We start from the raw sequence: 144,179 nt of genomic DNA on the forward strand, positions 1-144,179 counted from the left end.
AAAACAAAAAACAAGACAGAGGTCATTATGGACTGTCCCTAGTCTCTCACCTGAATCTGTCTTTTTTCTTTTAAAGAACTGTCGTATGTCCACTGCTCACTGGCAGGCCACACACACACACAGAGAGAGAGAGAGAGAGAGAGAGTAATGCTAGGAGTTCAGGAGTTAAGCCTGGTTCAGGTTAAATCCTCTGTGTGTGAGGAATGAATAAATACAGCAAAAGAAAAACATTAAACTTTCTTTTATTGTCTAGTTTGATAGTCAGCCACAACTGAAAAATAACAGATATAAATCTAGGAATGAATAACAATTCATTTAAAAAGCCACAGTAAGTGTTTTCACACATACTGGTGGTATACAGTGATATGTTTGTTTTACTCTGGTCCAAACGCCACGGCTTCATGTTTCCATGACGACTGACCAGAAAAGACGCACGTGATGTCATGTTTACATGACTACCGATTGTTAAAATGAGTATCAAATTAACGATAAACTTTACCAACAGAGACACACGTATGCACTACACAGGTACGCAGTTTATTTGTCGCGCTGCTGTTTTTGTTTCACGCTCTAGCAGTTAATAAACAGAACTGCACGCGTCTTGCGGAAGAACATTGTAACCGGCGCTACTTCTCTCAGTTTATGACTATGGACGAGTCACCCAGGTCCTGTGCTACTCCACAGCGGCGGCGACCCGCTGGACTAAAATAGTCCGAAAATAAACACTTATAGGTGTACCATGGTGATTCAGGATACTGACTCCAGTACTCACCGATATGGTTTCGGAATCAGAACAACTAGGTAAAAGGAAAGAAGTGTGAGACACAGCTTTGGAGCAATTTAGTTGATTCACAACACTACATAACGGGTTCTCCCTCTGCGTGTGTTTCGCGCTGGATGACGGTCGTGCTGAGCGGTGCAGGTACAGAGGAAAAGTAGAAGAAGAGAAGAGGATGATACCATTTGCTAAGCGGGGGTGTTTTCATTTTCATCCTTAACACATACATTTTAAACCACAAACTACGGAGTATGTTTTGGACATTATTTAACCTTGTCAAAGACGAACAAAATTTTAGAATAACAACATTTCTTACTCCAAGTTTTAGGGGTGCCGAGCTCCTTCTTAGGGGTGCTGAAGCACCCCTAAAAAGGGGCTAGACTCGCCCTTGTATCACTCTATCCTTGTGCTTGTTGGATAATCAGTCTAACAAATCATTTTTTTATTACTCTGCAGAATGCGTTATTATTTTACATCATTATTCGTGCCTCTCTGAATAAGATATTTGGATTTGGCCACATCGCTATACTGAAGCAATACTAAGCTGGATATTGATCCCATCTGACTGAAATAATAATAATAATAAAAGAGAGATATGGTACTGGCAATTTAGATTCTGGGTAATCAAGGTGCAGATGATTAGTAAACCTAAGAAAGTGATCAAGAACGTGCCATTTAAAAACAACTTCGTTCTGAGATCCGATTTATTTTGCTCAATGGCCACATTACAGGAACAAAATAAGTTTAGCACATGACTCACTGTGCTTTATGAATGTTGTTAATCAGACAAAGTAAAAACACACAATAAGCTTTTATGTTAATGTTTTATTGTATTTTATTCAGTATTGTATTTCACCATATTTTCAAATACATTTGTTGAAGACTTACAATGTGTCATATTTACACATCAAAAATACCTTCAGCTTTTCAAATATTCTTGAGAGAGAGAACAATAGCAATAGCAGTTTGAAAATGTGAATTTGGTCACTAATCACATATTTAGACAAATTGTATTAATAGGTCTCAAACTCAATCGTTTACAATATATTATTCTTCACACACACACACACACTAAGGCAAGGTGATGTCATTGTCATTGCTAGCAGTGTCAGGCGGGTTTGTATCCATCAAGTATTTTCCGGCGAGTGTGTGTTTAGCGGCTGCGGTTGGTTTATTGAGTTTCATGGATATGTAGGTGTTTGAAGCACAGTGTTCACTTAGATATTCTCCTCCCTTCTCCTCGTAGTCCTGACGGCTGATCCAGCCTTGAGCTCCAGCAGGGGTCCTGAGAGCCCATTCATGAGCCCCAAACCATGCATCCAGTGTTGGACGACTCGCTAGAGACACCTGTAAGAGCGGAAACACAATGTTATGTATTCTCAGCATACTTCTGGTAGCGTAAAAACTAGGCATTCCAGATGAAGTTGGTGCCAGAGCTGAAGATTCCCACTTCCAACCGCAATGCATTCCAGTGAATCTTAATGCCCCAATATACTTCATACAAAATCGAAGAATGAATGGGTGTGATGGCATTTAGAACAAAATCTGGCCAAAAAGGTGTTTTAGAGTTAGTTTCAGATATACCACATACCTCAATTCAGTGGACATGTAAAGGGAACTGTGAAGTTTGACGGAAATTTACAAAAGGAAATTCGGCTGGTTGTGACCTTTTATGCTTTAATGACTGCCAATTGTGAGTAAAAGGTGTTAAGTCTTCAAGCTTGCTGTGTTTTCAAAATACAGGGAAAGGCAAATAACTGAAAGTTTGGCTTATTGTAGGCTACAGCAATCAATATTACTGTACAGACAAACAAGCTAAAATAAACACTGTGAATGTAATTTTTTTTTATCCAAACAGTGGTGATATTTAATTAAATAACACTTTATTTTTACTTGCTATTTTTGACAGACATTAACCCTCTGGGGTCGACGGACGCGCTGGTGCATCCTGCTGGATTTTTCCGTCATTACAGCGGAAACAACTTAAAATACTCCGTCATTTTGGGCATACAGATAAGTGTAAGACATTATTAGAGACTATAAAGGGTTTACTTTTATTTGTGTACACTCACAATAACAACAAAACATTGTGCTTTTGTAAAATAAAGAAAATAAAAAGGTTGAGCTTTCAGCAGTCTCAGTGTTTGAGCATATTTCTGAAACACGTCACAAAAATGAACTGAAACTCTGCGAATACTTATCACACAAACATGAAACATATGTCTAAAGAAAGCTTAAGATTTCTACTTTTAAATAAAACAATTCAAATTTAAAACAAATATTCTCCTGCAATGTAATCGGAATGAAACAGCGATGTAAAATTCTCCTGGCTCAGCTAATTATCCCTAATGTGATCACACCCACCAGCAGAGCGCACCATTCATAGGGTAATGTGCTGAGACGATCAATGCAAATGGTAAACGCCCCCAACTGTGCCTTAAAAACAGTTCATTCACTTTTCTGCACATTTGGAAGACTGCACGATACACAGGCAATGAAACTCCTGGACAGTGACGAAGAGTTACAATTTTCCTCAGAAGAAGAGCAGGACTCCAATGAATGTTTGTATTTTGAAGGGAGACTTGATCCAGCTGAGGATACAATTTTGGACAAGTCAGTCATTTAGTTTTCTTTAGTTGACATGCTATTTTATAAAAACATGTACATATTTTACTAGTGGGACTGTTTCAAGACTTGCCAGCCAGGATTCAGAGTATTGAAATTTGAAATATATCCTAATAAACAAGTTTTAGTTATATTTAAATGCTGTTTCGGCTAAAGCAGGTATTTAAATTGTATGTTGTATGATATAAATATGTTATGTAATATGATATAAAAATAATATGAATGTTTAGATTATATTTTAACTAGCATTTATGCTGCCTCATTATCATCAACAAAGCTTGTGCTTGCAAATATGTGTTCAGGTTAAATGAGTAAAATGCACTTTAAATATGCCCATATTAGAAAATCACCATCTTATAATGATTTCTGAAGGATCATGTGACACTGAAGACTGCAGTAATGATGCTGAAAATTCAGCTTTGATCACAAATTGCATTTTACAATATATTCAAATAGAAAACTGTCCTTTTAAATTGTAAAAAATAGTTCAGAATATCAATGTTGTTTCTGTATTTTGGATCAAATAAATGCAGTCTTGTTGAGCAGAAGAGACTTCTTTTAACGGTAGTGTAGGTCTAAAATTAAGTAAAGTCTTTATGTACAGTCAGATTACTTTTAACTTAAAACTTGATTTGGATCATTAAGTCTCCTCACATTCATTCTCTCTCTGTCATATTCCTCATTGCTAGGCCCAGGGGAGGGGTCTTTGTCTCCTCAGGTGTGAATTACAATCAATATTCATGATAGTTCACGCCTCCTCGCATATGACATTTCTAACACTAAAATTGTCTTACAAAAGTTAAAGTACTATATTGTTTTGTATGAATGAGTGATCAGGATGGTTTTCACATCATTTTGTAGCAAAAACTCTAGGCTACAAGATCCAGTTCTCAAAAGTCTTGTGGACAAATGTTTAGTATGTGATATATGGCCTTATTTCAATGACTTAAAATATTTGTTTTTTCAAAAACCACACATAAACATTATTTTTTCAAAAACAGAAACCTGTACATACATGTTGCTCACATATTATTGTAGCCCAGTTTGTGCTGAATACAGTGTTAACAGACTTTAACATGTTTTTAAGCAACTGAAAAAAGCACAAATGTCAAGGCATGTCAAAACTTCTCCATGGCCCAAAACACCATCAGACCCCAGAGGGTTAAGGAGATTACTTACCATGGCAACAAATGGCCATAACACGGAAGGAATTGTCAGACACTATACATCCAAAATGGTATACAATCGGAAACGCCTGTGAAATTTGAGACTCAGAGCCAGTAGATTTCTGAATATTGTCTGAAATTCAGCGGTTTATACAGGAGTCTACTGGTTCGGATACAGCTCTTTTCATGCAGTGACCATCTAACTGCCATTGTTCAACGAGTGGTTAAAAAAAACTTATTTTACTGACCTAATGTGAAATCTACTTTCACATTAGGTCAGAATTATAGATTTCAGAATTATAGACTTATGTCATATTAGTTAAGGTTTTACACATAGTAAGTCCTCATATTTAAATGTACTTCTAAATGCCTCCCAAAGCGGTATGGCGGTTGTCTGAATGTTCGCAAACAGTAAACGTTGCTCAGCTGTTTAAAGTTAAAAAAATTTCTTTACTCCAACAATGTCAAGACCATTCAGTTTGTTGCAGTAATGCAGGGGTCAGGAAACTTTTTTCACTAAGGAGCCAACTTTTTGTTTGGTTGATGCATTTTTTTTTTAAAGAGCCAAAGCACAAACAAATAATTTGCTATTTCCAAAAATATTTTTCAATAAAATAAAACATTTATATTGTCCATAGACTACTCAAACACAAAAAAAATATATGCAAAATGAATAGGTAACATGTTGCAATATGGAATAGAATACATAAGTGAGTGGTGGTGGCGTAGTGGCTAAAGCACAGGGCTGTTAATCAGAAGTTCACAAGTTCTAACCCCACGGCCACCACCATTGTGTCCTTGAGCAAGGCCCTTAACTCTTAATTTCACCTACTGTTGCACTTGTGTACATGGTAGTGTGACAATAAAGTGATTTGATTTGATTAACTCCAGATTGCTCCGGGGATTTGTCCCTGTAATAAGGGCTCTGTAAGTCGCTTTGGATAAAAGCGTCTGCCAAATGCATAAATGTAAATAAGTTTGTGCGGGTCTCCATAAAATTACTTTACATTTACTTTATATTTGTTCATGAAAAATTTTACTTCCCTTTTGTGCTGGGCGATAAGAATAAAATATTTTAAAGATAATTGCCTAAAAATATTGCAATAACGATTATATGGTCAACCCCCCTGCCAAGGGTCGGTGAATATTTTTGCTTTATTGATTCTGCTCAAAAATGTCATTAATTTATTGAAACAAATTGCACTAAACGAAATAAGCAAATATTCAAAAAAATCGTATATATTACCACCTCCCCAAATCCAAAAATGTACCATCTCCAGGCCCCATTTGCTATCATGCAAGCTTCAGTCAATGACACCGGATGTAAAATTACTAATAGCCTACAAATGAAGAACTAAAGACAATTATAAATGTAAAGATAACTACAATAACCATCATAAAAAATAAGCCTAATAACTTTCCTTGTGTTCCCAAATGTGTTCTTAACTAAATTTTAGGTTGAAGGTGAACGTGTCTTTTATTACTTTATGATTTAATCACTTTCGTGTTTGTTTCCTAAATATAAAGATACCTGTATATATTACTTGACCTGCAGAGTTGCGTTCACAATGCGTAAGCGCGAACTGCTCCATGGAAATAAAGCAAACTAAACTCACAGCACCTCACGAGATGATAGGAGATTATTTGCAGCATTCTCATAGACAACATTATTCTTGCAAGCGGTTCGGTCGAACAAAATCTTTACAAGCACTTGTTCAACGAGACCTGTTGCAAGACTCTGAACAAACAGCAAATAAGATAGGAGCATTGACGGCTTTTCTTTTCTGTTCTTAAAAACATAATAAAATGTGTTTCTTCAACGCGCATGTCTTTTTGACTAACAGCATTTCTTGTCATGTGTCACTCCGAGACATCTTACAGGTCACCCACCTGTTGTGGGTAGATGAGCAAAATTACTTGCGTATGAAATACCTGCATTTGGAGCTTGTGATCTGGATTCAACCTTGTCACATTTGGAGTGTGGCGGGTACCATTTCACACCCTGGGCGCACATAAAAAAATAACAAATGTTAATAAAATCGCTCATAGAAAATGCTCTTAACAGCGAAGATCAGTAGTTATTGGTAAACGAGGCCACGAATTCTATGCATGTGTGTGTCTAGAAGCGCTTTCATCGCACTCGTGAATAGCAGAGCTCACTGCGCACAAATATCAAATCAGTCGTGCACCGGCGGCTTTTCTTTCGTCTGTTCTTGAAAATATAATCACGTTTTGTCAAACGCGTGACTTTGTGTCTAGTTTCTTGTCATTTATCACTCCGAGAAGTCTTACAGGTCACCTTCCACAGTGGCTGGTACATCAACAAAATGCTCTGCATGAAAAATCTGCATTTGGCAGGTGTTAATTTCAAACCTTGTTCACCAAGAGTAGGCTGTATGACAATTTCTGGAGAAAGGAAATCAAAACAGTGTCATTGACGTTTTAAACGAACATGTGTTGGTGGATAGTGTGACACCTGGCGAGCCACTTGATTTAAAAAAAGAGCCACTTAGGTTCCCAACCCCTGCAGTAAAGCTTGTTAAGCTTGTTTTGCCAACTGCCATAAAATAGAGGAAACAGAAGAAACAAACAAATGCAAGTTCACCATGACAAAATGAATTTACTGGCAGGACGCTGCAATTGAGATACATGATAAAGACTTTCCTGCAGCATTCAGCTTTCACGAGGACGCAGACACATCGAAGGCTTATTTGTTTGCATTTTATTAATTCACATCTCATTAAAATAGAATTATCAGTTGTATTGGTATTTTTAAACATGTATAAATATGTTATGAGCAAGCTTCATTAGGCAGAATATTCAAACAATTGTAGCTTACAAAAACTGTCAAGACTCTAAACATGTGCTTTCTATTAATGTGCCGATAGACTAGCCCATATTTTCCATTTTTAAACAGCATTCTAAAATGCGAATTAATTAATTTATATGTGAATCATTGTATCATTATATTCTCCTGGCAATAAAAACAAAAGTGAACAGAATTATACTGCATGGAAGCATCAAATGAAAGATTGTAAAATATTTTAATAAGAATCGCAATTTACAATTATATGAATTAGGCTGGAAGCATTGTGATCACAAAATATGATATATAATATTTGTCTAGTGGTTTGTTATCTGTCTAGTATTTAATTAGAAATTAAAATCTACTATTAACCGATGTTGCCCCAAAGCTCGATAACATTGATAATTTTTCAGTGTGACTATTTGCCCCTGCCTATTTGCAGGTGCCATTTACACCTAAATTGCACCTCCCCCAATTTTTGCCTTGCTTGCTGTTTTATGAGGGAGCGCCATGATGTGACAAGACAAAATTAGATATCATGCGGGAATTTTAAAGTTGTGCTTAATCCCCACAATCCAGTGCTAACATTAGTTATTGTGATTTTAATACAATTGTCTTTAACTTGCCTGTTAAAAATTTCCACTTTTTGTGAAAATTATATTGATGTTAATATATTAACAAAGTTTAATTTTGTGGTTACAATTAAATTATTACAAAATACCATGGTGATTCTATGGTTACTGTATCTGAAGTGTAGGGTTGCCGCGGTGTACGGTATTATCGGTTTTACTCTGTACAAAGAACAACAACGGTGTGAAATTTTATACTGGGTAAAAGGGGAAACATTATGAATGGAACTTCAAACATTAATACAATAGCCTTAATGAATAGAATAGAGACAAGACAGATTTATTTGATCAAATTTATATGATGCTGTGTAACTGAAGCCGATTCTCTCTTAATTTAACTGATATTTACAATGGAAACTTTCATTGCTCTACTTGGTTTTTGAAGAAGAAAAAATCTAATAATATCGTGAATGCAAAAAAATGCTATACAGTAAAAAAGGACTTGACAAAACATAGTTCAGTGCTATGCTTGTTAGTCACTGCCATCTTGTAAATAATGTCAAATAACGCTTCTCATTAAGGTCGGGGTTGATAGATCTGAAACGCATCATAAGAGAGCATGTTTTGTTTCCTTTGTGTTTGTGTGAGCTGAGAAAACAAATATTTCAAAATAAGAGACCCCGATGAATTTCAGTCTTGTCAATAGTTAAAAGTCCCGCAATATGCACCAAAATGTATTATTGGTTGCATTTTATGCTTATTATTGGGATTTTGGTTGCACAATAAACGGGATCAGGGATTATATTCATTTTAGACTCTTGTTTTGTCTATGTTTGTGCCCACAGTAAGGAATGACTATGACATTTCTTTACATCCAATGAAATTATTTAAAAAAATATTGGATGATTAATCTGTTATCTGCCTTTTCCACCAGCAAGATCCAATATTGGTCGACCTCTAATAAAAACAAGTGAATTTGAAAAAAAAAATACAAATAACCCTGACCCTAACACTGATAGTACACGTTAATAACCCAGATGTCTATTTGATGTGTGCATTTACACCTGGAAGACATATTTTTTTAGGTTGTTTGCCATCTGTAATATTTCTATTGCAGACACATGCCAATAACTAGGTCTCAGATGTCAAGACATTCAGCAGATGTCTTTGAGACATTTATAATTTAGAATGTTTGTAAATCCTATCTCTTTAAATGTTTAGCAGATGCTAATTAGATTGTGATGCTTTCCAGATGAAAATATCTAAAACGGGGCTTCCGGGAGTGCGCAAACACTGATGGCTGCGTGAGAAAACTGCTCATCTGACAAAAACTTCCTAAAAGCCCCAAATTGTTCAAATACTCACAAAATCTGGACACAGAACATTGTTAATTTTAGCCAGATGTTGGGAGATCCTATAACACCACAAGGTGTTACTATACGCTGTTATGTCAGTGAGGGCCCTCACTCCAAGCTACAGGGTTGAGGATTTTCCCATCCAGGCTTGAATAAGATCCAGACATACATTTTGTGTTTTGCAAAGTTTGCCGCTTCAGTATTTGTAGATTATTTTTTCACATTTCTATGGTATATTGGAAAACAATTATACGCGTTTCATAAGTTTTAAAGGCTTTTATTGGAAAAACACAATTTATGCAAAGAATAAATATTTACATTGTTGACCATCACTCTGGCATGCTGGATATCAGCTTCTGGGTAAAATTCCGATTGATAGCGATCCATTCTTGACTTAATAGATTTGATCACAATTTGTGGGCTTCTGTTTTTCCGCTCTCTTTAAGTTCGTGTTTTTTTTATTGTCGTTCAAACATATACAGTTAGTACAGTACACAGCGAAATGAGACAACGTTCCTCCAGGACCATGGTGCTACATAAAACAACATAGGACAAACACAGAACCACATGAGACTACACAGACTAAATAACATGTCTACATAAAGTGCACGGCAAACGTGTGCAAAAGGTATGGGACAGTACAATAAATTACTAAAAGGAACTGGACAATAGGCACAGTGAGAGACAATGCAGTGCCGACCAGTACACATTTGTAACTGAATAGTGCAAAAAGATGACACACTATAAAATGCTAAATGTAAACATAACATACTATATATGGTGTTCTATGGACATACAGTTATTGAGGTAGCAGCCAGGTATAAAGTGACAATGAATTAAAGTGCAAATCTGGACATGTGCAAAAGTAGGATGGTGTACAGGTGTGTGTGTGTGTGTGTGTGTGTGTGTGTCTCAGTCAGTCAGTCCCAGAGTATTGAGGAGTCTGATGGCTTGGGGGAAGAAGCTGTTACACAGTCTGACCGTGAGGGCCCAAAAGCTTCAGTACCTCTTGCCAGATGGCAGGAGGATGAAGAGTTTGTGTGAGGGGTGTGTGGGGTCGTCCACAATGCTGGTTGCTTTGAGGATGCAGCATTTTATGTAAATGTCTTTGATGGAGGGAAGAGAGACCCCGATGATCTTCTCAGCTGTCCTCATTATACTCTGCAGGGCTTTGCGGTCTGAAACGGTGCAAGTCCCAAACCAGGCAGTGATGCAGCTGCTCAGGATGCTCTCAATAGTCCCTCTATTGAATGTAGTGAGGATGGGGGGTGGGAGATGTGCTTTTCTCAGCCTTCGAAGAAAGTAGAAACGCTGCTGGGTTTTTTTGGTAATAGAGCTGGTGTTGAGGGACCAGGTGAACACCAAGGAATTTGAGCTCTTGACGATCTCCAGAGGAGCCGTCGATGTTCAGCGGAGAGTGTTCACTATGTGCTCTCCTGAAGTCAACAACCATCTCTTTTGTTTTGTCCACATTCAGAGACAGGTTGTTGGCTCTACACCTCCTCTCTGTATGCCGACTCGTCATTCTTGCTGATGAGACCCACCACGGTTGTGTCATCGGCGGACTTGACGATGTAGTTCGAGCTGTGCATTGTTACACAGTTGTGAGTCAGCAGAGTGAACAGAAGTGGACTGCGCACACCCTGGGGGGCCCCAGTGCTCAGTGTGGTGGTGGTGGAGATGCAGTTAACGATCCGGACTGACTGAGGTCTGCAAATCAGGAAGTCTAGGATCCAGTTGCAGAGGGAGGTGTCCAGGCCCAGCAGGTTCATCTTTCCAATCAGGTGCTGAGGAATGATTGGGTTGAATGCTGAGCTGAAGTCAAGTCAATTTTATTTGTATTGCGCCTTTCACAACACACATCGTTTCAAAGCAGTTTTAGAGAAGATCAGGCATTAACAGATGATAAAACTGTAATGTCTATAATGTCGATGAATCATCGTGTAATTAGCTAAAATACGATTGTTAATAGTGTTTAAAAATAAGTAATTAAATAATAATTGTATTAATAACCCCAGGGAGCAAGCTGAAGGCGACTGTGTCAAGGAACACTCCATAAGATGTTGATTAATTAATGTCTTGGAAGTCCAGCCTGGATTAACAGCAGATGTTCACATAGATGCAATTGTTCTTGTAAAATGGCTGATGAAGGCTTTAAGCCAATAGCTGAAGTCTATAAACAGCATTCGAACGTATGAGTCCTTTTTATCTAGGTGGGTGAGGGCCAGATGGAGGGTGGTGGCGATGGTGTCGTCTGTAGAACGGTTATGACGATACGCAAACTGCAGTGGGTCTAGTGAGGGGGGCAGCTGGGCCTTAATGTGCCTCATGACGAGCCTCTCGAAGCACTTCATGATGATGGGTGTGACAGGAGGGTAGTCATTGAGGCATGACACTGAAGACTTCTTTGGCATGGGCTCTGCTCAGAGAGATGTTGAAGATGTCGGTAAGAACATCTGCCAGCTAGTCTGCACATCCTCTGAGCACCCTACCAGGAATGTTGTCTGGTCCAGCAGCCTTCAGTGGGTTGACTCTGCATAGAGTTTTTCTCACATCGGCCATGGTAAGACAGAGCACCTGGTCGTTGGGACTCCTCCCAACGGTGGTCTTCCTCACCACCACGTTGTTCTGCGCCTCAAACAGAGTGTAGAAGTCATTCAGCGCATCTGGAAGGTAGGCATCTTTGTCACAGGCAACTGATGTTGTCCTGTAGTTGGTGATGGCCTGGATGCCCTGCCACATGCGCCGTGTGTGTCCTGGACGTGACTATGGATTTTCTGTGCGTGTGCGCACTTTGCCTCCCTGATGGCCCTGGACAGTTTGGCACTGTCTTGAGATTTGCATGGTTGAAATCTCTGGCGACAATAAACAGTCCATCAGGGTGAGCATTCCGCAGTTCACTAATAGCCCCATACAGTTCACAGAGCACTTCCTTAACAATAGCACTGGGGGGGGGGATATCAACTCCGGTTATTATGACTGTGGTGAATTCCCGTGGTAAATAAAAAGGTCTGCATCTAACAGTCACAAGCTCCAACAGTGATTAACAGTAGCTAGAGACTAGCAGAGTCCTTGCACCATTCAGTGTTGATGTAAACACACAAGCCACCACCGCAAATCTTACCGCACAGAGCTGCATTTCTGTTAGCACGAAACGAGGCTAGCCCGTCTAGCTGAATGGCGGCGTCCGGAACTTTGTCGCTGAGCCACGTCTCCGTGAAAACAAAGACGTATCAGTCTCTAAACTCACGCTGCATAGTCTATTGGAGTCGGAAGTAGTCCAGTTTAGCAGGATAGACGGGAGAACCGGCCGGCTAGGGTTTGTTTTTAGCCTAGCATGGACCCCCGCCCTCTTGCCACGCTTCCGCTTCCTCGCACACCGCTTACGACATCAGATGACGCAGAGGACTGGAGGCCTGGTCTCTGCAGCAAACCGAGGTTGCGTAGCTTCTCCTGCAGATCATCATGCAGCTTGGTTGTTGCATGAATCTTATATTTTAGTAGTGTCTGGCGATAGTAAACACGAACACCAGTTGCTCCAATGTCCATGTGCCGTAAAAGTCGGGCTAACTATCAAAAATTTAACCATTTTGTATCCGGAGCAGCCGCTGCGTGCTACCGCGTCTCCATCTTGGATCATCCAAGTTTTGCATATCCCAACAAAGCTGGGGTCAGAGCGCAGGGTCAGCCATGGTAGGGCGCCCCTGGAGCAGATGGGGTAAAGGGCCTTGCTCAAGGGCCCAACAGTGGCATCATGGCAGTGTTGGGGCTTGAACCCACAGCCTTGACCACCAAGCCACCACTGCCCCTTACAACTTTGAGGATTGACCATAGGTTCTCTATGGGATTATGATCCAGGGAGTTGTCTGGCCACGGATCCAAAATTTCTATGTAATGATCTCCAAGCCACTTCATTATCACTCTTGTCTTGTGACTTGGTGCTCCATCATGCCGGAAAATGCACGAATCATCACCATATTGCTCCTGAATCATTGGGAGAAGTTGCTCTTGCAGGATGTTTTGATAACATTCTTTATTCATGGCAGTGCTTTTGGGCAGAATTGTGAGAGAGCCCACTTCCTTGTATGAAAAGCAACCCCACACATGGATGGTCTCTGGATTATTCTCTGTTGGCACGACACAGGACTCATGGTACCGTTCACCTTTTCTTCTCCGGACTATTGATTTTCCAGATGTCCCAAACAGTAGGAAGGGGCCTTCATCAGAGAAAATATCTTTGCACCAGTCTTCTGCTGTCCAATCCTTGTATTTCCTGCAGAATTTCAGTCTGTCCTTGATGTTTTTTCTGGGAGAGAAGTGACTTCTTTGCTGCCCTTCTTGACACCAGGCCATTGCCCAAAATTCTTCGCCTCACTGTGCGAGCAGATGCACTCACACCAACCTGCTGCCAATATTGAGCAAACTTTGCACCGGTGGTGACACTATTCCATAGCGGACTCCTCTGGAGGAGACGATCCTGGTGTTTGCTGGACATCTGGGATGTCCTGAAGCCTTCTTCACTGCACTTTAAACTCTCTTCTTGAAGTTCTTGATGATCCGGTAAATGGTTCTTTCAGGTGCAATATTCTTTGCAGCAATTTCCTTGCATGTGAGTCCATTTTGATGCAAAGCGATGATGGCTGTACGTCTTTCTTTAGAGGTAACCATTGCTAACAAGAACACAATGATTGGAAGCAAACAGTCTGCTCTTATTATCCAATCAGATTGATAGAGTGATTTCACCTGATTAGTACTCGTTCACACTTTCCCAGGTGCTGCTGATATGATTAGTGAAATTATGTTGGCTGGTCATTTTGTGCCAGGACCAAAAAAGAGTGAAATTTAGGTTTTTGTGATAAAGTTCATTTTTTTGGCCAATGGAGCTTTTTGTAATTCTTTAAAATGCATCTGATCACTCTGCACAATAATCTAGAAACAATGTGAATGAACACCACAACAACTGAAGCAGATATATTTGCAAAACACAACATTTGTGTAACTGCCAATACTTTTGGCCATGGCTGTAGATCAGGGATCTCATCTGTGGAAGGCATTTTCTGTGATTAAAAATTTTATTCTTGTTAATTTTGCTGTTCAATTTCCTTTTATATTGTTCAATGTACTGTTGTTATATAATAATACAGGGAAAATGCAAGTACAGTTTTGATAATGTATACGTAAGTGTTAAAATGTATTGCACAGTACATGGTAGGCAAAGAGTACATGTTTAAATCAGTCACATTTAACAAATGGAATCCACAATTGTCAAAATAAAAAAATAAAAAAAAGATAAGGTTCAGGTAGCGTTTCTACAGGAGACCAATCTAGATCAAACAGAACACTCTAAATTGGCCTGAAAAATAAATGGATTAATATGTATCTATTATCATCACATGTTTCCGGTAGGAGAAGGGGAGTGGCTATTTGAATATCAAATAAACGTAGGTATGACCACCAGACTGAAATTAAAGATAAAGAAGGGCATTACATTTTAATCAAAAAGGACAAATTTAAGGGGCTCCAGTTACATTTCTCAATGTATACCTACCACCTAAGATTTATCTGTCAAGGCAAAAAACCCAGAGTTCGGTATAGAATACTTCAGATACCCAAAGAAAAGGGGGGTTTGGCCCTCCCATCTCTTTAAGATTATTATATAGCTGCCCAATTAAGACCCATAGTTTGCGGTATAATCCAGGGTATAAAGCTAGATGGAAACAGATTGAATGTTCGTTTTTTTCTTAAGAACAGACTCAAGCAGTAATTGCAGATTAAAATTTATTAAGAATTTATGCAAGTAAAGGATATCCATGGATTTCTACTACTTCAGAAACATGGGCAACAGTAATTAAAATGTATAAATTAAAAGATGTTCTAAAAATATTGAGTTGGTGTGCATATGATACCGATTTTACTTCAAATACGTTGGACGAAGCCTTTAAGAATTGGATTAAGAAAGGAGTTACATCATATTATTCTATTACGAACAATAATATTCGCTTACCTTTCCAGGAATTTAAGAAATAATTTGGGTTGGGTAATCATGATTTGTTCAGATATTTTCAAATAAGACATCCATTTAACTCAACTGTAAATAAAAAGGGGAATCGGGCACAAAATGATCTAGATCAAGATATTTTTTTCTGCTTATAAGGCTTCTACAATTACTAAAGTCATTTCTAAATGTTATCATTGTCTTCAAAATAATAGATCAGAATCTACCTACTATGTCAAAATGGGAGAAGGAAGGAAATATAATTATAACAGAAGAGGTTTGGTTAAATATGTGTAAACTTCAATGGGAAACCACAGGCTCAATAAAAAAAACAAAACAACAACAATAAAACACCAGATTATTTGCCTGTAATAACGTAATAAAATTTTTTGTTACTCCAGTGCAACAGAGTTACAGTGAAAGAGGATCTCAGAGTTGGAAACAATGTAACTCCGAAGTAGAAAATCATCATCATATGTTCTGGGCATGTCCAGTTATTCAACTATTTTGGAAAGACATCCATAGGACAATAGAGGCTATATTAAAGATTAACATTCCATTCCAATTTGATGTGTTATATTTTTGAAACTTGGATTTCCACGAGACTATTTCTACATACCTATGGAAAATACTCCTAGTAGCAGCCAAAAAGGCTATTACATGTAACCTAATTCATCCACTATAGATGACTGGAAGGCAATTGTAACAGATATATAGGATGGAACTCCTTACCTTTTCTTTAAAAGTAAAAGTTTTTATTTTTTTGTGGAGAAGATGGAGGGAATTTGTGGACCCAGAGAATATGTTTTTATATAATAGACGTCATCATAAATTGTTGTTGTTAAGTAAATATTGTAACTGTGCTATTACACTGTACTGTACACTGTTGTACATTTTTCTTTGGTTCAATAGGCATTACACAGTTTTTGTGAAATGTATAGGATGTCACCTTGACTTGAATGTATGCAAATTTTGAACTGCATTTTTGACTCCTAAATAGAAAAAAGAAAAAGAAAACATCTAAAACAGACATCTCAAGATATGTATGAGTGCCATCTGGGATATGTTAGAGTTAGCAATGTTTTGGAACTTCCCCAGCATACTTATCAAGCCATAGGCCTGTATTTCCTTCTAAGGACTTCCTTGTAATTAGGTTTTTATGGAATGTATTGTTTCATGAAGATTTTTATTTCCCTAAGTCTTAGAAATAAGACTTATTTCCCAACAGAGTCAGCAGAATATGTGCATTCTATTGGAGTTTATCAATATTTGTGTCTGTGGGAGTGGGTGTTACAGACTGTTGTCAGTGGTGGTGACAGTGTTAATCAGACCTGAAAGTTAGACTGAAAAGGTCTGATGGCGAGCAGATCTCTCTCAACTCTCTCTCGGAGCCCACAGTACTGCAGGTTTCCTCCAGTCAGAAACACGTTCTTCACCAGCGCCTCCTGCTGCTCAGGAGAATACCTACAAACAAACACACTTGTTTTCTGTCATTGTGGAGACTTTCTATTGTGGTCATACTGAGCTGAATGTTCTTTCCCCTACCCCTTAACCCAACTCAAACCTTTCTGTATTATTAGATTTTAAATAACACATTATTTACTATGTTTATTAAGCCTTTTCCTTATAGGTCCATTAGCTGAGCCCAATAATGTAGCTGATTTCAAAACCTGACAAACACACATACACACACTTTATTATTTGTGGTTTACGAGGACTCTCCATAGCCTGTATTTTATACAATACAAAGTGTAGATTCTATACCCAAACCCTGACCCTCAAAGAAAACTTTCAGCATTTTAACATTTTCAAAAACACATTTAGTATGTTTAAGCCTTTTGGTTTATGAGAACATTTGAGGTGTCCTCATAAACCACATTTATAGCTTAATTACATACAGTATCTCAAAAAAGTGAGTACACCCCTCACATTTTTGTAAATATTTGATTATATCTTTTCACGTGACAACACTGAACAAATTACACTTTCCTACAATGTAAAGTAGTGAGTGTACAGCTTGTATAACAGTGTCAATTTGCTGTTCCCTCAAAATAACTCAACACACAGCCATTAATGTCTAAACCGCTGGCAACAAAAGTGAGTACACCCCTAAGTGAAAATGTCCAAATTGGGCCCAATTAGCCATTTTCCCTCCCCGGTGTCATGTGACTCGTTAGTGTTACAAGGTCTCTGGTGTGAATGGGGAGCAGGTATGTTAAATTTGGTGTCATCGCTCTCACACTCCCTCAAACTGGTCACTGGAACTTCAACGTGGAACCTCATGGCAAAGAACTCTGAGGATCTGAAAAAAAAAAAAGAATTGTTGCTATACATAAAGATAGCTAAGCTATAAGAAGATTGCCAAGACCCTGACACTGAGCTGCAGGACGGTAGCCAAGACCATACAGCGGTTTAACAGGACAGGTTCCACTCAGAACAGGCCTCACCATGGTCGACCAAAGAAGTTGAATGCACGTGCTCAGCGTCATATCCAGAGGTTGTCTTTGGGAAATAGACGTATGAGTGCTGCCAGCATTGCTGCAGAGGTTGAAGGGGTGGGGGGGTCAGCCTGTCAGTGCTCAGACCATACGCCGCACACTGCATCAAATTGGTCTGCATGGCTGTCGTTCCAGAAGGAAGCCTCTTCTAAAGATGATGCTCAAGAAAGCCTGCAAATAGTTTGCTGAAGGCAAGCAGACTAAGGACATGGATTACTGGAACCATGTCCTGTGGTCTGATGAGATAAACTTATTTGGTTCAGATGGTGTCAAGCATGGAGACCAGGTGAGGAGTACAAAGACAAGTGTGTCTTGCCTACAGCCAAGCATGTTGGTGGGAGTGTCATGGTCTGGGGCTGCATGAGTGCTGCCGGCACTGGGGAGCTACAGTTCATTGAGGGAACCATGAATGCCAACATGTACTGTGACATACTGGAACAGAGCATGATCCCCTCCATTTGGAGTCTGGGCTGCAGGGCAGTATTCCAGCATGATAACGACTCCAAACACGCCTTCTGAGACGACCACTGCCTTGCTAAAGAAGCTGAGGTTGATGGTGATAGACTGGCCAAGCATGTCTCCAGACCTAAACCCAATTGAGCATCTGTGGGGCATCCTCAAACGGAAGGTGGAGGAGCACAAGGTCTCTAATATCCACCAGCTCTGTGATGTTGTCATGGAGGAGTGGAAGAGGACTCCAGTGGCAACCTGTGAAGCTCTGGTGAACTCCATGCCCAAGAGGGTTAAAGCAGTGCTGGAAAATAATGGTGGCCACACAAAATATTGACATTTTGGGCCCAATTTGGACATTTTCACTTAGGGGTGTACTCACTTTTGTTGCCAGCAGTTTAGACATTAATGGCTGTGTGTTGAGTTATTTTGAGGGGACAGCAAATTTACACTGTTATACAAGCTGTACACTCAGTACTTTACATTGTAGCAAAGTGTAATTTCTTCAGTGTTGTCACATGAAAAGATATAATCAAATATTCACAAAAATGTGAGGGGTGTACTCACGTTTGTGAGATACTGTATGTATAATCTAGTATAGTGCAAGTGAACAGTCCTCGTTACCCATACATTCCTAAATACACACTAGGCTGCATTTCAAATTATTAATACAAACTGAGTTAATAATCAAATGTGACAATCAAACTGAGACAGCAATCAAATAATCTTACTGCCCTTTCTCTGAAATGTAGCACTTTTGAAAAGATGTCACTTTAGCAAATAAAACATTAGCTGACTCAGTCTAGCCGGTGCATCATCCAAGCCATATCAGCTCTCATCCTCGCATGTAGGTAAGGCTTACTCTGCAGCGGGCCATGCTACACCCCTGATCTGGCACTCCGAGCCACAAAGATTACTGCCCAAGCCATTGGCAGACATATGGAAAGCCTGGTGTCCACTGAGCGTTATATCTGGCTTAAAAAAAAAAAGGATAAAACAGTCCAGCTCGACACTCCGGTGTTGCAGCAGGACCTCTTTGGTGATGCCATGAGTGCTTTCACAGTGTGGCTTTAGATGACTAAGCAGTCGCTGGCCTACAAGCACATCTTGCCAAGGCAAGTTGGCTCTGTAGCACAGCTGGCTTGCTTAGACTCTGCCTTGGGGCAATGTCCAGCGAAGCAGAGTAACCTGTAACTTCAGCTCAAAAAGTGAGGCTGAGTAAGTGGTTAGGCCTCAGCGGCCAAGGCCAAAGAGTATAATTGTGCTCTCTGACCCTCGGCCCCAGCAGAAACCCTCCTACTAGGTAAGTAAAAGGTTCCAAATTCCCTCGCTCTACCTGCATGCCAGGATAGAGATGATGTTCACATCAATGTTGCTGATTGTGTTGTTGTTGGCAGCAAGGCAGTTGTTTGCCATGTTCCATTAAAGTGTTCAAGCCTTAAGGTTGCACAAGGTACAAACATGTTCACAAAAGCAAAAATCCAGCTTTGACCTACTCCGTAAATGAAACTGAAATAAAATTCACCCATCACAATATTTTTCAGGTGAGCAGATTTGAGTGTTAAACCGGGACAGGGGAAGGGGTGCCCTATGTAAAAGTGTACATTTAATTTAATATTCCATTTACAATTTTTTTAATCACATTTAAGCCTTTTAAAAATGTGCGGTGACAAATACATTTTTGAAAGTACAAAAATAATGTCATGAACTTATTAACAAGTTGAAACCAAAGAAATTAAGCAGAATCAGACATAGAACAATTAAACACTTGTATCATGAAAAAGTACAGTGTATCATAGGTGTCCCTATATGATTTGCCATGTCCAATTTACCTCTGTGAGTGTCGGAAAAACTTTTAGAATGACAGAAAAACACCTCACTAGCATTTTCATGTAGTAAATGGGTGAAGAAGACTCACACCATGAGTTAATGTATGATTGTCTGTAAAGCTGCTTTGAAACTATGTGTGTTGTGAAAAGCGCTATACAAATAAAAATGACTTGAGCTTGAAGCCTGAAAATCAAAAGTACAGTTTCAAAATAACTTCCCAGACACTGGCGACCACTCTAAGAACACTAAACAGCAGCATAATCATTTGATTTCTATCAACAAATATAGCTAAGTAATTCTACTGTAATTAGTTTTCTTACTTACTGTTCCAGCACAAACTGTAGCGCCTCCATCAGGCCCATTTGCTCTTCACCAATCACAGATGGCTGGAATAATATCTCTGGCACGCGTAGACGTTCGGTGCCGATGAACAGCTGGTGATACTCAGCCAGGTTAAACAACGGCTGTGAAAATAAGAACCGCATGTGCAGTCAGTAGACTATCACAGCACACCACACGAACCTCTCAACGACATCATGGCTGATTTCACAGTACCTGGGTGACATTGGTAGTTTTTCCGTTCTCATTGTTTACTTCATTTAAATCTGGCTTTTTTTTGTCATTTCCTTCATCCACGGGCGGCTCCACCTCTGCAACCTGATTCAACAGTGACTTTAAAAACATGTTCTACATTTCATCTTAACTTTTATAAACATCAAACAGAGAATGCAGCATATTTACATGTTTTTAAATTATTCCAAATGGTTACTATGGCTACTTCTATCATGTCATTTTTTTGTCAATTTGACTAAAAACATTTCAGTTGACATTAATGTGCAAAATGTCAAAAACATGTCTCGAACTGTAACTGACCACACTATTTAAATATATATACATATTTGTTGTATTTTTTTTTTATTATTATAAGCTACTATTTAAATTATTTAAACGTTCAACAACATAGAGAATGCAGCTTAATTTGGCCACATAAGCAGTGTTCTAACAGGTTTTTGAGGAGTGAGCATGTGCGTGGAACAGACCAAATAACAAACGGAAAGGATAACAGCAGAAAGAATTCAACATTTCTGGGACTACAGTGGATAAAGCAAATACACTAGAAACAATACCCATTCATACACACCAATGTAAAATATCGACCGTCCCTGACATCCACGTTTATGTACCCGTACCAATGTCGTAGTCGAGACCAGCTCATCCGAGTCCAAGTCCAGTCTGAGACCAGAGTTGGATGAGTCAAGACAGAGACCAGAAGAGGGTCAAGAACAAGTCAAGAGTGAGACTAGAAGATAAAGACCAGAGAGGACTGACAAGTTTCTGAAGAATAAAATAGGATTTATAGACAATTGGAAGAGTTTTTGGGGTAGACCTGACCTGCTAAAGAGAGAGACGGACTCCATCCCTCCAGGGAAGGTGCCGCTCTCCTCTCTAGTAATTTGTCTCATAGTCTATGTAATAATGATAGTGTTTTACTAACTGGGGCTGTAGGAGATTTTATCAGGTATAATCAACATAAACATTGTTGATTTGTACCACAGTTATATCTGACAGGCAAGCATGCAGTTTACTGTGTGTGAGTGAAAAGAGTTTACTGTGTGTATGTGTGTGTGTGCGTAGGCCTGTGGTCTGATGGAATGTGTGCTCAATATATGTGTGACTATTTGAAGGTTTGTGCAGAAACAGGAATAGCTTTACATGTGTGCTCTCATGACTGCTGGGAGAATTTATGTCTTCCAAAGGTGGTTCCTGTTACTTCTTAAAATGGTCAGACTAGAGTCAAAAAAGAGGATTATAGATGATGCATTTTTAAAAAAAGTATAAGCCCCACCTTGTTTGAGGAGATGTATTTAAGTGAACAAAACTATGGAATCACTCCTCTGCTCTCTTCTGTCCCTGTTCGGGCACCATTTGTTGTAGCATCGCGGGCTGGCTGGGAAGGCAACACAAACAGGTGGCCACCATTAAAAGGTAAGCAACTTTCGCTTATATAAAAGTTTGTGTTGCTTGCCAGTTTGCCTGTGGTGGTAAGAACGCTCAAAAAGCTCTTCTAAACCAATAAGGAAAATAAAGGGGTTTTGATTCCAGAAGAAATAATTGCATGCAATGATCTGTTTTTATTTGCTGTTAAGGGTCTAGATGAACTAGCAGTAAATGAAGGTAGATAAAGTTCAGGAAAAAGACCTACAGATACCGCTCTATTGAATAGCAATAAGAGGCTGCATGGGTAGGCAAAATAATACAAAATAAAAATCAATCCTGCAGGTTACTTAGGATAGGAAAAATAATAATTGCATTTTTAAAATTTTATTTTATTTTTTGAGAGCTCTGTGTTTATGAAGGCCTTGTGTTTGTAATAAGTGTGACATTTCTGTGGTTGTGAGAGTATCTGTGTTTGAAAGAGTGTGTAGAGTGAGTGTGTATGAAAAAGTATGACTGAATAAAAATATAAGCCCAGTACAGGGATTGAAATGTGAGATGAATCCTTGGCAATAAAAGGAACACTGAGTGGATGTAATATGAGCCCAATAAATAAATAAGGGACAAGATGAATGGAGTAAAGTTGTCCAATAAAGAAAGTTTGTCTTTTGTGTGTTGAATGGAGTTTGGAAATGAAAGCTGTCTCATAAAACTGTGGAAGGAAATTTCCTTAGGTAACACACAGAAAACTAAAATCTGAGATATAGTAGGGTGTGGGACCAAGACAGAGAGACTCTTCTGCCAGATTGTGAGGTTTATTTTAGACTGGCAGCTGTCTGTAAAAATATTCCAGATCTCTGAACTAGTCTGTAACATAAAAGAAGTGGACTTCATACTGAGAATTTGTGCATTCAAGAAATATATCTGAGCTTAAAGTTCAACATTTAAAGCACAGGGACATGTAACAATAAAAATTAGAAAATGAAATAAAAATTAAACAACTTTAAAGTAATTGAAATCCTGTTGAAAAATCAAAATAGCTAGGAGAAAAATAAAATAATAAATAATAAGAATAAGAATAAGAATTAAAGCTTTGAGTCCAGTATATTGTTTTAAAACAAAGGTCAACGGAGTAAGTGGATTTTAAAACAAAAGGTTGTTATAAAATAAAAGGTATAATTATGGCAGCAACTCCTGTGGATATATTAGGATTAAAATATCCATTGTGTAAAGAACTTCTAGATAAACTCTCAAACAAATGGCAAAAAAGAACCAAAAATAAGATAACAAAATGGCCAAAAGAAGGGACATTTGATGTAGCTTTGTGCGAGGAAATGGAAACATTGATAAAAAATTATAGACCTAAGGAAAGTAACAAAAGTAAAAAGAGAGAAGCAAAAAGAGAGGGGAGAGCGCGAGGAAGGCTATTGGCTGTTGGTAGGGATGCACCTAATATTCGGCCACCGAAAATGTTCGGCCGAAAATGTCCCAAAATGCATTTTCGGTTTTCGGCCGAAAGACTTTTATCACCGAAACAATACGGCTGAAATGTTGTGATGACGCAAACAGAAACCGCGACCTGCACGTGCTTGTCTGAAGCAAACATGTCTGCGGTGTGGACATATTTCAGTATATCTGAGAAAGACCCACGGACAGCGATTTGCAAAACATGTAATGCCAGAATTTCAAGAGGGGGTGCATCTGCAAAGACTTTCTCCACATCGGGTATAATTTATCACCTGAAATCCAAACATTCCGATCGCTACGCTGAATATGAGAGGAACGCGGCACAGAAAAGGAAAACGCCTCCGAGCACGCCCACTCCGTCTGTCGCGGACGTTTTTGAAAAGGCAAGGAAGTTTCCCAGTGATGGTGTCAAGACAAAGGGCATTACACAAAAGATTATGGAATGCATTGCCTTAGATGATCAGCCATTCTCTGTCGTAGAAGATGTGGGACTTTGTAGGCTGATCGAGCACATTGAGCCCCGTGTTATGTCATGCCGAGCAGACGACATTTCTCAGAGGTGTGTTTACCTGAGCTGTTTAATGTTGTTGCAACTAACGTCCATGAGCATATAGCTGCAGATATTTCAGCAATCAGTTTCACGTCAGACATATGGAGGTCAGACGTCAGCATTACCAGTATGCTCAGTCTAACCGCACAATGGATCAACGCTGATTTCCAGCTGCAAAAGATTCTGCTCCATTCACAAGAGTTTCGAGGGTCACATACAGCAGCAGTCATTTCTGATGCGCCAATATGTTCGACACCTGGCATATCGACAAATATAAAGTGCATGTCATTGTCAGTGACAATGCAAGAAATATGACAAAAGCGATAGAAGACAGCCAGCTGAAGGGAATACGGTGCATGGCCCACACACTACATCTTGCTGTGAATGAGGGAGTGTTGTCTCAACGCAGCGTAAAAGACATACTGGCTATAGGCAGAAGAATTTGTAACACTCCCCAAAATCTTTAAGTGGAGTTTACACCATAATGGGAACAACAGTACCGTTTCTATTGATAGGTTTTGATGTAGAGAAAATATACTTTACACAGATGAAACCAATAAATCCAAGTGTATTTACAAACCCAATATAATATTTACAATAACTACAAGATATGGTGTATATACATGTAAAAGTGAAGTCCAGAGTGTTCAGAGTCAATGAAAGTGATTAGATCAGCCTCACCGGGAATTTTTGATAGTCCGTGAGCACGATCAAGTGATGAATGATGATGACCAATGTCCTCAGAATAAAGTAATCCTGGCAGCGAGCCAAACGAATATACTCCCACAGAGGAACGGCGACCTCGCGCTTCCAGGTCAGTCACCAGTGTAATCCAATTTGAATGAGTGAAAAGTTTTTGAGCGTTTTTGTGAATGAGCCTCCTCGTAAATGAGCGTCCTCAAAACCGGCATACCGGTTCCTTAAATAGAAAAATGACAGTCTCTTCCTGTTTACGTGGCAGGACATCACGTGACACGAAACCACGCGAAGTTCTCGCGTGAACAGAGATCGGGGACAAATACACCACAGCTGAGGCAAATACAGAATACAGGGGATAATAATACAACTAATAGGCAATAATGACTAAACATAATTAGTTTGATGTCATAAACCATATATATAACATCCCCTTATGTGGCCACACTACATAGATCCCCCAGCCTTCGGCATAGGAGGAGATCGTCCGTACCAGCGTTTCAGTTAACCACATTTAAAATATCTGTTTTACATGGGTCTCCCCAACGAACAGTGTAATTTATTGGCCCCATTTTTTTTATTATTTCAGCTGGTCCCTCCCACTTGGGCGCTAGCTTAGCAGAGTATTTATTCGAGGAAGACGAGAGAGGGTGAGTTTTAACCCAGACTAGATCACCCGGCTGAAACTACGCATCTTTCCGTTGGGCATTATAGTATCTAGCTTGTCTAGATTGTTGCACCCCTACTCGGTGCTTTACCTCCTCTGCCATGATGTTCTTTCAATTATATTATATGCTGTTTGGTCAGGAGTGGGATTTTTGAGGATTAACCTCTCTAGTGGACCGTGTAGCTGCCTGCCCATCATTAATTCAGCAGGGGCTCTACCTGTAGTTTCTTGATGTGCTGTGTTGATAGCAAATCTTAATTCAGGCAACCACTGGTCCCATCTCTCATGATGTTGTCCCACATATGACACAATCATTGTTTTTAACGTCCTGTTAATTCTTTCCGTCAGGTTTGTCTGAGGGTGATAGCTGGTAGTAAGTTTTTGAATACTTCCCCAGGATTTGCAGAGCTCTGCGAGCACATTGGAGGTGAATTGGGCTCCCCGGTCAGAAATGATGTACTTTGGCACCCCCCATCGGGTAAAGATCTCTTCCCTGAGAATTTTGACAATCTTAGGGGTCTTACTATCTCGAAGGGGGAACAACTCTACCCATTTGGTGTAATAATCAACGAACACCAGTAAGTAAGCGTTTTGTTTCTTACTGGTCGGGAAAGGTCCCATGAAATCCATCCCCCAAGTGTGACCTGGTTCAGTAACTTGCATATGTTTTAAGAATCCGCTTGGTTTTGTATTTTCATGTTTATATTTTTGACAGGTATCGCATCCTTTGACGTACTGCCAGACATCCTTATGGACAGTGGGCCACCACGCCGCCTCCAAGAGCCTCAGTAAGGTTTTCAGCCGTCCCAGATGTCCTCCCAGCGGGTTATCGTGTACGTAATGCAAGAAACCAGGAATTAATGCCTGAGGAACAACCAATTGGAATTTATTTCCGTTGTTCTTGACAGGAACCCGGCGATATAACACCCCCTGGTGGACCTCAAAGGTAATCTTTTTATCTTGAACCTTTCTGGTTTTTTGGGCCAGTTGGAGGAGAGACACCGTATTGTCATGACTGTGCTTGATAGATTTCCTCTAACGTGTGGGGTATGTCTGAGGCACATTTTGATGTTGTTATGGCCATACAGTGCCCACTTTCACTTTCTTGAGATTCGCAGGCTCGTGATAAGGCATCTGGTCCCAGGTTCAGACATCCTCTTCTGTGATGTACTTGGAAGATCAATTGCTGCAGCCTAAGAGTCCACCGGGTCAGCCGAGAGGAGGTTTTAGGGCTGTTGAAGGCCCAAGTTAAGGCAGCATGGTCGCTGTAAACGTCAAACTGTCTTCCTTCAAGGTAATGTCTCCATTTTTCCACTTCCCAGACTACAGCTAGACACTCTTTTTCAGCCGTCGAATAATTCACTTCAGGTCCACGCAATGTTCGTGATGCGTAAGCTATTACCCGTTCCCCCTCAGGAGTTTGCTGGGTAATAATGGCTCCTAAGCCCACATCAATGGCATCTGTATGAACCTGGAAAGGTTGATTGAGGTCAGGTTGCATCAATACTGGGGGGTTTTGTAACAGTTATTTAATAGTCTCCAGGCTGGTTTGGCACTCAGGAGTCCAATCCCACTTAACTCCTTTCTTTTTCAGGTTGTTTAATGGAGCTGTGATGTCGGCAAAATGGGGAATGAACTTGTGGTACCACCCGGCTAATCCCAAGAAGCGTTGGAGGGCTTTAATGTCTTTGGGAGGAGGATAGTCAGCAACCGCTCTGGTCTTTTCAGGATCGACCTCCACTCCTTTCTCCGAGACTATATGTCCAAGAAACTTCAACTGCTTTTTAAAGAAGTGACACTTCTTCATGTTTAGGGTAAGTGATGCTTGGTTTAGTCGTTGCAGGATGGTGTTCAGATGTTGTACATGTTCTGGTAAAGACCGTGAATAGACTATGATGTCATCAATGTAAACGAAACAAAACTTCCCTCTCAACTCTGCTAGGACCTTCTCCATCAGCCTCTGGAAGGTGGCAGTGGCATTCCGTAATCCATATGGCATGGAGCGGAACTGGAATAGACCTTGGGAGGTGATGAAGGCTGTTTTGGCTTTACTACCTTCCTCCATTTCAACCTGCCAGTACCCTGACTGCAAATCCAATGTGCTGAACCAGGAGGCGCCTTCCATGGATTCTAAGATGTCATGAATAATTGGCATTGGATAAGCGTCAGGTACGGTCTTACTATTCAGCCTCCTATAGTCTACACAGAACCTGTAGGAACCATCAGGTTTGGGGACCAGGACTACAGGTGATGACCACGGAGAGAAAGAAGGCTCGATGATATGGTCTCGTAGCATTTGTTCCACTTGCTCATCGATAATCTTCTTCTTGAAAGGTGAGACTCTATAAGCTCTGGATCTCATGGGCATTTCGTCGGACAGTGTAATTTTGTGCTGTTCCACAGATGTTTTTCCCAAGACTTGAGAGGTGGTACAAGGCCAATTTTCCATCAGCTTCTTTAATTCCTCCTGACTGTCGGAGTCCCAGCTGGGAACAACTTGTGTAAGTCAGGAATGGATGAATTCCAGGTTGGAGGTAAGGCATAATATAGACTCACCGCAGCGGTCGTGCCTATGTTTTCACCCATTAGACGTGAAGACAGTACAGGATTTAGAAGTGCAGTTAGAAATGAATGATATATATATCCTTTGCCTATTTTCAGTCCATATCTCCATTGTCCGACATCCACTATGGCTTCAGCGGTTCTCAGGAAGTCCAGACCAGCTATAAGGGGAAAGGCCAGGTGAGCATCCTTCATAATATAGGTGTCCAACCTGCATATCCTGTCATGCCACTCATAACAGACTGTTTTCCTGTTGATCGCCTGGTGCATTTTTCCATCAGCCATAATGAACCGTTGAAGAGGGCCTGAAGGGTCAGGTTTTGCTTCCCCTCCTAACAGTCTCCACAGGCTTTCCTGCATAAGTGTGTATGTGCTCCCTGTATCTAGCACCGCCTTCACCTCTTGTCCTTTTATCGTTATTGGCACTACTAGAAGAGATGTCATAGGGTGGGGTTGAGCAATGGATACTCCTGCTAGATTTTTAGAGGTATGGCGTTCAGGTGGTCTTTTATTTGTTGTCTCTTCGCTGTTCAATTTTCCCACTTTCTGCCAGTAATCTTTTGCTCCCATCCAGTCCTTCTCCACCATAGATCCCACCTTCACCAGCTGTTCCACTGATTTCACCGTCCCTCTCAGACAGCCCGCAACCCTTGGGTTGATGTTATTAAGAATACGGCTCACCATCTCCTCTTCAGTGATGGCCGGCTTCCATTTGAGGTAGAGGGGTCGGTAATCATAGGCGAAATCTCTCAAACGCTGATTGGGTTGCTGCACCAGTGACCTCAACTTGTCTTCCACTTCAGTGAGGTAATCCTCTGGAAGAAAAGCAGACATGAAAGCATCTTTGAAGGATTGCCAATCTGTTACCTTGTTCTTTTCTGCCTTCCACCAGCTTAAAGCGGGTCCTTTGAGCACTGTACTCAGGGTGCCAACGAGCTCCACACTAGGCAGGGGTCTAATGGCCAGATAATTTTCTACCTGTTCGATGAAATGTAGTACGTCTGCTGTCTCACCAGATTCACAGAAGGAAGGAAATTCCAGACGGATAGGGGGTTTCCTACAGAAAGATGACATACTGGGCATACCTGTAGGGTGAGCCAGGTTTGATTTTTGTGCTCCAGCAGTGACGTCATAGGTAGCGTTGCCTCTGTTAAGTCTTGTTGCTGGTATGGGAGTTTTCAAGGCACTGACTGTAGATGGGGAAGAGGCAGGGTAAAAAGGCTGTATTTGAGAACGAGATGGGGTGAATCGCTTCCTGTTTACGTGGCAGGACATCACGTGACACGAAACCACGCGAAGTTCTCGCGTGAACAGAGATTGGGGACAAATACACCACAGCTGAGGCAAATACAGAATACAGGGGATAATAATACAACTAATAGGCAATAATGACTAAACATAATTAGTTTGATGTCATAAACCATATATATAACATCCCCTTATGTGGCCACGCTACAAATTGTTGGCCACTTTAAACATTCTCAGCTGGCCTATTCCCGCTTGCAGTCTATGCAAGATCAGTTTGGAACACCAATAAAACGGTTCCAGCAAGACATGAGTACTCGGTGGAACAGCACTTTTTACATGTTGCAAAGCCTCTTTGCGCAAAAGCGAGTCTTGGCTGCATATAGCGTAGACCACGAGCTCCCCGCGACATTCACTTCACATCAGTGGGTCTTAATAGAGAACATTCTCTCTCTTCTTGCCTCCTTTGAGCAGCTAACTAAAGAGATCAGCTCCTCTGATGCATCTGTAGCGGACATTATTCCTTTAATTGCAGCACTAAAGCGTCTCCTAAGCAAAGAGGTTGAGACTGACCACGGACTGAAAACAATGAAAAGTACACTCTTAAGAGTCTGTCAGCACACGTTTCATTGAGATCTATTCGGATCCTCTGCACTTCATCGCGACTGTACTTGATCCGCGTTATAAAGACCATTACTTGGATGCGGAAATAAAGCAGCGCGCACAAGAAATGATCCAGGCCACGATGGATGCGGAGAACTCGCGTGGAGACAGAGACGGTGCAGCGCCCAGCGCAGGAGGAGGAGATCAGAGCGCAAAAAAAGAAAATTGATAACCCTCTTGCCTACTGGAGAAGTAATCACGGCCGCTTTCCTGACCTGGCAAAGATGGCACGCAAGTACTTGTCTGCTCCGTGCACAAGCACTGACAGCGAGAGACTGTTCAGTGCAGCAGCTCATGTTCTCGATGAGAAGAGGAACAGACTTCACTGTGATAAAGCAGAGAAGCTACTCTTCATCAAGAAAAACCTGCCACTTTACCTCAAGAAGTAGAATGGGCTTGTCTAGTGCTTAAATATTTATTATCCACTTTGCACATCTGCAATTCTTGATGCATTTGTTCTACAGTTAACATATGGTCTATGGCAGTCTTTCTTTTGATACACTATTATGTTGAAGGCCTACAGATAAAATATTGTTGTATCTTTAAGCAGTTGCACTTGTTCTGAATGCACTTTCTTGTAGTCCTACAGAGAAAAATTTAAAATGCACTTGACCTAAATGCACTTTGTTTTATGAGAGAACATTTCATTTTAAAACCTTTCTGCAGGCCAGTAGGCCTGTACATTATTATTTAATGTACACATGAGTGGGGTCAAGTTAAACATTTTAGTTTGAATTTTATTTTATACTGTGCATTGTTACAATGTGCTAAATAAATATTTGCATAATTTGTAATTGATTTATTCTTTGAATATATTAAATAAAATATTAATATATAAAATATTAATTTATGCAATTGCAATGCCTTGATTTTAGTAAAGTTAGTACACAGTCATAGCCATAAATGCAATGGTACTAATAGGCATAATTTATTTAGGCGTTTCGGTTTTCGGCCTTGGTTTCGGCCAAGAATTTTCATTTCGGTGCATCCCTAGCTGTTGGCCATTGGCGCAACAACTCCCAATTTGAATTAAAGGTCCGCAGGGACAATATGTACTTTGGGCTGAACAGGACCTTGATGGGCTTGTCGCTCACCTCCCTGATATCCACCAGGGGGCTGGAAAGTGGATAAGAGTGTTTGAAGAAAAAACAATGGGCAAACTGTTATCTGTGGGGGACATTAAAGCACTCCTGACAAAAGTTATAGGAGGAGCCGATATGGTAAAAATCCTTCAAACATCAGATCTTGAGAGAGCTGTGGATTCTTATTATATGGATGGAACTGTTTTTGATGCATACCGTCCAGCAGTGTGGCAGTCAATGCGTCAGGAAGAGACGATCTCTGAAGCAGAAGTAATTTACTTTGTTGATGGTTCCAGTTTTAGAGATTATATAGGAACTCATACAGGCTATTCAGTAATAAAGAAAAACAAGGATGAATTTATACAAGTAATATCTCAACATTGTGTACAGCCATGTTCTGCTCAATTAGCAGAATTATAAGCTATCACAATTGCATGCCAATTAGCAAAAGGACAAATAGCAAATATTTTTACTGATTCAGCTTATGCACATGGTGTATGTCATCTATTTGGGGCTGTGTGGAGACAGAGAGGTTTCAAAAAGAGTGATGGAACTCCCATCCAACACACTCAACAGATAGGTTAGTTAATTTCTGCTATGACGTTACCAAAGTGATTAGCTGTTATCAAATGTCAGGCTCATAAAAAAGAAAACAATTATATCATTAAGGGTAACAACAAAGCTGATTTAGAAGCTAAAAAAGCATCAGGATGTAGGGTAGCAGTATTAGCTCCAGCAATTTTAATAGAACCACAACCGCAGATAGAGGATATAATCAGAATTCAACAACAAGCAAGTCCATATGAACAGAACATGTGGCATCAAAGAGGAGCCAAGAAAGACACACAAGATATTTGGCGTTCACATGAAGGACAGATAGTCGCACCAACTACACTATTAAACATACTTATTACAGATGCGCATGGATTTGACCATTGCGCAAGGGGGGAAGTGTTAAGAAAACTTAAACAGCAAGGATATTGATCACCATACTTACATGCAATGGTAGATTAATTTCTGTCTACATGTGAAATTTGTGCCAAAAACACTGTTAGGAAAGGAACAACCACGCCAATAGGCCACATACCAATACCAGAAGGACCATTCAAGCACCTAGTAATGGATTATGTGGACATGATAAAGCGAGTACAAAGCAAAAGGTACATGCTTGTGGTAATAGACAGATTTAGCAGGTGGGTAGAAGCAATACCATCAGAAGATGAGGGGGCAGGAACAGTTATTAAATTTTTAACAAGGGAAGTAATCCTTAGATTTGGAATACCATCAGAAATAAGTTCAGATAACGGGTCAGCATTAAAAAAAACTGTAAAACAAGTATTGCAGCAACTAAGAATAAAACAGAGGTCAGGCTGTGTTTATCACCCACAATCCCAAGGGATGGTGGGAATGGTACACTCGAGGCCAAACTTAACAAAATATGTGAAAGTAATAAACTCAACTGGATTGATGCTTTACCTCTTGCGCTAATGAGTTACCGCATGCAAACTAACAGAAGCACGCATTTAACTCCGCATGAAATGCTTACAGGTTGACCCATGCCTGTGCCATATTGCAGAGGTCTGTACAAAGGATCCTCTCTAGAGCAATTGCAAATGGAACTGAGATCTTATATGAAAAAACTACCTGTAATACATAAAGCAATCTATTTCCAGGAAAAGAGAAAAGATCCTGAAGAAGAGACAGAGACATCTTGTCCAGTCGTTCCAGGGGATAAAATCTATTTGAGAGTATTCAGAAGAAAGTGGAATGAGCCCTGGAGAGAGGGACCTTACAAAGTGGTTACAGCTACTCCAACAGCAGTCCAAGTGGAAGGAAGTACCACCTGGTATAATTTGAACCACTGTACAAGTGTACCCAAAGTAAGAAAGAAAATAAAAACCCGACAATACAAAAGAAAGTGTGGTAAGACCAGAGACACAAGAGGAAAAGGTACAGAATGTCAAAAGTTCAGAAAGTGTTACACAGGGTGTGAAGCAAAGCAGAGAAGATCAAGAAAGCAATAGGAATGAATCCAATAACATGTGTGATGATCATCGCATACCTATTGCATCTGGCAATGGAAGTTCAAGCCACAGCCAACACCATTACTCAGGAAGTCAACCAGACTTCCCTATCATTGATTTTTCAGCCCTCAGTCAAACCCAGTAGCAATTCAGAAATAACGCAAACAAATCAAGAATTAAGTAAAAAACAAAAGATATCAAAACAATGTAGAAACATTGAAAATAATATCAATAGTAAATGGAAATATTAGGAAATTAGATAGGTTATGGGAAACAGCGCAAAGTAATGAATGGTATGAATGGGCAACTTTTACAGCAAAACTGCCTACTATGCTCCAAATCACCCCTAAATAAGGTAACGGTAATTACAAATCAGCATGACTATCAAAAATGTGCCAACTTTAATAGAACCTTTTGTCATTTAAAAATGCATGTTAGACCGTACTGCCCAGCAGAATGTTTGGCATTTTTGGGAAATTCCATTCTTAAAGATCACTTCAATAAACCACATTGGGTGTGGTGTAGATATGGGGATATAAAAGAGAACATTAAAATAAAAATGGAAAGGTAGAAATCCCAAAATGGTATGACATAGATTATAGCCAAGAGTATGAGTGTTATAGTAAACCTGAAGGAGTTCATGATTTGGGAGAATTTATGGGAAAATGTGCTACTACTTGGAACCTAGATAAAACAAATGCTTGGCACTCAGATGTACCTGTAAGAGCCCCAGAACTTCAAGCACAAGGATTGAGAAAGGGAATAAAAATATATCAAGAAAAGTGTGAGAATCAAACTAAAGCATTACAGTCAATAGAATTATATGAAGATCAAACAATAGTGGTGGCAGATTTTTTCTGGGTCTGTGGAAAAGAACAACTTATGGCGTCTTTACACTAGGATGGAAAGGGATATGCGTTAGAGTACCATTGATTCAGGAAATTACAAAGGCACAGTGGGAAGCAGGACAATTCATAAAGGAAGATAGGAACAGAACGAAAAGATAAAACAGACCCTAATGTGTTTTTAGACTCAATTGGTATACCTAATGAATTTAAGGCTAGAGATGAGGTCAAAGCAGGGCTAGAATCAATATTCATTTGGATTACACAAAATAAAAACACAAAGTGGATCAATTATATTTACTATAATCAAGAGAGATTTATTAATTATACTGATGATGCTTTATCTGCTTTAGGAGAGCAAGTACATGAAACAAGTAGAATGACATGGCAAAACAGACAGACTCTTAATTGGTTACTGGCAAAACAAGGAGGTATATGTGTTATGTTTGGAGATCAGTGTTGTACTTTTATACCAAATAATACTGCTCCGGAAGGAACATTTTGTGAAGTCATGATTAAATAAAAAAGATTAAGAACCGAAGTTAAATCAAATGCTGGAAGAGATAATCAAATGTGGGATTGGTTTGATTTAAAGTTAGAAGCATGGGGAGCATGGTTTGTTAAATTAGGAATGTTTTGGGGAATTGCAATAGTAATAGGAGTGTTAGTATTTTGTTGTATGCTGCCGTTATTAAGGTCACTAGTTATTAAAGCCACAGTTAAGCAAATGGAATTGCTAAGATGTCAAGATAATGGGAGAGTTACAGTAGAGCATAACCAAGGTATAGAACATCAGTGTTGGATTAAAAAAACAAATTGGGATTCACAAACATTGGATGAGGATGTTACCTCCATCCAATGAAGACGAAGATGATGAATAAAGATGAGCCATACCCTGGGTGAAAGTGCTAGCCTAACCTCTCCCCAACGGGTGACCCTCTACGATACGTAAAGTATCTGGGTTGAAGACATCTACATTACACTTTAATTATATGATGAATGTTTTGATTATGTACTCCACAAGACTATGGCAAACACAATTAAAACTGAACCAATTGCACATTTAGGATTATAACATGCTTATATATTCTTTTTCTGTGCTCTTAAAATAATTTGAGTAGAGATGTTTGGTTCTGTAATCTCCACCAGAGTGCGGTTGCATAATTGGGTCATTGGTAGTGCAATAGTGAGACTTAATTGAGTCACTAGATAGCATAGCTAAAGTGGCTGTATTATGAAACTGCACTCAGTGCTGTGACTCTAAAAAGTCACAAGGGGGGGATATGTAGGAGATTTTATCAGGTATAATCAATATAAACATTGTTGATTTGTACCACAGTTATATCTGAGCATGCAGTTTACCGTGTGTGAGTGAAAAGAGTTTACTGTGTGTGTTTAGGCCTGTGGTCTGAATTTGTGCTCAATATATGTTTGACTATTTGAAGGTTTGTGCAGAAACAGGAATCGCTTTACATGTGTGCTCTCATGACTGCTGGGAGAATTTATGTCTTCCAAAGGTGGTTCCTGTTCACTTCTTAAAAAGGTCAGACCAGAGTCAAAGAAGAGGATTATAGATAATGCATGTTTAAAAAAGTATAAGCCCCACCTTGTTTGAGGAGATGTATTTAAGTGAACAAAACCCAGAGTTGTTGAGTTGCTCTGCAGACTGACTCGGCTTTGTTATTTGTAACAATAAAGTCTACATTTCTGGAATCAAAACCTAAGAATTTGAGAGTGATTCTTCACAGATTATGGCAAAAACCTACAACAGGGCCCAGGTCAGGAAGCAGACAAACTGGTTAATTCGAACATCTGCTAGCTGCCTTGAGACGTCACACATGTCACATAAACTACAAAACATAGAGACAGTATCTCCAAGATATCTCATAGAGACTGTGTCTGTTCCCCGTACAACCAATCACAAAAACCTCACTAAATAATTTAGAAAAAATTTGATTAAGGTCAAACTTGAACAAAACAAACAACTAAAAGATAAATATTATATGAAAATAGGGCTACTAAACATTAGATCTCTTTCTACCAAAGCACTAATCGTTAATTAAATTATTACAGATCATAGTTTGGATGCGCTCTGTTTGACTGAAACCTGGCTTAAACTGGTTGAATATATTAGTTTAAATGAATCTACTTCCCCCAGGTTATTATTATAAACATGAGCCTCGTCTGAAGGGTTGAGGAGGAGGTGTTGCTACAATTTACAGTGAAGTTTTTGGTGTTACTCAGAGGACAGGATATAAATGTAAGTCTTTTGAACTAATAATGCTTAATATGACACCGTCAGATATAAATAAAAAAACGAGGTCGTCTTTTACCTTAGCTACACAGTATAGATCACCCAGGCCTTATTCTGATTTTCTTGGTGAATTTGCTAATTTTTCATCAGATCTTGTAGTTAATGTAGATAGAGCTTTAATTGTTGGTGACTTCAACATTAAAATGGATAATGAAAATGATACACTGGGATTAGCATTTATCTATTCTCTCAACTCTATTGGACAAAATGTAACAGGACCAACTCATCACCATAATCATGCACTAGAATTAATTCTGACATATGAAGAAATTCTGCAGCAGAGCGATGGCATCTCGGATCATTACCTTGTCTCTTGTATGCTGCGATAAGCTAATGTTTCTCAATCTACACCACGCTATCGTTCAGGTAGAACTATTCTTTCGACCACTAAAGATAGCTTCACTAATAATCTTCCAGATCTATCTCACACACTCAAGCCTAGAAGAACTTGATGAAATAACAAAAAATATAAATGCAGTTTTCTCTAGAACTTTTGATAGTGTCAAAGCACTTCCATTAAAGAAAATTTAAGAAATAAGCCCTGCACCATGGTACAATGATCACACTCATGCTCTTAAGAGAGCGGCTCGGAAAATGGAGCACATGTGGAAAAATACAAAATTAGAAGTATTTCGTGGTGCATGGAAGGACAGTGTCTGCAGCTACAGACAGGCACTAAAAACTGCCAGGTCAGCATATTTTAGCAAACTCAAATTAGAAAATAACCACAACAATCCTAAGTGTTTATTCAGTACTGTGGCAAAATTGGTTAGGAATAAAGCCTCAACAGAACCAGATTTTACATTGCAACACAAGAGTAATGACATGAATTTTTTTTACAGATAAAATTATACAATCATCTGTCATAGCACCTCAGAAAACAGTACCTAATAATTTTCCTCATGTTCAACTTCAATCCTTCGCTGGCATAGGTAATGAAGAGCTAACAAAACTTATCGAAACTTCAAAAGCCACAACATGTTTGTTAGTTCCAATACCAACTAAGCTCTTAAAAGAGGTATCTCCTGTAATTTCAGAACCTCTTCTTAATATTATGAACTCCTCGCTATGCTGAGGACATGTCCCAAGAAACTTTAAAATGGCAGTTATCAAACCGCTTAAGAAGCCACAACTTGATCCTGGAGAACTGGCTAATTAGACCGATTTCAAATCTCCTGTTTATGTCGAAAATACTAGAAAATGTGGTATTCTCCCAAATATGTAAATTTTTACAGAGAAATAGTATACACAAAGAATTTCAGTCAGGATTTAGGCCTTATCACAGTACAGAGACAGCACTTATCAGACTTAAAAATGACTTGCTCTTATCATCTGATCGCGGCTGCATTTCTCTTCTAGTGCTTTTAGATCTTAGTGCTGCATTCACATGATAGATCACGACATTCTCTTGAATAGGCTAGAGAATTATGTTGGCATTTGTGGAGTTGCATTAGCATGGTTTAGGTCCTATTTAGCAGACCGCTACCACTTTGTCTATGTAAATGAGGAATTGTCAAACCAAACAAAAGTAAAATATGGAATGCCACAGGGATCAGTTTTAGGGCCTCTGCTTTTCTCCTTGTATATGCTTCCCCTGGGAGATATTATCAGGAATCATGGAATAAGTTTCCACTGTTATGCCGACAATACCCAACTTTATATTTCTTCAAAACCTGTTCTCACAATTCTCCAAATTAGCAGAGCGTATCAATGAAATAAAATATTGGATGGACAGAAATGTCCTTCTACTCAATTCTGACAAAACAGAGGTACTAATTATTGGACCAAAAAACTCTATATAAAAAATTATTTAAAAAAAAATAAAAAAATAATCTTCAACAGCAAAGAACTTAGGTGTTATATTTGATACCAATCTGTCCTTTGAAAATCTAATTACCAGCATGCACTGAGCTAAATAGAAAACTGTTCTTTTAAATTGTAAAATAAGTTCACACAATGTTTTTACTGTATTTTGGATCAAATAAATGCAGTCTTGGTGAGCAGAAGAGATGGTAAATGGTCTGCACTTACACTCACCTAAAGGATTATTAGTAACACCTGTTCAATATCTCATTAATGCAATTATCTAATCAACCAATCACATGGCAGTTGCTTCAATGCATTTATGGGTGTGGTCCTGGTCAAGACAATCTCCTGAACTCCAAACTGAATGTCAGAATGGGAAAGAAAGGTGATTTAAGCAATTCTGAGCGTGGCATGGTTGTTGGTGCCAGACGGGCCGGTCTGAGTATTTCACAATCTGCTCAGTTACTGGGATTTTCATGCACAACCATTTCTAGGGTTTACAAAGAATGGTGTGAAAAGGGAAAAACATCCAGTATGCGGCAGTCCTGTGGGCGAAAATGCCTTGTTGATGCTAGAGGTCAGAGGAGAATGGTCCGACTGATTCAAGCTGATAGAAGTGCAACTTTGCCTGAAATAACCACTCGTTACAACCGAGGTATGCAGCAAAGCATCTGTGAAGCCACAACACGCACAACCTTGAGGCAGATGGGCTACAACAGCAGAAGACCCCACCGGGTACGACTCATCTCCACTACAAATAGGAAAAAGAGGCTACAATTTGCAAGAGCTCACCAAAATTGGACAGTTGAAGACTGGAAAAATGTTGCCTGGTCTGATGAGTCTCGATTTCTGTTGAGACATTCAGATGGTAGAGTCAGAATTTGGCGTAAACAGAATGAGAACATGGATCCATCATGCCTTGTTACCACTGTGCAGGCTGGTGGTGGTGGTATAATGGTGTGAGGGATGTTTTCTTGGCACACTTTAGGCCCTTTAGTGTCAATTGGGCATCGTTTAAATGCCACGGCCTACCTGAGCATTGTTTCTGACCATGTCCATCCCTTTATGGCCACCATGTACCCATCCTCTGATGGCTACTTCCAGCAGGATAATGCACCATGTCACAAAGCTCGAATCATTTCAAATTGGTTTCTTAAACATGACAATGAGTTCACTGTACTAAAATGGACCCCACAGTCAGCAGATCTCAACCCAATAGAGCATCTTTGGGATGTGGTGGAATGGGAGCTTCATGCCCTGGATGTGCATCCCACAAATCTCCATCAACTGCAAGATGCTATCCTATCAATATGGGCCAACATTTCTAAAGAATGCTTTCAGCACCTTGTTGAATCAATGCCACGTAGAATTAAGGCAGTTCTAAAGGCGAAAGGGGGTCAAACACAGTATTAGTAAGGTGTTCCTAATAATCCTTTAGGTGAGTGTATATAGTGCCTTTTTAAGCCTTAACGGTATTCAAAGTGCTTTACACTGCGTCTCATTCACCCATTCACACACATTCATACACCAATGTGTATTATATGTAAGGTGCTAGCCTGCCATTGGGAGCAACTTGGGGTTCAGTGTCTTACCCAAGGACACTTCGGCATGTGGAGTGTGGGCCGGGATTCGAACCACCAACCCTGCGATTAGTGGCGACCCGCTCTACCAACTGAGCCACAGCCGCCCCAGCCATCAAGAGACTTCTTTTAATAGTAGTGTAGGTCTAAAATAAAAAAACTAAGTCTTTATGTAAAGAAAATGTACAGTCAGATTACTTCTTTTAACGTAAAACTTGATTTGGATCATTAAGTCTCCTTACATTCATTCTCTATCGCTCATTGATAGACGCAGGGGAGGGGTCTTTTGTCTCAGGTGTGAATTACCTCAATATACATGATCGTTCACGTCTCCTCGCATATTACCTTTCAACACTAAAATTGTCTTACAAAAGTTCAATTACTATATTGTTTTGTATGAATAAGTGATCAGGATGGTTTTCACATCATTTTGTAGCAAAAACTCTAGGCTACAAGATCCAGTTCTGAAAAGTCTTGTGGACAAATGTTTAGTATGTGTTATATGGCCTTATTTTAATGACTTAAAATTAAGTTTTTTCAAAAACCGTCCATAAACATTATTTTCTAAAAAATACAAACATGTACAAACATGTTGCTCACATATTATTTTAGCCCAGTTTGTGCTGAATAGAGTGTTATTCAGACTTCAGCCATTAATATGCTTTTTAGCAACTGAAAAAAGCACAAATGTCAAGGCATGTCAAAACTTCTCCAGGACCCAAAACACCCTCAGACCCCAGAGGGTTAACCTTGTGTAAATTATCATGTAAACATTTAGCATTATAATAAGCAACAATGCCATTTCTAGCCTTTAAAGCACGTTACCAGGCACACTTTATTTTCTAATGAATTCTATAAAGAAAATCCATAACCCTCCCAACCCTGTGTACATGCAGCTAGTGCAGTAAAACCAAATGCATGTTTAATTGTACAAAAAAATCTGCTTGAGTATTAATGAAGCAGATCTCTTAAATTTAAAACTGTATGAAAACACTTTATATTTCTGTGGTCAGAGTGTACTGTATAAAAGCACAAACCTCAGTATTCACGAGCCGCTGCTGCTCCACACTCAGACTGAGTTTATGGATGTAGGACTGAAGCTCTTCAGCTGAGTCCATGTTGAGCTCTACCAGACTCCTGTGAAACATCTCCAGCGAGCCCTCTTCCAGCAGCTCCTGATGGAACACCACTGTTATAGTGCATGTGTGTATTTAACTTTTACAGAGATGTGTGTTTGTGTGTGTGTGTCTGTACCTGTACAGACAGCAGTGTCTCCAGTCGTTTTTGGTCTTCCTGTAGTTTCTGTTCTCTACGACGGTTGTTAATTTCCTGTAGTCGACAGAGTTGTTGCGCTTTCCTCTCGTTCCGCTCCTCAGCGCTCACGCAAACCCCTGCCACCCGGCCTGAGAACGGCAGCTGTACACGGTGGACTTCCTCTTTGTAAAACTCAGGACTGCGCCACTTCTCCATCTCTGACACACACAGTTTACACACAAAAACAAGACTACAGTTGAGACAAATGAGGTCCAATGAGCCAGAATCTCCCGTTTGTGTAAGACTGTTCAAATGGCAGAATAAAATGTTTTTGTGGGGAAATACAATGACAGATCCCTTGATTATCTTGTGTATATAGTATCACTTTTTAGTCAGATGTGTATAATTGGTTCAAAACTTAGTTTTATTCAGTTGTCCAGAGATATGGAATTACTCCTATTCAGTTTTTATTAAAAAAAATTTACATTCTTAAAAGTAATGAAACACTAGGGTTGCACCAATAAGGATTAAATTAATAAGAGTTAAGATTTGTTGATCTAGGATTTATTTTAATTTGAGTGAAATTTAAACATGGATTAACAAATCAGTGATTAAATCTTTCACTTGCTATTAATTTTGTCTGCCATGATGAATTAAACATGTCAAGTCAATTTTATTTGTATAGCGCCTTTCACAACACACATCGTTTCAAAGCAGCTTTACAGAAGATCAGCATTAACAGACAATAAAACTGTAATGTCTATAAAGTCGATTAATCATCATTGTGTAATTTCGATAAAATACGATTTTTAATAGTGTTTAAAAATAATTAAATGATAATTGTATTAATAACCCCAGTGAGCAAGCTGTAGGCGACTGTGGCAAGGAACACAAAACTCCATAAGATGTAGATTAATGGAGAAAAATAACCTTGGGAGAAACCAGACTCACTGTGGGGGCCAGTTCCCCTCTGGCTAACATTATGAATGTAATGTAAATATTAATTATGTATAGGTAAAATCATGGTTTAAAATTATTAAACTAAGTGTTAAGGGTCAGTGATTAAACATCGATTGTGTTTGAACTGTAAGATTAATGACCAAAGTCTTTGAAGTCCATCTTGATTAATTGCAGAAGTTCACATAGATGCAATTGTCCTTGTTAATTGGCTGATGAAGCTTTTGTTGGCAATAGTTAGTCTATGCATTCCATTTCAAGATCGTAGTCCATAAATAGACCGAGGTGATGCAGGTTGGAGTTGGCATTATTTCATCCTCTGAAGTCTGTCATAATAGATTGAAGTGATGTTTGGCTGGCACCGGCTGCATTTAGTCATCATCATTCTGCGACATGTTGCAGTGGAGTCCAACATGAAGCAGGAATGGAGCTGGATCCAGCCAGATCTGGTGACCTCAGGATAGGAGTCCCGAGGTTGAGACAGGGAAACAAATAAAAAGATGTAAGCGTAGATGCCATTTAATTTATTGCAGCGTTAGAGATCATGCTCAATGTTTCTGGTTTCTGGTTCCGGCAGACCCAACTAAAGCAGCCTAATTGTGGGTTGGAGGATAAATTAGGTGTATGCCTGGCTAAATAGATGAGTCTTTAGTCTAGACTTAAACTGAGAGAGTGTGTCTGCATCTCAAACAGTGTTGAGGAGACTATTCCATAGTTTAGGAGGGTGATTCTATAATTTAGGGTTCACTGCATGTCCACTGATGTTAAATATATTTATACAATCAAATTTCTTCAAACAAATTGCATTTTATGTGTAAACTTGCTTAATGAAATAAAATCACACAGACAATATGTGCAATATATTCTTCATTTTGCTTAAAATGTGCCATTATGGCCCTAAATGTACTGTTTTGTCCATGTCCGATTTCAATGTGAGAAAGTTGAGGGTCCAAAAACATCCATTAAAATCATTAAAATAAATCAATTATTTTTGCAATCATTTACAAATGTCTTAATATTAAAGGAAAATAATAGTTTCAAATATAAATTATTTATGTAAATACTTAAAATATATTAATTTATTCGTGTCCACAAAATGTTGGTCAACTATGTTACAAACAAAACCTCCCCCAGCAACTCAAAAATGGTTTGTCCCAAGACCATTTGACCAGCACCATGTGATGCCATTTTCCTCTGTGGAGGCCATTTCAAACACACCATGGTGAGTCTCCTCTCAGTTTTTTCAATATTTGATGTAGAAAAGCATATTGTCAATGGCCGTATTATTAACCATCAACTATGTTTTGTACATTGTCATGACTAAAAAGTTTTTATTATAATGAAATTTTGTGTTGAATTCTTACATTAACCTGCTCAAAAAAATGCTATGTGGTTAGCTAGGCTAGGTCCACCATTTCTGTTATGGGGAAGAAATATGGAAATTGTCAACTAAGTTATGGTCAACTAAATTACGGTCAACTATCTTTCAACTAAGTTACATCAGTGCTCTATGGCATATCATGATCATTAATTGTTATTTGTTATTTATATGTTATTTATATGGACTGAACATGTGTATATATATATATATATATATATATTATGTATGTAGATATATTATTTTACTTTTAAAAATGATACATTTAAATAGGTCTCCGCAGCTGAGAGACAGCGGAGATACAGGGCTCGCCGTGATCCAGATCCTGAAGGGCAGTATGTTTGGAGAAGCAGAGAGAGGCATGGCACAGGCTCCGGTCACAAGGAAAGGTTAAGACAGTGGCAGATATGAGTGAGAGAGAGAAAAGAAGAACAATGATGGTGTCAAAGAAATGGTCCCTATGAGAATAACAGCGAAGAAGAAAAAGGAAATAGAGTTAGGAGACATGCTGGAGATGTTTCAAGATCAATTGACCCATTTGAAACGGCACGTATTTAACATCAAAAGTAAATTTTCACATTACCGTGAATTGAGGCTAAATATGTCCAACAACGAATGTTTAATTCACGTTGATTTTTCCGAAAACTATTCATGTAAGCTTTCATCTGAAATACAAGCAATGCACTTCAACCAGAAACAAGCTACCCTCCACACAGGAGTTCTTTATGTTGGGGGGACAGCAGAGCACATGTGCTTTGGTACAATTTCTTCATCAAAAGAGAAGGGCCCTCCTGCCATATGGGCACATCTGTCCCCCATTCTCGATGAAGTCAAGGCCTCACATCCTTCTATTGAGGTGGTGCATTTCTTTAGTGATGGCCCTACAACACAATATAGGCAGAAGGGAAATTTCTACCTCTTGACCACAGAGCTGGTGAACCGTGGCTTCAAAAGGGGAACATGGAATTTTTTGAAGCGAGCCACGGGAAAGGTGCTCCCGATGGAGTGGGAGGTCTCCTGAAACGGACGGCTGACAGGCTTGTAAGCCAGGGGCATGATATCGGATCAGCAGAGGACTTATACAGTGCTTTGTTTGATAGTGGTACTGTACGAGTGTTCTACATCTCTCAAAATCTTGTGAATGAATTCCTCAAGAAGATGCCAAGTTCTCTGCCAGCAGTGCCTTCAACCATGAGAATACATCAGGTGGTCACAGGGTCCTTGGGAAAGCTTCTCTATCGAGATGTAAGTTGCCCTTGTACCACCAGGTAAATGTTTGAGTGCCAGTGTGAAGACACACATGCCTTCAGCTTTGAGGTTCAGCCATCAACCCCTGCACTGCCTCTAGTACACTCAAACAAGGACAATGAAATTCTGTGGAGTCCTCAGATGATTGGACAGTGGTGTGTTGTGACCTATGAGGAGACAATTTACCCTGGCACCATTCAGGAAATCACAGAGACTCATGTGCAGGTGAAGTGCATGAGTAAAGTTGGACGTGCAGTGAACCGCTTTTTCTGCCCCCTGAGAGATGATGTGCTCTGGTACTTGTTTGAAGAGGTTTTCACCAAAAGCAACTTTGCTAATTCAATTCTGTCTCATGAATAAAATGTTGTCCATGGTTAACAATATGTCCAGTCAACTAGGTTACTTGTGTCAACTGTGTGATTTTCATTGTCACCTAGGTTACACTTAGATTTTTAAAGTTAAAATGGCCAATATTGATGTTTCTGACATTTTTAAGCATTCTACTTATTTGCATAGGTTGGAGTTTACTATAACATCTTTTTTAATTATCAAAAACAACTTTAATGGAGATTTATGATGAAAAACATCCTTGTCCATAAGGACAGTTATAAATGCATTGCATGTTCATCTTTAAAAAAAGGTTAATTATGAAAATCATTTTAAATAACAAATGTATGTGTGGCAGAAATAGACTCAAGAGCCTTCTAAATTGCATTTAATTTCAAGTGCAAGACTGAATTGCATGGTTTGTATAACACCCTGTTTGTCCGTAACATAGTTGACAAACTCTGAAGTAAAAACATGTTTTTAATTAAAAAAAATGTAAAAACAGTTAATATTTAAGCTCTGCAGATAACAGATATGTAACACTGAATTAATATACTATTTTGAGACACTTAATGTTCCACTGAGGAAGGACAGTGCTCTTGTGCTTTTTTGCTGACATGAAATGTACCCTAAATTAGAGAATGACCCAGGAGCCAAATATGAAAAGGATCTTCCTCCTTTAGTGGATTTTGATATTCTAGGAACTATTAATAGGCCAGAATTTTGCGATCTCAATGAACGTGTTGGAATATAGCGTGGTAGAAGATCACTTAAGTACTTCGGAGCTAGACCATTCAAAGCTTTGTACGTAGTTAACAGAATTTTAAAATCAATACGGAATTTAACAGGTAGCCAATGTAACGATGATAAAATGGGGCTAATATGATCATATTTCTTGGTTCTCGTCAGCACTCTGGCTGCTGCATTTTGAACCAATTGAAGTTTATTTATTGATCTTGCTGGACATCCTCCCAGTAATGCATTACAATAATCTAGTCTTGAGGTCATGAACGCATTAATTAGTTTTTCGGCATCAGCAACCGACAGCATATGCCTTAATTTAGCATTATTTCTTAGGTGGAAGAATGCTGTTCTACAAACATTTGTAATTTGATTTTCAAAGGACAGATTGGTATCAAATATAACACCTAAGTTCTTCGCTGTTGAAGATGATGTAACAGTACATCCATCTAGGGTCAAATTATATTTTAGCGGCTTATTTTTAGAGGTTTTTGGTCCAATAATTAGAACCTCTGTTTTGTCAGAATTGAGTAGAATGAAATTTCTGGCCATCCAATCTTTTATTTCATTAATACACTCTGCTAATTTTGAGAATTGTGAAATCTCATCAGGTTTTGATGAAATATAAAGTTGTGTATCGTCAGCATAGCAGTGGAAACTTATTCCACGATTCCTGATAATATCTCCCAGGGGAAGCATATACATGGAGAAAAGCAGAGGCCCTAAAACTGATCCCTGTGGCACTCCATATTTTACTTTTGTTTGGTTTGACAATTCCTCATTTACATAGACAAAGTGGTAGCGGTCTGCTAAATATGACCTAAACCATGCTAATGCAACTCCACAAATTCCAACATAATTCTCTAGCCTATTCAAGAGAATGTCGTGATCTATCGTGTCGAATGCAGCACTAAGATCTAAAAGCACTAGAAGAGAAATGCAGCCGCGATCAGATGATAAGAGCAAGTCATTTGTAACTCTGATAAGTGCAGTCTCTGTACTGTGATGAGGCCTAAATCCTGATTGAAATTCTTCATATATACTATTTCTCTGTAGAAATGAACATATTTGGGAGGATACTACCTTTTCTAGTATTTTTGACATAAACGGGAGATTTGAAATTGGTCTATAATTAGCAAGTTCTCCAGGATTAAGTTGTGGCTTCTTAATTAGCGGTTTGATAATTGCCATTTTAAAGTTTCTTGGGACATGTCCTAAGCATAGCGAGGAGTTAATGATATTAAGAAGAGGTTCTGATATTACAGGAGATACCTCTTTTAAGAGCTTAGTTGGTATAGGATCTAACAAACAAGTTGTGGCTTTTGATGTTTCGATAAGTTTTGTTAGCTCTTCATGACCTATGATAGCGAAGGATTGAAGTTGCACATGAGGGAAATTATTCGACACTGTTTTCTGAGGTGCTATGACAGATGATTGCATAATTCCAATTTTATTTCTGATTATTTCAATTTTATCTGTGAAGAAATTCATAAAGTCATTACTCTTGAGCTGTGACGTAATATCTGGTTCGGTTGAGGCTTTATTCCTAACCAATTTAGCCACAGTACTGAATAAACATCTAGGATTGTTGTGGTTATTTTCTATGAGTTTACTAAAATATGCTGACCTGGCAGCTTTGAGTGCGTGTTTGTAGCTACAGACACTATCCTTCCATGCACCCTGAAATACTTCTAATTTTGTATTTTTCCACATGCGCTCCATTTTTCGAGCTGCTCTCTTGAGAGCATGAGTGTGATCATTGTACCATGGTGCAGGGCTTATTTCTTTAATTTTCTTTAATCGAATTGGGGCGACAACATCAAGGGTGCTAGAGAAGACTGCATTTAAATTTTTTGTTATTTCATCAAGTTCTTCTGGGCTTTGGGGTTTATTGAGTATATGAGATAGATCTGGAAGAGTATTAGTGAAGCTATCTTTAGTGGTCGAAAGAATAGTTCTACCTGAACGATAGCGTGGCGTAGATTGAGTAACATTAGCTGATTGCAGCATGCAAGAGACGAGGTAATGATCCGAGATGTCATTGCTCTGCTGCAGAATTTCTATATTATCAACATCAACTCCATATGAAAGAATTAAATCTAGCATATGATTATGGCGATGAGTTGGTCCTGTTACATTTTGTCTGACTCCAAGAGTTGAGAATATCGATAAATGCTAATCCCAATGTATCATTTTCATTATCAATGTGAATGTTGAAGTCACCAACAATTAAGGCTCTATCTACAGTAACTACAAGATCTGATAAAAAATTTGCAAATTCACTAAGGAAATCTGAATAAGGCCCAGGTGATCTATACACTGTAGCAAGGGTAAAGGACGACAGAGAATTTTTATTTATATTTGTATTTGACGGTGTCTCCTTAAGAATTATTAGTTCAAAAGACTTACATTTATATCCTGTCCTCTGAGTAACACCAAAAACTTCACTCTAAATTGTAGTAACACCACCTCCTCGACCCTTCAGACGAGGCTCATGTTTATAACAATAACCTGGGGGAGTAGATTCATTTAAACTAATATATTCATCCGGTTTAAGCCAGGTTTCAGTCAAACAGAGCGCATCCGATCTATGATCTGTAATCATTTCATTGACAATTAGTGCTTTGGTAGAAAGAGATCTAATGTTTAGTAGCCCTATTTTTATATGATGTACATTTTTAATTTGTTTGTTTTGTTCAAGTTTGACCTTAATCAAATTTTTTCTAAATGATTTAGTGAGGGTTTTGTGTTTGGTAGTTCGGGGAACAGACACAGTCTCTATGAGATATCTAGGTGATACAGTCTCTATGTGTTGTAGTTTATGTGACCTGTGTGACGTCTCAAGGCAGCTAGCAGACGTTCGGATTAACCAGTTTGTCTGCTTCCTGACCTGGGCCCCATTTAGTCAATTAATATCATTATTAAGTCTATGAGCCAAATTACTAGAGAGGAGAGCGGCACCTTCCCTGGAGGGATGGAGTCTGTCTCTCTATAGCAGGTCAGGTCTACCCCAAAAACTTTTCCAATGGTCTATAAATCCTATTTTATTCTGCAGACACCACTCAGACATCCAGCCATTCAGTGACACTAATCTACAATAAACCTCATCACCACGATGAGCAGGGAGGGGACCAGAGCATATTACAGTGTCTGACATCGATTTTGCAAATTTGCACACCTCTTTAACATTATCTTTAGTGATCTCCGACTGGCGAAGCCGGACATCGTTAGTGCCGACATGGATAACAATTTTAGAAAATCTACATTTAGCATTAGCCAGCACTTGTAAATTTGATTTGATGTCAGACGCTCTGGCCCCTGAAATGCAATTAACAATAGTGGCTGGAATCTCTATTTCCACGTTCCTTACAATAGAATCACCGATAACAAGGGCTCTTTCAATATGATTCTCAGTGGGTGTATCACTGAGTGGGGAGAATTTATTGGAAACCCTAACAGGAGAGGGAGAGTGGTGTCTCTTTGCTGAACGAGTATGCCGCCGAGACGTCACCCAAATGCCCTGCTGCAGGGGCTCTATAACCGGAACCAAAGTGTGTGTGTTGCTCTCTGTACTGCCCGCATCCGAAACAGTATCTAACGGCTTCTCTTTCTCACTGAACTCTAACGGATGCGAGTCTCTAACTCATTAACCTTCTCCGTCAGCCTGACTAATTCCTTACGTTTATCACAAGTGAATCCCTCACTGCTGACGGAGGGGGCTATTTTAAACATGTGACATGCAATGCATGAACAAATAACATGAGCCGATGCCATGACTTACCGCAAATTGTTCGTTGTTCCTGAGCGGTGAGGGTTTTGAGATTGATTTGAATCCCTCACAAAATGGTTTGTTGTTGGTGGTGGTTGTTCTGATAAGCGGTGCTTTGAGATCGATGCAATAATCTGTGTACCGCAGAGGAGAAAAACGGTGCGCGCTGAAAAAATGCACGCAGTTTAACCGCTGATAAAAATAGAACGCGGATACAGGTGGAATATGCGCGCAGTTGAATCCCGATAAGAGAATAATACGGGAAGACCCGATGCGTGCTTAAAAATGGCAGATGTTTAAGGATTAAAGGCTACAAACACAGACTCTAGCTAGGTGTCAGCAGCAACCGGTAAAATACACGCAGATGAAACGGGAGAAAAAGCGGAAGAATCTGAAACGCGGTAAAATGACAAAGGATATAACTATGAACGATGTGGTAAAATGACAAAGGATATAACTATGAACGATGACTATAACGTTGAACGTATGAGAATAAGCAGTGATAAGCAGGCCACAAACAAACTCTCCCAGTGTAAAAAACAGTGTAAAAAAATAATAACAACACTTTTATTTCCTTTGAGTGACAACATACAATTGTCTCTGTGAAAAAGAAACTTGTGCAGGTAAAACAATTAAAATATATAACCAGCCATGAGAAGAATTTGATTTCTCAATTAATGGAACAGTATGGGACTATAATCAAAGACAAAATGACAGATAATGTTACCGTAAGAAAAAAAAGAAGTAAAGCACCGCTTTAATGCGGGTATCAAGGACAAGCAAGATGTGATGAACTTGAAATCCTGTTGGAAAAACGTAAAGCGAAAGAGAGAAAAAAAAAAAAGATGCTGCCCTGGAGAGGAGAGGCACTTTTCTCATGGGAGGAGGTCCACCAGCAAGTGAAATGGATCTGATGTCTCAAAAAATCATCCAGACCATCCCGCAACAAACATCTCCCTTATCTAACCCATTTGACGATGATGCCATTGCGGACCAGCCAGACCCACTAACACCAACCTACAATAGTATGTTCCTACATTTCAATTAGGAAACAGCAACAATTTAGTCATTTTTGACTCGATAAACAGGGTATATACAGCAATCCTTAAGTTAAATTTACTACTTTTTAATACCTTTTTTACTACCTTCAGAATTTTTTTTAAAACCATCACGACACTGAATTGCAAGTGTTAATCAGCGACCTTTCTATTATTTACACAGATTTTGACATATATAACATACAAAAAAGAATAGATTTAGAGACTGATGTTGACAACATATTGCACATATTTATTTCACTTAGTAAATAAAAATAAAACAAACTACATAAAATGTGCAATGGAGAAAATGGATAGTTCCAGCACACTGGCTGGCATTCACTGCAAGTTGATGCATTACAAACTGGCATCTTCTATGAACTGTTGCTGATTCACAAACTGGCATCCACTACATGAACTGGTGAACTATTGTTTGCACTTGTGCTATAGCCCTAATATGAACTTGTGGGCATAAAATCCTATGGAAAGTGCCTTAATTCCATGGCCTTTTCCTCAATAGTTTTGTCCATTTTGACCAGTTCCTCTTTTTTCTCCTTGTGTCTCCTTCTAAGTGTGTTTGATTTGGTGATTAGCTGGGCCATTTTTGACCCAGCTTTCCCTCTGCCTCCTCGGCCAATTTGTTGGCATCATTTTCAAGGATGGCACAGACTTCGTCCAGGACTCTGCGTTGCTGCTTGAGCTCCTGTAGTTCATCCTCTGCGGCCTTCCTTTTCTGTGTTTGAGTATCACTCTCCCTCTTTTTACGCTCTTGCTCCAGGTAGAGCCTGTACTGGGACCTTGCTGAGGCCACAGAAGCCAGCAGTTCCTTGGTTAAAGGCACCTTGAGGACACCACCACAGCTACTGACATTGTCACAGATTAACCTCAGTGCCTCCAAGGATTCACCTAGAAGGTTACAGGTTTCCACCTCCTTGTTAATGGAGAAGCCCCTCTCCACGGTGGCTTGTCCATGTGAAAGAAGTAAAACGCTCTGGCAGAATCTCAACAGGATCTCAAATAGATCTCAACATTCACAAAGGTTGGTTAAGGAGAAGCATTACTGCATACACATTTGATTTCAATTAATAATTGGTAATTCAGCAATTAAATTTAGTGTTTTTTTTTCCAACAACAAAACCTGAGCCAAATATTACATTTCTTTATTACATGGCTTGGTAGAATTCCAATGTAGAATGCGGTCTGTTATTTCTTGATAACAGACGCTGCTTAGTGTAACAGAGCGTTGCCATGAAAAACAGAGCGTTGCCATGGACACAGTTCAGAGACGGAACGGACCATTTTCTTTAGCGGAAGCAAAACAATCGTTTTTAAATCAATAAACAGCTTTTTAAATCAATATTTTGAGTCAAATTATTGATTTATTTGGTAGGTAGCCATGTAATAAGCGGGATAATGTATAGCGAGGCGGTCGTTATAGCGAATACCACCCCTTCAGGCTGATTAAGATCCCTACGCTTCGGGCTCCTAGTCATCCTGTCGGGGTGGTAGCATTCGTTATAACAACCGCCTCGCTATACATTATCCCTTACATAACTGTGATAAGTTGTTGAATTTAACAAAATACTAAAAACACAATTTTCTTGTACCTTGAGCTATACCCCACAGGTCAATAAATGCAGGTGGGCCTACATGTTTCATTCAAGTAACTGCAGGACTTTGGCCAATTTTATTATTTTGTGTAACCAACAGTAAATTAGCCAACATCATCCTATAATATACAAAATCTTTGTGAATAAATAACTCTTCAAATGAGTGATCACAGGATAGAGCGCAAGTAGGGCTATATAAAAAATAACTTACCTTTATGTGATGCAACAAATCTTTGGCCCTTCCATGTCCCAGAAACTGAGATCCAAAGTATCTGGATTGGACACGGTCGTCCTCCCAGTATCGAACATGGATGTCAAGCTGTTTTTTCTTTGACTCCTGATTGAGGCTCTCATCAAACATCAACACGAATGGCCCAGCGTTGTTGATGCCATCAACAAGCTGTTTTTTGAAGAACGATGCTAATCCAAATCTGATGATGTACCCGGTTTTGTCTTTACCACACGTGAATGACTTCGCGATGTCAGAGTCTGGAAACATTTCTTTAAACAGCTCCGAAAATCCTTCATTGGAGTTCAATGAGTGGTGTTTAACTGCAGTGTTCAGACACCACAGAGCCTCTGCGCGCAGTGTTGGTGTGGCGCCCATGGCCACCCGGAGGTCAGACGTTGCTAGAGCCGTAGCGTTGGCCAGTAGGCCAACAGTGGCACTAATTTGCGGCGGTGGTGGTGGTGGAGGTGCAGCCGCACAGACAGCTGAGATTGGTAGAATTAACTGCTCTCTCCGAGAACGCATTCCATTTTTATGTTTAGTGGATCGCATATGCGACCGAAGTGCGTAGCTCCCATCCAGTTGACATTGATGGTTTTTTTACACACCGAACAATAAGCCTGCCTGTTATTCCCTACTACAGGCCTGAGCCAGACCTTAAACGCTGGGTCGTTCACCCAGCTACCAGAAAACTTGCATTTGCCCATGAAGACGACGATGGTTGTCCAGTCGTTGAAGATATGCCTTGAAGCAAGTCTTAAATAAAACGTAAGCCAGCCACTTCTGTTGAGCGCGCAGTGTTCTGAGATGATGCCGAACGACCACTGAATATGACGTCAGCGTCAAACATAAGTTGAGACGGAGACGAAAGATCTTTGATTATGTGCGGAGATATGCTAAAGCCCATATTTAAACGAAATAACGCGAACGTAGATATAATTTCAATCAGAATTAGGACACCTGATAGTCTGAAAAAAATAATACCTAATTTGGAAAAAATAATACCTCTGAGACCACATTTAACACTTTTAATGGCCTTAAATTTGACACTTTTGATTTATCACTTTTTAATACTTTTTAAAACCCCGCGGACACCCTGATAAAGCCAAGATAATTTCATAAAACACGTTTGTTTGTCTTTTAGATACGAATAATGGAGATGTAGCATCTGTGTCTTGCGCGCATGCCACAAACGTACATGCCAGTAAGCCAAAACATGTGCTCACACCACCTCTACTAAACGTGTCAGAGATGCTCAGCATCCAGGGCCCTCGAAGTGCCGACTTGTCATTTTGAATTACTACAATTGGAGAAAGAGAAAAATATAATTTCGATCGACACTTCAAAGATAAAGAGAGAGGTGCTTCTACAATGGGAAATACAGCAACTTCAAAAAGACAAACTTTGCAGAGAACTAGAACCTTTTCAAATAGTTTTGAATTCAATCTATAGAATTGGATGAAAATAGTCCAATTTAAAATTACAAGTAACAGTGTTCAAACAATATTTTGTTGTATTTAGTTGTTTATTTGTTGAACAGTATTGTTTGTAAATGATATTGTATCTCACTGTATTGTCAAATTAATATTACATGAATTGTAATAAAGATCAAGGCAACAATTTTAAATTAGTCATCTTATTTGTGCAAAGGATATTCAAGCAATTAATTTGAATTAAAAATGTTTTCAAATCAATATTAATAATTTATTGTATTGAAAGTATATTGCAGTGCATTGATATGTACATAGTTTCATTCTCTCGTGTTTACATATTTGACATTTTTAAATGCCACATAACACAAAATATGCAGTGAAATGGTTCTCAATTAGAGTTCTCCGGACAGCACTGCTCTCCTGCTGTGCATCCTCTCGACCCTCATTTGGGTGATCCTCTTCAAACTCCTGTAGTAGCTCATCTCAAAGTCATTTCCCAAAGTTGTATAATACTGCCCCGGCAACAATGACCGTCAGTGTTGTCAAGCTTTTTTCGAAGCCCATTCTGCATGCAAGGAAACCTTTTTTCCAAACATTCTCTCCACAAGACCTCTTGCTACAATGTGGTAGGAGTTGTAGCACTTCTCAGCTGGTGTTATAAGGTTCAAGTGTGGGGTCATCAGGTAGGCACGATTATCGCCAGGTGACCCTGGAATGCATGGCTTTCAAGCAACGCACACAGGTTACTATTGTCAAAGATCCTGCTGTCATGTGTTGGTCCTGGCCATCGAGCCACAGTGTTGGTGATTTGGGCCTTCCCATCATGCACGACTTGAACACTGATGGAACAGTAGCCCTTCTTGTTGCGAAACAACTCTCCATTTTCTCCACCAGGGTTCTGAATCCGAATGTGGATGCAGTCAATCACTCCTATAACTCCAGGAAAACCAGCTCTCATATAAAATCCAACCAGTGTTCTGCCTGTCAGTGCAAATCTTATATACTGAACTTTCAGAGTTGCAATTGTCCATGATACCCTTCCAACCATTCTGCTCAGTTGATTTATTAAGTCCCATCCACAATCAGTGGCATAAAAGCACAAGGCTATCAGAAGCTGGAGCAATGGTGGTATAGCTGCATTTCGGTCAAGGCTATGATTAATTAGGGGTCCAATTTTTTGATTCTTTGTTGAATCTATACTTTATTTTTTAATTCCTCAGTCATAAAACTCAACAGGGTTCAGTCTGTCCCGTATTTTTCTTTTCGAGGTACTTTCATTGTCCCCAACCAACCAAAAAAGTGCTGCCATTTTCTTTATTTAAACCTCATCAGCTGCAAGTTTAAAGTTAATCCTTAACTGAAATTTTTATCTGAGTTTAAAGTAAAGGAGCATCAGGATTAAAGTTCATCTAGATTTACTGTGAAATTTATATCAGGATTAAAATAGTTTAAATTTAACCATGATTATTTTTAATCTCAGTTTAAGGTTAATTCTTATTGGTGCAACACACCCTAAACCTTTATTTTCGCTGTTTCAAAGAGGACTTTAGAATTGTTATACGTTTCTAATATATTAAGAAATGAGAGAGTATATTCCTGCACATATTCTTTAACTTGGAATATTCATTATATTTAAATAGGAATGTTTGGTATTGCATCTTATAAAGGTTTGGTTGATATATATACCTGCAGAACTGTGGTCTGGGGTACAGTTCATGCGAACTCCAGTACAGTTAGCTGTTGATATGAACGCAATGGCAGAAGGGAAACCGCTTGTGATGACATCTAATTTTAATCTTTGCATGCTCGTGAACGCAATTATTACGGTATAATGGATTTCTAATTCCTGTTTGTGTCCAAATACACCACCTTCAGAGAGCAGCTCACGTTCTTCACATCACTTGCAATGCATCCGCAGGCTTGCAGTAGACAAACGCTAATATTCATCACATCACTGCACATTCAATGCATCTGCAGGAAACAAACACAAGTGGATGCTCTGTGCATGGCGAATTTTGGTGGTAAATCCAAAGAGACCAACTTTAAAACTTAATTTAACACGGTGACGTCTTCTCAAGTTGTTGCCTAGTTACACTGTAAATAGCAACCGCTTGTACTCACATTGATGACGTAATCGGACAGAGGTTCGGACCCAAATAATGTGATGTAAACACAGACCAGCATGGGCAGTTGGAGGGGGAGGAAACAAACTCAGATTCAGTCCAACCAATTGAACCAAGTGTGAAAGCACCCTTATAAACAGTACATTTGATTTTCAGGTGTCTGAATCATTGTTCTCTAAACATAAAAAAATATGAGGTTTTATTGTTATATGTGTGCTTTGTCTTTCAGATGTTCTTTGTTAAATTTCCTAATGCATTATTGTCAATGTGGTGCTTGGAATTACTCAATAAAAAAAGCAAATATCCAAGAGATAAAGTGTGTTCTTTGACCCTATCAATCAATGTAAAGACTTTTCAAATAATAATGTATAAAAAAGCACCTGCTTGAAATCTGTCTCCAAATGCACCCTCATGGAATTGCTGACTAGTGCCCCATCGGTCTGCACTTGCTTAAATCACCAAAGCATTCGGAGAAGGAACGCAAGGGGTTTAGGTGCCATTTGGGACGGGGCCTTGGTGATTGGTTTCATGAAAAAAAATGACTGGAATGTAATTTACAAATTATTAAGCGCTGAACCCCCATTTCGTTCTTCTGTTCCTGTTTTCTGTAATGACCTCCAAAATTTTTTTGTTTGTTTTGATTTCTATTTAACTGTTTTTTGTTCCCTTATTAAGTGTCATTGAGAAGTTTTTTGTGTGACAGAGTTCACCCAAAAATTTAAATTGTCATAATTTACTCCCCTCATGTTTGTTTTAAAAAAAAATAAAAAATCTGCTGACAAATTAAGTGTTACATTTTCATAACGTATGAAGTTTGAGTAAAAGACCCGAGAAGAAAGCACTGCGTTTATATGTTGTAAACAGCATTTTCGCTTATTCATGAAATTATATATATACATATATATGTGTAAGTAAAAACATCAGATGCTCACAAAAAATAAATAAAATGAATACCAAATACAATGTGACTCGATCAATGATAAGTGGATATACAAGATGCATAGAAAAATAATCATGGAGAAAATGTGACACTACCACAGATAATTTCTTGTCATGCTGGGACAGTCTCTAGTAACAAAGGGGAACAATCACAGCTGTCCTTTAGGCACAATGTCAGTTTTAGTGACCATTTATTTACATTACATTTTTGAATAAATTGTACACATAAAGCAAGTACAGGACATGTCTGTGATTGGTTTCAATTTCCCACCGTCACAAAATATATGTGGTAAATGTTAAATTTTTACATATTTTGAGTAGATCGAAATGAAATGCAGTAATTGACACTTTTCACAATTAGTTAATTGTGGCAGCTTTAATTGTTATCTCAAATATTTATTCAAATAATTATGTATGAATGTCTTTGAGATGTGTGTGTTTTACCGTGCTGGTAGTCGAGTGCGATGTAGCTGTGCTGGTGCAGTAGCTCCTCCATGCGACTCTGTGTTATGGCGGCCTGATGTGCGGGGTATTTCAGCTGTACCAATCTCTGCAGATAAGCTGCCGCCTGACCACCACCCACATTCACACGCTTACAGTTCACTGCGTCCAGCCTACAATATCAACAAATCATCCATTTACAAACATCATAAAGTCTCTGCATTATTTTGAATATTTAAGTATATCTAAAGTAAATGATCAGTGGATTATTAGCATTTCAATATCTGGGGCTTTATGTATAAAACTTTGCCTAGATTTCAGTCCAAAACTGTATGCACAAGAGTTCAGATTTTCAGAAGTTGCAAACTTACCTAACTATTTACACAAAAACACTGCTCAACAGCAGTGGTATTTTTTTAGGAATGTCCCTGATATAATTTAAGCCATGCGATCAAACCGGTGTGGGTGTGTGTGTCTGTAATCTAGACTTGCGCTGCTGTTTACTAGGAGAGAGGGGCTGTGGCAGTTGTAATTGACCTTGAGACGCCACAGCAAATATGATTTTCACTTAACCATTTGCTCCAAGAGCAAAGGAAAAAGCCCACTATGACATCTGAATGACTTTGAGCGGTGGATTATGAAAGTCAGATGGGAGAAGATACCAAATTTACAGTCACTCTCTCAGCAGCTGAAATTGGAGCCCCCTCGCACCTGTGGTAATTCATTTTTTAAAACTAATTCCAGGGCAATATAACACAAAGAATAATATTATAAACTTACTCAATATTTAAAAAAAAATTATCATATAAAAAAGTTTGCAAGATTTATGCTGCTAAATAAGGTAGAAATGCACAGTCTATAATGAAAGAGCTGCTCAAAACGGTATTTTCAATGTTACAATATATTTATTTTTATGTTGCCAACAACCAAATAATCACAGAATTAATGGAATAAAGGTTTAAAGCCATTGCCATTTGGCTGTTTTTATGCTGCATTTCCTTTGACCATGGTTATCCATTTATGTGTGATCTCAATCCCAATAAAAACATCTCATGTAACCACATCAATTGGATTAGAATGGCCACATCTGATTTAAATTTCATTCGGATTGTAAGGCGTGGTGTAACATTTTTTCCATGTAAACACTTGATTGGATTGCTTTGTGAAACTGGGATGATCTGCGCATGTTCAGTACTGACACAGTAATGGCCTGATGACGTTTCACACACAACGACAACCTTTCATTACAGTGGGCATATTTGTGACCATCAGCATAAAGCAGCAACAGCCGTGAATGGAGAAACACCCGTTAAACTACATCAATAAAATCATCCAAAAGTTGCTTTTTATCCATGCCAATTGCCAAGAAATGTGTTTAAATATCCAAAGTCAGCAGAAATATTGCTAGATTTGACTTTCAAGGGCATTTAAATATATTTGCTTCATGATTCATCACAGTACCCCGGCCAGTCTGACGTGTGATCGGCGAGCACACACACCCAGCACAAAATCACCGTAAACATCTCTCATTCAGGAGTTACAAATGTTTGTTGTTTTCTGGTCTAACTTGGTCAATATATTACTAAACCTCTGTGATGATCCCGCCTATATGAAAGATCTGTTTTTAGCTCAGAATGAAAACACAAAAAGCAACCTATGCAAATTATAAATTATTACTATTGTGTTTTATTGAAGTTGTCATGCATATGTTGTCTTTTTGTAGCGTTCGTTTAAAAAAAATATCCAGCATTCTTCTATATCAACCTACTGTGTAAATATGACTATTTTTACATTGTAATCTGGTGGCGTGAATAAATTCTGTGTACACACAGTGTACGGCCGTGGCCAAAACAATGATACGCGTTTCATAAGTTTTAAAGGCTTTTATTGGCAAAAAACACTAAAATATGCAAAGTGTCAATATTTACAGTGTTGACACTTGTTCTTCATAACCTCTGCAATTCACTCTGGCATGCTGTTTATCAACTTCTGGGCCGAATCCTGACTGATGGCGATCCATTATTGCCTTATTAGTGCTCTGATTTGATCACAATTTGTTGGCTTCTGTTTGTCTGCTCGCCTTTTGAGGATTGACCAAAATTTCAAATGTAATGATCTCCGAGCCACTTCATTATCACTCTTGCCTTGTGACATGGTGCTCCACCATGCTGGAAAATGCACGGATCATCACCAAATTGCTCCTGGATCATTGGGAGAAGTTGCTCTTGCAGGATGTTTTGATTCTTTATACAAGGCAGTGCTTTTGGGCAGAAATGTGAGAGCCCACTCCCTGTGATGAAAAGCAACCCCACACATGGATGGTCTCAGGATGTTGGCACGACACAGGACTCATGGTAGCGTTCACCTTTTCTTCTCCGTACTATCGATTTTCCAGATGTCCCGAACAGTCAGAAGGGGGCTTCATCAGAGAAAATATCTTTGCACCAGTCTTCTGCTGTCCAATCCTTGTACTTCCTGCATAATTTCAGTCTGTACTTGATGTTTTTCTTGGAGAGATGTGACTTCTTTGCTGCCCTTCTTGACACCAGGCCATTGTCCAAATTCTTCGCCTCACTGTGTGTGCAGATGCACCAACCTGCTGCCAATTTTGAGCAAGCTCTGCACTGGTGGTTACACTATTGCATAGCCGACTCCTCAGGAGTCATTTTAATAGACTGTCCTGGAGCCTGCTGGACACTCTGGGACGTCCTGAAGCCTTCACTGCACTTGAACCTCTCTTTGAAGTTCTTGATGATCCGGTAAATGGTTCTTTCAGGTGCAATATTTTTTGCAGCAATTTCCTTGCATGTGAGGGCATTTTGATGCAAAGCGATGATGGCTGCACATCTTTCTTTAGAGGTAACCATTTCTAACAAGAACACGATGATTGGAAGCACTTCTTCCCTCCTTTTATAGCAAACCGTCTGCTTTTATAATCCAATCAGAATAATGGAGTGATTTCACCTGACTAGTACTTGTTCAAACTTTCCCAGGTGCTGTTGATATGATTAGTGAAATGATGTTGGCTGGCCATTTTGTGCCAGGACCAAAAAACAGTGAAATTTGGGTTTTTGTGATCAAGTTCATTTTTTTGGCTTTTTGCTTTTTATTGAATCTTTTTGCAATTATTTAAAATGCATCTGATCACCCTGCACAATAATCTAGAAACAATGTGAATCAACACCACAACAACTGAAGCAGAAACATTCGCGAAACAAATGTATGTCACTGCCAATACTTTTGGCCACGGCTGTACACCGTCACAATAGCAGTTCCAATCTGATGCTTGATACATATAACCGCTCACATGAATTAAAGTATAAAGTAAGTTTGGAATCATTAATCGGAATTAAAACAATGTTTCCATATAAATGCAGCTAATGTATTAGGTAACATGTTAGTCCCTTTTCACCACTTCCGTCATCGTAACAACCCTATCGGCGACTATCCCATCGGTACTCGTACAAAAAAAAAAAAGGTACCGGGACATCCCTAATTTTATTAAATAAATATGTAGTGTGTAAAGTGAATGTCAATTACTACACAGAGAGCACGCGTGATGATCATGATGGGGTTTTCAATGTATGCGCAGCCGGCTTCACACATTTACTTTGAAGCACGCAGCACATGCAGTCTTGTATATTATTTCATTATTTCGCAGCCTTTGCAGTTTAATAATCTCACTAGGACATAACATGATTTTAATTTGTGATCTGCAGGGCTGCATGATATTGAGGAAAAGAGCGTTATACGATAAGATGTTGGATAATGCGATATTCAATATTCAAAGTGATAATCCTACTATATAATGATGTAATAGGAGTGTGTGGAACATCAGAATACCCACATTTAGATGGTTATTCAAAAGTAATATAGAAAGCAGAAGAAATTTTTTTTTTTATCTCTGGATTCATTTTTAAAATAAATATACATTCATACAGTATATAAAATGAATAAAAAAAATGTGTCTTATTCTTTCTTTACTGTGATGGGCCAGGCAAAACACAGAGGCTACAAAAGTCCAAACTGAACAAAATCCCAGATGCAGTTTATTGTGTAACCAGACCAAAACCCCAATTATAACCAGAAAAAAACTAAAAACATTTGGTTTGGCGCATAACACCTTACTTTAAACCTTAACAAGACCAAAATACACCAGGGACTCTTATATTAAAACATCTGCACTCCCAAACGCTCTCACAAACAGATAAGGTAAACAAAATGTGTATTCTTACAATCACTTACATTGTAAACACTACAAAGAGAACATTCCCATATAACAAAATGAGTAGTAGATCATCAACAGAAGCAATAGATGTAAATGTCCAGAATTCCATAATCCAGTATTATTAAAACAGACTTTTCCCCCTTTTCTCTATAAAAAAAAAAAAACTTCAAGCGGATCGGACATCATGCCTTGTGCTTTGTGTTAATGCATGCAGCAAGCTCATCTTAACATAAAGGGGGAAAAGAAATTGAATACACACTGGTGTGTGCGTATTCATACTGTATGCAAACACACAAAGTGACAATCGCATGCCCAGTTTTCTTCGCTAAGTCCATATATATTAAAAGTATTATAATCATTTATTAAATCGCAAGCCCTTGCGATATGCATATCATGATATGTACATTTGTGATATTTGATAAATTCAATACATCGTGCACACCTAGTGCTCTGAATGTTTACACAATCACAATTGTACATCTGACGGTATTAGTGTTTTTTTGTATCTGTACGAGTACAAGAACATAAGCACTATACCAGTATTGCGATACTGGTATAGGAATCGGGAAATCCCTATATTTTTCAATTGTTTTTCATAAGACTAAGAATGGGGTTATCAAATCAAAAACAAATCCCTTTATTGTCTCTCAACCATATACACAAGTGCAACAGTGGGTGAAATTCTTGGGTGCGGTTCCAAGCAACATAGCAGTCATGACAATTACAGTAAACATCTGATTTACACAACAGAGTTTACACATTTGTTACAAAACACAATATACAACTAATAATATACAATATACACAAAATAAGAAGACTGCATACAATAAAAATAATATACAGAATACACAAAATAAGAAGACTGTATACAATAAAAATACACTATTTTGATTGTATAGTGCATACATGTTGGTTGATAGTCAGTTGCCAGTGTGTTATTAAGAGAGGTATAAAATGTCCAGTCTGAGGCTAATAAAGTGCAGTGCTGATATATGTATCGTGATTGATCAAGAGTTCAAAAGTCTGATTACTTGAAGGAAGAAGCCGTCATGAAGTCGGCTGGTGCGGGTCCTGATGCTGCGATACCGCCTGCCTGATGGTAGCAGTGAGAACAGCCAATGACTCAGGTGGCTGGAGACTCTGATGATCTTCTGAGCTTTTTTCCCCACACCGCCTGGTATATATGTCCTAGAGGGAGGGAAGCTCAGATGATGTGTCTGGCAGTTCGCACCACCCTTTGCAGGGGTTTGCGGTTGTGGGCGGTGCTATTGCCGTACCAGGCAGTGATGCAGCCAGTCAGGATGCTCTCTACAGTGCTGGTGTAGAACCGTGTGAGGATGTGTGTTCATTCCAAACTTCTTCAGCCATCTCAGGAAGAAAAGGCACTGGTGAGCCTTCACTAATTCCTCAACCCCGAGGTTTCTGATGTAATTGGATATATATATATCGTGAAGGAGGGAACAAAACGAATTTATTCACACACATTATATATTTTCCTGTATAACGAAATACCCGACGGTTCAAGAATGCACGAATGAAGCTTATTTGCCAGAGAGATGTTCACAACTGTTGTAAAGCCATCTTTCAAAAAGTTGAACAACACATTTTAAATGCACTTATTTTTTTCCCGTTTCATTTGAACTTTTAGTTAAAATAAATACAAAATAATGTTCAAAGTTTGAAATCAAGGTGTCTTGCTTTATTGTGTAAGCTTAACCCTAACCATGTTTACTAAAAATGATCCCATAGTACCACCTTGCGTCCAACCAGCGGTAATACGGTCTTTGTTGTTTTCCTGCAGAGTTTTTTTTTTTTTTTGCCCAAAGTATCGTAAAAGTATCGTTTAGGAACCGGTATCGATGTCAAGGTATCGTATTGAACATATTTGAACAATACCCAGCCCAAGTTCAGGTGTACCTAGTAGAATTGGTGCTGTTTTATAGGCAAAGGTTGTCACCACAAATACTGGACTTTGTATGACATTAAGTGATAAATGAAAATCATGTTATTATTTTTGAAGACATCCACACTAGTATGCAACATTTTTCACAAGCGCCTAAAACTTTTGCACAGTAGTGGATATCAGCACCGCACTTTATTAGCCTCAGACTGGACCCACATTTTATACTTCACTTAACCCACTGGTAACTGACTCTCAATAGACAGTCAACACTTCATATTTATTTCCACTGATTACATGAGGGGAGGGGTACAGTGTATTTTTATTGTATACAGTCTTATTTTGTGTATACTGTATATTATTATGTGTATATTGTATGTTGTGTAATGTAACAAGAAGTGTAAACTGTGTTATGTGTAAATCAGATATTTACTGTAATTGTCATACTGCTATGTTGCTTGGAACCGCACCAAAGACTTTCACTCACTGTTTCACTTGTGTATATGGTTGAGTGAAAAAGGGATTTGATTGATTTGATGACTGGATTTGTCTGGCAGTGTCTATTGTGCTGTCTGTTTTACAAAGCCATTCCACGTCAGTCAAGTGCACATAAAGATTAAGCTGTGATTCACTTGCTGTCTATATATCAGAATCTGATTTCTGTAGTCAAATACTGAACTTTGGGAAACAAAAATATCACTATCCAACTGAAAGGATGCTCTTGCTACATAATCCCATGGGAAGATTTCCAAAAGCAGTGCATCCATTACCAATATTTCCCCTTACACCTTATGTTTTAGTGTTTTTTCAATTAATTATATAAAAATATGTGTGCTATCGATTACAAATTTTGTAATTGTAATAACGATTGTTTAACTTGTCATAGTCAATCGTGATTAATCACATTTAGAAAGTGCAAATATTTGACTAATATATATATATATATATATATATATATATATATATATATATATATATATATATATATATATAAATATATAATATATATATGTATTAGTCAAATTTTTGCACTTCAGTGGAAGGATTTGTTTTGAAAATATGAAGCTATAAATGCACTAAAATAATACCAATAATTAAAGTAGCATTAAACATTTCCAAAGGTCTAAGTGGGAGTTTGACTAATGACATCACTATACACCACATAGGTTGCGTATTCATTGCAATGGGCATTAAATCTCTTATACTCTCATCCTCCACAATATTAATCTGCTAGCAGGCTATGGCTTTTTACCTTTGATATGGAATGATTCAAGTCAGCGCATCAAAGCTATTTGAACTCCACAAGAAAAGCACTGCAGACAAAGGCCATGTTCGGAACGAACACGGCCAGCATCTTCTGATTTTAGCGCTGGCAGAGCCTAGGTAATGATACCTTATCCGAATTGTTCGAAAATAATTAGCCGATGCTTCAAAAGATCCTTGGCAGCAGGATAAAATGGGTTCTTTAACCCTCTGGGATCTGATGGTGTTTTGGGAACTGGAGAAGTTTTGACATGCCTTGACATTTGTGCTTTTTTCAGTTGCTTAAAAACATATTAATGGCTAAAGTCTGATAACACTGTATTCAGCACAAACTGGGCTAAAATAATATGTGAGCAACATGTATGTACAGGCTTGTATTTTTGAGCAAATAACGTTTATGCATGGTTTTTGAAAAAACTAAAAATGTAAGTAATTGAAATAAGGCCATATAACACATACTAAACATTTGTCCACATGACATTTGAGAACTGGATCTTGTAGCCTAGAGTGTTTGCTACAAAATTATGTGAAAACCATCCTGATCACTCATTCATACAAAACAATATAGTAATTTAACTTTTGTAAGACACTTTTAGTGTTAGAAATGTCATTTGTGAGGAGGCGTGAACTATCATGAATATTGAGGTAATTCACACCTGAGACAAGACCCCTCCCCTGGGCCTAGCAATGAGGAATGTGACAAAGAGAATGAATGTGAGGAGACTTAATGATCAAAATCACATTTTAAGTTAAGAGGTAATCTGACTATACATTTTCTTTACATAAAGACTTAATTTTATACTTGCACTACCATTTACAAGTTTTAGAAGTCGCCTCTCCTGCTCACCAAGACTGCATTTATTTGATCCAAAATACAGTAAAAACATTGTGTGAACTCTTTTTACAATTTAAAAGAACAGTTTTCTATTTGAATATATTGTAAAATGCAATTTGTGATCAAAGATTAATTTTCAGCATCATTTCTGCAGTCTTCAGTGTCACATGATCCTTCAGAAATCATTATAAGATGGTGATTTTCTAATATGGGCATATTTAAAGTGCATTGTACTCATTTACACCTGAACAGATATTTGCAAGCACAGGCTTTGTTGATGATAATGAGGCAGCATAAACACTAGTTAAAATATAATCTAAACGTTCATATTATTTTTATATCATATTACATAACATATTTATATCATACAACATACAATTTAAATACCTGCTTTAGCAGAAACAGCATTTAAAATGTAACTAAAACTTGCTTATTAGGGAATATTTCAAATGTCAATAATCTGAATCCTGGCTGGCAAGTCTGGAAACAGTTCCACTAGTAAAATATGTACATGTTTATATAAAATAGCATGTCAACTAATGAAAACTAAATGACTGACTTGTCTGAAATTGTATCCTCGGCTGGATCAAGTCTCTCTTCAAAATACAAAGAGTCCCGCTCTCAGAAAGTTTGTTCATTTTTGTGACGTGTTTCAGAAATATGCTCGTGAACACAGACTGCTGAAAGCGCACCCTTTTTATTTTCTTTGTTACAAAAGCACAAGATTTTGTTGTTATTAATGACAGAGTATTTTAAGTTGTTTCCGCTGTAATGACGAAAATATCCAGCAGGAAGCGCCGGCGCATCCGTCGACCCCAGAGGGTTAAGTGGCGCATAGGCAAACATTCAACAGAACTTACATTTTGACAGCTCTAAAAATTATATCACATGGATGATGATTTCTTCTGATTTGAGTGCTTAACTCAAAATGTTTTGAATTCTATTGAATTAAAAGCGAAGTTTAAATTTAAATTCATTACTTGGCCACTAGAGTCGACAATTCACACACACCAGTAAAAGTGTGTATACACGTGGTTAAGAGTGTGTGGACTGTGCGCACATATTAGGTTTATCATTCATAAATGCTGATGTGAGCATGGGAAATTGCACATTCAATGCCCAGTTTGTGTGAACGCAACGTTTATACATCTGGCCCCAAATCATTACCTGCATGCACTCTCAATCTGTTGATCATTTCTGACATTTCAAAAAATATACATATAAAATACAACCCACCTCCCAAACACCCTTCCTTCTGTCTCTAACTATCACCAAAAAATAAAGACCAAATCTCAGTTACACAATGGCTACATCTTTTAAGAGATCACATTACTAAGGAGAGACAGGAGAAAGAAGAAAAAACGAGAAATGGGAAGATAGCAAAAAGGGATGAAAAAGGGAGAGGGAAGAAAAAATATATAATCCACTAATTGCCTGAAATACCAGTACATTTGTAATAAATTTATTGAACACATATATTTAAGTTAAATATTGCAATGCCCAGCAATCATTTGAAATGTCCTGTCAGCTGTAAATGTATTTCAGTGTCATGATGTTTTGATGTGGCTGTCTTTATCTATATCTTTGTCTTTAAATGTCTATATGTTTCTATTGATTTGCACATCATATTAATAAAAATAGATGAAAATCAAAATTAGGTTAACGTAATTTCCGGACTATTGAGCGCACCTGAATATAAGCCGCACCCACTGATTTTTAAATAAAATATTATTTTGAACATAAATAAGCCGCACCTGTCTATAAGCTGCAGGTGCCTACCGGTACATTGAAACAAATGAACTTTACTCAGGCTTTAACGAAACACGGCTTGTAACAAAAATAAATAGGCTTTAACGAAACACGGTGTGGCAGCGGGGGCGTGGTCAAGCGCCCGTCCGGGAGAGAAAAGCGGTAAGGGCGCTTACACCTGAGCTAAATTATGTCTAACACCGGTGTCTAATTTCAGTAAGCGTGGGGAGAGCGGCATAAAAAGGCAGCAGCCACAGAGCTGAGAGAGTGACACACGTCAGTCTAGTGTTGGCACATAGAAGAATTGAGAAACTTTATAAAATTGATTGTAAACATTGCTGTGGCCATTAAAAGCCTTACCTGGAACGTTAAGTGCCCTGCTGAAAACTGTCACACTGTTGCCCGTGTGACAGTTTTCCCAAGAAGGACACGTGAAGCAGGGCACTTGAAATTAGACACCGGTGTTAGACATAATTTAGCGCAAGTGTAAGCGCCCTTACAGCTTTTCTCTCCCGGACGGGCGCTTGACCACGCCCCCGCTGCCACACACGGCTCGTAATAAAACATTTGCAGTAAACAGTAGCCTACCAAGAAAGTCATTGGTCACTATCTTCCTCCTCTTGTGCACATGAAACCACTGAAGTCATCTCCTTCGGTGTCGGAGTTGAATAGCCTCAGATTTAGTTGTCTTTTTGCACTGAGTCAATACCCCACGCTGCTGTTTCCAGCGTCTTATCAGACTCATTAAGACCAAGCTCCCGTGCAGCAGCTCTATTTCCTTTTCAACAGCCAGATCAATCGCCTTCAACTTGAAAGCTGCATCATATGCATTTTTCCGTGTCTTGAGGGTGACAAAATGACTACCGTAATCAGAATGATGGGAAGTTTGAGCGCGCTCGATTTAATCTAAACGGTAAACAAAAAAAGTTGTTTTGACCTTAACCCGTTCGGCAATTTCATTGGTCTAATGAAAGCTTCACGCCGCCAAAAAACTGAGCACTTCACAGAATGTTTTTTTTTTATAAAATTTGAAAGCGGGAAAAATCCATATATTAGCCGCGTCATTGCATAAGCCGCGAGGTTCAAAGCGTGGGGAAAAAAGTTGCGGCTTATAGTCCGGAAATTACGGTAGGTTTATCTCTTAAACCCAAGAAACCCAGCATAGCAGAATTGCAATATTTGTTTGAAGTAATTAAATAATATTATTTTCATTAAATATGATCATTTAATCTCAGCTAGCGACTGAACAGAAAACAAAGTAGAAAATGTACAGTACAGAAGACTATTTTACAGACATATCTAAGAAAACAAAGCAATAAAGTTCTGCTTTACTTGCTACTACATGCCTAAAACAAAACTTTGAATTAATTTATTAGGATCAAATGTCGCTAACCTGGCAAATATTTGCAAACACGTTTATTTATTGAAAGAATTTGTTGTAACAAACCCAGTAATTTATAAAGATGAAAAGGTCCAGTGTGTTTTTACTTTTGGAAGTTGCATCAAACCAGCCAATCACATTTTAGGATAGAGTTGTGTGTGTAACATGCATCTGATAGTAAATGAAGGGACTGTGGACAGTCTGGGGGTTAACACAATTAACAAGTGAGACTGAGTTATTGGTTGTGATACCTGCCATTGATGACGGGAAGCACGTGAGAGCAGTGATACCCTGATGACATTACCAGACCAGTGTAGGAGGGATCCACTCCATGACTGACATTGTTGTAATAGAAGCTGAAGAGACTGTCCACACCGTATGCCACCTGTGGAACCCCATAACACTCAAAGAGCAACTCTGACATCATCTGTCTGCAGTGCAGAGGGTTGCAGGGTGGCTCGGTGACTACCACAGGGTGATCCACATGGCCCTGATGAAACAAACACACAATATCTGTGCCATTAGTCATGCCCATTCAAACGGAGGATGCATGTGTCCCCTCAGATTTTTGAGCCAAAATGATTCTGAATGGATTTATTTATTTTTTTATTTATTTTCAATTAACATTTTTATTGATTCATAGACTTAACACAAAGAAAAAACGACAACATGTACAGTGCATCTGGAAAGTATTCACAGCGCTTCACTTTTTCCACATTCCAAAATTGATTAAATTCATTATTTTCCTCAAAATCTTACAAACAATACCCCATAATGACAACGTGAAAGAAGTTTGTTTGAAATCATTGCAAATGTATAAAAAAAAATCAATTAAAAAAACGGGGGGAAAAAAATGACATGTACATAAGTATTCACAGCCTTTGCTCAATACTTTGTTGAAGCACCTTTGGCACCAATTACAGCCAAGTCTTTTAGTGTATGATGCTACAAGCTTGGCAAACCTATTTTTGGGCAGTTTCTCACATTCTTCTTTGCAGGATCTCTCATGCTCCATCTCTGCCTGATTGGTGGAGTGCTGCAGAGATGGTTGTTCTTCTGGAAGTTTCTCCTCTCTCCACAGAGAAACGCTGGAGCTCTATCAGAGTGACCATCGGGTTCTTGGTCACCTCCCTGACTAAGGCCCTTCTCCCCCGATTGCTCAGTTTGGCCGGGCGGCCAGCTCTAGGAAGAGTCCTGGTGGTTCCAAACTTCTTCCATTCACAGATGATGGAGGCCGCTGTGCTCATTGGGACCTTCAATGCTGCAGAAATGTTTCTCTACCCTTCCCCAGATCTGTGCATCGTTACAATCCTGTCTCGGAGGTCTACAGACAATTCCTTGGACTTCATGGCTTGGTTTGTGCTCTGACATGCACTGTTAACTGTGGGACTAGGGCTAGGTGATATGGCAAACATTTTTATCACAATATTCTTTTTCATATCATTCGATATCAATATTTATCACGATATTGAATCACATTTGCAAATTTTTTTGAATACCGTAATTTCCGGACTATAAGCCGCAACTTTTTTCCACGCTTTGAACCTTGCGGCTTATACAATGACGCGGCTAATATATGGATTTTTCCCGCTTTCAAATTTTATAAAAAAAAAAAAAATAACATTCTGTGACGTGCTCAGTTTTTTGGCGGTGTGAAGCTTTCATTAGACCAATGAAATTGCCGAACGGGTTAAGGTCAAAACAACTTTTTTTGTTTACTGTTTAGATTAAATCGAGCGCGCTCAAACTTCCCATCATTCTGATTACGGTAGTAATTTTGTCACCCTCACCATGGCAAAGACATGGAGAAACGCATATGATGCTGTTTTCAAGTTGAAGGCGATTGATCTGGCTGTTGGAAAAGGAAATAGAGCTGCTGCACGGGAGCTTGGTCTTAATGAGTCGATGATAAGACGTTGGAAACAGCAGCGTGAGGAATTGATTCAGTGCAAAAAGACAACTAATCTGAGGCTATTCAACTCCGACACCGAAGGAGATGACTTCAGTGGTTTCATGTGCACAAGAGGAGGAAGATAGTGACCAATTACTTTCTTGGTAGGCTACTGTTTACTGCAAATGTTTTATTACAAGCCGTGTGTGGCAGCGGGGGCGTGGTCAAGCGCCCGTCCGGGAGAGAAAAGCTGTAAGGGCGCTTACACCTGCGCTAAATTATGTCTAACACCGGTGTCTAATTTCAAATGCCCTGCTTCACGTGTCCTTCTTGGGAAAACTGTCACACGGGCACCAGTGTGACAGTTTTCAGCAGGGCACTTGACGTTCCAGGTAAGGCTTTTAATGGCCACAGCAATGTTTACAATCAATTTTATAAAGTTTCTCAAGTCTTCTATGCGCCAACACTAGACTGACGTGTGTCACTCTCTCAGCTCTGTGGCTGCTGCCTTTTTATGCCGCTCTCCCCATGCTTACTGAAATTAGACACCGGTGTTAGACATAATTTAGCTCAGGTGTAAGCGCCCTTACCGCTTTTCTCTCCCGGACGGGCGCTTGACTACGCCCCCGCTGCCACACCGTGTTTCATTAAAGCCTATTTATTTTTGTTACAAGCAGTGTTTCGTTAAAGCCTGAGTAAAGTTCATTTGTTTCAATGTACCGGTAGGCACCTGCGGCTTATAGACAGGTGCGGCTTATTTATGTTCAAAATAATATTTTATTTAAAAATCAGTGGGTGCGGCTTATATTCAGGTGCGCTCAATAGTCCGGAAATTACGGTATCCAAAAAAAGAAGAGAAAACAAAATCCTAAATAGTCTTTACAAAACTGCGTTGGGGGCCCAGACACAGCAGTGCAATGGTGTCTGATGAATCTTCTATGAAAATATTACAATATTTAATAGAGTTTATCAATTGAGTGCAGCTGGATATTAATGTTATAAGATGATCTGTTCATTTTGAATCATAATGACAATATAGATAAATATATTTTTTTACATTAAAATTATTTTATTATTTCTTTACATACAGATATCCAAGTATGGGGGCATAGAATTCCTTGTGACAGAGGAATGATACTGTATGGGGGATGAAAATGTAAAAGTCTGAATGGACCATTTTTCTATTTTTATTCACGTGAGAAAGACTAGGCTACAAACTAGTAATTGTTTTTTTTCTTTCATTCTTGTCAGTGTAAGGGTGGCGGCCCCTCTTCTAAATTTGTATTAATTTAAATGACAAAAATTCAGGTGCCAGACAGGTTTAAATTCGGGTGCCTGTCAAAATGAATACATTGCCCAGATACATTGCTCTAAAAGCCACCAATTACACGCAATAAAACAAACAACATAGTGTATCCTACAAAGTCCTACAAAGTTTTTTTTTTTTTTCACAGAGCAAAATATGGTATTTTTTTCAAGTTCTTTCAAGGGTCCATGTCATTCAAATAAGTTTTTTTTTATAAAGTTCAGTCCAAGTGCTCGGCTTCAATCAAGAATACCAGTTCACTTTAAAAATCACAAATGTTCAGGTGGTCCCTGTTTGGGTGCCACTCTGTAACGGTGGCGGCCCCTCTACTAAATTTGAATTAATTTAAATGACAAAAATTCGTGTGCCTGTCAAAATGAATACATTGCCCAGATAGCTCTAAAACCCACCAATTACACGCAATAAAACAAACAACATAGTGTATCAAAGCACAAGTGTATTTAATTAGCAAAGAAATGCAAGGAGTCAAAGACTCAAACTAAATACCGGAAATAATTAAATACCAACAGAACAAATATTACATTACAAATATAACATAATAATTCAAGTGTGTGTGTGTGTGTGTGTGTGTGTGTGTGTGTGTGTGTGTGTGTGTGTGTGTGTGTGTGTGTGTGTAGTTGAGAGAGATAAGGCAGTAGGAGTGTTTGTGAAAGGTGCACGCTGGGTTATGGAGAGTTTGCAATGTACCTGAACGGCGACTGTGGGCAATACCGCAGGACAAAGATGGAGTCAAACAAACGAGAATAAAGGTAGGTCAGAAGCTTCCTCTTTAGACCTTACATTTTTACCGTCAAACCTTGAAAAATGGAGCTCTTCAGCGCTTGAAGATGAACTCCTGCCACTCCACTTTCACGCAAACAGTGCAACCAACGGTGATGAAAAAGACCAAGCCTCACTGTTTGTTGATGAGCACTTGTGGAATTAGTCCCCTCGTTGATCCAGCCTCTCTTCTCCAATTGCGTTCCTAATCCACGTCGCTGTACACAAAAACAAACTTTCTTTCTCCACTCACAGCTTGGCACACCAAAACTTCAGCTCACTCCAGTCTCAAATCTCTCTCGTTTTTTTTGCTGTGACGTCACCCTGGTTTTCCTCTTTTGACCACAACAACCATCTACCTTTATATATTGCCTTTATTGAGGACACCTGGTACTCTAATGAGCAGCCATTTTAGTTGTTGGTGGTGGAGGATTCTTAAAGGGGCAGTGCGTAGTTCTGCTCTGCCACATCAGACATGATGACATCTGAATAATTTCACAAAATTAGAACTGAAATCTATTTGTTTATTATTAAAGGATTGGAACATGCAGATTAATAAAACAACATTTAGAAAGAAAAAAACGTTATGGTCTAAAGGCGCTCTGGAAACACACACCTCATGTTTACACACGTGGCGGAAAGATGATGCAGGTCATTAGTGTTTCAGTGCTAGAGAAAAATATTCAAGAATAGAGTGCAGAAAGATCAGATATGATGTAACTGGTGCTGTTGTTTTATTGCGCTGCTCACTAGAGACGATGAGAGGGCGTAATCATCGTCTTGATGTCTTGCGGTCAAGATGGAATCAATCTGAGGTCCGGATCCGGAACAAGGTGACCTGCGTAGCCGGAGCAATAGGAACTTCATACAGTCTAAGGCTGCGTTTCCACTGAAGCAGAAGAAATCTGCACAAAGCCACTCCCAACGCTAGGAACCACTTGCCCTGAGCTGCTGTCAATTTTACAATCCAACTCACAAGCTTGACGCTCGGCTTCCATAGGAAGGAATTGAAAGCTCTCGCTCGCATTCACTTAGCACGTGCCAGTGGAAACATATGACAAGAAAGCCAAACTGCTAGTGTTTTTAGCAACATGCATGTCTAGATGTAGAACACAGGCTAAATATCGAAAAGCTTATAGTCAAGTTTTTTTTAATCATGATAAATTTTGATATCGTTTTATCGCCCAGCCCTACACCTGAGCTCAATTTTGAGTGTCATGGCAAAGGCTGTGAATACTTATGTACATGTGATTTTTTATTTTTAATACATTTGCAAAGATTTCAAACAAACTTCTTTCACGTTGACATTATGGTGTATTGTTTGTAGAATTTTGAGGAAAATAATGAATTGAATCCATTTTGGAATAAGGCTGTAACATAACAAAACGTGGAAAAAGTGAAACGCTGTGAATACTTTCAGGATGCACTGTATGTAATGAATCACATTTAACATTAAACCCCTCTATTACACTCCAAATCACTCCATCTTACCACCTCCCCTCCCCAAAAAACGAGAATCTATGAAAAGAATCTATGTAAAATCTTAAATTGCATAAGACAGTAGTATCTCTAGATGCAGACTTGACATTTTGTAGAATCCTAGATCCTAAATCTTTCTCCCATAATCTCTAGAGAGAAGTTGAAGCTCCATCCCCCAGACTCTGAATTAGCAGGGAGTAATACAATGATGCCTCGTGACTTTTTCCAAAAGCAGTAATCACCTCTCCCAGAGTCGTTGCATGTGTATGATATTAATTTCATTACTTAAATATATATTTGGGGGCATCACAAAATGGTTGGAGTTCCAGGGCTGAGAAAGAATGTTATAAGTAACATTGCTAACACTGTTCTACATTACAGAGAAATATTAAACCGCAATAATGAGCCTTTAAACTATAAAATTTACATACATACGCACAAAGTGAGCCGCAGTGACACCGGCGAAAGTGGCAATGATTCTGAATGTGTCGGAAAAAACAGCAAGGAGACTGTCTGAACATTTTGTTAATTTATAGAGAGAAATGCACATTAGAGTTTTGCCAACAGACTATGATCTCGGGGATCGGCGATGGTCAGAGTGATCGCTAATTACTGATAACTTTGGCGATGTCAAGACTTTGGCTCGTTTACCCATTAATGTATTACATTATTATTAGGCTATTATTATTATTATTATTATTATCCTGCAGACACACAGACGTGCACTTGAAGAAACACACCATTATATTTTTAGGAACAGATGACAGAAAAGCAGTCTATGCGCATGTATGACGCGCTGATACGGAGGCGTGCAGTCTCGTGGAACACGCGCATCTAAAAAGCAACTCACTCTTTGTCTTTTTTTTAATTATTTGTTTTTTCAATTTAACTTGTTAACGCAAAATTAGTTTCAATACATTTTTTGTAATGCGTTAACGCGTAATGTGAATAAACCGAAGTTCATGAGAAGCGAGTCAATTTGCGCAAATGCTGCTAATGTCACATTGACCGTCGGGAAAATGTTGGGAGACATTATGCTGCTTCCTGCACCAAGCATTTTATCAATGTAGCACAGCAGTAGAACATGCCCGCAAAGCACAGATAGAGCTCGGAACTTTGTAAAATGATTGCAGCTGCAAGACAGTTTTGTGGCACGCTATGAAAGCTGTAAGGCGTGGTGCGAGCGCGAAGTAAAAGTGTGACCGCAAGGCGATCACCTGTGTTCCGCAACTGCTACCGGGTCCTTGAACAACGTATAACGTGCCAGTAAAGGCAGCCAGTGGAGTTTCTGGGGAGTCGGTGCCTTACGCAGACTGCGTAATATGTGTATAGGGAGCGGCATGACTGATTACCGCGGAACAGAAACCCTGCTGCTGTCTAAAAGGTTCTGTCACAGTCTCTGTTTGATAGTGCACAAGCCAATGCAGAAATTGGAGACATTTCTGGAACCCTACAGGTAATCTACACTGTCATTAGCCTATTTAATCCCACCGGTTACAATTGTGACTGGGATCTAAAACGACTTTTTGATCTATTTTTCTTTTTTGTCAATTCAGTTGTCAATTGTAAATGACAGTGCAGACTTTTCTGCATGAGTGGTGCAAATAGTCACATGACCAGAGCTATTTAATTCCACTGTGCTCCTGGAAAGATTATGTCTGTCAAAACTCCATAAAAAGATATAAAATACACATACAACTACCATATTTTGTACACAATTTGAATTGCGTTGTGTTAATTTTCTGTTGTTCGACTTTGTTGGTGGGGTAGGTTTTGTGTGGATGACTGAAAAATACATCAGAATCTGGAAGCGTATTTTGTCCACTCATGTTTATAAAGATATTGTGATTAATCACAATTAACTACAAAAAAAAACTATGCAATTAATCGCTATTAAATATTTTACTTGTTTGACAGCCCTATTTTTTCTTTTTTGCAAGAACAGTAACGTCTATGAGTGCTGCAAATAACCAGTTCAGGAGGTGCTTTGAGTTCAGTTCGCTTCATTTCAACAGAGTAGTTCATTGTGAACGCAATACTGCAGCCTGTAAAATAATGAGAACATTAAGAGTGGTGGTGGCGTAGTGGCTAAAGCACAGGGCTGTTAATCAGGAGGTCATTGGTTCGAACCCCACAGCCACCACCATTGTGTCCTTGATCAAGGCACTTAACTCCAAGTTGTTCCGGGGGGATTGTCCCTGTAATAATTGCACTGTAAGTCGCTTTGGATAAAAGCGTCTGCCAAATGCATAAATGTAAATGTAAATAATGCAGAATATATCAAATACAAAACACATTCACCTCGAACCATGATTTATATTTCAGTGATTATTATCATCATTATAATTAATATTTTTACATTTATAATAGTTTTTGTCTTCATTTGTGTAAGTAATTTTCCGCCTGCATGTTTAAATGGATTCTTGCCTGACGGTAAATGGAAAGGTGGTTCCTTAAAATAATTATATATATATTTTATTATTTTATCACTTTATTATTTATTTAATAGCTTTTTCATTTGCAGTGCAATTTGAATTTAGAATTTTATTTTCAAAGCAAAATCACTAAAGCAAGAATATTCACTGATCCCTCAGCCCTGGGTTTGTCAATGTAAATTGATATTGCGAAATATAACATGGAGGGAACAAAACTAATTCACACACATTACGTATTTTCCCAGACAACAAAATACCCGACCGGTAGAGAATGCACAGATGAAGTAGGTTCTTTGCCAGAGAGATGTTGTCAACTATTGTAAAGCCATCTTTCAAATAGTTGAACACACATTTTAAATGCATATTTTTTTTCCAGATTAATTTGAACTTTGTTAAAATAAATACAAAATAAAGTTTGAATATTGAAATCAAGGTGTCTTGCTTTGTGTAGGCTTAACCCTGCTTAATGAAAATTACCCCACAGTACCACCTAGTGTCCAACCAGCAATAATGCCGGTGTTGTGGTTTTCCTGCGACCAACCGACTACTCAAAACTTGGTCGACCAAGACTCTTCTCATCGACTAACATTTGTCGACTATCGGGGGCAGCCCTAGTATTAACCGCCCTCACAATCCACTCTGACCAGCAGAAAGGGAACCTATTAATACATAATTTAGGGTTCAGATATATGCTTGAAGCAACATTTAAATAAATGTCTGAATTAAACAGAGTGCAAACGTGAGATAACAGGGTGCAACTTAACTTCTCCGATTATTTTGATAGAAAGCCTTTGCAATGGTGAAATAGAAGCAAGAAATTCCTGTTCAATACAAAACCAGGGAGGGCTCTCTCAGGTGGAGGCGACCATTGAGCTAAATGTCTTAGACATTGGGTAGGCCTAGCCCAACTATGTCAATCGGCCTATGTAACTTATTTAGATGTTATCTGGGACGCCTACCATGCCAAATGAAGGACTTCGCTATGCTATCAAATTGCTTGAAATAAGAGAGGAGGACATCTACAGGGAGAGATTGTAGCAGGTAGATGAATTTTGGAAAACAATTAATTTTAATAACATTAACCTTCCCAATCATAGATTAATGTAATGAAGCCCACATCGCTTGAAAACCTTTTTATTTAAGGCAAAATTAACAAATTAATCAGACAAATTTGCTGGCAATAAAATGCCCAAATACTTAATGCATTGTTTTGGCCACTGGAAGGCTGCCGGCTGGAAAGCTGTTACTGGGTAGTATGCAGTCAGAGCCAAAAGCTTCAGATTTAGACCAATTGACTCTTTTATTGAACAATTGACTGTATCCTGAGAACTTAGAAAAGGAATTAATAATTCTGTGGAGGCAAGGCATAGATCTAGTGGGGTTGGAGAAAAATAATAAAAAATAATCTGCGTAAAGCAGACGCTTATGCGCTATACCTCCTCCACCACCTCTGGAAAATCATCTTCCTCTCTTATCGCGGCTGCTAATGGTTCCAGGGCAAGACCAAAAGTGGGGAAAAGAAGGCAACCCTGCCAGGTGCCCCTATCCAGAGTAAAGTCATCTGAAATCAATCCATTTGTTTGTACCGCCGCTACGGGGTGTTTATAAAGTAACTTAATCCATCCAATAAAATTATTCCCGAACACATGCATTTCCTAAATCTTAAAAAGATAATCCCATTCTACCATATCAAACGCCTTTTCAACATCAAGTGAGATGGCTGCGACCGGAGTCTGATCATTCGCCACGGACCACATGATATTGATGAAACGCCTAATGTTATCAGAAGAGCTGTGGCCCCATTTAAACCCCCGACTGGAAAAAAGTAGCAGCCCTCCAGCCCACTGTCATCAGCGATTATAACAAAAACATAGGCGGTATTTTTTTATCATTTGGTCAGACCAAATGATAAAATCTTACGACATCCTACAAAAAAACTCAGAAGTGGTGGAAGACTCTTTTTTCCAACTTCATAGCCATCATCAATAGTTTCATATTGTTTAAGGAAAACAATATAACATAACCAAAAAAGAATGGCAATACTTTCATGAGGCACCAGGGGATGAGCGTAGACCGTTGAACTTAACCCAGATATATTTCGGAGAAAACCTGGCTCATTAGCTGGGAGAGTCATCACTCCACACAGCCCATGTCCCTACATTTGAAGAGACCTCTAAGAGATGTTGGCTATGCTATCGGAAAAGTGGACTGAAAATAAAACTTGTTGCGCGCCGGAATGTAATGGCAAAAGACTTTGCTTGGTTCGCGATAGACTGAAACCGGTTCCTTTGCAATCAGCTGAATGTGACCAGTTTTGCGAAGAGGCCTAGGTTGGGCTGTGTTTACAGGTGTTGTTATCCCCCTCCCCTCTTTTCTCCCTCTCTTCTCTCCACAGGTATTGCAGTTGAGTATTTATGAATTTATATATATTCTGTTCTTGCACTCTACTTACTGTAGAAAGTTCTAAAGTAATTCATGTGTAATTCTAATGTTCAAATTAAATTAATTTAGCGTTTTATTGAACACATACAATGTACATTTCAGTGTTTGTGTCCTTCAATTTCAGATGCAATCTCTATTTATTATTACAGGTGCTCAAAAGGAGTATTTGAGGAGAGGTCATGTGAAATGTATTGTAACATTCTAAATGTTGGTTTTATTCCATTTTCCCACTAATCACTTGAATGGTCATAACTTTTAAACAATAGATTACATTTCTAACAATAGATTAAATTTCTAATCTGTCTGCTATTCCACATTGCCCACGAATTTATGTATATTTCATACACTAAGTTTCCCTCTAGCTTGTAATTAAAATTGTTGTAAATGCAGTTGTCTGACGAAGTATGGTGGCTGGAGAAGCTTTTTGTAAAAATTGCTGTGTGAAATATTATTGATAAAGGATGATTAGCCTTAAATAATCATAAATATATTTATATCATTTGAAAGCCCTAGCTCTTCTCTTCAAAATGGTATATAGAGTTCAGGTGTGTGATGTTATATGAATATAATATGAATTTGGATATGAATACCATATTCTGGCACAGAATGGAATATTGGGCTCAGGCTGGAAAGGGTTAAAATGCCAACTATATGATTTCTTTTTCTCCATATATGGCAACACCTCTAAACACACCAGGTAATGATCTGTGAAATAAATTTGAGCAATCCACTACAGATATATATATATATATATATATATATAAAAATAAATTCTAGAATAAATCTTGTGGAGTGATGAAAAGAATGTATAGTCCATACCAGATGGGTTAAAGTCTCCAAATATCTGCAAAACCAAGATTTCTACACATCCTGTGTAGCGTCAATGTTGCTCTAGGAGGCTTACACAAGGGATGCACAATTTGGACAAAAAGTCATATTGCGATTATGAAAAATTTTGTGATCGCGATTTGAACTGCGATTATGATAGTAATTGTATCCAAATTTTCAAATGCAAAAAGGCTACTGGGATTTTCACACTTGAGCCCCTTCAAAAGAACCAAACCGAGACCTTTTTTTCAGTTCACCCACAAACAAATAAATACATAAAAGTCTTCTTCATTTTCAAATGTTACCGTCCACCGTGTACCTGTTTTTGTCCATTTTGTGATAGGGTCTCAACCCACTAATCATCATCATCATTAGTTTTTGGAACACAGTCCACTTGAAAATTAGGGACGCTCCAATCAGGATTTTAACATCCGATACACATCTCATCAATTGTTGCTGATCATTTAACTTTTCATCAGCAGCTCTTTCAAAACTTGTTATATGCAAGCATTCTGCTCAATGTCACTATTAACTAAATTTCCCTGTTGTTAAACCATATTTGTTGCCTAGTTTTTATTGTGAAAAATAACGTTGGTTGATTGAATAATTCAATAAACACAAAATATAATTGTTACTCTTTATTCTAGGTCTTAAAAACTAGTAGACGTATACAAACTATTCTTTGCTGTATATAAGATAATACTAAAGAATGAGGCTTAACCCTCTGGGGTCTGAGGGCATTTTGGGCCCTGGAGAAGTTTTGAAATGCCTTGACATTTGTGCTTTTTTCAGTTGCTTAAAAACATATTAATGGCTCAAGTCTGATAACACTGTATTCAGCACAAACTGGGCTACAATAATATGCGAGCAACATGTGTGTACATGTTTGTATTTTTGAGAAAATAAAGTTTATGCGTGTTTTTTGAAAAAAACTAAAAATTTAAGTAATTGAAATAAGGCCATATAGCACATACTAAACATTTGTCCACAAGACTTTTGAGAACTGGATCTTGTAGCCTAAAGTTTTTGCTACAAAATTATGTGAAAACCATCCTGATCACTCATTCATACAAAACAATTTACTAATTCAACTTTTGTAAAACGCTTTTAGTGTTAGAAAGGTCATATGTGAGGAGGCGTGAACCATCATGAATATTGAGGTGATTCACACCTGAGACAAAAGACCCCTCTCCTGGGTCTATCAATGAGGAATGTGACAGAAAGAAAATGAATGTGAGGAGACTTAATGATCAAAATCAAGTTAAGTTAAAAAAAGTAATCTGACTATACATTTTCTTTACATAAAGACTTTACTTCATTTTACACCTACAGTATATTTACACTACCGTATAAAAGTTTTAGAAGAAGTCTCACTGCAGCTCACTAAGACTGCATTTATTTGATCCAAAATACAGTAAAAACATTATGTGAACTATTTTTACAATTTAACTCTTTCCCCGCCAAACACGGAATTTTCCGGGTTTTATGAAAAAACGCTTCCCCGCCAAACACGGAATTTTCCGGGCATCCGTGCTTTAGGTGGTATACGGTAAGGAAGACCCGCGCGCATGTTTTGAAAGAGTACGCAACTCTTTGATCAAAGAAACAGACTGCGATCGTCTCAAACGTGAAGTGGAACACCATACTAATACTAAAGCACTTGTTTGATAAAAATGCCTTTTTCTCAGGTTTTTGTCCGAAATGTTGTTTTTGACAAAACCTACCTCTGTTCAAGTGGCAATAAAAAAAGAACAAATGAAGATAAAATAAAATCGTTTTTTTTTGCCTAAAAGCAGAGGCTCAGATCTTTATTTTGCTATATAGCATCTTCATATATTCATGGAAGAAAATATTCTGCGGGCCATTAAATTTTAGCAAAAATCATCAAAAACCCTGGCGGTGGCTGGCAACTTTTTTTAAAAACGCTGGCGGGGAAAGAGTTAAAGAACAGTTTTCTATTTGAATATATTGTAAAATGCAATTTGTGATCATTACTGCAGTCTTCAGTGTCACATGATCCTTCAGAAATCATTATAAGATGGTGATTTTCTAATATGGGCATATTTAAAGTGCATTTTACTAATTTACACCTGAACAGATATTTGCAAGCACAAGCATTGATGATAATGAGGCAGCATAAACACTAGATAAAATATAATCTAAACATTCATATTATTTTTATATCATATTACACATCATATTTATATCATAAAGCATACAATTGAAATACCTGCTTTAGCCAAAACCGCATTTAAATATAACTAAAACTTGCTTATTAGGACATATTTCAAATGTCAGTACTCTGAATCCTGGCTGGCAAGTCTTGAAACAGTCCCACTAGCAAAATATGCACGTTTATATAAAATAGCATGTCAACTAATGAAAACTAAATGACTTACTCGTCCGAAATTGTATCCTCGGCTGGATCAAGTCTCTCTTCAAAATACAAATGTTCATCGGAATCCCGCTCTTCTTCTGAGGAAAATGTTAACTCTTCCTTACTATCCAGGAGTTTCCTCGCCTGTGTATCGTTACAAACTTACAGTAAAGTGAATGAATTGTGTTTACATGAAACCTCACTGTCGGGAGCGTGTACCATTTGCCTTGATCGCTTCAGCACATTGGCGTATGAATAGCGTGCTCTACTGGTGGGTGTGATCACATTAGCTATAATGAGCTGAGCCAGGAAAACTGTACATCGCTTTGTTTCAAACAGATTACATTGCTGGAGAATATTCGTTTTAAATTTGAATTTTTTTATTTAAAAGAAATATAAATTTTAAGCTTTCTTTAGACATATTTCACGTTTGTGTTACAAGTATTAGCGGAGTTTCAGAAATATGCTCGTGGAGACAGAGACGTCTGATAGCTCACCCTTTTTATTTTCTTTATATTAAAAAAGCACAAGGTTTTGTTGTTATTGTGAGTACACAAATAAAAGTAGACCCTTTATGGTCTCTAATGATGACTTACACTTATCTGTATACCCAAACATTTTGGAATATTTTTAGTTGTTTCCGCTGTAATGACGAAAATATCCAGCAGGATGCGGCGGCACATCAGTCAACCCCAGAGGGTTAATGTCAAACTGAAGTTGAACTGATAACCCATTGGTGTAATTCAATTTAAATCAAAATGACTATTTCATTTAATTATTTTTAGTCATTATTTTATTATATTTAATTTAGCAATACATTATAGTATAGTAACTAAATATTTTATATAGATTTATTATATGTCCGTTCCGTCCTTTTAATTTTGTTGGATGTTGGTAATATTAGTTCCGTTTTCACTTGTTTCTGTGGGGAGTGTAATAAGGGCGAAGTAAACAAATGACAGGAGAATGGAGGAAGAGAAGTTTCTGGACTCTGCAGGTGTTACCGTTAATACCGTTTGCTCAGGAATCATTTAATAAAGATGTTTGTATTATACCCCATCTTGTATTCCGTGTTATTATTATGATACCCATGCCTTGTGGAGACTGAGATGCTGATACCGCAGATAATAATAATAAACGCTTAACGCAGGATGCACCAGTTTAGTGTAAAGCGTTTTGTGCAGGTAAGCAAACGGAACTCAAGAGCACTTCTGTTACTCTTTAAGTATTAGGAGTTGTGGAGCACAGAACTGCTCTGAAAGCACATTAACAATGCTGTAACTTAATAAAGACAGGACAGAGCAGTGCAAATAAACTTTGAAGGGAGCAGAACATTTATTTATTTAAATCACAGCTCTTTGCAATTTACTAATCGCACAAGGTCATATCATGGTTTTGATTAATTGTGCAGCCCTAGTTTACACACTTTTGCTTCACTATGATCAAGGACTAAGTACATCATAAGATTAAAATCTCCTCCCAATACTATATCATGAGGGATGCTAGCGGCTTGCAAAATCCCTTCAAGATCTATAAAAAATTTAAAAAAAAAGATCATCAGCATTGGTACATAAATATTAGCCAAAATAAGACTTTGCCCCTGAATTTCTGCTAAAACAATAATGACTCTTCCTAATATATAATTAATCTGTTTGACACATTTGAATTGTAGATGTTTACTTATAAGCATAATGACTCCCATGCTATTAATTGAGCCAGCACTAAAGAAAACATGCCCACCCCATATCTTCCCAAACTTTTCAGCTTTCTGTAGGGAAAGATGCCTTTCGTGAAGAAACACTACATGTCTTTCGTTTAAAAAAATAAATAACCTTCCTTTTTATGGGGTGCCCCAACACACATATTCCCATGTGGAGAGAGACAATCCACTCATATTAACATTTGGCATTTTGACATATTAGAAAAAATGTAGCCCTATTGTGTGCCAAATAAAATTATAAAGACCACATTCCAACATTAGAGCAACAAACACCCCCCCCCCCATCCATCCATCCATCCATCCAAACTCACAGTCCATGCATGCCTATGAGAGCCCCAGCGACAACTTTGCCATTGGATTGCTCAAGTCTTGTGTTTCTATACATATTTTGTGAGACAGAATTACAAAAAAGAAGAAAATCTATAAAACAAACTCCAGCCAATAGGCAGAATAAACACAAAGAATGTGTAGATTCATCCACTAAGGCGCGTTCCGAAGGTGTGTTACACCCAAAACAAACTCCAGCCTCTAGTGGAACCAGCACACATACAAAAAAAACTTTCCATTTCCTCGGACAGTCAAATGAATGTTCAGTGAGCTGGCTGCTTCATGAGTGCAGCAGTGACTAACCATTCTGATGTCCTGCAAAAACATTCCACAAAACAAACTATCCAATAGGAGGCATAAGCACAAAGAATGTGCAGATTCATCCACAACTGTCCAGGAGGAGTGTTATTCAACAAAAAAAACTTGTCAAGTGAATGTTCAGCGAGTCAGGTCCCACTTGCCTGCAAATCGAGAGCCACACAATGACTTACTCATTCTATTGACTTTATGAAGGACAATACTTGCTGTGGGCATGTATATATTTTGCGGCCATCCTTAGTATCTATTCTCAATTTGGCCAGGAACATCAGTGCAGAAGCGACCTTCTGTATTCTTACATTCCTTGAGTCTAACTTATCTCTTGTCGAATTCTCAAAATTAATGAACATGAAAATACGGTGGTTCTTCCAAGAAAGCCTTCATTTGCTCCTCACCTCGCATAATGAGATCTTTATCTTGATCGGGACTGTCTCACTCTGCGGATCTCCAAGCCAGGACCCTGTGAGCTCGCTCAATTTCCAGCTTATGACCTTGTAAAATAATAAAGGCCTCTCAATAACTCCTCTTGTTAGTACAGCTTATTACAAGACACAGTTGCAAGCTCCTATTCTGCAAGAGGGCGTGTCTATAGGAATACACTTCCTGTTTCTGTACTCTCATGTATCACACGTAGCTCAAACATATATAATGATGAGCTGGACAATAAATGTTGAAGGAACTGATACGCTCTGGTGTCTGTGTCACTTCTTTCTTCCCCCAGCTGAGACTCCCAATCGAGACGGGAACTGCAGATCAAGAATAATCAATCAAATATATTGCATGACAAAAAGCACCTAACAGACCTGGGGGCTCGTCCGGAATCTCTCCAGACAGGTAAAACTGATTTATAATCAAGTATTAACCTGTCTGATGAGAGATTGAAGAGGACATAGTTTAATTTGGCTCGATATCGTTAATAACTCTGCACATGGGGGCCTCTTTATGGAGAAGATATTGCCCTATTATAAAAAGGAAGGAGGTTTTACCTCATCACTGCTGCAGCAGTTTAAAGGTTATCCTTATTCTGGTGTGAATAAGGGGACGGAATTGTCCTGTGGAAAAGACGGAGCATAAAATTAAGAATTGTTCTGCATGAACCGTGTCAATCGGGATAGTGTTGGTAGAACCATATTATTAAAAGGGTGACATTATGGGACAGGAAATAAGTCGCCCGCTACCAAACAAAACAGTGGATGTTTCGCATTATTCAGGGTTTCAACACTGAACATTATATCAGTACTCTGTGTAAACACAATTAGATCCATATCCTAGAGGATGGCTCATTTAGTGATTGATTCAAGAGCGAATCCAAATCTATGGTTAAAAGAGGGTGGAGGGACCCTCAGTGGAATTATAAGTACATGAAAGAGTTATACGAGGTGTGGTTGAAAACTAAACCATTCTGGGACAAAGGTCCTGAACGAAAAGAGGCCAATCAAATGCATGCTGCAGTCTCTGTGTCAGAACAAACACCTAAATATGATATTGTTGTGAGCAGCACCTTAACCCCTTGTACCGCAACGACACTATGTGCACTATTTTATCCCAACTTAACACCATTTAAAGGCAACTCATTTGCTGTAGCCGCTGCCGTATCAGATTCAAAGTCAAAGAAAGACAGGAGCGAAGGTACAACAGCTGCATTTCCTTTCATCCAGTGCCCAGACAGATATAAAACCATTCCACTAACAATGTCAGAGGCGCTGGCTATATACAAAGAATTACACGACCCAGTTAAATCTCCCCTGCAATACATGAATATTTGAAAGAAACTCATGGCATACAGTCAATTGACAGGACACGATTATCGATTCATCTTGTCCAAAACATTACCTGAACATAATGTTGTACGCAACTAAAACAGTGTTAGTGGAAAAAGTGCATTTGCTGGACTTGAAATCGACCAGCCACGAGTAGAGGAAGGAAAAAACAGCTCAGGAAGAGACTGGGCATTGGGAGACGATGACGCATTACTCTTGTTTCTTAAGAGTCCTCCTCAAATTCCTGCAGGGCATGGCCGCATCCAGACATGATATTACACATGTGGCTAACACGAAACAACAAAGGGACGAAGGTCCAGTGGCATTCTTTGCTCAGTTTAAGGCTTCGTAGAACAATTAATCGTCCCTTTCAACTGACGATGACCAAGCAATCCTATTTATAAACACCTTAAACAGCATGGACCCTGATACCACTCGATTAATTTGCATCACAACTACTGGTTTGACCGGGATGACAATTTCCGAATTCGGACTGCGACTTCGTGAACTGTCCACCGCTGGGCCCTTAGAGGGCTGTTGGCATACCTGCTCCAAAATGGTGCCCGCAATGGCTCAATTTAAGCCATAAAATGCGCCCCAAACATATGAATCTAGCACATGCCATTACTGCGGAAAGCAAGGAAATTTCAAGCGAGATTGTTGTAAACTAATGAGAGATCAGAGAAAACCACAGTGGCATGACCGATATGACAGACAAGGTAGTCCGCTCTGACCCACTGTGAGAAAATGGCCCAAATTACCACTCCACAACTCGATACCCAACAGAATGGACACACTCTTAGGGAAGCCCACAGAGCATGGAGCCTTCCACTTATGCATTAGTATCAATGCTGTGTTTCAATAACTCAGCACTGCCTTTTTCTATCATTAAATGTTGACCACAAACTGTATACCTTTCCATCTAAAAATTAATTAACGGCCATTGCTATGAGGTCTCTATTACGAGATGAACTCTGTGGGAATTAATGGCGTTCTTGTTAAGTGTCAAATTACACCAAAATTGTTCATAACATCTCTAGATAACCCAAATTTGTTTAAAATGCATGATTTTGCCTGATTCTCCTTTCTGCGTACTGGGTCGTGATCTGATGCGTAAAATTGGGGCAAAAATAACTTTTGATTCTAAGTCACTACAATTACTGTTTCCCTCAGTATATTGTCAGTCTGTGTATACAAGACATTGCAGAGAAGTTTGCAGTTCAACATCTGTCAAAGTTTCTGCTCCAAAACAGGAACTGCACAATGTCAACCCAGCGCTGTGGGCCATTCACAAAGATGAGGCGGGCCACATTGATGTAAGGCCATATGTAGCCAAACTCTGCTCTAACCTACCAGTATACTGCAAACAGTATCCGCTATCAAAAGAAAAAGAGGAAGGCATTGGCCCAATAATACAACAGTGCCCGTCACAAGGTATTTTGAAACTTGCACACTCACCATACAACACGCCAATTAATCCAGTGAAGAAAGCTAAATGGTACATGGCGGTTAACACAAGACTTTAAGAAAATTAATGTTTTAATTATTCCGTAGTCACCAGTGGTGCCGGATATGTGCACTACAATTAACTCAATTCCAGTAACCACACTAATTTTTCTGTTATTGATTTGTATTCTGCCTTCTTCAGTGTGCCAGTCACACCCGTTACGCAACACCTGTTCGCAATCACATATGGAGGCCAACAGTACACTTGGACCAGAATACCCCAGGGCTTTAAAGACTTGCCTGCTGTGTTCTCCGCTGTAGTGCACACTACTCTCAAAGACACAAAGCTGCCACGACAAATCTGTCTGCTACAATATGCTGACGATATCTTGGTTTCCGGTCCCGATGCAGAGTCCTGTACTGCGGCATCAATGATTGTTTGCAACGTGCTCACACACGCAGGTTTCAAGGCTTCCAAAGACAAGCTGCAATGGGTGAAACCGAAAGTTAACTATCTGAGTCATGAGCTACAGATAGGAACAGTTCGTCTTTCCACAGAAAGAGTGAAGATGATTACTACCTTCCAACACCCTAAAACAAAGGCTCAAATGCAAAGCTTCTTGGGTTTTGTGAACTACTGTCGGGCATGGGTGCCAAACTGCTCTTTAAATGACAACATCCTGAGAGAAACAACACTCTCAAGGGCTGAGGAACCCATCAAGTGGACTGCTGATATGGACATGGCTTTCAAACCTCTACGAAACAGCCTTAGTTCTCCTCCTGCACTAGGCTAACAAAAATAGTGAACCCTTTCATCTGTACGTGCACGAGGCAGGCACAACAGCAGCGATCCTCGCTCAGTCCCATGGTGTACTTGTCAAAAACTTTAGATGCAGTTGCCAAATGCCTCCCTGCATGTTTGAGAGCAGTGGCTGTGGCGGCGTCGATGGTACAACATGCAGAACGCATTGTTCTATCACATCCACTGGTTGTGCACACCTCTCACCAGGTAGGAGCAATCATGCACAATACATGACAGCACAGCGTTGATAGGGGTATGAAGCTATTTTAATGGCTACTGCTAATCTGACCATTAAACCAACTTCCGTTGTACAGGGCCCGACATTATCGTTACACAAATTGGTAAATAAAGGTGAATTTTCCAATGATTCACATGATTGCCTTGATCGCCTGAAAACATGCACTTCCTGCAGGCCGGATGTTTCATCATCCGCCCTGCAGGAGGGGGACCATTGGTACATTGACGGGTCCTGTTCCAAGCTAAATTATTCTGTATACTTGTGTGGTTATGCTGTAACGGAACTTCCGAATCTAATTATTGAAGCTTATTCGCTCCCATATAAATCTGCACAAGCTGCAGAGTTGTTTGCGTTTGATCAGAGCATGCCAATTGGCTAAAGGTAAATCAATTAATATATACACAGACTCTTAGTATTTAATTATTTTTCTCGAATGTGGTAGGAAAGAGAGTTCAAGACCGCTAAAGGCAAACCCATATATCACATAACCTGGTTTCAGAATTATTGAGAGCAGCACAGTTGCCTGTAAAATTGGCCAAAATAAAAGTTGCAGATCAGATGACAGGGGAACTGGAAGAGGAAAGGGGAATTAGATTAGTTAATGAAGTGGCAAAATGGGCTTCAAAGGAAGTTGTGGTAAGCCCAGATCTGAATCAAGCTGAAGAGACTGTTTCTATGATGCAATTAACTCTGGTGAGTGACATTGACATTAAACTGTTGCAGGCAAATCCATCTGAATCTGATATTCAACATTGGGCCTCAAATGAAGTGAAACCAGTAGGATGACGTCGACGCAAAAAATACGTCAACGAAAAATATGCCCGTCGATTCGTCGGATCCAAAACAAAGATGGCGGCGCCGGCGAGTAGTAGTAACATGAGTGGCTCCTCAGACTATCAGAAGTGCAAGGCGGCATGCACTCGTTCCTCTAAAGTATGGGAATTCTTTAATTTAAAAGGAAACAATTCCGTGATATGTCGTCTTTGCAAAATGGAGAAGGCCTTCCATTCTAGCACTACGGCAATGCACCAGCATCTGAAGAGGCGCCACCCGGTTGCAGCTGCAGATGACAGAGCACCGTAAGTTTTTTTCAACTCCCCACTTTGCACTCGATGTTGGAGTAGGCTATAATACGTTGTCGACACCTAAAGTTTCCGCTTATAGCTATTAATAATGCGCTTATAGCTATGAATGAATGTCGTGAAAAATACATAGAGGACACTGACAACGCGCTGACAGACAGGACCAAGCAGGTAACATTTAATAAAGTCTCAACTTTCAAATTTGGTCATTCAAAGAAAATTAAACCATAAATAGGCCTACTATTTTGTGGCTCTTTAATGTGTTGTGACAGATTGCCTCAGTTAAAGCTGCTCGTGAACCGATCATCTTTTCCTTGGTTAATTTATAGCATCAAATAGGCTAAACATGAATGTAGCCTACATCAGAAGGACTGTCGTTTTATCCGCGGAAAGATGTCAGTACAGTAGCCTACAATCCATTATTCAAATTAAAACCACCGACGTTAATCTTCTCTCTCCGGACTACTTTGGACAAAAATGGCGTATTATGATTGATTGATCAGATCGCCAGTCAATCAAACTCCCGGCAAATGTTTTGGTTTTTTTTTACATTTTATACACCCCCACCCCCGATGAAACCGGTATTACCGGTGTTGTCACAAGTCGATTAATAGAATCGAAATCGAATCGGACTGAAAAAATGAATCGTTAGATTAATCGATGCATCGAAAAAATAAATCGCTAGATTAATAGTTTAAAAATAATCGTTTATCCCAGCCCTAGAAACCAGACCAGACTAATTTGTTAAGGGATAAACAAGGGAGTATGGCTCTGCACAAGACCGCAATAGTAATACTCTGTCGACATTATCATGGTATTTCGCACGTTTCAAAAAAAAAGTTATTCAGTCAATAAATCAAACTAAACGCAGTAAGACTCATGTCTAACGTGCGCACAGAATAACAGACACAAGTCTATGAATCACGACTCATTACCACACCCGGAACTGCCGTTCCAACAACTGCAAATAGATTTTACACATATGCCGCCGTGCAGGAATAAAAAAAATTATTGCTTGTGATTGTGGACCATTTTTCTAAATGGACAGAAGCTTTTCCTTGTGTGAGGGGAAAATGCTAAAACAGTGGTGAAAATTCTGCCAAAAGAAATAATACACAGATTCAGTATTCCAACCGTTATTGAGAGTGACAATGACACTCCATTCACGTCCAAAGTTACGCAACTACTCGAAGGACTTGAACATAAATTGGCATTTCAACACACCGTATCACCCACAGTCAGCAGAGGCATGGTTGAACGGACAAATCGAACATTAAACAAAACCTGCACCGAAACCGGAAGAACATGGGTTGATGTTCTACCGGCTGTGTTTACTGAACTCAGAATGTCACCATCCTCTGTTGTTAAACTCTCTCCATTTGACCCCTTGGGTCAAAGGCCGCACTGGCTTTCTATCCACAGGTGACATGGAGGTGGTGATCGAGGAATATGTGGATTCTCTGATCAAAACATTGAATGGCATATATGGTGATGTTTCTCTTTCATTACCTATGCCCACAGAAAAGCCCTCTCATCCATTTGATCTGAACACTCAGGTGCTGGTGAAATGTCTGAAACCAACCAAGTTAGGTGAGCCTAATTACCTGGTCTGATTACTGTACTGGCGGTGACCAGAACGGGAGTGCTGACAGACCATCAACCGCAGGGGATCCACACAAGCCACGTGAAGCCTGCACCGGAGAAGGGCCTTACAGATTCAAGGGTGAAAGGTGAAAGCACTGGTGGAGCTGAAAATGCGATATAGGAGGACCCGAGTAGGTACCCGGAACAGTCAACATGAAAACATTCCTACAGATGCTCTGCATATGGCAGGCATTCGTGCTTTCCTACGCCCATTCAGCGTCAACACATCAGCAAGGAGTCGCAAGTGTAACTGTTATGGCTTGTCTATGTTCATAAAATCTAAGCGATATGAAAAATATTCAAATTTGTAATCATACTTGATTTTTATCTGTATATTGGTTGCGGAAGTGGGAATTTCATGAACTTCATCACGTGCAAATTCACGCATGTTTAATGCGGAAGCGAGAGTTCCGCGAATGAGTTGTTAAGGACATACCCTTACCCAAAACACTTATCTAAACTAAACCAATCAATAGAGAGTGTAAACATGATAGCAAGCTGTTGTGTGTGACAGAAGTAGATTGCAACGATATCCAGCGATGGCATTGGCTGTAGTGAAAGTCGTAGGAATTTAAAAGAGTGCAGTAGCACAATATCATACGAATTAGCCAAATTTAGAGAAGTCGTACGAATTCTGACGAATTCGCCATGAGTGTGTTGGCACATCTGCAGCACAAGTCAATTCAATATATAGGATTGTTTTCCTCACACAAAACAATTTGATGAATTTATTGAATATTATAGAGTGATTTTAGCTATTCTAACAGCTATAGTGATAAATGTAGGAAAGGCTGGGGAAAACATCCAACAGGGCCTTAGAACACTAAGCAATGATTATCAGCAAAACAGGCATCTGCACATTTAAAATAACCATGACAAGCTTTCTACTAAATGTGTTCATGGAAGTATAATATTCAATTCATAAATATTACATTTCAAACATTTCATATTAAAATTATTAAATGTACTAAACAAATCAATACATATGAATAAACAACATGTCCCTACATATTGCCATGCGGTGGCGTCCATGCTTACTTTTAAAAGATGACCAAAGCAAACTCTAATAATGCCTAATATATCTATCTATGGCAGGGTGGAGGGCGGGCCGGGTCGAGACTGACTGGAGACTGCAGTGTGACAAAGAGAGAGATTTACGGACAGCTGTCCAACACATATGTGCGTGTTTGTGTTTTTGTTTCAGTTTTATATTAAAATATTATTTATATTGTCAAGCCGGTTCTCAACTCCTCCTTTCTATTAATCCCTTAACACTGGTGTCGAAACCCGGGAAGGAGGATTGATGCGCCGTAGTAGAGTCCTCGCCATTACCATCAAGCCCAAAGGAGCAGTCACGGCCATCGGCCGGGGGACAGAGGACCATGGCCGTCGACTGCGAAGGAAGAAGGGGCTCCTAGCCAACCACCTGGCGCGAACAGGGCCGCCACCAGGGGGAGTCCCCTACCAGGTCATGTAGGTCATGATGACCGTCGACTGCAAGGTGGGAAGGGCTCCCGGCCGACTGCCTGGAGCAGGAAGACTACCTCCGATCCGCCCACTGTCCATTAGAGGTTGGAGTGGCCAAAGAACAAGCTACGGTGTATCGGTGAACCGGCGAGTAAATGTTTTTTCCTCTCTCTCTCTCTCTCTCAACATTTTTTTTGTTAATTTGGCACGATTGCGGAAGGCACACCCCTCCCCAGGGAAAGGGGAGGGGGGGGGGGGTACATCATGCCAGCAGGTCATTAGATCCAAGATGGTGGCGTGGTAGCACGCAGCGTCCGCTCCGGATCCAAAATGGTGCTATTTTTGTTTCTAAGCACGACTTTTACGGCACATGGACATCGGAGCAATGTTCGTGTTTACCATCGCCAGACACTGCTCAAAAACAAGAATCTTGTGTGTTTACATCAACACTGAATGGTGCAAGAACTCTATGCTAGTTTCTAGCTACTACTCATCGCTGGTGGAGTTTTTGACTGTTAGATGCAGACCTTTTTATTTACCATGGGAATTCACAACTGTCATTATAACCGGAGTTTACATTCTCCCCAGTGCTAATGCTAAGGAAGCGCTCTGTGAACTGTATGGGGCTATTAGCGTACTGCAGAACGCTCACCCTGACGGACTGTTTATTGTCGCCGGAGATTTCAACATGCAAATCTCAAGACAGTGCTCCCTAAATTCCATCAGTATGTGGACTTTGCAACGAGAGAGACGAACACGATTTACACAACATCCCAGGTGTGTACCGGCGGAGCACCGCCCCCACCTCGGCTACTCAGACCAGATCTCTGTTATGCTAATCCCAGCATACAGACCACTCATCAGGCGCACAAAACCGTTTCAGAAGCAGGAGCCATCTCTGCTCTTCAGGACTGTTTTGAGTATACAGACTGGCACATGTTCAGGGAGGCTGCAACATATGGCGACTCTACCAACTTGGAGGAATACACCGCATAACTGATCAGCTACATCAGCAAGTGCATTGAAGTCATTTTCTCCACGACATTTGCTTTCTGAGATCGCTGACAGTCACATAAATCCTAGTAAAGTTGATTCAATGTGATTTGATTCGGACATCACTGGACATCCTGTTGCTGATTGCACAATGCACGAGACTTTGTCTATAGCCTGCTTAGGCTGCTTAGCATTGCTCATTCTTATTCTCAAACGTTCATCCTTATATTCATCGTTATAAGTGTAAGGCGAGCAGCATCACCAAAGACCGTTCCCACTCCGGGAGGCGTTTCAGGTCTCTCCACACCCGAACCAGCAGGTTCAGAGGAAGCTTCTTTCCTGCGGCTGTCACCCTACTGAACTCTAGCCCTGCATCGCGGTGACAATTGACAATTGCCCCCCAAGACAATTTGCACTACCCTATCCCATCCATTCGGTTCTATTTATTTAAAAATGTACATACTGTAATTACACCTATACATAGCCATATTCTACTGCTCTTCATATTATTCATCCTGCACTTATTCTTACTGCTCTTATAATGTTACCACACTGCATATAGCTGTACATATCTGTCGTACAGTGGTATATGGTTCATACAGAATATCCATATTTACTCTATTTTTCTTATTATATATTCTGCAAATACACTGCATATATCTATATTATTCTACTGCTATTTTAATGTCACTGCTACTACATTGCACATATCTGTACATGTTGTTCACTGTTCATATTACATAGCCATATTTATTCTGCTCTTATAACACTGCAATATATTTCTGCAGCAGGGCATTGGGTGACGTTTCGGTGGCATACTAGCTCAGCAAAGAGACACCACTCTCCCATTCCTGTTAGGGTTTCCAATCGATTCTCCTCACTCAGTGATACACCAACTAAGAATCATGTTGAAAGAGCCCTTGTTATTGGCGATTCTGTTGTAAGGAACGTGGAAATAGAGACTCCAGCCACTATTGTTAATTGCATTTCGGGGGCCAGAGTGTCTGACATCAAATCAAAAGTGCTGGCTAATGCAAAACGTAGATTTTCTAAAATTGTAATCCATGTCAGCACTAACGATGTCCAGCATCGCCAGTCGGATATCACTAAAGATAATGTTAAAGAGGTGTGTGAATTTGCAAAAACTATGTCAGACACAGTTTTTGGGGTAGACCTGACCTGCTAAAGAGAGACTGACTCCATCCCTCCAGGGAAATCCCTCTAGTAATTTGGCTCATAGTCTTAATAATGATAGTATTTGACTAACTGGGGCCCAGGTCAGGAAGCAGACAAACTGGTTAATCCGAATGTCTGCTAGCTGTCTTGAGACGTCACACAGGTCACATAAACTACAAAACATAGAGACAGTATCACCTAGATATCTCATAGAGACTGTGTCTGTTCCCAGAACTACCAAAACACAATACCCTCACTAAATCATTCTGAAAAAACTAGATTAAGTTCAAACTTGAAAAAAATTTTTATAATTTAAATACATACAAATAAAAATATATCATATAAAAAAAAAGTAGGGCTATTCAACTTTAGATCTCTTTCTACCAAAGAGTGAAGTTTTTGGTGTTACTCAGAGGACAGGATATAAATGTAAGTCTTTTGAACTAATAATGCTTAATGTGACACCGTCAGATATAAATAAAAAAATCTCTGTCGTCTTTTGTCCTTGCTACAATGTATAGATCACCCGGGCCTTATTCTGATTTCCTTGGTGAATTTGCAAATTTTTCATCAGATCTTGTAGTTAATGTTGATAGAGCTTTAATTGTTGGTGACTTCAACATTCACATAGATAATGAAAATGATACATTGGGATTAGCATTTATCAATATTCTCAACTCTCTTGGAGTCAGACAAAATTTAACAGGACCAACTCATCACCATAATCATACGCTAGATTTAATTCTGTCATATGGAGTTGATGTTGATAATATATAAATTCTGCAGCAGAGCGATGACATCTTGGATCATTACCTCGTCTCTTGTATGCTGCTATCAGTTTATGTTTCTCAATCTACATCACGCTATCATTCAGGTAGAACTATTCTTTCGACCACTAAAGACAGATCTGGAAGATTATTAGTGAAACTATCTCATACACTCAATAATCCCCAAAGCCCAGAAGAACTTGATGAAATAACAAAAAATATAAATGCAGTCTTCTATAGCACTCTTGATATTGTCACCCCACTTTGATTAAAGAAAATTAAAGAAATAAGCCCTGCACCATGGTACAATAATCACACTCATGCTCTCAAGAAAGCAGCTCGGAAAATGGGGCACATGGGGAAAAATACAAAATTAGAAGTATTTTGAGGTGCATGGAAGGATAGTAGCTGGGTATAGGCAGGACAGCATATTTTAGTAAACTCATAGAAAATAACCACAACAATCCTAGATGTTTATTCAGTACTATGGCTAAATTGGTTAGGAATAAAGCCTCAACAGAACCAGATATTACATTACAGCACAAGAGTAATGACTTCATGAATTTCTTTACAGATAAAATTGAAATCAGAAATAAAATCGGAATTATGCAATCATCTGTCATAGCACAGGGTCTAATAATTTTCCTCTCATGCAACTTCAATCCTTCGCTGTCATAAGTTTTGTTAGCTCTTCATGACCTATCGAAACATCAAAAGCCACAACATGTTTGTTAGATCCTATACCAACTAAGCTCTTAATAGAGGTATCTCCTGTCATTTCAGAACCTCTTCTTAATATTATTAACTCCTCGCTATGCTTGGGACATATCACAAGAAACTTTAAAATGGCAGTTAACAAACCGCTTATTAAGAAGCCACAACTTGATCCTGGAGAACTGGCTAATTACAGACTGAATTCAAATCTCCTGTTTATGTCAAAAATACTAGAAAATATAGTATCCTCCCAAATATGTTCATTTCTACAGAGAAATAGTATATATGAAGAATTTCAGTCAGGATTTAGGCCTCATCACAGTACAGAGACTGCACTTATCAGAGTTACAAATGACTTGCTCTTATCATCTGATCGCGGCTGCATTTCTCTTCTAGTGCTTTTAGATCTTAGTGCTGCATTCGACAAGATTGATCACGACATTCTCTTGAATAGGCTAGAGAATTGTGTTGGCATTTGTGGAGTTGCATTAGCATCTCCTAGGTCCTATTTAGCAGACCGTTACCAATTCTCTATGTAAATGAGGAATTGTCAAACCAAACAAAAGTAAAATATGGAGTGCCACAGGGATCAGTTTTAGGGCCTCTGCTTTTCTCCATGTATATGCTTCCCCTGGGAGATATTATCTGGAATCGTGGAATAAGTTTCCACATTTATGCCAACGACACCAACTTTATATTTCTTTAAAATCTGATGAGATTTCACAATTCTCCAAATTAGCAGAGTGTATCAATGAAATAAATATTGGATGGCCAGAAATTTCCTTCTACTCAATTCTGACAAAACAGAGGTACTAATTATTGGACCAAAAAACTCTAAAAATAAGCCACTACAATATAATTTGACTCTCGATGGATGTACGGTTACATCATCTTCAACAGCGATGAACTTAGGTGTTATATTTGTAGGGCCTTGCCCCACTGAAAATGGCAGCAGAGACAGCATAGCCTTTGTTCTATGATCAAAGGTGAGACTTTGAACTCCATTTCCCAGAATGCATCGCAACCGGACGGAAGTCACGCCCATGGACTCCATCTCAGACGTCATTGGTCAAAAGCGGCCGATGACCGATGACGTCATCGTCTTAACAAAACCAGCGCGCACATTTAAGACGCTCTCTCTCTGCATCTACCCTGACTGTAACACCTACAGCTTCGCGGTGCTCTAAAGAGACATATCTACACCAAGGAATCCCTCCTTCTGGACAAAGAAAGACCACGTTTTTCTAACCCTCACTATTTGGCCACGGTAGAATAAGATTAACTTCGCTTTGTTCCAGTCGTGTAGTGTACAACCGGTTCACGTCATTTTCACTGTGAGACAACAGTGAATAGGAAACGGAAAAGGCAACCAGCTTTCCCTTCTCAATCGTTTTCTCTCAACGTTGACTACCTCTCGCGCTTCTCGCGATCACCGGACCCGAGAAACAACGCAGAGACGCGTCTTTTCGCTGACGACCGCAAGACAAAGGACCGAATCCAGACTTTCTTTCTCCTGACCGCTCAATGCAACAGGAATCCAGCAGACAACCCTACTTTAATCACACAGGATTTCACAAGTAAGGCTTGATATCTGGGCAGATTTAGTTTAGGAACTGTGACTTTTCTTATAAACCTAAATCATATATATTTGATTGCTGAATGTTTTGATGTTTTTGTTTACATTTACATGTTAACTACGATTGTTGAACATTTAATGTTTTGTTTACAACTGTACATTTAACTACGATCGCTGATTGCTGTTTGAGTTATGAGATCGTCATTTTTGATGAAATGTTTATTTATTGAGTGATCTGAATCAACGATTTAATCGCGCTGTTACCAGCGTGTCTCTGTTAAATTGCATGAACCCCTTTGTTCATTCTCTCTCTCTCTCTCTCTCTCTCTCTCGCTCTCTCACACACTGAAATTCACGGAGCGAGCAGCACCGCGGTTTATGGATGAATCAGGCTGGTGTTTTTCTAATTCTCCCGCCTGTTTCATTCAGTTCCTTTGTGTGTCTGCTCATTACCACCTGCACGTGGTATTAGCTCTATTGTGCTGGATCTGATCCAGCCATCTTGCTTTCCCTACAACTTCACTAATCGTTGGCTCCGCCCTTTCCGGCCTAGCCCTCCATTTTGACTAGTTCCTCACGAGGAGTTTAGTCCGCCATTTTGTGTCTTGGTTACCGACTCGAGACACACACACATTCACTAGCATAGCTCCACCATTTAGTTAGGATTTCCACCTTATGTTTTTGTGTTATTTTCATTTAGTATTGGCAGTGTTCATTACTGTTTGATTATAATAAATCTTGTTATATTATAATAAGTATTCCTGGTTTGTTTGTTTGAATATTGTGTTGGAGCCAGCCTCTGCCACGTCAAGAACTCCTACATTACTTCAGGATTGTTAAATTTTTGTTGTTAGAAGCCAACTGTAACCAGATTACTGTTGGGTTCATATGGCAACAATCTGACTAACTTCTTCCCCTTTTGATTATTTTGATTCTCAATCAAAATACTCAATCTGCAGGGTAGAATTTTATGAGACTTGATCAGTCACTTACTATAATTTTTCTCTTGTCAAAGAGTGGTGCCCAGAGGATAGAATTTAACGAACTAAATTATATTATTTAATTAATAATTAATAAACATTAATTATTAATTTATATTTGATAGTAAAACTGATCTAACCAACCTGTGAGCCTACATAAATTGGTGCCCGTGTAACATTGATTTTAATCAATGTTCTATTAATTAATTATTGATGGTTGTCTATGATAACTATTAATTATTGCTAATAAACACAGCCGCTCCAAAACTTGTGAGCCCTACATATTTGATACCCATCTGTCCTTTGAAAATCAAATCACCAATGTTTGTAGAACAGCATTCTTCCACCCAAGAAATATTGCTAAATTAAGGCATATGCTCTCTGTTGCTGACGCCGAAAAACTAATTCATGCGTTCATGACCTCAAGACTAGATTAATGTAATGCATTACTGGGAGGATGTCCAGCAAGATCAATAAATAAACTTCAATTGGTTCAAAATGCAGTAAGCAGTGTGCTAACAAGAATCAAGAAATATGATCATATTAGCCCCATTTTATCATCGTTACATTGGCTACCTGTTAAAATTCTGTATTAATTTCAAAATTCTGTTAACTACGTACAAAGCTTTGAATAGTCTAGCTCCGCAGTACTTAAGTGAACTTCTACCATGCTATATTCCAACACGATCATTACGATAACAAAATTCTGACATGGTAATAGTACCTAGAATATCAAAATCCACAAGAGGAAGATCCTTTTCATATTTGGCTCCTAAACTATGGAATAGTCTCCTCAACACTGTTTGAGATGCAGACACACTCTCTCAGTTTAAGTCTAGACTAAAGACTAATCTATTTAGCCAGGCATACACCTAATTTATCCTCCGACCCATAATTAGGCTGCTTTAGTTGGGTCTGCTGGAACCAGAAACCAGAAACATTGATCATGATTTATAACTGCAATAAATTTAATGGCATCTATGCTTATATTATTTTATTTGTTTCCCTGTCTCAACCTAGGGACTCCTATCCTGAGGTAGGGTTGCAACGGTATGAGATTTTCACGGTATGATAACGGTCTCAGAAAATACCACGGTTTCACGGTACCACAGTATTACACAATTACTATTATTAGTGAAAACAGAAGGGTTATTTTATTAATTTATTTATTTTTGAGCAAACACTTTATTTTAGTGTCGACCTGCCATAGATCAAACATAATCTGTATTTAATGTGTCCTGGGTCGCATTTCCTTTTATGTTCCATATTCCAGTACAAGGACATGCACCAAGTGACATTATTTTTGTTGTTGATGTCACCAACAAAATCTACAGGAAGTTGTCTCTCCCTCTCTTAAAATTGAAGAGCATATTTACTTATATGAGCCCATTATTATCCCGTTTGTTACCTAACATCACATATTACACAGAAGGAAAGGCTCCTCATTACCATGGTCAGGTCAGTGTGCTAGTCTTAAATAATAGTAATAATAAATGAATGTTTTTATGAAAAATAAATACTAGCTGAAACACATCTTGAAACTTTACCCGTTTACATGCTAAGAGTCATGATGCGGGTATCCTCAATGGATTCATTTTCAGCACACAACTGAATAACACAACTGCATGAATATGATAAATAATTACTGCCGAATAGACCAGTTGAGAAACACTGCTTTAACTCACACACACACTCACGTCAGACCCCCTCGCCTCGCTTCTCTCAGACATTTTCTCCGCTGCACGCGCCTGCGTGTACATTTGTGTGTGTCGCAAGTTGACGAGTCTGACAGGCAGACAAGGAATAAAGGAGACGTGCACGTGAGATTCTCCGACGAGTCAGCATACAGAGAGGAGGTGCAGTTGCTAATGGACTGGTGCAGAGCCAACAACCTGCCTCTGAATGTGGACAAAACAAAAGAGATAGTTATTGACTTCAGGGGAGCAGAGAGTGACCACTTCCTGCCCTCCAATCATCGACGGCTCCTCCGTGGAGATTGTCAAGAGCACCAAATTCCTTGGTGTTCACCTGGCGGAGAACCTCACATGGTACCTCAACACAAGCTCCATTACCAAGAAAGCCCAGCAACGTCTCTACTTTCTTCGAAGGCTGAGAAAAGCACATCTCCCACCCCCCCATCCTCACCACATTCTAGAGAGGGACAATTGAGAGCATCCTGAGCAGCTGCATCACTGCCTGGTTTGGGATTTGCACCGTTTCTGACCGCAAAGCCCTGCAGGAGTCTCTTTTCCCTCCATCAAAGACATTTACACCAAATGCTACATCCGCAAAGCAACCAGCATGACCACACACACGCACGCTTCATCCTCCTGCCGTCTGGCAAGAGTTAACGAAGCATTCGGGCCCTCACGGCCAGACTGTGCAACAGTTCCCCCAAGCCATCAGACTCCTCAATACTCAGAGACTGTAATGACACATACACACACCTGTACACCATCCAACTTAGCACATGTCCAGAGATGCACTTAATTCATTGTCACTTTATACCTGGCTGCTACCTCAATAACTGCTATGTCCATAGAACACTATTTCATAGTACGTTATGTTTACATTGGGCATTTTTAGCACTACTCAGATTAGAAATGTGTACTGGTCAGCGCTGCACAGTCTCTTACTGTGCCAATTGTCCTGTTCCCATTTATTAATTATTGTACTGTCCTGTACTTTTTGCATACGTTTGCACATGCACTTTATGTAGGAATCTGTAGGTATTATTTAGTCTGTGTAGTCTCATGTGGTTCTATGTTTGTCCTATGTTGTTTATGTAGCACCATGGTCCTGGAGGAACGTTGTCTCATTTAGCTGTGTACTGTACTAACTGTATATGGTTGAAAGACAATAAAAACCACTTGACTTGACTGTGAGAACGAGGGAGGAATGTGGCAGGGCGGAGGGCGGGGCTGGGTCCTGATTCCGCACACCCGGCCCCTAATCAGGCTGATAAGCCCTCGAGAGGGATAAAAGGCCAACTGAAGAAGGCAGTGCGAGAGAGATTTACGGACAGCTGTCTGACACCTTTGTGTGTTTGTCTTTTTGTTTAAGTTTCTTATTAAAATATTATTTATATCGTTATATTTTTTATTTTATTTTACAACAGTTGTATTTCTGTTATGCTATATGTTCATGCTGCATTGGTCCAGTTAAACCACAGAGACTTTATTTTGATGGTAAATTGTTTTTTTTTAAGATATCCGTTTAAAATAGTGTTTTTAACATGCATCTCTTCTGTACACCAGTGACACATTAAAACATTGGTAAAACGTTTGGAATTACATCAAAGTAAAGAATGAATGGCACTATCTGCTTTTAAGGAACTTTAAGGGGGCTTTCACACTTGGTTCGATTGCCTGTTCCGAACCCGAGTTCGATTGCTCCCCCCTCCCCCCGATGGACTGTGTTCACATTATATATTTGTATCCGAACCGCGGTACGCTTGCGTCATGAAGCTGCAGCTGGTGCGTAATCGTGTTGCTTGATAACCGCGAAATGAAAAGGCGTCAAAATTCAATGAATAGACTTGCTCGGTTCACATTTGTTCTTCTTTTTTTTAACCTTTGGTTTTGTTTTCAACATCAAGATACAGAAACACCCTTGCGTCTGTCTGCCGCAAAAATACTGAAATCGTTCAAAAGACAGCGGGCTGTCCGCCGAAGACAATTTTTGCGAAGGCAAGCAGAAATCATCTCTCTGCTTGCAGTGCGTGTGCGTCAATCCCGCTTTTCGTCAAGGTAAGTGTATTTACACTAGGGCTGGGGCGGTATGGATTTTTTCTAACCGCGGTTGAAAAACAAGATATTCCCGCGGTATAGCGGTAAACCGCATTAAATACATTACATTGGATAAAATTTATCAAAAAACGTTGGTGCGGACAGATGAGTTTTGTGATGCGGTTGCGGATTAAATAATAATAGCCCATCCGCGCATCTCTAATACAAATGGAATGTTATTATGTGTCATGGAACATTGCGCTCCCCAACTCGCGAAAGGTCGGATTTGCTCCATATTTTGATAAGTTTTGTTTAGAAAACCTTGAATCCATGTAGGCTAATATCATTAGACATAATCCATATCATTAGAATCAATGAATCCATGTCATTAGACACAACGAATCCATGTCATTAGACACAACGTGCACACATGTGCAGGCCAATGTTTTTTTTGTTTTTTTGCGGTGACAAGCTCAGACCCGCGGTTGGAGTCACGTGACCGCGGTATTGCGGTAACCGTCCCAGCCCTAATTTACACACACACACACACACACACACACACACACACACGCACACACGCGCACGCACACACGAAAGTAAACCCTTTCCGCTCATTTTGAAAGTGACGCGTGTGAGACTGACGACCACATTATACGTCATCAATAGCGGTTCACTTCCGCGGTTTGGTTCGATTGCATTCATATCAGCAGCGAACCGTACTGGATTTCACATGAACCGTACCCCAGACCACCTTTTTAAGCGGACTCGAGTACGGTTCGCGGGTGCGCACCCGAGTTCGGAAGACAGCGTTCACATCATCCAAACGAACCGAACTCTGACGTCATTCGAACCGGGGTGCGCACCAAAAGTGCTAGTGTGAAAGCCCCCTAAAAGGCCTGATCCCGCCGGCGCGTCCTGCTAGATATTTCCGGCATTACAGCGGAAACAACTTAAAATACTCCTTAATTTTTGGGCATACAGATAAGTGTAAGACATTATTAGAGACTATAAAGGGTCTACTTTTATTTGTGTACACTCACAATAACAACAAAATCTTGTGCTTTTGTAAAATAATGAAAATAAAAAGGGTGAGCTTTCAGCATGCTCCGTGTTCACGAGCATATTTCAGAAACACGTCACAAAAATGAACTGAAATTCTGCGAATACTTGTCACACAAACATGAAACATATGTCTAAAGAAAGCTTAAGATATCTACTTTTAAATAAAACAATTCAAATTTAAAACAAATATTCTCCTACAATGTAATCTGTATGAAACAAAGCGATGTACAGTTTTTACTGGCTTAGCTCATTAAATGTAATGTGAACCCACCCACCAGCAGAGAACGCCATTCATACGCTAATGTTCTGAGGCGATCAATGCAAATAGTACACGCTCCCGACAGTGTTCAGAGGTTTGATGTAAACAATTCATTCATTTTTCTGCGCTTTTGTAATGATACACAGGCGAGAAAACTCCTGGATAGTAAGGAAGAGTAAACATTTTCCTCAGAAGAAGAGCGAGACTCCGATGAACGTTTGTATTTTGAAAAGAGACTTGATCCAGCCGAGGATACAATTTCGGACGAGTAAGTCATTTAGTTTTCATTAGCTGACATGCTATTTTATATAAACATGTACATATTTTACTAGTGGGACTGTTTCAAGACTTGCCAGCCAGGATTCAGAGTATTGACATTTGAAATATTTCCTAATAAACAAGATTTAATTACATTTAAATGCTGTTTCGGCAAAAGTAGGTATTTAAATTGTATGCTTTACGATATAAATATATGTAATATGATATAAAAATAATATGAATGTTTAGATTATTTTATCTAGTGTTTATGCTGCCTCATTATCATCAACAAAGATTTTGCAAATATGTGTTCAAGTTAAATGAGTAAAATGCACTTCAATAATGCCCATATTAGAAAATCAGCATATTAATAATGATTTCTGAAGGATCATGTGACACTGAAGACAGCAGTAATGATGCTGAAAATTCAGCTTTGATTACAAATTGCATTTTACAACATATTCAAATAGAAAACTGTTCTTTTAAATTGTAAAAAGAGTTCAGAATATCAATGTTGTTTCTGTATTTTGGATCAAATAAATGCAGTCTTGGTGAGCAGAAGAGACTTCTTTTAATGGTAGTGTAGGTCTAAAATTAAGTAAAGTCTTTATGTACAGTCAGATTACTTTTAACTTAAAACTTGATTTGGATCATTAAGTCTCCTCACATTCATTCTCTTACGCTCATTGCTAGGCCCAGGGGAGGCGTTTTTTTGTCTCTACAGGTGTAAATTACCTTAATATTTATGATCATTCACGCCTCCTCGCATATGACCTTTCAACACTAAAATTGTCTTACAAAAGTTAAATTACTATATTGTTTTGTATGAATGAGTGATCAGGATTGTTTTCACATCATTTTGTAGCAAAAACCCTAGGCTACAAGATCCAGTTCTCAAAAGTCGTGTGGACAAATGTTTAGTATGTGTTATATGGCCTTATTTCAATGACTTAAAATTTTAGTTTTTTCAAAAACCATGCATAAACGTTATTTGCTCAAAAATACAAAAATGTACACACATGTTGCTCACATATTATTGTAGCCCAGTTTGTGCTGAATACAGTGTTATCAGACTTTAGCCATTAATGTGGTTTTAAGCAACTGAAAAAAAGCACAAATGTCAAGGCATGTCAAAACTTAATGACAGTTTGCCCAAAATACTCTCAGACCCCAGACGGTTAACTGTGGGACCTTATATAGACAGGTGTGTGCTTTTCCAAATCATGTCCAATCAACTGAATTTACCACAGGTGGACTCCAATCAAGTTGTAGAAACATCTCAAGGATGATCAGTGGAAACAGGATGCACCTGAGCTCAATTTTGAGTGTCATGGCAAAGGCTGTGAATACTTAAGGACTTTTTGTTTTTAATAACTTTGCAGTGATTTCAAACAAACTTCTTTCACGTTATCATTATGGGGTATTGTTTGTAGAATTTTGAGGGAAATAATTAATTGAATCAATTTTGGAATAAGGCTGTAACATAACAAAATGTGGAAAAAGTGAAGCGCTGTGAATACTTCCGTATGCACTGTATTATAATGGATTTTTATGGGAGAGAAAACTCGTAACATGAACTAGTGTATTTCTCATTGGATTACAGTGTAGGGAAATGTACAAATAAATCAAAGAGTTTTTTGTATTATTATTATTTTACTAAACCTGTAATGTATGGCACATTAAAAAAAGTTGACAAACAATTTTTGTTTCTCAACTTTGTTCCATCAAATACGGGACGATTCCGTATTATACAGGAGAGTTGGCAACCCTAGCCCTAATTGTAGCTGTCACAGCTGGCTACATTTTTTAAGGTTACATTGAGAAACTTCAACAACTTAATTTGAATCCCTACAGAATAATGAAGCACACCCGTTGAATCTGGAGAACAAAATACATTGAAGTTTTGAAATCCTAGAGACGTTATATATACATATTTAGAGACGTAATAACATTTGTAATTATTTATTTATATTATTGTGTCACACCTAACTGTACGTTCACACCAGAAGCGGCGAGAGCGTCAAAATTCGCTCTGGCTGCCCTGCCTTCGACGCTCAAGGACGCTCGTGGACGCTCTGACGTAGTTGAAATAGGCGGCAACGTTTGTTCAGAATGCTTTGTTTTGTTTACTATATTTAAAGGGGCCGCAATTTAAACATCCAGACATGTCGACCATTTACTTTTTGCCGACCTATCACAAGTAGCGTATATCCTCATGTACTCTTTAAAATGTGAAAATAATTAATCGATCGATGGCAGTAAGTAATTAAAATTATAACTGTTTGTTATAAAAAATAAAGTACATTTGTAGTAATAACTGTGGTCTTGGTCATATATTACAGGGAAACCTGTCACGGCAATAATTCGTTTCTCCTCCATTTTATCTTCGGAACGAATGCTTGGTGGGAACCAAAGTTTACACGGTTGTGTTCTCTAGACTTCGCTAGAGCGGAGCACTTCTATATTCCAATAGGTTGCCGCCGAACCGCGTCACAGCTCATTACCATAATGTTGACTGCACTTGAACTTCCATCTGACGCCCACGCCGCCCAAGACTCGCCGCGCCGCTTCTCGCCGCGGAGAGACGCTGGATGTCATTGAAAATGAATGACTTCCGGTCGATTTGACGCTCTCGCCGCCTCTGGTGTGAACGTACGGTTAGAGACGCCCCTGCCTTGCGGGACTAACTTTTCTTAACGGAACACAAAAAAATAAAAAAAATAAACCTACACATGGTGATTTCACTGGTGATTGAAATAAAGAGCTCTAGTATTTGGTGTCAACATCACTCCTTGTTGCCAGCATTTATTGTCACTAGGGTCTAATTGAACTTCACTTTCTCATGAATTTCTCAATGTATTGGTGACCGTTTCTTAAAACAGTCAGTTTATTATTATCAGTATGAACATTACCTGTGTGTTGATGCCCAAGTGCATGAAGATGTAATCAAAGATGAGCTCCTGTATGTCGAAGTTAACAACAACGTTACGGTCAAACGCGCTCTTGAACGTCCAGCGCAGCGGCTCAAGGTTCGGAATGTCATTACCGATGTGCGTGTCACTGCGCGCGGCTCCTCTGCTTCGTGCAGCCGCTGATCTAAACACGAGCCGCGGCTGATCAAGCCCCGACGTGCCGGACGCCCAACCTGCGCGGCATTGAAAAGAGCCGTTATCCACCACTATCGGCGCCGGACGCGGCTCCACACATTCCAACTTGACTGTGAATAAAGGATCAGGGGAACATTTAAAGTCCTGAAACGAGAAAACATTGTGACTCGTGTAACGTGTATCATCCATATTGGGAAAAGAACCGTCTTCTTCGTCGCGTTGGATGAGCGTCTGCGGAGTGCTCATTACTGCCACCTGACGCGCGCACACTGTCATGACCAAATCCTCTCAAGAAAACGAAAGGGTGGTGTTTTATTTTATTTTTATTTTTGTATTATTGCATTAAACATATATATTGAATAACAACAGTGGGGACATATTGCTAACAAAGGGGCAAATAAAAACAATACATAAGATATCACATCTAAAGATTACATTTTCAATGTGACATCCTTAAGGATTTTATATGTTTTTGAAGCCTTGGCATTCAAAGGTTTAAACATATTATTAAAAGAGGCTAAAAGCAATTTTACATCAGTAGAAAAAATTCTAAAATTAGGTTCGATTGTATTACTCTGGCTTTATGAAGATGAAATTTAACTAGAAGACAAAGTAACAATAAATAACAATCAAATTTAGCATAATTAAAATGAATATCTGAAAGAAAAATCATAGTCTCTGTAATCTGCACCAGTTTGTTAAAACATAAAAATAATAACAAGGTTATTTCTGTCCAAAAAGATTTAGAGAACGTACACTGATAAAACAAATGTAAAACTGATTCTTCTTCCATTTTACAAAAGGAACACAAATTCTCAAAGATTGCAAGGGTAATATTTGTTTGAGTAATTTTGAAATGAAGTTCTCTAATTTTATTTGGGATAAGAAGTTTGTAAGGAATTTAGGTAATGAATACTCCATTTTGAACAGGCTTTAGAAAGAGTTACTTGATCTGAGACAATAGCATTTGTAATGAAAAAATTATTACATTTCTTGTCTACAATATGGATACGATTAATTGAAAATGTAGGAATATGATTAGACAAGCTAGCATAACTTAGGTGTGTTCTAATTAAAGATTTGAAGCCAAGTGAGATACTTTTAACCACCTTATTGAAGTCTCTTTCAGAAAACGGAGCACCCTTCAGAGTAATAAATTCATTAAATGAGATAAGTTCCCCATGATTATTGAAGACAGTGGCGGTTCTACATTGAATTGCACCCTGGGCGAGACCACCTTTGAGCGCCCCCCCAAAAAAACACACACACACACAAAATTATCCACAAACAGTCATATTTTATTATAACAACATTTCTCTTAAAGAGAAATTTATATTTCTCAATTGCACAAATCCTTCCTAACATCCGACATTGTGCAGAATTGTGTTCTTTGTCTTTTGGCAAACTATGACAGTTATCAGAACGTAAATATACACTATATACATAAATGTGCCAAATATATATACAATCAGATATATACAAAATTTAACAAGTGCAGAGAGCAACAATAATATAACACATTAAGAATAATATACAAATAAAATATAGAATAGAATATATATATTATATATTACACACAAATGTGAAAACACACTAAAGAGAATCTAATTATTACACTATTGCACTAAGAACAGAATACACAAACTAAAACTAAAACCTGACTTTTCTGGCTTTCCTTGATGCAAAATCATCAATGATGTCATCGTATGAAATCTGCTCCCCTATTGAGTGATTGATACTGATGACGGCAAGGCCAGTGAGCCGTTGCTGGGACATGGTTGATCTCAGGTATGACTTGATCAACTTTAGTTTTGAAAAGCTCCTCTCTGCTTGAGCCACAGTGACTGGCAGAGTAAGTGCAATCCTGATAGCAGTCCAAAAATTGGGGTAGATCTCGGATAGATCCTTATCATGCATAAAAGTGATAAGCTCAAGGAGGCTCATGGTCTTTGATGGCAGTTCAGGGAAGTTCTTAATTTCCTGCACAAGCTCTCTACTGTCCACTTCAGAGTGCCCCTTAAAGTGCAGTGTGCTGCCTAGTGCCTCGCATTGCTCTGCCAGCTCCTCACCTGCAAGACTTGGGAAATTTGTCAAAACCCCGATTTTCTTTCCCACATTTTCCAATGTGGAAAATCTCTCCTTGATGGCTGACGTGGCTGCATCAACGACAACGTTGAAGAATCCAACCTCCAACTTCCTAAGTGCATCACTGAAAGGCTCATCATGTGATTCATATGAGAAGTGCCGCTTTGTGGACCTCAGCCTTTTTTGTTTTAAAACAGCCTCCACATTCATCTCTTCACAAATGTCTTTGGCCGCCATCTGTGCAGTCACAAAGCCACTTGCCCTGTAGCTCTGGAGATCTCACTCAGTCTTCTTCAAAAGACTCACAGCTAGGTCCACATCCATACTAGGAGACTGCATGAGTTTGCTGGCATGTTGTATTGCAGATAGCATGTCATACCAAACAACCATGCAGATGCTGAAGCGGTATGACCCCACCTCCTCAGACAAAGACTGGGCCTCAGCCTTTATAGCAGGGTCTTTGGTGTGGTCTTTCACCTCAATTAAAGCCTCTCTCACGGCAGCTCCCTGGTACCTCATGGGCTCTACGCTCTTGACCTTGCTCTCCCACCTTGTTTCTGCCCACATCTTTAAGGTGATGCTCACATGGTTCTTCAGTATGGCCCATCTTTGGGTGGAGGCTGAAAATAATGTGTAGAGCTTTTGCAGGACAACAAAGTAACTTATAGCATCAACAGATCCCTTAGCAGCATCACACACAACTAAATTCAATGTATGCGCTCCACATGGCACAAACAGAGCTCAGGGATTCTTTTCTAAGAGCCTGGCTTGAACTCCCTTATTTTTGCCTTTCATGTTTGCCCCGTTGTCATATGACTGTCCTCTGCAGTCTTCAAAAGGAATTCCCGACTCCTCAAGTCTCGTCAGGATCATGGATTCCAAGTGCTGGCCTGTGGCCAAAAATCCCATAAAATGTTCCCTGATATGGGGCTTGTCCATCAGTGACACCACTCTAATGACCACTGTCATTAGAGTATCTAATGACACTATATCTGGGGTGCAGTCCTAACAATTACAGAAAAAAACTTTGCCTGCTTGATGTCATCCACTATATAAGATATGATTTTGCTGCTCAACAAATCAATCAGCTCATTCTGCACATGATGGCCTAGCTAGCTGTTTTGACTTGCTGTTCCTCTTTCGACACGGTTAAGGTGATCTTTCATAATGGGATCAAACCTAGCCATAAGTTCGACCTCTTTGAGAAAATTGCCATTTGATGGTGTGAACAGTGTTTCTGTGTGTCCCCTTAGAGCCAAATTTCGAAGTGCCAGTGACTGCACGATAGCAGTGAGACGTGTCAGCACTGCTCTCCATCTTACCCTCTCAGCCTCCAGAAGTGCCATCTCCAGCTTATCAATAGTTTCCCCACTTTTTAACCTCACTGACAGTTCTTTCCATGCTTTCATGCAATTGAGGTGTTCTGGACTGTTTTCGTGTGATGTGAGGTAATCGCTCGCATGTTTCCAATTTGCCATTCCTGCACTTGTTAAATTAATGTTCCTCTTGGAAAACAATTTGCAGCAGAAGCGAAAGAGGCTGTTGTTCTTCACTGAATAAATCAGCCAACTTCTTGCCATCTTTTCACCACTTACTACTGTCTTCCTAAAATATTGGTGGTGGCAACTTCTCCCATCACTCTCATTCCTACGGAAAACAAAGCCAGGTGGCACCTTACATGGTCCTCTGCGAACCAGCTCAGTCCGAATCCTGTCAGTCATATGTGAGGGCCAGTTAGCAGAGTCGGTTGACAGAGGCTCATCCTCAGCAGTGGGGCTCAGTGGGGGTTCAGCTCCAGGCATTTCTATCAGACAGCATTTTGGCACATTACTCAAAGCACATAGCAGTGGAACATAACACATAGGCCTACTCAGAAATGATCAGAAATATTAAAATTACATTAAATTGCAGTTGTTCAGTTGTCTTGTAGCCTAGGCATACCCCCTCCACACACACACACACACACACACACACACACACACACACACATACAAAATTCACCTGAAGGCTCATGCTGGAGAGAAGTAGAGGCAAATTTGACATCATCCTCAATATCAGATATTTGTGGAGAAAGTTGTGAAGACATATGTGTAGCTGAGGACATAGATGGTAGCTCATCCTGAAGAGTCGAGACCATTCCAGAAGAGGCCTGTGTAGCGGGGGAGGTGGGTGGCTCATCCTGACCAGTGGCAGAGGATGCTCCAAAATATTTTAGAAGTGCCCCTGAATTGCAATTAAAGGACCATGATGATGTTTTATAACAGCTAAAACAGCCAGTCAAATTGACCCCAAACATAATAAGAGAGACATAAACATGACAACTTCTTGACATTACCAAGACAACATAAATTGTCATAAATATGTCATAAACATGCAGATGAATTATCAAACTTAAGAAACCACTTAGCTTCATGGGTTAACTTTACATTAAACTGTCATGTGGGTGGTTTTGACATTGGCTGTCATGAGGCCATTATAACTGTGTTATGAATATTTTTCTTGACCTCAACTACAGTGGTACACATTGAATTTGTCATTAAAATGTCATTGTACCACTTGAGGTCAAGAAAAGTATACATGACACTGTTATAAAACAACTTGACAGAGTATTAACACTTAATGACATTTTACTACTGGGAAAAAAAGTGGTCAGAAAAATATTCATGACACAGTTATAATGGCTTCATGACAGCCAATGTCAAAACCAACATGGCAGTTTAATGTAATGTTAACTCATAAAGCTAAGTAGTTTCTTAAGTTTAATAATTAATCTGCTATGTCATGTTTTTTATGACATATTTATGACAGGTTATGATGTCTTGGTAATGTCAAGTTGTCAACAAAGGCATCTCAAACAAATAATGTCATATTTGCATTAAAAATGTCATAATTGAGCGAGTGACACTTAATGACAGTTGTCATAAACATACATAAAAACCTCCTTCATATTCATGGCATGTGTCATGTAGCAAATAAGTAGTAAATTAATAGCAAATGTCGTCTCTTTGTTCAAAGTTTTTTTATAATGACAACTTTGCAAAAACAATTACTGTATGATGAAATATACACATTTTCCCTTTTTTAAACCGAACACACCCCGCCCATAACCCACCCTTCCATCCAATTACAAACAAGCCTGCATTTAAGAAATCCTACTAGAGATTATTTAAAACACACATCCAAATTGTAGTACATAACGGTATAAGGGTAAAAAAAAAAAACAATAAAAAATAAAAATAAAATAAAAACAAACAAAAAACAAAAAAAAAAAAAAGAGGAAAAGAGGGTAGCTACTCTGATATTGTTGTAGTTGGTTTCTCAAAAAATGTCAAGAAGGGGCACCATATTTTGTCAAATTTATTCTCAGATCTCTGGGTGGTGTACCGTATTTTCTCTAAATTCATACAGGACATAATGTCCCTAATCCAATGTGAGTGGGAAGGAGGAGCAGGATCTTTCCACTTGAGTAAGATAGCCCTACGAGCTAATAAGGAGGCAAAGGCCAATACTTTCAGCTTCCCTTTAGGCAAGCTCAAATTTGGAGCAATGCCAAAGATGCCAGTAAAAGGGTTTGGCTCAATCTGTTGCTGAAGTACTTCAGACAACGTTTGAAACACTGATGTCCAGAACTCATTCAAGGTGGGACACGTTCAGTACATGTGAAAGAGTGATGCAGGTGCGCTCTTACAGCTATCACAGGTCGGGTCCACATCAGGGAACATACGAGCTAGTTTGGTTTTAGATATGTGAATACAGTGTACTACTTTAAATTGCACAAGAGCATGTCGGGCACACATGGAGGTAGAGTGTATCCATAGAGTGTTTACCATTCCAAATATAATTTATCATTAAAGAGTAAAGAGTGTGAAAAAAGGATTTGGGGAGAAAAATGGGAAGACATTGGAAAAGATATAGGAACTTTGGGAGAAGAGTCATTTTAATTGCGTTTATCCTACCTATAAAAGAAAAAGACAGAGGAGACCACTTCCATAATATTTGCTTTGCCTGATCCAATAATTTGAGGAAGTTTGATTTAAATAGGTTTTTAAAATTCCTGGTAAAACATACCCCAAGGTAACTCAGATAATCTGTCACCACCTTGAGTGGGAAAGCAGTATACTTGAGTTTAAGTGCTTCTGTATTAATCGGAAAGAGTTCGCTCTTACTCAAGTTAAGTTTATAGCCTGAAAATTGACTAAAGACTTCTAACACAGAAAGTGCCTCCGGTAGGGAGGTGGCTGGCTTTGAGACAAACAAAAGTAAGTCATCAGCATATAAAGATACCTTATGCTCGATTCCTCCTCACCATATCCCCTGTATTCGTTCGTTTCCGCAGATGGCAATCGCAAGAGTTTCGATTGCAATAGCAAAAAGGAGTGGGCTCAAAGGACAACCCTGCTGGGTCCCACGATGTAAATCAAAACTACTCGAGTAACGGCTGTTTGTTAATACTGAGGCAGAAGGGCATGCATATAAAAGTTTAACCCAAGAAATGAAAACAGGACCCAAACCAAATTTTTCAAGGGTAAAAAATAAGTAATTCCATTCTACTCTATCAAATGCTTTTTCAGCATCCATAGAAGCGAGGCATTCTGTTACAGTATTCTTGGGGGAATATAAAATGTTAATTAACCGATGGACATTATAAAATGAGTGGCGTCCCTTTATAAAGACAGTTTGGTCGGGGGAAATGATAAAGGGAAGAATATCCTCCAATCTGTGGGCGTAGATTTTGGCAAGTATCTTTATGTCCGTATTTAATAGCGAAATTGGTCTGTATGATGCACAATCTAGAGGGTCTTTATCCTTTTTTAACAACAGGGAGATACAGGCCTGATAGAACGAAGGGGGAAGTTTACCTAAGTCAAATGAGTCTGAGAATACTGAACATAAAAAAGGTGATAATTCAGCTGAAAATTTCTTAAAAAAGTCAGAAAAAATCCATCTGGGCCAGGAGATTTACCTGATTGCATAGATGTTATTGCTGCAATAATTTCCTTCTGAGTAATAGGTGCCTCAAGGCTATGCCTCAGGTCTTGAGAAAGGGAAGGCATGTTTAGATTACTAAAAAAGGCTTCCATGGCAATTACGTCTGCTGTACAATCCGAACTATACAAATTAGAATAATATATTTGGAACTTTTCGTTAATACATTTCTGATCCGATGTTGTATACCCACTGTCTGTCCGTATTCCAGGGATAAGTTGCTTAGCTCTAAATCCACGCAGTTGATTGGCCAGGAGTTTACCAATCGTGTCACCATGCTCGTAAAAAGTACTTCTGCTTCTCAGCAATTGGTCGGCAACTTGACGAGAGGAAAGAAGGTTGAATTCTGTCTGGAATTTTAAACGTTCTTTGTAAAGTTCAGGTGAGGGCGAATTAGCATATTGTCTGTCTATGTTCAGAATATGATCAGCAATTTCAGTTTGTTTCTGTTTTAAACACTTATTTTTATGTGCTGCAATAAATTATATGTGTGGAGATATGTGTAAGAAAATGGATCCAATCTCCACTGTCTTCTTGTACACTCAACATCAGAGAAAGCCAATTGAAGGAGCAGAGGAACGTGATCTGAGATCACAATACTTTCATAACTGCATGACTTAAGGTCTGACATTAATGAATTATCAACAAAAAAATAATCTATTCGGGTGTAAGTGTGGTGAACATGAGAAAAGAATGAGTATTCTCTTCCTGTGGGGTATGAAAACCTGTACGGATCAGAGAGGCTATAATCAGCAAGAAATTATTTGACATGGTCAGCAGATCTGCTAAGAGTGGCAGGGTTAGGGGAAGAACGGTCTAATACTGGGTCTAAATAACAATTAAAATCCCCACCAAGAATAAGAGAGTGAGAATTGAGATCAGGTAGTTGAGAAAAAAATCTCTTAAAGAATTGTACATCATCAATGTTAGGTGCGTAGACGTTGGCCAAGATGACTGACTTATTGTAAAGTTTGCCAGAAACAATAATAAAATGTCCAAATGTTATTATCCGATATAATGTTTGAGGGCTCAAAAGGAATGTTACTATCAATAAGGATAGCTGTGCCCCTAGCCTTATCCCTGAAATTAGAATGGAAAAGTTGTCCACGCCAGCATTTACCTAAACGCCATTGGTCAGAGTCATGCAAGTGGGTTTATTGAAGAAAAACTATCCCAGCCCTGAGCCGCTTTAGGTGGGTGAAGACTTTACCTCTTTTCACTTGGTGATTTAGCCCCTTGACATTCCAACAAATTAAATTCAGATTGCCCTTCATCTAACTCCGTTATAGTAAGCTGAGAATCAGAAGAGTTGCCACGATGAGAAAAAGAAAGGCACATGAACAGAGTAGCAAAATAACGAGGAAAAGAAAAAAACAAAAAAAGAACCTAAAATAACTGAAAATACAGCAGGCGGTAGCTTATCAGCCATGAACACAGTTAACTCCAACCCACCCGACCCCACCCCATATGTTGCTCTAAACAGCAAACCCCAAAAGACCCTTACTAGTCTCACAACCAACATTCCAGGCTTTACTTCGCGATCTGTGCTAGCTCCCACATAGATCTTGTACAATTCACCCTATAGCAGCCTAGTCACATAATGAACAATCATATATATATATATACCCAGCAAACAATCAAAATGACGACAAATCTAACAGAAATAGTCATCCAGCATATTCAGATACCAACAGAAGAAGCCGTGAATTAGTCAAGCTGTCAAAATGATAAACAAAACAAACAAAAATTGTCAATAATAATAATAATTAAATTGTCACACTCATCCAGCTAATTTGAAATAAAGATAGAAATAAATAAAAGGGCGTGGATTAGACAATGCAGGCTACAAAAAAAGAAAAAGAAAGTGTCCCGCTCACCCAGCTGATTTTCTCATTTTAAAGGGCGAAGAGAGAGAAAAAAGCGCGAGGTAACATCAGTCTGAGAAACTGGTTGGGGCTAAGAACAGAATATTTGTCCACAGTTGTATACTCAAAACCAAACGCATTTACTATGTACTCCCATCCAAAGTAGAGATGCAGCTGGATGCTTCAGAAACAGACCGCAACCACCTCCTCTCTCCGCTCTGGAGAGTGATGCGCAGCTTCGCAGGGAAGAGGAGGGAGGGTCGGAGACCGCGCTGATAGAGCTCAGCCATAACCCCCTTGTATTCAGCCCGCTGCTTCAAAACGTCCGCGCTGTAGTCCTCATAAAACCGAAGCTTGTGACCATGGTATTCCAGCTCGCCTTGTTTACGTGACTCTCTCATTATCAAGTTTTTAATCTGGTAACGGTGAAAGCGAATGATGACGGGACGCGGTCTCTCGCGCGGGCCAGGTTTGGGTGCCAAAGTGCGATGAGCTCTGTCCAGCTCCGGGGGAGAAGAGAGAACTTGATCACCAAAAACCACGACGAGAGGCTGAGAGAAAAAGGCGGTGGCGTGCGCACCCTCAACTGACTCTGGTAAGCCCACAATACGAACGTTCTGTCTCCGACTTCTCCCTTCCAAATCCGACAGTTTAGACTTCAGTGACTTGTTATCTTCCTGCAGTAAGGAGCACGTAGCCTCAAGTTTCTCCAGGCGTCCGCAGACAACTTCCGCGTTCGACTCAAGATCGGTTATACACTCACCTAAAGGATTATTAGGAACACCATGCTAATACTGTGTTTGACCCCCTTTCGCCTTCAGAACTGCCTTAATTCTACATGGCATTGATTCAACAAGGTGCTGAAAGCATTCTTTAGAAATGTTGGCCCATATTGTTAGGATAGCATCTTGCAGTTGATGGAGATTTGTGGGATGCACATCCAGGGCACGAAGCTCCCGTTCCACCACATCCCAAAGATGCTCTATTGGGTTGAGATCTGGTGACTGTTGGGGCCATTTTAGTACAGTGAACTCATTGTCATGTTCAAGAAACCAATTTGAAATGATTTGAGCTTTGTGACATGGTGCATTATCCTGCTGGAAGTAGCCATCAGAGGATGGGTACATGGTGGCCATAAAGGGATGGACATGGTCAGAAACAATGCTCAGGTAGGCCGTGGCATTTAAATGATGCCCAATTGGCACTAAGGGGCCTAAAGTGTGCCAAGAAAACATCCCCCACACCATTACACCACCACCACCACCAGCCTGCACAGTGGTAACAAGGCATAATGGATCCATGTTCTCATTCTGTTTACGCCAAATTCTGACTCTACCATCTGAATGTCTCAACAGAAATCGAGACTCATCAGACTAGGCAACATTTTTCCAGTCTTCAACTGTCCAATTTTGGTGAGCTCTTGCAAATTGTAGCCTCTTTTTCCTATTTGTAGTGGCGATGAGTGGTACCCGGTGGGGTCTTCTGCTGTTGTAGCCCATCCGGCTGCTCTGTGCTGCTCAAGCAAAGTTGAAATGGATGTAACCGAGAGGCTAACATTAGCATCACTGCTAACACTGTCCGAGGACGTCTCTGACTCTGCCAAGTCACTTTTTGCATTTTTCATCGGTCTGGGCATTATTCCGAACGTAGTATTGGTGATATCAGCAATATATGTACAGCTAATTGATGAAAGTAGGGTTTAAACAGGAAAGACAGAAAAAGTTAGTGGGAGCTAGAAAACGAACACTCCTACTCCATGCTGGGTAACCCGGAAGTCCGCAAATGTCGTCTCTTTGAAACTACCTACAGATTTAAAAAAAATTCTGTTGGCTAATTACAGGGCCTAACGTAACCCAACTGATGGAAAGAAATAATAACTGAACCTGTAACAGTTTGGTTGCGAAGCACAATATTATTGTGAAATTAGATCTCGTGTTTGTTGACTTAAAACCGAATTATTGTTGTATAAGCATAACAAGCATCATAGCAAATAGGCTAACAAACGTAAGAGTTACCAACAATTAACATTAGCCCTTTATTCATGACAACATGGATACCGTAATCATATCACAGAGAGAACATAGTTGCATACCTTTATCTTTTGCTCGTTTCTCCTCTTCTTCTTTTCTTTTTTTCTAAATTGTGCACCTGATGGCTTTGACCTTTTCCTATCATCCCTGTTTATTTGGCACTCGACAATCAACAGATTTCCCATCCCCCGCCCCCCAACACTGTCACTCACATTACGAGTCACAGCCAGAAGTCAAGACTAAACCAATTCAACTTGGTGAGGTGACCACATAATCCTTTTGTATTACTTATTTTTATTAGCCATTTCACACAGAAAAACAAAAATGTGCAGGAACTATAGGCCTGTATTTATAATATTATGAATAAAATGTGCGTTATTTGGAAGAAAGTCGAGTGTGACTGACTTTAGCCCACTAATTTTATTAGAGTATTGCTCTGTTATACAGTGGACCCCCCCCAGTCAGTCACCCAGAGGTCAACTATCCCCTGCCTGCTGCGCCCCCCTCCCCTTTCCCCTTCTCACACACGGCACCTTCTCAGCACGCAGGGGCGCCAATTTGCCAATTCCCCACACAGTGAAATTATAGATTTTTTTTTTTTTACTGCTCGTGCCGCCCCCCATGTGACATGAAAAAATGCCGCCTCGGGCGAATGCCCAGTTCGCACGTGCCTAAAACCGCTACTGATTGAAGAGATTAGAAATAAAAAGGACATTTTGTGTCTGGCAAAAAAAGTTATTTGTTGCCAGACAGAACATTTTCATTATTCCAGATAATACAAGTGTGGGGGGAGAAATTATGTTTAAATGCAATCTTCCAGGATTCAAGAGCTTGTTTGTGAAAATTAGAAAGTTTGATGGGTAATTTGCAACATTTAAAATTATAAGATAATAAGAATTTAAGGTCACCACATTTTTCAAAAATCAGATTAGGGATCCAAAACCAGGGTAAGTTACTATTAGAGATATATTTCTTTATCCAATTAATCTTAAATGTCTGATTGATAGTCTGAAAATCCAATGTATTAAGACTGCCCTCCTTATAGGTTTTTACAAGAGTTTTTCTTTGAACAAGTTCTACTTTATTTTTCCAAACAAAACGAAACAGCAGAGAGTTTATAGATTTGAAAATTTTGGAGAAGGCGTTCGGAACCTGATTTACATATTTCAATCCCAAGATACCTGACACAACGTTTTACATTAATGCCACAAACAGATGTTTTGTCTGAGACATGCACATACATGATTTCACTCTTCCTGGGATTCACTACCAGCCCAGAAGCTTTAGAAAAAAGATCAAAGCTACTTGTTATGTTCCCTGTTGTCTTTTGTTTTTGTACTGTCATCGTGAAGTTTAGTTTAATTCCTGTTTTGGTTTTGTAGTCTTTTTGTAGTTTCTTTTAATCTGTCATGTTCACTGTTGTCTTGTGTTCTATGTTTCACTTTCTTGTCTTGGTTCCTTGTCTGCTCCGTGTTTTCCTTTTCACCCGTCACCGTTCACGCTCCATGTCACGTTTTCTTTGTTGTCCGCCCCGTGTTTCACTGTCCTTGTCTAAAACTACATTTCCCACAATTCCCGGCCTCCTTCACTGCATGCACTCATCATTGTTTCCAACTGTGTCTCGTTCTGTCTCCACTTTGTCTGTGTATTTAAACCCTGGTTCTTTGTTGAGTCTCTGTCGATTGTCGTTCGTTTCTTGTATGTTTCGTAGCCTGGTCCGTGTTCCCTACCCGAGTTCTTAGTTTTGTTTGTGTTTTGTTTCATCGTGTTTAATCTGTTTCATTGTGTTCAAGTTTCCAGTTTTTCCCATCGTGGACTTTCCTTTGTGTTTACCTTTTATTTCTTATGTGTTAAAGTCATTAAAAATCGCATTTGGATCCGCACCTCTCGTCTGTCTTGTCCTGTTTCCTCACCCTCCATAACAGAACAATCGACCAAAAATGGATCCAGCGGTTCAACAGGCCAATTATCGGCTGCTGTGTCTGAAGCAAGAGGACCGACCGGCAGTGCTTCACATTGGCGATTTTCTCAGGCTGGCTAGCGTCTCCGACTTCCCGGATTCTGCCCTGGTGGTCTACTTCAGGGGCAACCTGAACGCCTCGTTGAGGGAGCGGTTGCCACCAGCAACGCACGAGTGGACTCTCTGCAGATTCGTGGAGATGACGTTGCGGGTCTGCGGCTCACCGTTAACTGTGGGCGTTGCTGAGAAGGACTCTACCTTGCCATCCACAATGGAGTCCCTTCGACCACCTCCGGCGGCCCAGGTAACACCAGCCCCACCTGTCTGCGAACCGACCCTCACGCCAGTCACCTACCACGAGCCAGCGCGGCCCACTTCGTCAGCCCGGAGGAGGGAGAGAAGACGGACTTCCGCCTCCCGGCCCGCGCCAGCCCCGGTCTGCGAGCCAGAGCCCACGCATGTCATGGTGAGCGAGCTAAAGCCCACGCATGTCACTGTGAGCGAGCCTGAGTCCTCGTCAGCCACGGTGAGCGAGCTAAAGCCCACGCATGTCACTGTGAGCGAGCCTGAGTCCTCGGCCGTCCCCGAGCCAGCGCCAGTAGCCTCAGACGTCAGTGAGCCAGAGCCGATAGCCTCAGACGTCAATGAGCCAGTGCCTGTAGCCTCAGACGTCAGTGAGCCAGAGCCGTTAGCCTCAAACGTCAATGAGCCAGAGCCTGTAGCCTCAGATGTCCCTGAGCCAGCGCCTGTAGCCTCGACCGTCCCTGAGCCAGCACCTGTAGCCTCCACCGTCCCTGAGCCAGTGCCTGTAGCCTCAGATGTCCGTGAGCCAGCGCCTGTAGCCTCGACCGTCCCTGAACCAGCGCCTGCAGCCTCGACCGTCCCTGAGCCAGCGCCTGTGGTCTTGACCGTCCAAGAGCCTGCGCCAGTAGCCCTGACCGTCCAAGAGCCTGCGCCAGTAGCCATGACCGTCCAAGAGCCAGTGCCAGTAGCCACGACCGTCCGAGAGCCAGCACCCCCCGAGCTTACCAGAGCTCCGCCTTCCGAGGTTCCCGAGCTTTCCAGAGCTCCGCCCTCCGAGCTTTCCAGAGCTCCGCCTTCCGAGCTTTCCAGAGCTCCACCTTCCGAGCCTTCCAGAGCTCCGCCTTCCAAGGTTCCCGAGCTTTCCAGAGCTCCGCCCTCCGAGTTTTCCAGAGCTCCGCCCTCCGAGCTTTCCGGAGCTCCGCCTCTCAAGCCTCTCGAGCCTTCTAGGGCTCCGCCTCCCAAGTCTCTAAAGTCTCTTGAGTCTTCCAGGGCTCCTCCTCCCGAGCTTTCCAGAGCTCCGCCTTCCGAGTTTTCCAGAGCCCCGCCTCCTGGGCTTTCCAGAGCCCTGCCTCCCGAGCTTTCCAGAGCCCCGCCTTCCGAGTTTCCCGAGCTTTCCAGAGCTCCGCCTTCCGAGCTTTCCAGAGCTCCGCCTTCTGAGCTTTCCAGAGCCCCGCCTCCTGGGCTTTCCAGAGCCCTGCCTCCCGAGCTTTCCAGAGCCCCGCCTCCTGAGCTTTCCAGAGCTCCGCCCCCGAGCCTTCCAGGGCTCCACCTCTCAAGTCTCTCGAGCCTCCCAGGGCTCCGCCCCTCAAGCCTCTCGAGCCTCCCAGGGCTCCGCCCCTCAAGCCTCTCGAGCCTCCCAGGGCACCGCCCCTCAAGTCTCTCGAGCCTCTCAGGGCTCCACCTCTCAAGTCTCTCGAGTCTTCCAGGGCTCCGTCTCTCAAGCCTCCCGAGCTTTCCAGAGCTCCGCCCTCCGAGCTTCCCAGAGCTCCACCTCTCAAGCCTCTCGAGCCTGCCAGGGCTCCGCCCCTCAAGCCTCTCGAGCCTGCCAGGGCTCCGCCCCTCAAGCCTCTCGAGTCTTCCAGGGCTCCGTCTCTCAAGCCTCCCGAGCTTTCCAGAGCTCCTCCTCCCAAGCCTCCTGGGGCTCCGCCTCTCAAGCCTCTCAAGCCTCCCAGGGCTCCGCCTCTTGAGCCTTCCACGGCTCCGTTTCCCAAGCCTCCTACGGCTCCGCCTCCCAAGCCTTCCAGGTCTCCTACGGCTCCGCCTCTCGAGCATCCTACAGCTCCACCTCTCGAGCCTGCTACGGCTCCTCTCCCAAAGACTCCCGAGCCTCCTACGGCTCCGCCCCCAGAGCCTCCTACGGCTCCGCCCCCAGAGCCTCCTACGGCTCTGCCCCCAGAGCCTCCTATGGCCCTGCTCCCAGATACTCCAGAGCCTACTAGAGCTCCGCCCCTCGAGCCTTCTACGGCTCCGCCTCTCAAGCCTCCTACGGCTCCGCCTCTCGAGCCTCCTACGGCTCCGCCCCCTGAGCCTCCTACGGCTCCGTCTCCTGAGCCCCCTTGGCTCTGCCTCCAGAGCCTTCCAGGCCTCCGCCTCTGAAACCTTCTACGGCGCCACCTCCCTCAGCTCCGCCTCCAGAGCCTTCCAGGTCTCCGCCTCTGAAACCTTCTACGGCGCCACCTCCCTCGCCTCCTATGGCTCCGCCTCTCGAGCCACCCGAGCCTCCGACGGCTCCACCCTCGGAGCCTCCCGAGCCTCCTACGGCTCTGCCTCCCGAGGCTCCTACGGCTCAGCCCCCAGAGACTCCAGAACATTCCAGGTCTCTGCTCCTAAAGCCTCCTACGGCGCCGCCTACCTCGGCTCCGCCTCCTGAGCCTCCTTCAGCTCCACCTCCTGAGCCTCCCTCAGCTCCGCCTTCTGAGCCTTCTAAGCCATCACCTCCCTCGGCTTCGCCTCCCGAGCCTCCCTCGGCTCCACCTCAGAGGTCCTCCTTGGCTCCGCTTCACGCGGTTCCGCCGGCCTCCCCAGTGGCCACTCCTCCTAGGTCCCCTGAACCGGCCCTTGCCTTCTGGCCAGCCCCCGGGCCATCTAAACCTGTCCAGGCCCGGTCAATACCTCCCTGGCCTCCTAAACCTGTCCCTTTGTGCCCCCATAGACTGCCTAATTGCCCCTTGTGCCCCCATGGACTGACTCCTTTCCCTTTGTGCCCCTGTGAACTTTCTCTTTTCCCTTTGTGCCTCCGTGGACTGCCCAATTGTCCCTTGTACCCCCATAAACTGCCTAATTGCCCCTTGTGCCCCCATGGACTGCCTTTTTGTCCCTTGTGCCTCCTTGGATGGTCCCTGTGTCCCTTGTTCCCCCTTTCATCTATCTGTTTTCTCCCCCGGTCTACCCCCTCACTCCTTGGTAATTCTGTGTTTTTGGTATTTCTGTTTTTTTGTTAGGACCGTCTGGAATCCGGTCCTTTTGAGGGGGGGTTATGTTATGTTCCCTGTTGTCTTTTGTTTTTGTACTGTCATCGTGAAGTTTAGTTTAATTCCTGTTTTGGTTTTGTAGTCTTTTTGTAGTTTCTTTTATTCTGTCATGTTCACTGTTGTCTTGTGTTCTATGTTTCACTTTCTTGTCTTGGTTCCTTGTCTGCTCCGTGTTTTCCTTTTCACCTGTCACCGTTCACGCTCCATGTCACGTTTTCTTTGTTGTCCGCCCCGTGTTTCACTGTCCTTGTCTAAAACTACATTTCCCACAATTCCGGCCTCCCTCACTGCCTGCACTCATCATTGTTTCCACCTGTGTCTCGTTCTGTCTCCACTTTGTCTGTGTATTTAAACCCTGGTTCTTTGTTGAGTCTCTGTCGATTGTCGTTCGTTTCTTGTATGTTTCCTAGCCTGGTCCGTGTTCCCTACCCGAGTTCTTAGTTTTGTTTGTGTTTTGTTTCATCGTGTTTAATCTGTTTCATTGTGTTCAAGTTTCCAGTTTTTCCCATCGTGGACTTTCCTTTGTGTTTACCTTTTATTTCTTATGTGTTAAAGTCATTAAAAACCGCATTTGGGTCCACACCTCTCGTCTGTCTTGTCCTGTTTCCTCACCCTCCATAACACTACTTAAGGCAACTGAGACCTGTGATTCATTTCCAAGGAAGAGGCATGTATCATCAGCTAATTGACTGATTGTTAAAGTGTTTCCTCCAACCTTTATACCTATTTTTATGTATAAGGTAAGAAGTTCTGCAGCCAAAAGAAAAAGAAAGGGAGAAATTGGACATCCCTGACAGATACCACGACCAACAACAAAACGGGAAGAAGTGCCAGAAGCTAAAGAAACAGAACTATTAATACCATTATAAAGAGTGCGTATCATATTTATAAATGAACTACCAAAACCAAATTTAGACAAAAGAATGCTCAACAGTGTCGAAGTCAATAAAAAAGATAATAGCCTCTTTGTTAACTAATTCAGAATAATCTAGAATGTCTAAAATTAATCTAATGTTGTTGTAGATGTGCCTTCCTTTTAAAAAAACAGATTGGGTGCTAAACTAGGTTTGAGTTTATCTGAATATATGGATGCCAAAAACTTGTAATCTGAATTTAAGAGAGTGATTGGGCGCCAATTATCTAGGTGTTTTAATTCTTTATTAGGTTTGGTATGAGGGATATGAGACCCTGCTTCATTGATTCTGCCAATTCGCCATTCACAGCACATTCTTTAAGCGCTTCATAGAGAAGGTCTTTAATAGAGCCCCAGAAGACTTTAAAGAACTCAAAAGGTAAGCCATCGGGCCCTGGAGATTTATTGTTTGGCATTCTTTTCACTATATTATAAAGATCATCTTTAGTAAAAGGTTTCGCGCAGAGCTCTCTGTTGTAATCATTAATTTTGGGAGTCACAGATTTAATCCTACTAAAGAATGGATGAAGCATGAGGGTCAAATAAGGAGGAATAAAGTTTTTTGTAAAACTCAAAAACATGAGAGGATATCAAATAAGGGTCATTAATTAAATTATTATTAATGTAAATAGATGTCATTTTCTTACTGTTTGTATGTTTCTTTTCTAGATTAAAAAAATAAGTCTTTCCAAACTCGAGCCATTTTGCCCTTGATCTGATAAACACACCCCTTGCTTTTTCTAGATAAATGTCATCCAATCTATTTTGCAAAATATAAAGAGATTCCTTGTCATCATCACTAAGAGTTGTGTTCTTCAGGATCTCACTCCTCTTTTTAATTAAATTTGAAAATTCCTTATTTTTTTCCATCATTCTCTTTTTTCCAAATTTAACAGAGAATTTCCTGCATTCAAACTTAAATTGCTCCCATTTAGTGATGACCGAGATACCAGACAGAGATGTAATGTTCTCTACGATTTTCTCAATTTCCTGACAATATGAATTAGATAAAAAGAGCAATTTAAGTAGCCAGGGTTTAACTTGTTTTTTTGCCTTATTCTGTCTGATGTTAAAACAATGTCAATGGTTGCATGGTCTGTTAAAAGCGAGGGTGAATTTTCTGCAGAAGTCAAAAAAGGTAATAAACCTATCAGCCACTGATCTATTCATGATTTTTGAGAAAAATCTGATTTAAACCAGGTGTACATGGAACTACCAGGATGCAAGTATCTATACGCATCGAATAAGTTTAAACTCTGACAAAGTTTTCCTACAAGAAGGTTAGCACCATCAGAAACCCTTCTTGGTGGATATCTATCAGCAACCAAATCAGGCGCCTCGTTAAAATCACCACCAAGTAAGACAAAGGCAGAAAGATATTTCATTTTTAGATTAATTGTTTTCGAAATTATATCATCAAATAGAGCTACATTTAACGAAGATCTGTTGAACCCATATATGTTAACCATTATAAAAATACTACTCTCTATATGGGTCACTAAAATTAACCATCTCCCTGTCCCTGAAGAAAAAGATTCAGTGACCTTTCCTTTAAACCCACTATTAAGTAACACAGCGACCCATCCTGATGAGCTGGACCCATGACAGAACAAAACAGTGCTCCCCCACTGGTTAGGCCAGAGCTTTTCATCCTCAACACAAGAATTCTTGCAGAAAATATATGTCCCGTTTCTTAGATTTACAAAACAAAAATAAGGCTTTTCATTAGTTAATATCACGTAGTCCCCGAACATTCAATGAAAAACAAGAAAAACTTAACGAGAACGTTAGATTAGAACAGTACAGAGTCTAATGAAATTACACAAATTTAAAACTTAACCCTTCTTAAAGGATATGCAAGACCTCCAACCCAAGTGCAATAAGGCAGATCGAAATACCCTATCATTGACCCATACAAAAAAAAAAAACAATACAGTCGAAATGGAAGAAATTATAATAACTTATATTAATTATAAAAAAAAATTATATTATTTTTTTTTAAAAAAGAAAGAAAAAATGAAATAAATAAAAAGGAAAGGCCTAAGCTTGCAATGCCATACTATATGTCGTGAACGGAAATTCTTTTCCCGTTAATAAATGCAACAGATCCATTAAATCCAGCTTTCTTTCCTTCCTTCCTTGCCTTTTCCACTAGTGACCAAAGTTTATTTCTTGCCTCTTTGTCCTCTTGTGTAACAAGATATGGATTCTCTTTTGTTTCAAAACTTCGGAACGTTTGCCTGATGTCCATATTGCATCACGACATGTGCGGGATAGAAATTGCACGATGATGCGTCGAGGATTAACGGTACCAGACTTTGGACCGAGCCGATGTGCGATATCAACCATGTCCTGGAGCTTCTCTGCGGTGTACGGAGAGAGATTTCTGAGTAACTCAACGATGACCATCTTAACATTCTCCCCTTTACGCTCAGGAATTCCGGCTACACGGAGGTTCCATCTGCATTTGTAACCATCGAAGTTGCAGCATTTCTCTTTGAGAACATTGTTCTCACTTTCTAACATCGCAACCTTTGTCTGTAAAGTGATCACCTTCTCTGTCACGTCTTCCACCTGCTTACTCATAGCTTCAAGCGAGCAAGTAAGCTTACAAATTGAGGCTGTGTTTTCTTTCACAGATATCGTGACTGATTGCAGCTTAATCAATGATTCTTCTTGCAGCCTGCTCAATTTTTCAATGGCTGTCAACAATACAGCATTAGATACAGCGTCGGGAGAGTCGATTCGATTTTTCTTCTGAGCAGGGGACTTACAAGGAGTCTCAGGGGAAGCCCCAAACTGTGGTTCAAGGCATATTGCATAGTTGTGCACCTTCAAGTTGTCGCTGTTAACCGAGGCTGTCTCCATTTCATCACCCATGTCTTTAGTCTCTTGATTGTGCGAGAAAATAAATTTACCAAAACTTAAGAAAGACGGGACCGGCTATCGTTATAATTTGGTCTAAAGAGGGTATATTAAGCTTTCACTGCATATTACAGATAAACTTGAGCATAGAAGTTCAAAAAAACTAAGTCCTGCATATGAAAACAAGAGCGCTACAAATTTTCCTATTAACTCAGCGCCATCTTGCCGCCCCTCAAAAGGGTGCTGTCACTACTCGATCCATACCAGAAACACGATTGGTACTGCGCATGTGCGAAAATGCGTCTACTTCCTGTCTGAGGTATGTCGAAACAATTTACGGCAATTGTAGACAGTAGTTATTTGACACTACCCGATCAGTACTGGAGATACTTTAACTAGTGATTCTCTTGATATAAATACACTTTTTTTGTAAAATATATTTCAAGGTTGATATGTGGCACAAATTAAATTGATAAAATAAAATATATGGAAAAATAATTTAAATATATATATATATATTTATTTATTTATTTATTTTATTGCTTAATGTGAACACTCAGTTCACCGTGTGGTACAACAAAGTTAATACACAACAATAAATAAAGAATAACAGCAATATAAGAATACCAACACCATAACTCAAAACAGAAACCAAACAAAAAAGTAACTAAAATAATAAACAAGAAAGAAAAAGAAAGAAAAAAAGTGGGAATTACTTAAATTAAAAGAAAATTACACATTAATTAAATTAAAATGTTTGTAGGCCGTGCAAATTGTACATGTTCTGAGGGTTTTTTTGTTAAGTGAAGATCAATTTGTAATCAAATACTGTTTACCTCTCGTAAGAATACCAAAAAAATAGGTTTACGATTCAAAAATTTAATTGATGAATATAAAATCTATATAGGAAAATAATAAAATTTATTATAAAGCAGGCATTTGGATCTGCTTCAACAAATCCAAAAATAAGAGTTTTAGGATTCTTTGAAAAACTTAGTTCCCCTTCTGTCGCTCTCTCCACGTTGTGTCAGAGAAGCGACACTAGGCCGATATACATCTCTGATCTATGAAAAAAGGCCAATGAGAAGTTGGCAGCCGGTATTTGCATATCCCGCCCCCGGACATACGGGTATTTAAGCAGCGCAAATATGGGAGTTCATTCAGAAAATGTATTCGGAGCCGATGGTCGTGCATGCAGTCTGCTGCGAGTTACACACCAAGTTCCTGTTTAAATCCTCTGATGCTCTGCATGCTGTTGGACTTTATGGCGCACAACAGCGGCTTTCTCCTTCGTGCACGCTGTGCATTCTTGCCCCTGGGCGCTTCAACAGCGCAGACAACTCGAAAGAGTTATTCTAAAAGAGTAATTTCGCTCTAAAAGAGCAAAACACAGCGGCGTTGAACGTCCTTTTCAGGACGCGTCTTTTTAAAGACGATTTTTCCGCCCCTGTGTAGTTTCTGGATGCGGTGAGTCTCCCCACCTCTGATGGTCATAAAAACTGCCTTGCATTCCTGGGTTGCGATCACACGCAGGCAGCGTTTTTATGAATGGTCTATGTTTTCAGTATGGGAACATGACAGCATTGAGGTCGTAGGCTTTTACTTGTAGTGAGAGAAAGCCACTTCAGCCACCCCGCACCTCGCCTCCTTCCTACGGGATTGAGGCAGGCGCCGCGGGTGATGGAAACGATCCGGGGACAATGACGGGCGCCGTTTCGCCGGGTGAACCCCCTCGAAACCCCCCGCCTCCCCGGCACGCTTGCTGGTTTCCGACCGAGCTCGGGATGAGCATTCTCTCCAATGGGTTATGTTTTTAGTGTCAGAACATAACCGCGGCAGCGTTGCAATCTCTGCTTTCTCTTGTATTGAGAGAGAGCCATTTAAGCCGCATCACGTGCCTCGCCTCCTTCCTACGGGATTGAGGCAGGCGCCGCGGGCGATGAAAGACGATCTGGGGAGAATAACGGGACGCTTTCGCCGGGTAAATCCCCTCGAAACCTCCCGCCTCCCCGGCACGCTTGCCTGCTTCCCCCGAGATCGGGATTAGTGCGGTCCGCTTAACGGCCTACTGTCCGGTCCCTCGAGCTCCCCGGCATTGGATAATGACATCACCGCTGCATCGGAGAGCGTAACAGCGGCGTTGGATGCGGATAACTCGCCTGGGCCGCCACCTTCGGGTCTCCGCCCAGTCTGAGCCTGACGCACGGAGGTCTGCTATGCTTCCCCGGGCTTAATTGGTTCCGCGGGCATGTGCGCCGCTCACAGCCGGACGTGCATGACGAGCTGAGCAAGCCCAGCTTCCTCGCTCCTCCGCTCTCACTACCCTCGGTGGTAGAACGGTCCCAGACCGCTCCCCCTGCATACCATGGCCCCCTACTGCAAGTCCACTGGGCCAAGGCACTCCAAAATCTGCACTTGGGTAGTCCTGTTGTTGACGTGCTGCAGGAACTGGACTCAAACAGGCAATGGCCACCCTCCGTGGTCCAGAAACGCAATGCATGGACAGGACCTGGTCGCAGTACAGGAGGCAGACAAAGCACGCTTTCTCAAAATGCCCCCGTCTCCCAGCTCCGTCCATTCGGCGACACCACTTGACGACTCCGCCCAGCAGTCCTCAGTGGTGAAGAAACAGATGGAGGCTATTCTTCATGTGGCTTTCAAGAAAGAAAGAAAGTGGTGCTCCGCCTCAACTAACGAAGAGAGTGGGCCCAGCTCTCAGCCCCAGCGTCGTGCTCCCCGCAGAAGTTGGACGCCCCTCGTCTCACGGACCCCCTCGAGGTCCCGGAAGGCTCCCAGGCGCTCCTGAGATGACCGACCCAGAGACCGAGACGGTAGCTCCGGAGCTGGTAAGACCGCTCCGTTCCCCAGTGGAGGGCCGGGAGGAGAATTTTTTGTTAAATTCATTACATTCTATAGAGCTATTTCCTTTTGGTCTCTGGGTCACCTGGCCTGCAAATGCCGTTCTCACGGCACTCTGCTTTCAGGCCTCAACAGTCCCGGTTTCCTGGATGCGGTGTCCCTGCCTTCAGCCCCACGACTGTTCCCCGGCTGGCCGGTTCAGACGAGCTCAGAGGACGCTTCACTGCCACCCGACGCCGCAGTACCTGTTCCAAGGTACCTGTTACGTCCAAAATACTCGTCCTCTTGGTGCCCCTAGCATGGAGTTTAGAGGCGTGGCTTTTACTGCCCAGCCCGTCACGCTGGCTGCACTGGACGATTTGACTCGGTTATGCAATTCAGTTTGCCAGGCCTCCGCCCCCCTTCGTGGGCGTTCATTTTTCCGCAGTGCACGCGAACATGCCCAGTCCCTGCACGAAGAAATCGCCTCCCTTCTAATCAAGGACGCGATAGAGCCTGTCCGAAATGAAGAAGGGTCTCTACAGCCCTTACCTCATTGTACCCAAGTAAGGTGGCGGCTTACGACTGATCTTGGACCTGTGAGTTTTCAATCGGACCCTGTCCAAACTCCCGTTCAAAATGCTCACCCAGAAACAAATTCTATCTGGCGTCCGGCATCTAGATTGGTTCGCAGCGGTAGACCTGAAGGATGCGTACTTCCACGTCTCGACTTGCCCTCGACATCGACCCTTTCTACGGTTCGTTCGACGGCCAGGCGTATCAGTACAAAGTCCTCCCCTTCGGCCTGTCTCTGTCCCCTCGCGTCTTCACGAAAGTCACAGAGGCAGCTCTTGCCCCGCTCCGAGAAGCCGGCATACGCATACTCAATTACCTCAATGACGGGCTCATCCTGGCCCCCTCGCGAGAGTTACTATGCGCGCACAGAGACCAGGTGCTCAGGCACCTCAGCCGTTTGGGGCTTCAGGTCAAACGGGAAAAGAGCAAGCTCACCCCAGTTCAGCCCTTTCGTTCCTGTGTCCAGTACGTGTTTGCGTATCTATCTTGACTGCACGCAGAGCACTAGACGCTCTGAGCAGCTCTTTGTCTGCTTCGGGGGACAGCGGAAAGGGAACACTGTCTCCAAACAGAGGCTTGCCCACTGGGTTGTCGACGCCATTTCATTGGCTTATCACACCCAGGCCGTGCCCCCCCTTTGCGGGTCCGAGCTCACTCCACCAGGGGTGTTGCGTCCTCGTGGGCACTGGCCAGGGGCACCTCCCTAGCAGACATCTGCAAAGCAGCAGGGTGGGCAACACCTAACACTTTCTCAAGATTTTACAATCTCAGTATCGTCCCATGTTTTCTCAGGTCCGAGCCCGTAGAACTCGGTAACACGCTGACGATCTGGCCGGGTGAATCGCTTGCGCCTAGCGCCCTTTCCCTCAGCCGAGGTAAAATTGTGCGCCTCCGTTCCCAGGAGATCCCATCTTCGGGTCACTGGTTGACTCCTCCCTAGCCCTTTTGGGTCCTCGCCGACCCAAGCCACTACGGGTACCCAATCTACCCTGTACTGGAATAGGTGCTCCACCATTAAGGCCTCCTGTTCGGACTCCCCCTGTGTGTAATTCTGTGGTACTGTCCCCTCACGAGCGGACCCCCGTGTCTCCCTTAGGCAGTTACAGCTGCCTCGGTCGCTGTGCTGTACGCTTCCCCCCTCTACGAGGCTGGATCTACCACCGCACCAACTTTTCCACATAGGTCCTAACAGGCCATGTGATGTATTTGCCACTCTTTGCCTCCCCTGCAGGGTAGGTGTGGCCTCCGCAGGGTCTTCTCCCCCTGAAAGAAGGACTAAGACCCCCTTCCCTCAATGCGTGTAAGGGCCCGGCCGTAGTTGCTCTATGCAAGAAACATAGAGAGAAAAGAGGCCCAGCCAGGCTGGCGGCCATCACCTTGTTCCCCCCTCCAGGGTAACCAGAAGGACTCTGATGGCTTGAATGGGGCATTGGGGAAGGGTATGTGCAGTCTGATACAGCTGGTCGCCTTTGCATGTAAGAACACCTGCTCGCTCCTGTATCAGCAGTTCACGTACACGGCTCAGCGCATGGCACGTTTATAAGTGGACCCCTAGTGTTGCTTCTCTGACACAACGTGGAGAGAGTGACAGAAGGGGAATGTCTAGGTTACATATGTAACCTCCGTTCCCCAATGGAGGGAACGAGACGTTGTGTCTTCCCCGCCACGTCGCTGAGCCGAGCCACTGTTGTGGCTGTACCATTTCCGGCTCCTCAGAAAAATCCTGAACGAACTCCCGTATTTGCGCGGCTTAAATACCCGTATGTCCGGGGGCGGGATATGCAAATACCGGCTGCCAACTTCTCATTGGCCTTCTTTCATAGATCAGAGGTGTCATTGATATCGGCGCTCAAGAGAGACCCTTAGTGTCGCTTCTGACACAACGTCTCTTTCCCTCCATCGGGGAACGGAGGTTACATACGTAACCTAGACGATTTTTAGATAAACGAACTAACATCTTTCCAAAGTTACAAAGAATAACTGCAGGACCAAAACAAATGAAGAGAGGTTTTAGAGTCATTCTGACAAAAAGAGCAATTAGTGTCAAAATCAGATCTAAAATTTTTCTTTAAGAAATTTTGGACAGGGTAAATATTATGAATTAATTAAAAATGTATTTATTTTACTTTTTACAATTGTATTTTATTTTTATTTTTTTTAAAAGCTTTTTTGCATATATTTTTCCAATTTAAATGATCAAAGAGTCCAATATGAGATTATAGGAGGGGCAGAGACAATGTTCTCAAGGAATAGAGCTCATATTTTATGATTCCTTCCCTTTTTTTCAGAGAAACATATCTCACCAATAGGTGTGCTTACAGGTTCAGGAGAGGGTAATGAACCTAAAGAGAGAGTATTATTTTTGAAAATCATGTGTAAGCCAGATGGAATAGCATCCATAACTGTAGCAAACTCTTTCAGAGTTACTGGTATATTATATTCTGAAAGAAATTAAGTATATCTAAAAAGCAAACCATTATTAAAGAGCTGTCTAACATGAAGTATTCCATTACTGAACCAGTAATTATAGAACAAAGATTTATTCTTAAATAGAATGTTCCTATTTTTCCATATGTAACACCGATGAGGAGAAAAGTTTAGTGCCAAAAGACCATGCCAAAAAAACTTGTTGGTGAAAGTTAGATAGCTTAACATGGAGTTTTTGAATACCATAATTACATAAAAAACAAATTTTGCACCACCAAGTTGTGAGAAGGCATGCTGAGGGAAAATATTCCAAAAAGAGGTGGGATTTTTAAGGAATCGATTAAGCCAGTTTATTTTAATTGTGTTACTTAGTGAGCTGAAATCAATGAAGTTTAAACCACCCTTTTTGTGAGAATTTAGTATCACTGACTTTTTCAAATAATGGGATTTGTTTTTCCATAAAAATGTAATTAATATCCCATTGATTACTTTACACGTTGGCTTATGAGTGGCATTAATTAGGTGATACAGACCCTCTGATTTAACAAGCAAATCTGCCTTTCAAAGAAAGTTCTCACAGCAGCCCGCAATTAAGCCATTTCAATGTTTATGTAACAATTGTGTTCAATGCATATAGAGATATATTTGGTTATTTGTTGTATACAAATAACTCAATACATGTAGAAGTAATTCACATGTATTGATATTAAGAGGTAAAATCTGTTATCTAACAGCTTTGACAAATTAAACATTCTCACCATCAGCATGTAAACACCACAGGAATTGTACACTGTTGAGGAAAAAACTGGAAAAGTGCATCCACAGTTAGTTTAAAAAAACTGATAGCTTGTTTAAACATGTATACATACATAAATAAATACATACTTAAATTAGCTTTACACAATTCCATCATTTAAAACATACCTCAAGGTCTCTTCCTGTTTTTTTAGTCCAGGATCCTGGGTCAATGAAGGTTGCAATGTGTCTGGCATTCCAAAGAAAACACAAAATAAATAATGTGTAATTAAGTTCTCAGTTCTGTAAGCTGAGAACGAGGCTCTTATATGAACTTGAAGCCTGAGAACGAGGCTCTTATAAAAACTTGAAGACTGAGAACGAGACTCTTATACAAACTTGAAGACTGAGAACGAGGCTCTTATACAAACTTGAAGACTGAGAACGAAACTCTTATACGAACTTGAAGACTGAGAACGAGGCTCTTATATGAACTTGAAGCCTGACAAAGAGGCGCTTATACAAACTTGAAGCCTGAGAAAGGGGCTCTTATACGAACTTCAAGCCTGAGAAAGAGGCTCTTTTATGAACTTGAAGACTGAGAACGAGGCTCTAATACGAACTTGAAGCCTGAGAACAAAGCTCTTATACAAACTTGAAGCCTGAGAACGAGGCTCTTATACAAACTTGAAGCCTGAGAACAAAGCTCTTATACAAACTTGAAGCCTGAGAACGAGGCTCTTATACAAACATGAAGCCTGAGAACGAGGCTCTTATACAAACCTGAAGACTGAGAACGAGGCTCTTATACAAACTTGAAGCCTGAGAAAGAGGCTCTTATACAAACTTGAAGCCTGAAAACAAAGCTCTTATACAAACTTGAAGCCTGAGAACGACGCTCTTATACAAACTTGAAGCCTGAGAACGAGGCTCTTATACAAACTTGAAGACTGAGAACAGAGGTCTTATACAAACTTGAAGCCTGAGAAGCCTAACAACTGAGAAGCTCTTATACAAACTTGAAGCCTGAGAACAAAGCTCTTATACAAACTTGAAGCCTGAGAACAGAAGCTCTTATACAAACTTGAAGCCTGAGAACAAAGCTCTTATACAAACTTGAAGCCTGAGAACAAAGGCTCTTATACAAACTTGAAGCCTGAGAACAAAGCTCTTATACAAACTTGAAGCCTGAGAACAAAGCTCTTATACAAACTTGAAGCCTGAGAATGCAAGAGCTCTTATACAAACTTGAAGCCTGAGAACAAAGCTCTTATACAAACTTGAAGACCTGAGAACAGAAGCTCTTATACAAATCTTGAAGCCTGAGAATGAGGCTCTTATACAAACTTGAAGACTGAGAACGAGGCTCTTATACAAACTTGAAGCCTGAGAAAGAGGCTCTTATACGAACTTGAAGCCTGAGAACGAGGCTCTTATACGAACTTGAAGCCTGAGAACAAAGCTCTTATACAAACTTGAAGACTGAGAACAGATGTTTTAGACAAACTTGAAGCCTGAGAACGAGGCTCTTATACAAACTTGAAGACTGAGAACAAAGCTCTTATACAAACTTGAAGCCTGAGAACAAGGCTCTTAGACAAACTTGAAGAATGAGAACAAAGCTCTTACATGAACTTGAAGACTGAGATGGAGGCTCTTATACAAACTTGAAGCCTGAGAACAAAGCTCTTATACAAACTTGAAGCCTGAGAACAAAGCTCTTAGACAAACTTGAAGCCTGAGAACAAAGCTCTTATACGAACTTGAAGCCTGAGAACAAAGCTCTTAGACAAACTTGAAGCCTGAGAACAAAGCTCTTATACGACCATTAAGCCTGAGAACAAGCTCTTATACAAACTTGAAGACTGAGAACAAAGCTCTTATACAAATTTGAAGCCTGAGAACAAAGCTTATATATAAACTTGAAGACTGAGAACAGAGGTTTTAGACAAACTTGAAGCCTGAAAAAGAGGCTCTTATACAAACTTGAAGCCTGAGAAAGAGGCTCTTATACGAACTTGAAGACTGAGAATGAGGCTCTTATACAAACTTGAAGCCTGAGAAAGAGGCTCTTATACAAACTTGAAGACTGAGAATGAGGCTCTTATATGAACTTGAAGCCTGAGAACAAAGCTCTTATACAAACTTGAAGACTGAGAACAGATGTCTTATACAGTCTTGAAGCCTGAGAATGAGGCTCTTATACAAACTTGAAGACTGAGAACGAGGCTCTTATACAAACTTGAAGCCTGAGAAAGAGGCTCTTATACGAACTTGAAGCCTGAGAACGAGGCTCTTATACGAACTTGAAGCCTGAGAACAAAGCTCTTATACAAACTTGAAGACTGAGAACAGATGTTTTAGACAAACTTGAAGCCTGAGAACGAGGCTCTTATACAAACTTGAAGACTGAGAACAAAGCTCTTATACAAACTTGAAGCCTGAGAACAAGGCTCTTAGACAAACTTGAAGCCTGAGAACAAAGCTCTTACATGAACTTGAAGACTGAGATGGAGGCTCTTATACAAACTTGAAGCCTGAGAACAAAGCTCTTATACGAACTTGAAGCCTGAGAACAAAGCTCTTAGACAAACTTGAAGCCTGAGAACAAAGCTCTTATACGAACTTGAAGCCTGAGAACAAAGCTCTTAGACAAACTTGAAGCCTGAGAACAAAGCTCTTATACGACCATTAAGCCTGAGAACAAGCTCTTATACAAACTTGAAGACTGAGAACAGAGGTTTTATACAAACTTGAAGCCTGAGAACGAGGCTCTTATACAAATTTGAAGCCTGAGAACAAAGCTTATATATAAACTTGAAGACTGAGAACAGAGGTTTTAGACAAACTTGAAGCCTAAGAACGAGGCTCTTATACAAATTTGAAGCCTGAGAACAAAGCTCTTATACAAACTTGAAGACTGAGAACAAAGCTCTTATACAAACTTGAAGACTGAGAACAAAGCTCTTATACAAACTTGAAGCCTGAGAACAAAGCTCATAGACAAACTTGAAGCCTGAGAACAAAGCTCTTATATGAACTTGAAGACTGAGAATGAGGCTCTTATACAAACTTGAAGCCTGAGAACAAAGCTCTTAGTCAAACTTGAAGCCTGAGAACGAGGCTCTTATACAAACTTGAAGACTGAGAACAGATGTCTGATACAAACTTGAAGACTGAGAACAGAGGTCTTATACAAACTTGAAGCCTGAGAACGAGGCTCTTATACAAATTTGAAGCCTGAGAACAAAGCTCTTATACAAACTTGAATCCTGAGAAAGAGGCTCTTATTCAAACTTGAAGACTGATAACAGAGGTCTTATACGAACTTGAAGCCTGAGAATGAGGCTCTTATACAAACTAGAAGCCTGAGAACAAAGCTCTTATACAAACTTGAAGCCTGAGAACGAGGCTCTTATACAAACTTGAAGACTGAGAACAGCGGTCTCATAAAAACTTGAAGACTTACAACAGAGGTCTTATACAAACTTGAAGCCTGAGAACAAAGCTCTTATACAAACTTGAAGCCTGAGAACGAGGCTCTTATACAAACTTGAAGCCTGAGAACGAGGCTCTTACACAAACTTGAAGACTGAAAACAGAGGTCTTATACAAACTTGAAGCCTGAGAACAGAGGTCTTATACAAACTTGAAGCCTGAGAATGAGGCTCTTATACGAACTTGAAGCCTGAGAACAAAGCTCTTGTACAAACTTGAAGCCTGAGAATGAGGCTCTTATACAAACTTGAAGTCTGAGAACAAAGCTCTTATATAAACTTGAAGACTGAGAACAGAGGTCTTATACAAACTTGAAGCCTGAGAACGAGGCTTTTATACAAACTTGAAGACTGATAACAGAGGTCTTATACAAACTTGAAGCCTGAAAACGAGGCTCTTATACAAACTTGAAGACTGAGAACAAAGCTCTTATACAAACTTGAAGCCTGAGAACAAAGCTCTTATACAAACTTGAATCCTGAGAAATAGGCTCTTAAACAAACTTGAAGACTGAGAACAGAGGTCTTATACAAACTTGAAGTCTGAGAACGAGGCTCTTATACAAACTTGAAGTCTGAGTACAAAGCTCTTATATAAACTTGAAGCCTGAGAACAAAGCTCTTATACAATCTTGAAGCCTGAGAACGAGGCTCTTATACGAACTTGAAGCCTAAGAAAGAGGCTCTTATACAAACATGAAGCCTGAGAACAAAGCTCTTATACAAACATGAAGACTCAGAACAGAGGTCTTATACAAACTTGAAGCCTGAGAACAAAGCTCTTACACAAACTGAAGACTGAGAACAGAGGTCTTATACAAACATGAAGACTGAGAACAGAGGTCTTATACAAACTTGAAGCCTCAAAACGAGGCTCTTATACAAACTTGAAGACTGAGATCAGAGCTCTTATACAAACTTGAAGCCTGAGAACAGAGGTCTTATACAAAGTTGAAGCCTGAGAACAAAGCTCTTATACAATCTTGAAGCCTGAGAACGAGGCTCTTATACGATCTTGAAGCCTAAGAAAGAGGCTCTTATACAAACATGAAGCCTGAGAACGAGGCTCTTATATAAACTTGAAGACTGAGAACAGAGGTCTTATACAAACTTGAAGCCTGAGAACAAAGCTCTTATACAAACTTGAAGCCTGAGAACAAAGCTCTTAGACAAACTTGAAGCCTGAGAACAAAGCTCTTATACAAACTTGAAGTCTGAAAAAGACGCTCTTATACAAACTTGAAGACTGAGAACAAAGCTCTTATACAAACTTGAAGACTGAGAACGAGGCTCTTATACAAACTTGAAGTCTGAGAACAAAGCTCTTATACAAACTTGAAGCCTGAGAACAAAGCTCTTATACAAACTTGAATCCTGAGAAATAGGCTCTTAAACAAACTTGAAGACTGAGAACAGTGGTCTTATACAAACTTGAAGACTGACAACAGAGGTCTTATACAAACTTGAAGCCTGAGAACAAAGCTCTTATACAAACTTGAAGCCTGAGAACGAGGCTCTTATACAAACTTGAAGCCTGAGAACGAGGCTCTTACACAAACTTGAAGACTGAAAACAGAGGTCTTATACAAACTTGAAGCCTGAGAACAGAGGTCTTATACAAACTTGAAGCCTGAGAATGAGGCTCTTATACGAACTTGAAGCCTGAGAACAAAGCTCTTGTACAAACTTGAAGCCTGAGAATGAGGCTCTTATACAAACTTGAAGTCTGAGAACAAAGCTCTTATATAAACTTGAAGACTGAGAACAGAGGTCTTATACAAACTTGAAGCCTGAGAACGAGGCTTTTATACAAACTTGAAGACTGATAACAGAGGTCTTATACAAACTTGAAGCCTGAAAACGAGGCTCTTATACAAACTTGAAGACTGAGAACAAAGCTCTTATACAAACTTGAAGCCTGAGAACAAAGCTCTTATACAAACTTGAATCCTGAGAAATAGGCTCTTAAACAAACTTGAAGACTGAGAACAGAGGTCTTATACAAACTTGAAGTCTGAGAACGAGGCTCTTATACAAACTTGAAGTCTGAGTACAAAGCTCTTATATAAACTTGAAGCCTGAGAACAAAGCTCTTATACAATCTTGAAGCCTGAGAACGAGGCTCTTATACGAACTTGAAGCCTAAGAAAGAGGCTCTTATACAAACATGAAGCCTGAGAACAAAGCTCTTATACAAACATGAAGACTCAGAACAGAGGTCTTATACAAACTTGAAGCCTGAGAACAAAGCTCTTACACAAACTGAAGACTGAGAACAGAGGTCTTATACAAACATGAAGACTGAGAACAGAGGTCTTATACAAACTTGAAGCCTCAAAACGAGGCTCTTATACAAACTTGAAGACTGAGATCAGAGCTCTTATACAAACTTGAAGCCTGAGAACAGAGGTCTTATACAAAGTTGAAGCCTGAGAACAAAGCTCTTATACAATCTTGAAGCCTGAGAACGAGGCTCTTATACGATCTTGAAGCCTAAGAAAGAGGCTCTTATACAAACATGAAGCCTGAGAACGAGGCTCTTATATAAACTTGAAGACTGAGAACAGAGGTCTTATACAAACTTGAAGCCTGAGAACAAAGCTCTTATACAAACTTGAAGCCTGAGAACAAAGCTCTTATACAAACTTGAAGTCTGAAAAAGACGCTCTTATACAAACTTGAAGACTGAGAACAAAGCTCTTATACAAACTTGAAGTCTGAAAAAGACGCTCTTATACAAACTTGAAGACTGAGAACAAAGCTCTTATACAAACTTGAAGACTGAGAACGAGGCTCTTATACAAACTTGAAGTCTGAGAACAAAGCTCTTATACAAACTTGAAGCCTGAGAACAAAGCTCTTATACAAACTTGAATCCTGAGAAATAGGCTCTTAAACAAACTTGAAGACTGAGAACAGTGGTCTTATACAAACTTGAAGACTGACAACAGAGGTCTTATACAAACTTGAAGCCTGAGAACAAAGCTCTTATACAAACTTGAAGCCTGAGAACGAGGCTCTTATACAAACTTGAAGCCTGAGAACGAGGCTCTTACACAAACTTGAAGACTGAAAACAGAGGTCTTATACAAACTTGAAGCCTGAGAACAGAGGTCTTATACAAACTTGAAGTCTGAGAACGAGGCTCTTATACAAACTTGAAGTCTGAGTACAAAGCTCTTATATAAACTTGAAGCCTGAGAACAAAGCTCTTATACAATCTTGAAGCCTGAGAACGAGGCTCTTATACGAACTTGAAGCCTAAGAAAGAGGCTCTTATACAAACATGAAGCCTGAGAACAAAGCTCTTATACAAACATGAAGACTCAGAACAGAGGTCTTATACAAACTTGAAGCCTGAGAACAAAGCTCTTACACAAACTGAAGACTGAGAACAGAGGTCTTATACAAACATGAAGACTGAGAACAGAGGTCTTATACAAACTTGAAGCCTCAAAACGAGGCTCTTATACAAACTTGAAGACTGAGATCAGAGCTCTTATACAAACTTGAAGCCTGAGAACAGAGGTCTTATACAAAGTTGAAGCCTGAGAACGAGGCTCTTATACGATCTTGAAGCCTAAGAAAGAGGCTCTTATACAAACATGAAGCCTGAGAACGAGGCTCTTATACAAACTTGAAGACTGAGAACAGAGGTCTTATACAAACTTGAAGCCTGAGAACAAAGCTCTTATACAAACTTGAAGCCTGAGAACAAAGCTCTTATACAAACTTGAAGCCTGAGAACAAAGCTCTTATACAAACTTGAAGACTGAGAACGAGGCTCTTATACAAACTTGAAGACTGAGAACAAAGCTCTTATACAAACTTGAAGACTGAGAACGAGGCTCTTATACAAACTTGAAGACTGAGAACAAAGCTCTTATACAAACTTGAAGCCTGAGAACAAAGCTCTTATACAAACTTGAATCCTGAGAAATAGGCTCTTAAACAAACTTGAAGACTGAGAACAGTGGTCTTATACAAACTTGAAGACTGACAACAGAGGTCTTATACAAACTTGAAGCCTGAGAACAAAGCTCTTATACAAACTTGAAGCCTGAGAACGAGGCTCTTATACAAACTTGAAGCCTGAGAACGAGGCTCTTACACAAACTTGAAGACTGAAAACAGAGGTCTTATACAAACTTGAAGCCTGAGAACAGAGGTCTTATACAAACTTGAAGCCTGAGAATGAGGCTCTTATACGAACTTGAAGCCTGAGAACAAAGCTCTTGTACAAACTTGAAGCCTGAGAATGAGGCTCTTATACAAACTTGAAGTCTGAGAACAAAGCTCTTATATAAACTTGAAGACTGAGAACAGAGGTCTTATACAAACTTGAAGCCTGAGAACGAGGCTTTTATACAAACTTGAAGACTGATAACAGAGGTCTTATACAAACTTGAAGCCTGAAAACGAGGCTCTTATACAAACTTGAAGACTGAGAACAAAGCTCTTATACAAACTTGAAGCCTGAGAACAAAGCTCTTATACAAACTTGAATCCTGAGAAATAGGCTCTTAAACAAACTTGAAGACTGAGAACAGAGGTCTTATACAAACTTGAAGTCTGAGAACGAGGCTCTTATACAAACTTGAAGTCTGAGTACAAAGCTCTTATATAAACTTGAAGCCTGAGAACAAAGCTCTTATACAATCTTGAAGCCTGAGAACGAGGCTCTTATACGAACTTGAAGCCTAAGAAAGAGGCTCTTATACAAACATGAAGCCTGAGAACAAAGCTCTTATACAAACATGAAGACTCAGAACAGAGGTCTTATACAAACTTGAAGCCTGAGAACAAAGCTCTTACACAAACTGAAGACTGAGAACAGAGGTCTTATACAAACATGAAGACTGAGAACAGAGGTCTTATACAAACTTGAAGCCTCAAAACGAGGCTCTTATACAAACTTGAAGACTGAGATCAGAGCTCTTATACAAACTTGAAGCCTGAGAACAGAGGTCTTATACAAAGTTGAAGCCTGAGAACAAAGCTCTTATACAATCTTGAAGCCTGAGAACGAGGCTCTTATACGATCTTGAAGCCTAAGAAAGAGGCTCTTATACAAACATGAAGCCTGAGAACGAGGCTCTTATATAAACTTGAAGACTGAGAACAGAGGTCTTATACAAACTTGAAGCCTGAGAACAAAGCTCTTATACAAACTTGAAGCCTGAGAACAAAGCTCTTATACAAACTTGAAGTCTGAAAAAGACGCTCTTATACAAACTTGAAGACTGAGAACAAAGCTCTTATACAAACTTGAAGTCTGAAAAAGACGCTCTTATACAAACTTGAAGACTGAGAACAAAGCTCTTATACAAACTTGAAGACTGAGAACGAGGCTCTTATACAAACTTGAAGTCTGAGAACAAAGCTCTTATACAAACTTGAAGCCTGAGAACAAAGCTCTTATACAAACTTGAATCCTGAGAAATAGGCTCTTAAACAAACTTGAAGACTGAGAACAGTGGTCTTATACAAACTTGAAGACTGACAACAGAGGTCTTATACAAACTTGAAGCCTGAGAACAAAGCTCTTATACAAACTTGAAGCCTGAGAACGAGGCTCTTATACAAACTTGAAGCCTGAGAACGAGGCTCTTACACAAACTTGAAGACTGAAAACAGAGGTCTTATACAAACTTGAAGCCTGAGAACAGAGGTCTTATACAAACTTGAAGCCTGAGAATGAGGCTCTTATACGAACTTGAAGCCTGAGAACAAAGCTCTTGTACAAACTTGAAGCCTGAGAATGAGGCTCTTATACAAACTTGAAGTCTGAGAACAAAGCTCTTATATAAACTTGAAGACTGAGAACAGAGGTCTTATACAAACTTGAAGCCTGAGAACGAGGCTTTTATACAAACTTGAAGACTGATAACAGAGGTCTTATACAAACTTGAAGCCTGAAAACGAGGCTCTTATACAAACTTGAAGACTGAGAACAAAGCTCTTATACAAACTTGAAGCCTGAGAACAAAGCTCTTATACAAACTTGAATCCTGAGAAATAGGCTCTTAAACAAACTTGAAGACTGAGAACAGAGGTCTTATACAAACTTGAAGTCTGAGAACGAGGCTCTTATACAAACTTGAAGTCTGAGTACAAAGCTCTTATATAAACTTGAAGCCTGAGAACAAAGCTCTTATACAATCTTGAAGCCTGAGAACGAGGCTCTTATACTGAACTTGAAGCCTAAGAAAGAGGCTCTTATACAAACATGAAGCCTGAGAACAAAGCTCTTATACAAACATGAAGACTCAGAACAGAGGTCTTATACAAACTTGAAGCCTGAGAACAAAGCTCTTACACAAACTGAAGACTGAGAACAGAGGTCTTATACAAACATGAAGACTGAGAACAGAGGTCTTATACAAACTTGAAGCCTCAAAACGAGGCTCTTATACAAACTTGAAGACTGAGATCAGAGCTCTTATACAAACTTGAAGCCTGAGAACAGAGGTCTTATACAAAGTTGAAGCCTGAGAACAAAGCTCTTATACAATCTTGAAGCCTGAGAACGAGGCTCTTATACGATCTTGAAGCCTAAGAAAGAGGCTCTTATACAAACATGAAGCCTGAGAACGAGGCTCTTATATAAACTTGAAGACTGAGAACAGAGGTCTTATACAAACTTGAAGCCTGAGAACAAAGCTCTTATACAAACTTGAAGCCTGAGAACAAAGCTCTTATACAAACTTGAAGTCTGAAAAAGACGCTCTTATACAAACTTGAAGACTGAGAACAAAGCTCTTATACAAACTTGAAGACTGAGAACGAGGCTCTTATACAAACTTGAAGTCTGA

The 144,179-nt window shown here is 40.0% G+C and overlaps 1 protein-coding gene across 2 annotated transcripts; it reads right to left on the bottom strand.

The window, feature by feature from the left end:
* Window positions 1-1,594: 1,594 nt before the first annotated feature.
* On the bottom strand, window positions 1,595-107,516 carry actr5 (actin related protein 5). 2 transcript variants are annotated; one of them, XM_052135535.1, is made up of 9 exons: window positions 107,118-107,516; window positions 68,602-68,840; window positions 56,998-57,167; window positions 40,763-40,980; window positions 40,546-40,683; window positions 20,628-20,729; window positions 20,397-20,536; window positions 16,626-16,758; window positions 1,595-2,125 (listed from the first exon to the last, which is right to left on the bottom strand). In XM_052135535.1, exons 1-9 carry the CDS (start codon window positions 107,499-107,501, stop codon window positions 1,850-1,852), a joined length of 1,800 nt encoding a protein of 599 aa, XP_051991495.1. In that variant the 5' UTR covers window positions 107,502-107,516; the 3' UTR covers window positions 1,595-1,849. The 2 variants fall into 2 exon arrangements, with proteins under 2 accessions (XP_051991495.1, XP_051991496.1); XM_052135536.1 differs by lacking the exons at window positions 1,595-2,125; window positions 16,626-16,758 and adding an exon at window positions 16,781-17,596.
* Window positions 107,517-144,179: the final 36,663 nt, after the last annotated feature.

This window comes from Xyrauchen texanus, chromosome 10 (genome assembly GCF_025860055.1).
Source record: "Xyrauchen texanus isolate HMW12.3.18 chromosome 10, RBS_HiC_50CHRs, whole genome shotgun sequence".
Classification (NCBI taxonomy): Eukaryota; Metazoa; Chordata; class Actinopteri; order Cypriniformes; family Catostomidae; genus Xyrauchen; species Xyrauchen texanus.

What these genes read in the sequence shown, in the direction of transcription:
- actr5 (XM_052135535.1), bottom strand. Translation starts at nt 107,501, where the DNA reads ATGGATGATACACGTTACACGAGTCACAATGTTTTCTCGTTTCAGGAC. An exon ending in AGACACTGCTGTCTGTACAG is followed by an intron (nt 40,684 to 40,762) that starts GTACAGACACAC and finishes GTGTTCCATCAG; the next exon opens with GAGCTGCTGGAAGAGGGCTC. An exon ending in CTTTTCAGTCTAACTTTCAG is followed by an intron (nt 2,126 to 16,625) that starts GTCTGATTAACA and finishes CCGCTCTTACAG; the next exon opens with GTGTCTCTAGCGAGTCGTCC.